Raw genomic sequence first — 120,474 nt, 5'->3', positions numbered from 1 at the left:
TTAAATCGACACTTAAGAAAGAAAAAGTGTTTCTAGTCTCGAGGTCATTTGCGACTTTTTACCAAATGTTTTGGTTCAATTATTGCATGAGTTATACAATAATACTACAGGAGTTCCCCTCACCAAGCTTTGAGCCGTAATCATTTCTTCTTTTACAAATGCAAAATTATGACTTTTTTATTAATTAAAAAAGTATGACTTTTACTGTTGAAAAAGGGTAAAAGACAGAGAGGTTATTATTTTATTCAACGGGAAATTTAGCTATGATTATATACTTAAATTATCCCTTCATCCAAAATTAAAATTTGTTTCATTTAATAATTTATGGTTTATATTAATTTTTAAATAATTAAATTAAATTTAATAAATTTATAATTCTTTATAAAGTTTAAAAATTATATATATTTGCTCCGTCCTATAATAATTATAATTTAATGTTTTTATATATAAATTAAAGATAATAATAAATATATTATTATAAATTTATTAAAATAATTTACATTCTCAACAAATGCATTATTTTAAATTGTTGTAATTGAATAATATTTGAAGGGACAAATTAGGAGAAGAGTAATTAATATTATATTGAAAAGTGAGAATATAGACTTGAAGAATTTGTAGACAATTTGTATATTTGAGGGCTGGAAAAATTTGTATATTTGTGATATTTTTTTGCAAAAAAAGACTCTTTGAAACTCCTGCTTTCTTTGTAAAAAGAATTCTTTGATTATTTTTGGACAATTTCAAAAAATGATTTAGGAATCATCATCATCCAACTTGAGAGATAGGCTAAACTACTCTTACATTGATTCACCTTTTTGTTTGATTTTGTATTCAAGTGAATTCATTTTAAACTCTCTTTATTACTATTCTTAAGTAGGTTTCTCAAGATTAGAAGTTTGTGTAATGGGTGACTACATGGGACATTTCTTAAGGTTCAAGAAATTAATGTATCTTTATAATTTTAGGAGTTTATTGCAGCATGTGAATGTGATTGTAATACTCTGAATCTAAAGGTAGTAGAAGAATCTTAATTAGGTTGATTGGAGACTAGATGTTGGTCATAGTGGAAATGATTGAATTAGTATAAATCTTGGGTTTGATTTTTCTCTATTTCACTTCTTATTTGTATTTCCTGCTTATATTAAGTGAGAATGTGTTGAGTTTATTATATCTGAATTCTTGTATATCATATAGGTTTTATTCATGACATATTCTTAAATACTCCCTCCGTTTTTTTTTCATAGTCGTTTTGTCAGAGTTTGTTGTTTTTTTTTTCATTGTCATATTACTAAAATCAATGAGTTATTAATTTTTTTCTTCCATTTTTACCCTTGATAATTAATATATGTTTCTTGAACAATGTGTGTATTTATTTTTAATGTCTACCTAATTTTTCTCCAACTACTCATATAAAGTTAATGTGCATTTATAAGAGCAATATGTTTCCAACAAAATACTATAAAAAAACAAAAAAAGGGACAACTATTTAATGGAGTAGTTCAACAGTCTAAAAAATGCAAAAACAAAATAAAGGGTAAAATAGGAAAGTAAGTAATAAATATTTTTGAAAACTAAAATATCAATGATTTCCTTAAATCCCGTGCAAAACCTTAAACGACTATTAAAAAAACGGAAGGAGTATAAAAATCAATCTCAATATCCTGTCCTATACCAGGTGAATCAATATACTTCCTCTTGGATAAAGTCATGTTTTATAATTGTAAGTTCACAACACAGTTCAACAACATGTATCATGTATCGTCTCAATACAACTTAACTCAACAAATAACTTGCAACACTTTGAATAACATATAATCTAACTTTACATATTTCATATTCAACTTTCTACATGATTCACCAACATAACAACATATCACAATACAATTTTATAAAAAAAAATGAACTTATTATATCAACATATTAAGTAAAAACGTTAAACATAAAAGGCATGAAACAAGGCTTTCGCTATGTAAGCTAAGCTCCTAACTGAGTGACATTACTCTCACTTAGCAAAGAAAATGCTTTGTGACTTTCCTCGCTGGGCGAGCTTTTGGCTCGTCAGGCAGTCAAACTCATCTAGAGCTCATCATTGGGCAATTAAGAGCTCGTTGAGTGAACAAAACCAGTAACATTATGTGACTTTGTCTAGTGTTGATTAATTATAAATGATTAATTATTGCTTTGTTGTTATGATTGTTGTTTTAAGAGCTTGGAGAGCTACATGATCGTTGAGAGTTAAGTTATCTTTAAGATAGTTTTAAACAAAGTTAAGTTAGTTTAGCTTAAGGAAGGGTATATAAGATTTTTCTTAAGACATGAACCTCATAAGTTTATATTTTAAGAAAAACTAGAGAGAAGCTAGAAGAATTTCTTTATAGCCTAAAGAATTCTTTTTCATCTTCTTCTATTGAATTCTTTCTTTAACCTTTCCTACAACCAATCTGAGGTGTTTGAGTTTGAGATTCAAGCTCTCGAAGTAGGAGTCTAAAATTCAAAATCGTGCAGAATAATTTCCTTTTGTTGAATTGATTCATGCTTTGGTAAACATTGGGTTTGAATTTTTAAGGTGGAACCCTTATGTTTTTGTTCTTGGTGAATAAGGAAATATTTGGTGAATTGATTGGTTTGTTGTTGTTGCATGTCTCATTTTCTTCGATTCACAAGTTGTATGTTGTTATAGCTGGAAGACTTTGAGTTGCATGCATGTATTGTTGTATGGGATGAGAAAATTTTAGTGTTATTGAGTTTTTTTTTTTTTTTTGAAGCAGCAAAAGATATTTTATTTATTTAATGGTACCAGAAGTGTAATTCATATTACAAAAAATCTGACTTGGTTAACCGTAATATAGAAATATCATATTCCAGATTACTAGACAACCAAGATTTGTGTTGTACCCCTCAAGTCTAATAGAGACCACCAGTACATGTACATATTTCAAATCCTCTTTTAGCCCCTTCATGTTTTCCGTAAACCCTAAACCCTAATTTTAGTGTTATTGAGTTGTTGCGTTCATCTTGGATTCATGTAGGTTTTTTAGGTTTGCTCACTCAAAGAGTCCAGGGGGTTGTTTAAGCGAGCAATTAAAACCATTTTAAGGGTAGTCTCTGACTTGGCTCGCTTAGAGTGCTTGATGTGAGCCCTTAGAGCAAATTTTGGTAGCTTATAGTGAGAATTCACTCACTTAGAGTAAGCTAAGCTCCTTTTTAGGGATGCTCTTTGTCTAAGCTCGCTTGGAGCTAACTATTGGGCACTATAAGAAAATTTCAGTCACTATGAGTTAGCTATTGGTAGCTCCGAGCTAGTTGTTGGGCACTTTGAGCTAGATGTTGGGTGCTTTGCGTGAATTTAGTTACTCTCCAAGCGAGCTCTAGGGCGCTTGAAGCGCCTATTTCCCTTTTTAACTTGTAATTTTCTTCACATATCTTGTTGTGTTGGTTGTTTCACATGAGGTATGATGATGATTGAAGCTAGTGCATTATATATTGATTTATGATGACGTATAATGCTAATCCAAGTTGTTTTAAAGTTGATAGTAAGTTGTATATTGGTTGAAGATGATTAAGTTGGCAAGTTGTAAGTTGATAATTGATTGAATGTTGACTAAGGTGTAAGGTATGGTGTTTATAGTTTATTAAGTTGTTTAGCTATTACACATGCGGTGAAGATACATGTCTAAGTCTAGATACATAAAAATTAGAGGAAAGTAAAGTTATCTTAAAAATTAAGATGTCCCATTCAATGGATATAAGTTGTGGTGCTTAGTGAGTTAAAGTTGAAAGTCCTTCAATAAAGAAGTTGACTTCTAAATGAATAGTTATTTTAAGTTGTCTCCTCTAGATTTTATGTGGAATCCACACGGGGCCAAGTCGAGCCATAAGTGTATAAAGTGACCAACCGAGTAAAGTATGAAGTTGATAGTTAAAGTCTTTAACTGATTGCTAGAAAGGTGTATAATATTTGGAGTGTAATCAGTGGACTAATCTCATATGAGACTTACATATGCATATTAAGGTTATGATAGACTTTCGCTTAAGTTATTCTACCTTGATAATAGTACTAGACTTTCCTAATTTAAGTGAAAAAATTTGAGAAATTAATTTAAATTTTAAGAGAAAACCTTATATACTTTCTTTTTAAATTCGATCAACTTTCACATTAACTTAAAGCAACTCTTATCTAATTATACTCATAAATATTCTTTAATTGTCATAATTTTACAATTATTAAACAACTAATCACAACATCACTTAATTAATAAAATTAATATACATAAATAATAACATATGGTACACAAAATAAAATACTAGTTATCCTTGAAACTGAATCTAACAAATTAATAGACATTCAATGCACTGTTACACATTAGTATTAAATATGTCTTTCGTAAAGTGAAATATTAAATCATTGATTAAAAACTAATGATTCATATTCTAATTTACTGTATATATATAATAAATTACGCAGCTTTTGTGTCTTATTTTAATATAATTTTTTAATTAAAAATAATAAATTAAGTTTATAATTGTTTAAATTTCAGCATTAATCAGTTTAAATTTTATTATTTAATATTTTGATTTAAAAAATAAGACATATAATCAAGTCAAATAAAATGGATTAGTCTTAATAACATGACTGATGAATGTCCCCTATAAAAGAGATCTCTACATATCTCATTATGCATGCTTACAACAAAATACGTAGTAGCTTCTTAAAAAACGATATATGTACAAAATTTAAAAAATTTGACATAAAACTATTTTTAATTTCTAAATATGTCTTTATTTTAAATTTTTAAACAATTATTATCATCATTTAATAATTAATAATATTATTCTTTATATCTAATTATGTTAGTGATGGAGAATCGGAATAACATGCATAATATTTTAGATTCAAATTCTGGTGTGTTATTATAATTTAGATAAATAGAAAATATCTATATCTATAATAAACAGTATAATGAGGAGGTATACGGTTTGACTTTTTAAAAGTGATTTGAAACATTTTGTATAAGATAATGAGAAGAGTGCTGCTATTTAGCATGAAAAATGGGCACATGAATCACACGAATAGTAAAATGAACGTTGAGAATTTGTTTAAAGTAAATATCAACAATTAGAAAATTATAAAATGGAATTTATCCAAAATCACCCTTTCGCATGTTTGTTTTTTTTAAAAATAATGAAAGTGCAATAGTAATAATTAATTATAAAATTAATTATTAATATTCTAATTATCTTTAAATTAAGTATATATTCCAACTGTTTCAATTTTTTTTATTGAAATGAAATATTTACAAAATCCCTATAAATAGGATGAAACCTTATTTTGTAAATATAAATATTTCTCTTTCTCCTTCACTTCACATGTGTGTAACATATGAGAACCAATTTTATAAAATAAATTTGAACATGAAAACTTAAAATTATGCTCCGTGTTAATAATAAAATAATTTACTCATATCAGTAAATAATTATAATAATAATAAAAATTGAACCCAAATTTTTATAAATCTATTATTAATCCTTTTTCACCCCATCTTTTATAATTCTTAAATAATTGTTGTTTGTCTGAACTTCTCTTTCTTTCCTTTTTATTTTTTCTAATTTTCACGAGAAAAACCGTCATTCATACTTAACACAAATAGGAAAGCATTAAATTTTCAAATGATTATTCCTTGGTACTACAACAGAAAAAAGTGAATATTTTAATACAAAAATACTTGTTTACATTATACAGAAAATTCTCACTTTTGAATTTAGAATAAATTTATTTTGATTTCTTAAATATAAAATTATTATTTTATTTTTTATATTTTTTTAAAAATCTTATTTTAATCTCTCGTATAATCAATAACATATTTAAAAATGATATATTAAGAAAATTATATAGTATCAACTAGATTTTTTTTATAATCCAAATAATTAAAATTAAAAGAAGTACAAGAGGTACTCCAATCTATTACAAAAATATCATATGTGATATATGTATTATGGATCACTAAAAACACTGTTCCAAACTAGGAATTTAAGTTAGTTCATCATATCCAACTCACAACTTTAAAATAAAAATTGCAGAGATTTCTCCAATAATCTTATTTACCACTTGAATATATCTACCTAGGTAAGGCTAGCTGTTAGATTCATGGACAAAAAATAAAATTATACCTAAATTTTTTATGTCTTATTCTTAACTAGTTCCAGGTTCTAATTTTAACTAAATCTATCATCTCTAATACAGATATTTTAAAAAAATACTAAGCGACTGGTTCGTTTATTATTACATAAAATTGCACATTTTTTTTTCCTTTTTATCCTTTATTGTTACATGAAGAATATGTATTTTTTTATATATCATGGGTCAAAATAGTGATCCTTGGTAGCAAGTGAGAAGTGAAAAAGTAAAAGTAAATATTAAATAATAATAATTATTATAGAAGTATACTGTAGAGTGAGAGAAGAAAGAGAAAGCTTGGAAATGTAGCAACGATGACCCCATTGGTATTGTCTAGCACAGGTGTGGAACCGAAAGCCGTCGTATCTTCCATTCTCCGCCAAACATCCAACCACTCCTAACAACCACACCAACATTTCAATTAGGGTTCCAATTCCAATTCCAATCCCAATCCATCACCATGGACGACGCTGAAGACCCTTCCTCTCTCTGGGACTTCTCCTACCTCCTCGACTTCAACCTAGACGAAAACGACAACTCGCTCTCTCTCCCCTTACCCGACCCTCCCCCCGAGATCCCCAACGACAACAAGGTCCGAAAGCGCGACCCCAGACTCACCTGCTCCAACTTCCTCGCGGGTCGGGTCCCCTGCGCCTGCCCCGAACTCGACGCCAAGCTCGACGACGTCGGTTTGCCCGCCAAGAAGCGCCCCCGCGCCTCCGCCTCCGCCTCCGCCCGCTGCCAGGTCCCCGCCTGCCAGGCCGACATCTCCCAACTCAAAGGCTACCACCGCCGCCACAGAGTCTGCCTCCTCTGCGCCAATGCCGCCACCGTCCTCCTCCACGGCGAGGCCAAGAGATACTGCCAGCAGTGCGGAAAGTGCGATTCCTCCGCTGCTTAGTTACTTGCTCCTCATATTATGCTTCAATTCCATCATAGTTATATTGTTTCTTCGTAGGTTTCACGTTTTATCGGATTTCGACGAGGGTAAACGCAGCTGCAGAAGGAAATTGGAGCGCCATAACACCAGAAGGCGAAGGAAGCCTCCAGCAGATTCCAGTGGTGATGCGCTTAACGAAGCTGAGCCTGCTAGTGCTAATCAAAACGAAGAAAACAATTGTGATGTCGATGCACAAAAAGGTGAGTGTTCGGTACTACTCTCGCGATCCCTGCTATTGTGGGAAATTGCGGTTACGATTGCAATTCTGTAGTGGAGATCACAGAAACTTTGACGTCGTTTGTTTTTCTCCATTTTTCTATTATTTTCTTCATGTGGCATGTGATTAATTATTCCACTAGGAATGGAAATGATGTTGGTCACTGTGTTACAAGAATGCTTACTGTCTGCGTAATTGTGTGTGCACCGTACAGATGGTTCAAATTTGAGTGCCGAGGTCAATGAAAAAGGAGTGTCTCCAGATCCTGAAGATGATGAGCCAGTACCCATTCCGGGCTCGGCTCCTGATGCCCAAAATATTAACAATGATACTGTTGTGTCCTTGGCTGTTTCTGGTGATACGCGAGTGAATAGTGGGAACACTTCTAATTCGCCTTCTTATTGTGACAAGAGTGCCTATTCATCCATGGTGGGTTGTTCTTATTGTTTATTTGTTTCTGTTGTAAATGTATGTTGTTGTTCTGGAAATTGTGGTTAATGTTTACTGATTGAAAGTTTTCTTGTAGTGCCAAACAGGTCGGATTTCTTTTAAGCTTTATGATTGGAATCCTGCGGAGTTTCCTAGAAGGCTACGACACCAAGTATTTTAAAGCATTGTTATTGCAGTTTAGTATTTAAATAGTGGCTAGATCTTCTGCCGTGTACATGCGAGCAACTGATTAACAGGCAGCCAAATGCATTTGCAGATATTCCAATGGTTGGCAAGTATGCCTTTAGAGTTGGAGGGATATATCCGTCCTGGTTGTACGATCCTGACAGTTTTTATTGCAATGCCTAACATTATGTGGATAAATGTAAGGGTTCAACTTGATGTTCTTTACATTTCGGGTTCTTGTGTCATGTTTAATTGGCCTTATTACTGGTCACCTGCTCCAATATTGGTCTAATGGACTGTATGGTTCTTTGTTCTGCTCATTAATCTTGGCAGTTTTTGTGATACATACTCTCTCTTTTAATTTTATGACACTAGAATTTCATACTTATATTAAAAAGCAAGAATGTCTGTTTCAAGTTTTTACTGAATTTGATTTGTTCATCCTTTTTTTTTTTTTTTTTTTTTTTCTAATTTCATTCTATCTTTCTGTCTTGTGGACCAACCAGTTATTTAGAGACTCTTTGGACTATGTGCATGATCTTGTTGCTCCTGGAAAGATGCTATCTGGAAGAGGCACTGCACTAGTTCATCTGAATGACATGATCTTCCGTGTTATGAAAGGTTTTTTGCTGTTTCATTTGTTTACTATGTATGTGTGGGTGTTTTTATTTATCTTCCTTTTGGTTCACTCTATTTTAGTATTTTATACCTTCATACTTATGACAATATTAATCGCTTTGTAGGGTATTTATCCTCCATCTTGGAGATGTGCATTATGTTCTAATTTTTACAAACAAACTAAACAATATTAAGTCTCTATTGAATTAGGTTCTGCATTTCTTAATATTTCATGATTTGTTTCCTTATTTAGTTAGGATTATGATATAATATTAATATAAATAAGGGTTATCACTTTATGTTTTGTATCATATTTTAACATCTTATCATATCAAGTCAATACCACTTTCCATATATTCAGTCTTTGTTATCTCTTTTCCCTCCTCTATGCCAAAAACTATATAATTTCAACAAGCACATTTCAATGGTTACAGATGGAACTTCTGTGACGAGAGTTGAGGTAAGCATGCAGGCACCAAGGCTTCACTATGTTCATCCCACATACTTTGAGGCTGGCAAACCCATGGAGTTTGTTGTTTGTGGAAGTAACTTACTGCAACCTAAGTTTCGGTGTGTAATTGTCACCTCTTATAATCATTTAAAGCAGTTCTTTGTTGCGTTTATTTATGTAATAGACATAACATAAGCATGTTTGCCTGCATTTGTGCATTATAGATGTTTTTAGCAATGTTGAGGACCTATAAGTTTGGGTAATGTTTAGCATTATAAACGTTTTTAGAAATATTGAATCCATAAGCAAAAAGAGAGTGGGAGATGTGCAATATTATGGATGAGGGATTGAAGCATCCTTAGATCTCACTGAGCCCAAAACCTAAATATTTTTTGTGTCCAATAAACAATAATCTATTAACTTTGAGTTCACATGTAATTGGTTGTTGACAAAGAAGTAATGTCAGATAGACCGACAGAGTGTTCCTATTAATGAAAACATAAAGCAAACTTAAAACTGAAATTTCATAACAATAAGTCCATAGCATCCAAAAAAGTCAGAATTAGTCATGTACACCACCAACAACCTACTGCCCCTGCCCCACTACCACTTGGCCCAACACCAGTAGAAGTCATTTTCAGCTCTATAAAACAGGACCACCGACCAAACCACCAAAATATCCAAAACAAAACAAGAAGAATCACCGAAACTTGAGATAGACAAAAGGGAGTGGTTTTCAGGATCAGTCGTCACACACACAAGCACTAAAGCACAACTGCTAACACCCAGAAATCAGAACTGAGATACGAGAGGGAGAGACCAAGAGATGTTTGAAGTGGGAGATAGAATGAGGTGAGCTGAATGAGTATGAGGCTTGTATATGAGAATAGGTCTGAGAATGAGAGGAGCATCTCTGATTTGGGGGAAAATGGTAATAAAACATTTGGGCCAACCGGGACACACAACCTGACTCAGAAAAGGCAACTTGCAGAATTGGGAACATTGTCTAATCCCACTGAAGCAATTTCATGCATGATCCGATTGGGGAGAAGGCCATGAGATGTAAAACAGTGTTTTTGATGGCGGATCATGGCAGACAGATGAAAATTCACCATATACATATGGTGGATGGCATTGCTGATTATGGCGGGAGCATGGTGTGTGTGTGTATAATTGCGTAAATAAAATTGTAATGCAGAGGTAGAGTCAAACATCAAAGGTAAAAAGGAGAGGTTAAGGGGTCAAATGACCCAAAACCCATATTTTCTTTTCTCATCAGATTTTTACCACTGGCCTCTCTTTTTCCATCTTTGTCTTCTTCAACTCTGCCATGGCCACAGCTTCCACACTCTGCCACGGGTGCTAGATGAACAGTGGCCACCATGGCCTCACATGCAAAATCCGCAATGCCACCGCCATAGAATGGTGGTCAGAGAAAAATCCACCACCAAAGTCCACCATGGCTGTTTTTTAACAACACTTGTAAAATTTTGCGGTTTCATGTTTTAATGAGCGATCTTGACGACACTTGTAAAATTTTGTTTATGCTGTTGGAAGTGGTCACAAGTGGTTAGTCACTGTCAGTAATCGTTATGCCTTATGCATAGGGTGTAAACGAGTCTAGTGGGAGCTGAACACTTGAAGTTTACGCTTGGCTTGTGGAAAAAAAATGGGTTGTTCAAACTTGACTCATTTATTTAAACAAGCCTATTTGAAAGCTTGTACTTGACATGTTTAGCTCATTTATAACTTGTTTTTCTTTTACAAAATTTTTCTTAATATTTTTTTTTTATTGATTTAGTACTTAATAAACATTTTAATGCTAGATTATAATCTACAAATAAAAATATATGCTCAACACGTGGTATGTGGAATTCAGACATTCTAGATTATTGCATTTTCATAAAGTAAATAAAAAAATTCATAATCATAACATCTTGATTACTACAAAAAAAAAAAAGCTTCAAAATTAATTTTAATGCCCTAAATAACAAAGGCTAGTTAAATATCCATTATCAATTTAAATGGATGAGCTATTCATGAGTCATTAATTTTGAGTTTGTAAAGCTTGAGCTTGACTCATTTAAGTAATTGAGCACAATGTCTGGCTTTAGTTTGTTTATTTAATAATTAAACAAACGAGCTTGATCGAGTGTTTAATGAGTAGAGCTTGAATAGTTCAAGAATAGCTCAACACATTAGCACCCCTATATTTATTTTATTTTGGAATGTAAGTTCCGTATATGATTATAGGCTTATAGCCCCAGAGCATGGTAAATAGGCAGCACATGTGGTGCAAACTTTGTTATAATCCTTTTCCGTTATTCTCCAATCTCAATTCTATTAGAAAATATAATATGATTTCAAATTGATCATGCTTTATACTTTCTTTTATTTCAGTTGATATATTCTCATTTTCAAATTTATCATCTTAATGGCTAGTTTATATTCTGGTTCACTTGTGAATGTGCTTCTGACTGTATTGAGGTGGCGTCATGGCAGGCTTCTTGTATCATTTTCTGGAAAGTATCTAAAATGTGAGTATTGTGTACCGTCTCCACATAACTGGACTGAAGAAAATATTTCTTGTGCTTTTGACAATCAGTTATACAAGATATATGTCCCTCATACTGAGAAAAGTTTCTTAGGGCCTGCATTTATTGAGGTAATAATTGACGTATACTTCTGTTTCCTTTAACTATGCTTTGACCTGAATGTTTTATTTGTCTACTGCTACGTTTTTTTAGCTTATACATTGGGAGCACCTGATGTTGACCATAGTCACTTCTAATGTGTTATATGTGTGTTAACAATATGTGCTAGAAAATCATCAAACAAATTAATGACAGTAGAATTTTTAATGGCCACAATTGAGTACTTTGAGCTTAACCAGATCATAAATTTGGGTGCCATTTTTGGTTTATAATTCTTTTTTGTATTTTGTGTTAGTTTATTTTTCTGATAACTAAATTTATAGACATCAGAAGATCACCATATTGCAGCATGCCAAACTGCGGTAGCATATTACTCCTGTAATTTAGAAAGTCACTCCCTGGTATTCAGAACTGTTATCCTGTTGGGTCTTTTTACTAGACTGGTTGTTGTCAAAGTACTTGTAATTTATGTAAGGATGCTTTGCGACTAATGGCTGCAGTGATTAAGAGAGTTATTGAATTAACTTTGAAATCTAGTACTGAATCGTTCTAATGCTTTATTAATTAGATGTGTCTTATTGATAATAACATAAAATTAAGATAAATTGTCTGCACCTTTTGATTTAATACAGTATCGATTGTTGATCCATTTACAAGTTTGATTAAGTTTCATTTTTAAATGCTTCACATCAACATGGAAGAACCTTTTTTTTTTTCTTAATTTTTTTTAAATCGTTGCTTTTATGCCAATTCATATTTCTTACCCCTTGTGTTTTATCATATTCCTTTTGCTTTATGTAGGTGGAGAATGAATCGGGTTTATCAAATTTTATTCCTGTACTCATTGGGGATAAAGAAATTTGTACTGAAATGAAGACACTGCAGCAAAAATTAGATGTATCTCTCCTTTCGAAAGAATTCCGATCAGCATCTGGTTATTCTATCTGTAGCTCATGTGAAACTTTCGCACTTAGTCACACATCATCATCAGACTTACTTGTAGATATAGCATGGTTGCTAAAGGACACTATTTCAGAAAATTTTGACAGGGTGATGACAGCTTCACAAATTAATAGATATTGTCATTTGTTGGATTTTCTGATATGCAATGATTCAACAATCATTTTGGGAAAAATATTACCAAATTTGATAATCTTGACAGAAAGCATGAAATCCAATAATATTGTGATTAATAGGACGAGTGATGTTGACATGACACAACTCCTGAATCACATACATAATGCTAGAAATGCCATATATCAGAAACATCAGAAAGGTGGAGGTATAATTGTGCACTCTGAAATGGAAGGCTATCAACTTGTTCAGGGATGCTCCCAAGATAACAATCTATCAGTTGCAGTTAACAGTCAGGTTAGAACTATTCTCTTAGTTTTTTATCCTTGATGATGCAATATGAACGTATTTTGAAGTTTTAGATTAAGATGCTTTACATTTTACTTTGTGGTCTTTTTCTTACCATACAATGGAAAATAAAATTTGATGCATCCTATAATAATATAAGCAGTCTAACTCTTAATACTCTAAACTGGTGGCAATGGCAATCAATTAGTTAGAGCTCTGAACTGTTTTAATTCCGTAAAATTTTATAGCAGGGAACTTAAATGATTGAAGTGTTGGTGTGCAGATTTCATGATAACAATCGAGTTTATTATGATATTATTATAGAAGTACAGAAGGAAGTTGCTAACACACAAAGTGGGAGCCGGGGTATGATCGATTAAAAAAGAAAGGGAAAGAGTATATCTAGAAAAAAGAAGTGAGAATAGCATATAAATAAGAAATAGAGTTGCTCGTTGAAATAATAGAAGCAATCAATGGTTACCACTCCTTTTGTCATATGGTTAACAAATGAGGCAGAATCAGATTAGAATGAGTGGCCTTAGTGATTTAGTAATTATCAATGGTTATTCTGGTTTTATAACTTCGGATAGTTTGTAAGATTTAGTGACACTGCCATAACAATTAACATGCATTTTGTACATGAATATTTGTTTTGCAGGGTATCCTGTCGAGAGCAGATGCAAAGTGGGGAGTATTAAAAAGTCCAACTTCCAATGACAAAAATGAAAGAATACCCCTTTTAAAAAGGGATATTATAATGAATGTGGAAGAGTTGCCTGGAAGATATGGGCGCCGATGTTTGGGCAGGGGATTCTTGATCTCTCGACCAGCTATTTTTGTGATTGTTTCTGTTGCTGTTTGTCTCGGGGTATGTGTGGCTGTCCTTCATCCTGGGAGGATTAGTGAGTTAGCTGTATCCGTCAGAAGGTGCTTGTTTAACTATTAGATGTTTCAATTTTTTTGTACTCATCTTCTAGCTGGTACATATTTGTTGTAACACTAAATAAACTGGTGTTATGTTATTGGGATGATTAGGTAGTTTATTACATTGGAAGCTTAATCCAACATTGCTAAGTTGTGCATTATCAATTTAATCGGATGTCCAGAGGGACTTGCAGGTGCTGTAACTGCAACGAGTCTGATCATAGTTAAAATTTAAATTCATAGCATTATTATTATTATTATTAATATGGTTCATTTTCTTAATTGATTATTATTATTTTTTTAGTTTTAAATAAACCCACGACTATTCGAGTTTGATAAATCAGGTTAAATCCTATATAAAAGTTCATTGTGAAAAAGGTTCTGATAGTAGTATGAAAGTAAAATTGTTAAGTTGGAAAGATTGTGTGAACATCCTAATTTGGTCCCCTATAATATTTTAAAATTTAAATTTAGTCTTATTTTAATTTTTGGGTTTAATTTAGTCCCACCTATTAAAAGTGCAAATAATGTTTGTCTTCCGTCTAAATTTTTTAAATGTCGTTTAGGAGTATCCATGTGATTGGGAATCACGGATGTGATTTTCACGATTTTTACTTAGCAGATTTTTTTGATGTGATTTACACCGTGAGAATCACGGGCGTGATTGAGAATCACGGGCGTGAGAATAATTCTCACGGCTTTTTAATGACGTTTGAGAAATTTAGACGGAAGGCAAACATTGTTAGTATTTTTGACATGTGGGACTAAATTGAACCAAAATATTAAAGTGAGATTAAATTAAAACTTTAAAATATTATAAGGGACCAAATTAAGGTTTTAACATGTGAACATTCAATTTTGACGTCGTCCTCTTTATTATTACTTTTTTTAATTAGTATGTTATCTATTAACAGATATAAAATATAAACAAAATTAATTAAAAAATGAAAATAAAAACGAAAATATTAATAATAATGAATCCAGCCCCTTTTTTTTATGTATAGAAAAAATTAGAAAGACGCAACGATTGAATCTAGTCCTCCTGTTTCTATTCTAATTTTTTCTTCTAACCATTGTGTAATTTAGTCCAACTAAAATGAAAAGAAAAAGAAAAGAAAGAATAATAAGACTAAAAAATGAAGGTACCCAACCCAACACATACATGAATTGTGGAGCAGAAATGAAATGACGAATATTTTTTCAGGAATAAAGTGGTGATGAATCTGTAATGAAGAAAATTAATAAATAAACAAGAATGCTAATTAGGTATTGATCAGCGTTAGAAATATTCTTCCTGACATATTCCTTAATATATTCTTATATTTGTCTATATTTATTAAAGATATAAAATTATTAGCGTGGTGCATTAAACAGGGAGATTTATTCAATTTTATAATTTTCAACAAGTACTAGTAATAAAATAACAGTCCAGATGGATTTATTTATCAATCATAAAATTAATGTTTATTCCTTTAAAAAAAATCAAGTTTATTTTTCAATTTCTACTTTTATTTTTTTAATGCTATCATTCTGGGAAAAAAAAAGTTTTATATTATTAAGACAGACAAAATTGATCTTAACAAGAAGATCACCACAATTCATTTGATGGTTTGGAACATCTTGTGCTAAGTGTTAGTGTCCCTTCATGAATTGAATTTTTGACTATTAGAAAAAAGTAAATAATAATAATAATAAGAAAAATAATAATAATACTCATGGAATTAATCTGCAAGTTGGCCAGTCTAATATTAATCAATGCTGAAATTTGAAATAAATGATCCTGATAAAAAATAAAAAAAAAGTAACATCTTACTTGACCCTACTACAACCTACACACGTTGTAAGGTTTTAAAAAGTAGGGTTACTTTATTGGCTAAGGTGACCTATATTCATCACTTTTTATATATTAGAATCTAGACTCTAGAGTTTCATAGCAAATTGATTAATATAATAGGGAATGTCTAAACTTAGAATTGTGGAAATGAAGGTCAGGATGGATACTTGTTAGGTAATTCATGGTGGCCCATATTTTTAGTTATTAGATTAATTTTATTTATAAGTTTTATGTTGTATATTTTTGTATTTAATTATTTTTTGTTCAACTTTTTCTCTCACCTAAATAATGATTTGAATTTAACGGTAAAGTTACATATTGATTAAAGTTCGATATGTTAAATAGTATATAATTAAAAGTGACTTACCTATTTAATGTCTTAAGATTTTAAGATATATTATAGTGTTAAATTCACTCATATGATTTACTCATTACCTACTGTGCGAAATGTTCATTAGTGTAAAACTCTTTAATAGTGATATCAAAATTGATGATTCAACCAAGTGATTGATGATTGACTCAAACAAGTATTGACCAATAGAATTAGTAATGAATCTAAAAGTAGGATTGCAGAATTGTCAAGAGTTTCAAGAGGGAATCATGACTTGCATTGAAGTCTCTATAAAGATGCGGAGGAAGTGTCTTGTTGATATGCAACAATGGTACAATTAAATTACCATTCAATACTTGTGGATGAAAAAGACATCCGCTTGAAGGGATGCATGACCATGAGAAAAAGACTCGCATTTGAGAGAGAGTATTGAAATTCAAGTGTGAAGTGAATCTCACATTAATTGGAGTTGGATATGTTGACTAATATATAAATAAAAAAGACACATCTATCTAATGCTTTAAAATTTTCGATTATATAACGATGACAAAAATTTAATTATATGATTTACTCATTTTTATTATACAAAATACTCTTTGATGTAAAACTCTCTAGCAACAATTTCCACCGGCCACATGGCGATGCCAACCACCACCATTTGGTGTAATCAACAAACACCGTTTACCACCATTAATAATCATCATTCACCGTCATCAAACATTGTTTGTTGTTGCTTACCACTGTTCATACCATGATCATGGTACAGCAAGGAGAACTCACATGTCAAACAAACAACGTCGTTGGGAATATATAAGAGGCATGCAAAGTTGTTGTGGTGTTAGATGAGGTAGTAGGACTACAACTGAGAACTGATTTGGGGGGAGTGTCACTAAAGGCATTGGATCAGGAATCACAGATTTGGAAGTTGTCACACAGTGTCTATTTGATTTGTTGTGAGAAAGATGCTACATGTCTTATTTGAAATATCTTCAACTATTTCATTGAACGATCATGACAAAAATTATCAATCAACAGCCGTAAATTCATAATAATAATTTTTGAACAATTTTGATTTATTAATGTTGGTGCCCAGCATTCCTCAATTGGCAAAACCATATTTTCTAAGGGAGGTGGCTAAAGGGTGAGGGTGACCCCAGAGAGAAAATTTTGATGGACTAAATGTAGGATATTAAATATAAGATTGATTGATTTAATAGTTAAAATATATTGTCCAACATGAATCACTTCTGTAAAAAAAAAAAAAAAAAAAGAGAGTTTATTTTATTATCTCTTTCTTAGAGTTATTTTACATTTTGTTACTTAAACTTTAAAAAATATGCAATTCAATGTCCTTCAATATTTGACAAATAAATTTAAAAATGGACCAATTGCTCAATTTGACTTATGTAACAATTTTCCCTCTATTTAAATTATATAACAAATTTAGCAACTGACATATTCAATTGCAAACCATAACATAGCAACGACGACGAAAGCATGAGTCACAAATTATTATTTCATTATTATTTTTTTTTGCCATTGATTTGGCGATGGTTTTGCTTAAAATCTTTTGTGACCAACATATTGGCACAAATCCCGTCGCTACCAACTTTAATTATATTTTGTGCAAAAATTTCAAAGTGTCGCCAAATCGGTGTCTAATTCTAATATTTGATGTTTTCTTTTAGTCCCACGATCAGGTTGCTAATGCACCTATTTCTTGTACTTAAACGAATCATCTATGTTAGTAGAGCGGTTAAATATATTTTTAATTTTTTAAATTTAAAGTAAATTTATTTTTAATTTTTAAATTTGAAATTGATATTTTTATTCCTATAATTTTAAAAAAATTGTTTTAATCTTTATAATTAAATTTTGTTAAAAAATATATTATATATAATGTATTAAATATACATATTAATATTAACGTTCCTATTAGTGAAAACATCACATTAAATTCAACTATCACAATTTGTCATTTTTAGATATATATTACAAAAATTAAAAATAAGTTTTAAATTTAATATTTCAAAAATATGGTTCAATGATTGAGAGGATGGCAACAAAAGTGAGTTATTGGTAGCAATAGAGAAGAAGACATTGCATTTACCAATCCATAAGACACGGATTATTGACCACTTCCTAGCTATCTTCTCTGAAGAACGTGTTAGGATACGAATCCATTCAACTAATTATTTTGTGAAGCTTTGAGACACATGACGTAAAGATTAATTATATTTTTAGTGTTAATTAAAGGACACTTTTGATACTTGTTTTCTTCCATTTAGATAAGCTTTTCCTACATATATAAATTATAGTTTTTCTTATTTAAAACTAACCTTTAATTTATGAGTTTATACTGATTTTTCTCTATTTAGAAAACAAAACAAAATAAGGAAGTAGATACCATGAAGACACACACTAGTGTCTTATGTAGGTACATGTTCATACGCTGCAAGCAATCGACGTAATTAAAATGGAAAGAAAAATGAAATTAAGAGGCTCCACAACATAGGACCCTATTCAATGATCCTCTACGTACTCTTATTTATTTTATTCAAATATGCCAAAAGTTCATGACTCACGTACTTATATAATATTCTAATTTGGTAAAATTGATATGTCTAGACTTGATTTCTGTCTGTCTTATATATACTCGAATGTAAAATAATAAGAATTTTCTGTTCTACTAAAGGAAAAGTTGAATAGTATGAACATAATTTCAATTTTATTATTGTTATTATAATTTTTATGAATAAAAAAATTGCAAAAAAATAACAAGCGAGCTTGATAAATAAAGCATATAAGCATGGATTTGACCTTGAATCATTATTAGCTTAGGGTTTAATCATTATTAGTTCAAATTAAATTAAGCATAAACATAACCCTAAATTTCTATTTTATAAGCAAGGAAATATAATCTGAAACATGCAAGTTTCCATGCATTGCACGAATTTTTTAATATAAGTAAATTTTATAAATAAAAACAAAGTAAAGAAAATAATATTTATTTTCATTATTAATAAGAAATACCAAAATAAGAATTTTAAAATAACAGAAACTTATAAAATTAAAATATTTGGACCAAAACAAATCACCCTTATTATTAATGGTGTACTTAATTTTTAAATTTTAATTTAATTAGGATTAATTAAGATTATAATAAACTTAAAACTTAGTATATATCTCAAAACGAAAGATATCTTTATATATTATATAGTGTATCGATATTTAAATTTTAGATTGAAATTAATGTTTGCTAATATTATTTAAATTACCAAAAAAAATATTATATGTAATAAAATAAAATAATTTATACAAAAAATTACATGGTTTAACAAGATAAAGAAAATCCTATAATTATTCTTTTTAAGAATAAAATTTTAAGTTCCTAGCTCATAAAAAAAAAAGTTTTCTGAAGATAATGCTATTTTTCCCCGAACACAGAGAAACCAAATCTGCATGGGATACCGTAATCAATCTGGCAATGGAGGCTGGACTGAACAAAACAATATTGATATTTTGATAAGCTTCCTTTGCTATTTTTGAAACATTAGAAAGGGTTAGATATGTCATAAACTTTATGTAGATTCGTTTATATATAAAATGAAGTCGCCTACATATATCTTTCCTTTCCCATTCTTTTATTCTTTTGATCTATGACTTGTTAATTTAGATCAAATATCTGGCCAAATTGTGTTGAAATTCATACTTGACACCTTCAACCTATTATAATATGATTGGTTTTAAATATTTCTTATATATGATTGAGTGAAGCACAATCTGACTAGGAAATCGCGTATTCAATTGACATTCTCACACTTTCAAGGTTAGAACTTAGAAATTAATTATGATGACAAATTAAGAATAAGTAAGCACATAAAATAAATGGTAAATTTTGGTTTATTTTTTAAAATAATTTCTAACATTATTTATTAACGACAATTCAAGGAAAGTGAAAAGAAAATGAGTAGAAAGTAGTTAAGATGATTTGTTAGATTATTTGATACAAAAGAAAATGAAAGGGAATTTTTTTTATTTTTTTTATTTTTTTTTATATAAAGAGGCATACCTCTTTTTTTTTTTATAGATTTGACCTGTAAAGTGATACTTTTAGTCGTGACTTTAAGATTAAGACAAAAATCAAACTTCAGTCTTTGATTAAAAAATACAAGTGTCAAACCTTGAGCTATCAAATTTTAACTTAATAAATTTCCTTATTCTTATTTAGTTGTGTAGAAAATGGAAAAAAAAAAAGAAGAAGAAGAAAAATATGTATAAAATAACATAAATATCCTAAATAAAAAAGTAATATAATTAATGATATTATTGCAAGAAATTATTCTTAAACATAAACCAACAAAGTAACTAATTTATTTTCTTTTATGCTTTTGATTTTGACTTATAGCGGCCTGTCATCATTACTACACTCAACGTATCAACAATTGATCGTAGAAATAACTAATTATCTATAATTAATATAATCATAATAATTGAATATGTGCATCATTATATATATAAATATATATATAATTATAACCAAAAATAAAATAACTATACAAGTATATATAAATATATGTACAGTAATTCAACATTGTAAAATATAAACTTTAAGTTGTCGCTCAAATAACTTTAACAAAACTAGCACCAAGAGTAGTCTCAAGTTACACGCCATAAAAATTACAACAATTTAGCCTAAACAACTTGACCTCTGTTCATTAAAAATATCATAACTTGAGTTATAAATATCTTCTTCAGGTGATTACAAAGTCATTGGCAAGCTAACATCTAAGGCTACAATATTCATAAAGATCACAAAACCTAATTTGGTCATCTACTATTTGTTGAGCTAACAGTATCTCACTGAGTGAGCTGAACTTTTTGGAGCTCCCCGTTGAGCAAATTGATTTCTAGCTGAGCTTTTGGGAACTCATTGTTGAGTGACCAATACTCACTGTTGAGCAAAAATATGAGGAATGGGTTTATGTTCTTCATTTGTGCATGAACGCTAAAAAAACCATACACTTTTAGCTGAGCGAGAATACAATGTTCTTCCATGGAAATCACATTCTCTCAACAAAATCTAGTTACCCACATCAAATACAACACAGACAATCCATGGTTTCTTTTTCTCTATACCTCATACAACTCAAAACACCTATAAAACATCACATACACCACTACAAACTCAAGATCATCAACCCATATTCATCCTTAGAAAACTCAACAACATAAAATTATGCATTCCCAACTTAAATGTCACCAATGGGCCAAACAACACACAAATCAACACATGCAACACTAATAAGTCAATCTACAAGTTTCTCTTATCTTCGAATTAAAGAGAAACAAGGAAGAAAAAAGTGGATGAATGCTTCAAGCTACTCTGCAAAACCACCAAAAACTACTCTCATTCTTGACTCTGAACTTAAATCACAAAACAACTACCAAGAAAAGATTTGAAAAATCACAAAAGAGAAAATGATTCTCCTTGAGGCTTAGAACTCTTCTCTCTAAAATTCTAGAGTTATAAATTTATGAAATTCATTTATCAAAATTCACCTTATATACATCATCTTTTTTAATCAATTTTCATACACTTAAACTATATCCTTTATAATTTTAATCTAGGATTATCACAACTTTAACTTCCATTCCATTAAAATTACAAAAATAAAACAACATAAAATTTAATTTTTAATTATATATATTTCAAATATATATTATTAAGAAAGAACATTGTGTTACATGACTAGTTTCAGGAAAAAGAAAAAAAAACGGCTCGAGGCATACAAACATGTGCTTTTACTTTTGGTTTACCCGGAGAGACGATTAATTCAATCAAATAATCATAGTTCATGACTCAGACACCGACATCAAGAGCAGGTATATTTGTTGTACTCCGTACAATTTTTTTGGTACAGAATTATTTAACACTAACGATATTCATAAATTTGCCTAGTATTTTTTTTTTCTTTCTTGTTTCATGTTTCTGGGTAAATTTTTTCATTTTTGTCCACTTCATGTATCTTTAATTAATATTACATCACTTATCATATTTTTATTTTTCTTCTCTTATCTCACATTAGAGTATATATTCAATGAGCGTATACGCACTCTATTCTTCTTATATATCTTATATTGTTTCTTTTACCTTCGATTCTAAATTAATTTCTCAAAACCATAAACCTGTTTGCATGTATAACTTTTGCTATACATTCACTGAACTTTACACAACAAAATTTCATGAGATGATATAAATTCTGTGCAAAAGACATTAAAAAAATACTGTGGTTAATCCTTTTCGTTTTTGCAATTAAAGATAATCATTAGCCAAAACGCAAACTGAAAAAACTGTACCCTCACAAACTACACCCTCCTGGTGTAGAAAGATAAAAAAAAGAAAGAAGAAATGTATGTAATAAATAATGTAGTATATAACATCGAAAAATAAAGTAAAAGAAAAACAAATGCTTAATACATATAATTAAGGAAAATGATGCACAAACACTAATTAATATGAGTTGTATTAAAATAATATTAAAAAAATATTATAATAAGTTTTACATCATTTTGCTTGTAAATGATGTGCACAACTAAAAAATATTTATGTAATGTAAGTAATTTTCTTATGTTATACAATAATTAAATTTATGCTTCATTTAAGATCAACTTAATGAAAAGAAGTTCTATTTTTTATTAAAAAAATCTTTATAACTAGTATCCTTAGGACACTAATTAAAAAAATCAATAAATAGAAAATTTTCCTTAAAATTATAATAAAATTAGAAAAAAAAATTGTACAAATATATTTTTCAATAAAATATTTTTTCTTTTACTTCGGTAAACACATTATTAATTAACATTTTCTTTGAAAAAAAAAAGAGTCCACATATGTTGTAAAAAAAGTGTCCACATGTTGTTACTAAGTAATTAAATATAATTTGTCGACAGAAGAGAACACATTTCTAACGGCACGCATTTACATGCATGTGCTCAATCATTGTAAACCCAAAACCATGGAAATATGGAATGGATTCTAAAAGTTGCAGCCTAGTATGACAAACATATTATATTTGATGTATAGCTTGCTATTGCCCCATCCAAGTAGGAACCACGTAAGGCAAGATGAATAAACAAAGGGCAATCATACACTTCCCTTGCAACTTGTTTACCAACAACTTGGACCTTCTAATCCCTTCCTCTAAGGAAATTAAAGGCTCTAAGATTGGCCTCTTGTACCATCCACATCGATGACAGCTACATGCCCACGTGCCCTTTACATATTGTTTTAATTAGGACATATTTCAACCACTATCAAATTGTTATTAGATAATATATATGTAGATATTTAATCATCTAAATTTCACATTCGAGATATATATTCTAAAATGATAAATGTGTTAAAGATTTTAGATTGACTAATAATATATCTATAATAATTGTACGATTGAGTTAACTTAAGTTTATTTTCTTAAGACATATCTATAATTTGACAGCTTGTCAGCTTTACCATACCATGCCCTTAATTCCCTCTATTTCTCAATGAACAGTATCAGGACAACATTGGAAACATGTGTCCAAAATTCTGCTGTGCTACATGCAATATAAATACGCTCCAACACACCATGCTTTTGCATGTTCTCCTTTCACAACATAATATCGCTCTCTAAATTCTTTTGTTGACACCGTCTTTTTGAGGCCATTGTTTCTAGTTTTAAGAAAATGGCAATTGAGCAACACAAGGATGTAGAGAGTGGAGAAGCCAATAATGGTCTTCAGTGTTTGCAAGAACCCTTCATTCAACCAGAGGAGGCTGCTTATGAAGCAGATAAAAATGTGGAAAATGGATCCATTGGAATGGTTTTGCTTAGCACGCTTGTTGCTGTTTGTGGTTCTTTCACATTTGGAACTTGTGTAAGTATCTTTAAGCACAATAACATTATAATTGGCACACGGTCTACGTTGGCTTGTATGTTTTAGTGACAAAATTGTGGCAACTGAAAATAAAAAAAACAAGTGACATTTCTGAAAATACAGTTCACTAAATGTACTCATTTTCTTGGTCAGGAACCCAACCAAAAAACACAAAAATAAACAAATATAAGTTTAAATGTTTATTAGCTGAAGTTATTATTTTGGCAGGTGGGCTATTCAGCACCCACTCAAGCTGCTATCAGGGCAGATCTTAATCTATCCCTCGCCGAGGTTAGTATTCTAATTTCTAATGTTCCCTTCTCATTGATATTTATATACTAATTTCTGTTCTGATTTTTTTATTTGGGATTGGTAGTTTTCCTTGTTTGGTTCTTTAGTGACCATTGGTGCAATGCTTGGGGCTATAACCAGTGGCAGGATTACGGATTTCATTGGCCGGAAAGGGGTATGTGAAATCTAAATGTCTAATAAATAAGTCTTGTGTTGAAGTTATTTTAACATTATCTTCGGCTTTAAAGTGGTTGTGCCTATACAATGTCTACTCTAGAATTGCTATATGTTTTGAACCGTGTATTATGGTTTTTCCATGTTAATAAGTATTACTTTCCATGGGAAACAGGCAATGAGGATTTCAACAGGATTTTGCATTACAGGGTGGTTAGCTGTCTTTTTCTCAAAGGTATTCATATTCTGCACAATATGTGTTCAAACTTCATACTAATAGAATTTATTGAAAAATATAATGTAAAATAGTTTTATTTGTTGAATTTTAAAATAATTACTTTAAAAGTTACATTAATGATGATTTCTGATCGATTGATATCGTAAAATTGTACACTTATTGTCCATGACTATTAGACCCAAATACTAGAAAATAGGTTCAATTATGCTATTCTATCTACTGCAGGGCTCTTCCTCACTTGACTTGGGAAGGTTTTGCACAGGGTATGGCATTGGAGTTATCTCATACGTGGTATGTGGTATCTAATTTTCAAAACCACAAACTTTTATTTATATTCATTCATGAAGTTTAGGCACGTGTCATCTAACTTAAATAGTTATATATATATATATAAAATGAATTCACTTATTTCAAAAACTTATTTCACTTAATAATTAATATTTTATATTAAATTTCAATGATCTAAAACTGTTAAATTAAAAATATTTAATATATAAAAAGTTTATAAATTTTTAAAAAATTTAAAAATTATTTAATATTTTATTTCACTAATACAAATCAACGTACAAAATGTTTTAGAATAATTCATCAATTTGAATTAATAAATCGGAGTATCACATAATTTTCAAAATTTTTAAAATTATGCAAACTTAATTTATATATTAAGAATTTTTAATTTAATGGTTAAATAGTTAAAATTTGATGTAGAATATGAATTATTGAGTGAAGTAAGTCTAAGTAGACTAACTCGATCTTCCTCTCTATATATATATAAATTTTGCTTCTTCACTATAATTTATCTAACAAAAATCAGTAAAATGGAACAGGTTCCCGTATATATAGCAGAAATAGCACCCAAAAATCTTCGAGGAGGACTTGCAACAACAAATCAGGTGAGGGAGTATTAAGAATTATTTTGTATTCTGTTCTTTGATTAACATTAAAAGTTAAGAGTCTGTTTAGATTCATATTTTGAAGAGCTTCTGATGAGAGCTTTTTTTTACTGAAAACAATGAGCACTTTTCGGTAAAGAGACTCTCAAAAACTTATTTTCCAAACGGACTCTAAGCATCATTTAGTTGAATTTAGACTGAGTCATTGATTGTTTTGCAGCTTTTGATTGTTACTGGAGCGTCAGTCTCATTCTTAATAGGAAGTGTCATAAACTGGAGAGAACTTGCACTAGCTGGTAAGTACAATATAACATTAGGTTTTAAATATAGCCTATGGTGTAACAAATTATGAGTAGAAAGGTATAACTGTTGTCTTGGTTTGAACTTTGAAGGGCTAGTGCCTTGCATTTGCTTGCTGGTTGGTTTGTGCTTTATCCCCGAGTCCCCCAGATGGCTGGTAAGCATTATTCATTTAGAATCTAAGAACCAAATGTATAAGAAAAATATTGCAATGAAAGTTACTAAACTATATATATGTATGTATTTTTTTAGGCAAAGGTTGGCCGTGAAAAAGAATTTCAACTAGCTTTAAGGAGACTTAGGGGTAAAGATGTAGATATTTCTTATGAAGCTGCTGAAATTCTGGTACTTCCAAGCTCTTTTAACTGATTGAAAACCTTCAAAGAAATTTCCAAACAATTTGACATGTTTGATGAGTTGATCTGACTTATTTTGTGATAAATAGGATTCTATTGAAACTCTTCAAAGCCTTCCTAAGACTAAGCTGTTGGATTTGTTCCAAAGCAAATATGTGCGCTCTGTAGTTGTGAGTAACACACTTCTCTAGCAGAAATTCAATGACAATGTTACATAATTACTCAAAGGATCTAAATTATTTGTTTGTCACAATTTCAGATTGGAGTCGGGTTAATGGTATGTCAACAATCTATTGGAATTAATGGCATAGGATTCTATACAGGCGAGACTTTTGTAGCAGCTGGTAAGTGAGAAGAAATTCATAGTGATTATGGAAAATCAAAAGATACATGTTTCTACTGTTTGTCATATTTTAATAAATAAGTAAAATATATATATATATATATATATATATATATATATATATATATCAACAGTGATATCTGATTAGTTGATAGGGTAAAATTACTTTATATTATCAATATATGACCATTAAACTCTTTTAATATTATAAGTGTTGAATTTGCAGGACTTTCTTCAGGAAAAGCGGGCACCATAGCATATGCTTGTATGCAGGTAGTTGATCATTCTACTGATTTCTCATAGGTTAATCATGTGCTACATTATTCTATTTGAACTTGATCTGATACAATGAATGACAGGTCCCATTTACTGCATTGGGAGCCATTTTGATGGATAAGTCTGGAAGAAAACCTCTTACAATGGTAAATTTATTTGCAAGCAATTATTTATCAAGGCCAACTAAAAAAAATGGAATAAAAATTTGATGCTTAACAAAAATCCTTGTAAACATGCAGATTTCCGCAACTGGGACATTCTTAGGTTGTTTTGTTGCCGGAATTGCTTTCTTTCTCAAGGCAAGTTTTCAGTATAAAATGTATATTTTGGATGAAATTTAGGTATAGATACTATTGATATTGTTTTCCAATAAGATTGAAGTTTCACTTTGGTAATATGTGTATAATAAAGGATTCATTAAATATAAAAAACTAATTACCAAAGTAAAATTTCAATTTTGTTTAGAGGATATTACCAATCATACATATGTTCTTGTACTTCAGTTTTGTCCTGATGTTTTCTCCATACATTGTGTATGTGTGTGTCTTTATTCTAAAATTCGTCTTTACGACTTAATGGATCAGGACCAAAGTTTATTGCTTGAGTGGGTACCTACCTTAGCGGTTGCTGGTGTGTTGGTGAGTTTTCTTATGCAATATTTATCCCCCTTATTTTTCTCTCAAATTCTAGTTTGACCTGAGGTTCTCCTATCTTCTGAATCTTACTGTGATCAGATCTACATAGCAGCATTTTCAATTGGAATGGGACCAGTTCCATGGGTGATAATGTCTGAGGTATGTATCATTTGTCAGCAAAATTTATAATGTTATATATAGCTAAAGAAAAGCTTGTCAACATTGAAATGGTAGCTATCAATATTTGTTTAAAAAAAAGTTCTTTGTAAGTGATGTAACATTTCAAGCTACTACTTATGAAGGGTTATTTATCTAAAACTATTTTTCATATTTCAGATCTTTCCCATTCATTTGAAGGGAACTGCTGGAAGCTTGGTGGTTTTGGTGTCTTGGTTAGGAGCTTGGATAGTTTCATATACTTTCAACTTTCTTATGAGCTGGAGTTCTCCTGGTAAGCACGTAATAGAATTATAGAAAGAAACACAGATAATCTGACTATAGTTAGTGAAATGTGCTAATATTGTTTTTTTGGGGCAGGTACTTTTTTCTTGTATGCTGGATGTTCCCTCTCAACTATTCTATTTGTAGCAAAACTAGTCCCAGAAACCAAAGGAAAAACTTTGGAAGAGATCCAGGCTTGCATTAGTTCATAGAGAAAATATCGAAATAATGGAGTTCATTAATTCAACATCTTAATCATCTATTTGAAGTGGAGAGTTCAAGCAAAAAAGCAGAGAAGGACCATGCAAAATCATTATTCATTAGCATCATTTATCAAATTCTTTTAGATCCATTTAGGACCTTCAAGGCATAAAATAACAGAAGTTGCCATATTCATTTTTTTATCCATAAAAATAATAATAACAACGTATTATTAGCTTATTTGATAAGAAAAATAATATACATTCTGTAACACTCTGCCTCTGCCTCTTCTAATTTTCTTTAATGGATTTGTTGTTTAGTATACAAAAAATAATCCACCTGTGGCTGTACGTAGCTTCTTCAGGTTGTGACTAAAAATGCTTTTGGAAAAATTCACCTAAGCTTCTTGATGAGTAGCTCGAACTTCGAACAGGTGGATAGAGACGTGTTGAGGTTCTAATATAAGGAAGAAGGCTATGACATTTTACGGATTAAAAATAAATAAATTATGTGAAAACTTGCGTTTTTTTTCTACTTGTCGCATAACTGGTATGAAAATTAAAAATCCTGTTTGGTAGTGGGACGAAATAGGAAGGGGAAAAATATAATGGACATGATATATTTCTGTACGTTTGTTTTAGAGGAAAAATAAGACAGAGGGAAAATAATTTTTCAAATTCATCATGAAACATTTTTTCCTTATGGGAGGGATTCATTTATTAAGAGGGTAAGTTTATCTAAACTTATTTCATTCAATAACTCATATTCTACATTAAATTTTAACAATCTAACCATTGAAATTTAAAGTTTTTAAACCATAAATCAAGTCTGTAAATTTTTAAAAAAATTTAAAATTATTTGATATTTTATTTTATTAATTCAAATAATCATATAAAATGATTTTATGTGTGTGTAATTTTTACCAACTATTACAAAATTTAATAACTTTTAATTAAATGTGAATATTTCAAAACTTATCATTAAATTCAAAATTCCTTACTTCTAGATTATATATACAAAATTTTATATTAATCAAATATGATTTGATACATCATTCTTATAGAAAAAATTGATGTATATAATACATTTCAAAATATACTAAAATATAAATACTTTTTTTATCTTTAAATTGTTGTTTAATTTTAACAAAATTTGATATACACATACAAGAAGATATGAAGTTATAATTTAACGATCGAATCGACAAAATTCACATTTAATTGAAAGTTATTAAGTAATGTAATCATCGGTAATATATATGAGCCAGGATTCGTTAATACTAGATGTAAGTCTAAAAAACTTGCACTAAATCTTATATTTTTAATAACTTTTTGTGAAATGTAAATTTAATCTATCTAACTATTAAATTATGTGATATTATACTCAAGATTATATATCAAATTTCACATGATTTGAAATAATACATTTAACTAACAAGTATTTTATGAGTATTATTAAATAGAGGAAAAATTAAATGATATCGATATAATTTTTATCAATTATTATACCGTTTAATAATTTCATATATTATGTAATTTTTTTATCTAAGCATTTAATTATAACTTTATATCACATTTTTGTATGTTTATGTCAATTTTTTTTTAAATTGAACAACAATTTAAAGGTAATCAAATTATTCATATTTTAGTATGTTTTAAAATATATATTACATCAATTTTGATCTATATGAATGAGGTATCAAATCATCTTAAAGTAATATCAATTTTTTTATATATAATTTAAAAGTGAAGAACTTTCAATCCAAATGATAAGTTTTAAAAAATCACATATAATATAAAATTATTGAACAGTTTAATAATTGATAAAAGTTAATTTAACATCATATCCCTCCCTTATTAAATAAAATTATTATACTTTATTAATTCTTTTTACTTAAAAATAAAGATTAAATGTTTCATATTTTAACACATTTATTTGTAATTAACTAGTATTCTAACTTGTACAATGTACATGTTAAATATTTATTATATATAACTAAAATTTATAATAAGTTATATATACAAATAAATACTATGTTTGAATATATAAATCATATTTAAAATTTGTATAAAGATATATTTTTAAACATATACTTTTCTATGTTTTTGACAACAACATATAAACTATATTTTAGATTTATGATAAATAATTTATATGGTAGTGTAATATTATTTTTATTTATTTATGATTTATTTTAAAATATTAAAATTTAACTCATAAATAATTGTGATAATTAAAAATTGAATTAGATAAAAGTTTTAAAAAGTCTCTAAAAACTCTATCATCAAAGAAAAATTCTTAAAAATATTCCTTTATGATATAGCGGTTCATGTTTAATATATATGAGTTGATGGGTTGATTATTTTCTAATTAAAATATTTTTATAATACCTCATTTTACTATTTTAAAAAATATTAATTTAAAATCAAAATATTTAATACGTTATCCATTTAGAAGAATATGCATTTAATAAGTATTATCTAATTGAGAAAGATATGTTTTATAATATATCATTTTAATATTTTATAAAAAAAAATTGATTTAAAGATAAAATATTTAATACTTTCTCCGTTTAGAAGAATATTATAATCTATTTATTAAATATTTTATAATTTCTAAGTTGTCTTTTAATACTATTAATCATTTAAATATTTATAAAAAATATTAATTTTAAAATAAAATAACGAATATCTAAAAAATGTTTAATATTTTCTTCGTTTAGAAAATATACCGTATGGTGGCCGACCCGTCCGAATACCCGAGATCGTGACTTAGACCGAATACCCGAACCCGCCGATCACTCCCCAGATAGGGCGAAACGTGTCGGCGGGGCTGGGCCGGGGGAACTTGCTCACTGGCCTTCGCATCTTTCGCCCTCTTCCCGAGCATAGCGGTCACGTCTAGCTTACCTCCGGCCATTAAACCTGCAACAAAGTAAATCTTAACATCAATTTAAAAACTGATTAAGCAACCGAATCTTAGCACGCATACCTAGCAAGGCCATCTCAAAATGAGACGTTTCAAATATGTCCAAAAGGCCTCGGACAGGCAGGCCTTTCGGCAGCTGGTCTAATAGGTCCACAATTTCCTTATGCTCGGCAGGGAGTTTAGACGCGGGCATCGCTTCGTAACGCGTCGGGCGCTTCGTCCAATAAAAGGGAAATAGTGGGGCGCCTTCTTGGTCATAAAAACAAATCTTCATCTCCGACCCCCAGCGAACCTTGAAGAACCCATTCTTAAACCCTTTATAAGAGGAGGTGAAGGCTCGGAGAAACCCTCGCTTCGGCACCCGAGACAACGACACCCACTTCACCGGCTTGCTCGGACGACTGGTATAATAATAGAGAAAAGCCAGGGGTCGGGGGGTTAGACCCAAACACAAGCATAGATTCCGAAACGCTTGCATCGCGGCCCACGCATTCGGATGCAACTGAGTCGGGGCCACGTTGAGCACTCGAAGAACCCCCATTTGAAAATCGTCAAAGGGTAGCTGAACACCGAGGTCTACGAACCAGCACATTTAGGCGTAGAAGTAGTCGTCCTCATCGTTCCCCGACTCCAAAAATACAAAGTCAGTCTCCGGCCCGTCATCCATACATGCCTCGGCAAGTAGCGAAAACTGGTCCTCCCCACTCCCGAAACAGTTTTCCAAAGACACAAATGTGTCTAACAATCCTTGGTCGGACAACTTCAAAAGATAAATGTCGACCTCCCCGTCGACCCACTCATAACCAGGCAGTTCCACAGTTCCATAGTCGATCCGTGCCCTGACCCCAGTACTCGGTCCGACAACTCTCTTGCCTCGTGCATCGCCGACCACCTCCAGTTCATCCCCGCTTACGTCAACTCGCAACGCATGTGGGTTTGGTTGACCAACTCGATCTACACCTCGGTCATCCACCTCGGTTGCTCGTGCCAAGGCCACGGCCAACGTCGTTGGAGGCGACACCTCGACCACCTCATCCCCGTTGTCCTCTTGTTCGGGATGATCGGAAGGGAAGACAACTTCGCACTGCAGCAGTGGTAACCTTGATATTTCACTTGAAGCCGACCCCTCTTTATCTGATGAAGCACCAGACGCCTCCGAAGACGTCCAACTGCTAGCCGAAATTTAGCCTTTATCCATTTATTGCTAAAATTAAAAAATACAAAATTTTACCTTGCTCTGGTTGTTCGGAAGAATGTAATCTCGAGAGAGTTCGGAAAATTTACAGCGCGTAAATTTTCACGTCCAACCCCCCCTATTTATAGGCAAGGTAAATGGGGGAGGTGAAAAGACGCCCTCGAGCCTCGACTGTTCGATCTATATCATCCAACGGCCTAGATTTAGTAACCGTTGGGCCTGTAACCGCTACAGCCAACGTGGTAGGCCACACCAACCGAGGTCTCGGGGTAAATCCCAATTATTCGAAGCCCCGACGCAAGCTCTCGCGTCCAAGTTCTCGGCTTAACCTCATGGTTAAGGTCTCGGCCTAGACCGCCTGCAAAAAGCCTCGACTTGACTTCACATGGTTAAGGTCTCGGCCTAGACATTGCCTGGAAACGACCCCGGCTTAACCTCATAGTTAAGGCCTCGGCCTGGACCGCCCGCAAAAAGCCTCGACTTGACCTCACATGGTTAAGGTCTCGGCCTAGACATCGCCCGGAAAAGGCCCCGGCTTAACCTCATGGTTAAGGCCTCGGCCTAGACCGCCCGCAAAAGGCCTCGGCTTGGCCTCACATGGCTAAGGCCAAAGGCCTCGGCTTAACCTCATGGTTAAGGTCATGGCCCAAGCATCATCCAGACAAGGCCTCGAGATACACCTACGCAACCCTCATTCTCCAACACCGGACACCACGCCACCATGTTTTTTATACCGTCTTCATCTTTTCTCATCCTCGACGCTGCGGGGGTTGTATACCGTATGGTGGCCGACCCGTCTGAATACCCGAGACCGTTACTTAGACCGAATACCCGAACCCGCTGATCACTCCCCAGATGGGGCGAAACGTGTCGGCAGGGTCGGCCGAGTTCGTCACCCTCGTCAAGATGGTTACGGAGAGATTAATTAACATAATGCATAGGATTAGACCCCTAATTTTCTGGGGCCCAGTCCCTAATCACGGCCCAACAAGAACTACTATAAATAGAACCCCAACGAGGTATGTATTTAATTTTTCAACTACCGCATTTATTACGCCGAGCACTTACTTTAGCGTTGGAGTGTCTTTGCAGGCACACCCCCCTCACATCGGACTACCCGGATAGGAACGAGAAGACCGAGACCCAGGATCAGACCCGCTACAACAAGGATAATTAGAGTGTGTATCCTACACAGGAACAGAAAAGTATTACAAGATTAAGAATAAAAATATATGATAGAATAATGTAATATTATTGGGCTAAATTATACTTTTTAGTCATTTATCTTAATTTTAAAATTTATTTTACTTTTTTTATTTTTAAAATATTTATTTTAATATTTTATTTATTTATTTTGAGTCGATTTGATCTCTTTAAAACAATGATTTTTCATTTATATGATTGTAAATCATTTTCTTGACCAATTTAAAACTTAAAACTCATTTTATTAGATTAATTACTTGAAAACTATTGATTACAGATGCAATTCAAATTAAAGTGTGTCATAAACATGGTAAAAATATATATAAAAAATAAGTAAAAAATCATTTTTTTAAAATATTTAATTTCACATTTTTTTTAATTGTTTGTAGGATATATTTTTTACATGATTTTTATTATATTTATAATTTTTTTGATTTAAGCTTTAATTTAATTTTATAATTTTTATATATGTGAATATAATAATATAAGTTTCACATTGAATCAATAAAAAATTGATTCAAAAATATGTGGCAAATTGAAAATATTTGTTTGAAACTAAGTAAATCGATCCAAATATAAAAAATAAAATATTAAAATAAATATTTTAATAAATAAAAAATCAAAATAAATCTAAGAAATAAATTAAGGATAAAAAATATAATTTAATCATATTATTCTTTTATAGTATTTTATTTATAAAAATGTGTTTTATATGTAATCTCTATTTCCATAAAAATTATACTAAAATGGTAAATGTTTTTTTGTGAAGTATTTTTTTTCATAAAGTACAATTAATACATGTGAAACATTTAAAATGTAAGGATAAAGAGAAAATGATTTTTTTATAAGGCATAAAAATATTTCTATATTTATGGGAATAAAAATATATTATCTAATTCGTAAGTGTATAAACCTTAACCAATAACTTAAATAATATAAGAGATGTTATTTCATATTTTCTCTATACATACATATATATAGGATTCAAACAACAATATAAAACTTTTATCAATCATTACATCGTTCAATAACTTTTAATTGAATGTAATTTTTTCAAAACTTATCATTAGATTGAAAATTTTCTACTTGCGAATCATATATACAAAATTTTATATTAATCTAAGATGATATAAAATGTCATTCATATATATCAAAACTTACACTGATATCATTTGATTTCTTGTATATATATGTATGTATGTGTATATATATATATATATATATATATATATTATATATATATATATATATATATATGAGAGATTTATTTAGTCTAAGAGTAAGTTTAACTAAACTTACTTACTCAATAACTCATGTTTTATATCAAATTTATATGATTCAATTATAATGTATAGATCAAGTCTGCAAGTTTTTAAAAAAAATATAAAATTATTTGATATTTTATTTCATTAATTCAAATTGATGGATAATCATAAAAATATTTTATATGTTGATTTGAATTAATAAAACAAAATATAAAATAGTTTTTTAAGTTTTTAAAATTTTGTAGACTTGATCTATGTATTAAGAACTTTTAATTCAATGGTTGGATTATTGAAATTTGATTAATAATATGAGTTATTGAATTCTCTTAAAGTAAGTGAATCTCTCATCTTTCTTTATATGGAGAAAGGTCAAAAGATATTGATACAACTTTTATAAAGTATTATACCAGTCAATAATATTCAATTAAGTGATTATTTTCTTAAACTTATCATTAGATCGAAAGTTTTTTACTCATAAATCATATATACAAAAATATATATTAATTCAAGATGATTTAATACCTTATTCATATTGATCAAAATTGACATGTTATATAGTTCAAAATATACTAAAATATGAATATTTTGATTATTTTTTTTAATTTTAATAAAATTTAGCATAAACATATAAAATAATATAAAGTAACAATTAAATTGATAAAAATCATATTCAATACAAAATTATTAAACTATATAACAATTGTTATTATTTGGTATTTCTCTCAATTTTTTTTGTAAAGATATGAAAGATTACAAAGATGGTCGTAATAAGAATTGAATCTGGGTCTTCATACTTCTAACTACCCTAACTCCTCTCCACCTAAGCCTAATGATTAGGCTAACCTAGTGGTTATTTGGTGTTTCTCTCGTGAGTGGGAATGTATTGTTAATACTATAATTTCTACATTTTAATAATCATGCGGTTTTAAACTTTTAAGCCAACCAAAATGATAGATAATGTAACTTTTACAAGGGTTAGTTAATCTTTCTCATGAATACAATTATACAAAGTTGGAAAAGTTAATATTTTTTACGTTTTATTTTGTTTATTAATTAAAAATAATGTTTTTATAAAATATTAATTTTTGAAAATAGTTTTATGTTTGTCACAAAATTACTTTTATGAAGTAGGTGAAAATCTAAGTTAAATTAAAAATTTTACTCCAATAAAATATATGTTGTCATTATTTTCTTATTTAATACTGTAAAATCTTTGATTGTCAAGTAAAAGAACATAACAATACAATTCTCTTCATACACTCTACTTTATTGATTATAATTTATTTAAATCACAAAATCAGAAGAAAGAATTATTTAATAAAGTATGAGATCCATCAATTTTTATGTTTTTCAATAAATTTTAATAAAAGAATATACTTAAAAGAATATATTAGAGAATCTATTATTAACATCTCTCTTACCAAATAACATACATAAATATTTTTAAAAATATTTATAATCAACCAAATATAATTTATTATTTTTAAAAATCTTAATTCACGAGATTTATAATTCGAAAACATAATTTCAAACATGAAAAATCAAATATCTTAAAATAATTATCATAGAAGTCAGTGAATCGTATGCACAATATGAATAGAACACAGTTTTCTACCAAAAATACAATACCTGTCGATTAAACTCTAATTTCTTCTCTAAAAAATATTACTGTCTTAATCAGTGTTTTATTAGCAAAATCCTTTTTTAATCAGATACTGCATTTAATTAATAGTAATTTAATAAGTAAAGGTTGACGCTGCCTGGGAGTCTGTAACAGCTGCTATGTGAAGTGTACGTATGCAAATTGGGAAGAAACGAAGCAAAGGCAAGGAAACGAAGGGGATTTGACAATTCCAATTTTCCAATATTTTATTTAATATTTCATTCATTTCACTCACAATCACAGCCTTCTTCCCCACAATCACAGGTTACCTTCTTCCATCTTCATTACTCAATCATCTATAAACCCTTTGAGTTTATTTATATTTCAATTTTTACTTCAACTGTTTCATAACTCGCACTGCAGTCATGGTGAATTGAGTTTCATTTGGTGCCCGGATTTTCGTTTTCCTTTTAATTCTCATTATTCGACTAAAGTTTCTTCCTTTTCTATTGAGTTGTTTCGTTATCTTCAATTTTGACACCTACCCTTTTGTTGCACAACCAAAAAGGTCTACTTTATTTCATTTGGTTTGCTTCTTCACAGTGTGAGACTGAAAAGGGGTTCTCTATTGACACTGAATGCTAGTGCTGATACTCATTTTGGGTTTGGAACAGTTCAAAATGATTAGATTCTATGTATATTTTGTGTATTTGGTGTGGGGTTAAAAATTCATGTGGCTCAGGGTTTCTTACCAGAGATGGCGCCTTTTGCAGGATATAGGGAGAATTATGAGTCGGTTGAACAAAAATAAAAGTACTTGTAGTGATGGTGGTGCTAGTAATGAATCCAGTGCAAGTGGAAAAGCTGGAGAAAGGGTTAGTCATCTTGATCATGAAATTGCGCAGCTCACAAGGCTTAGGTCAAGTCCCCATGAGCTTTTGGGTCGCGTTGTTCCTGGTAGGATGAGGTTACCTGCATCTACTGTGAGAATGATAGTTGCTAGAGAAGGTAATTATTCTGGAAGAGGGAGATTTTCATCAGCAGATGGATGTCATGTTTTAAGCCGCTATTTGCCTACCAAAGGTCCTTGGATTGTGGACAGGATGAAAAGTCGTGCCTATGTTTCACAATTTTCTGCTGATGGTTCTCTTTTTATCGCTGGATTCCAGGTTATTACTATTATCATTGTATGTTGTCGAAGTTAGTGTGTACATAAATTATGTATGAAGCTGAAGGTGATTTTGTTAAATTGAAGAGTTTTGTACAAGTACAAAAAGGGTCTTTAGATCTTCACTTTTAATTGTTTGTGCTCTGTTATAAAACAGGGAAGCCACATCAGGGTCTATGATGTTGACCGGGGCTGGAAAGTTAAAAAGGACATTTCTGCTAGAAACTTACGGTGGACAATTACTGATACATCTCTCTCACCAGATCAGCTCTATCTTGTAAGTTTGAGTTGATTGCCAATGGTGGCAGCATTCATGGACATTACTAGGATTAAGAATTTGCTGTTATAAATAACCAATTTTGATCATGGCCTGTGAATGTGAATCTTATACAAGTCTGTGCTATTTACCTCTTTGTTTCTTGTAACTTCTTGCAACTCTAATTTGACAAATTGTTAATTATTGCAGGTTTATGCCAGTATGTCACCAGTTATCTATATTGTCACAGTGGGATCTGGTACAACAGAGTCAATAGCTAATGTTACAGTATGTATCGGAAATTTCTTACTCATTCACAATAGCCCGTAACATATAGTTTCCTAGCTTATTATAATATTGTAGAGGAGTAAGCAGATATTACATTTACAGTTTTTTTTTTCTTAGTTGTGTGAAACTTGTATTATTTGCAATTATTGTAGTCTGAGTTATCCTTGTATGTTACTAGTGGATAATGAAAAAGTTGACTCCTTATTCCAAGCAATTCGAATCTTTAAAGTAATGAAATGGTTTTCACATTGTCATGGAAATGCTCCTACTACTGTTGAATTGTAGGTCACTGGATGAGGTCAGTCTAACCTCACATGTAGAATGGGAAAATTTGTAATGTTCTTTGTGAAAGATACAGCCAATATGTTTATTTACTGTAGTTATTAAGTAGCATACATAGGTTTGTTCTTATGCTTTAAGCTTCTAGCCTAAAATATTTTATGATATAATGTATGTAATGTATGCATCTCTCTGTGTGTACATACACATTAAGTAATTGTTTTCTTTACATTAAGGAACCCTTCTTTTATTACAGGAAATTCATTATGGATTAGATTTCTCTTCCGATGATCATGAGGATGAATTTGGAATTTTCTCTATCAAATTTTCAACGGATGGGAAAGAGCTTGTGGCTGGAACTAGTGATAGCTCAATTTGTGTATATGATCTTGGAGCAGATAAGCTTAGCCTTAGAATTCCTGCTCATCGGGTATTATATATTCTTTGCTATAATTAGTTGCTAGTTTGAATAATTCAAAAAAACTTTAAAACTGTTAAAATAATAATTGAAAATTGGTTGACTGTTTAAAATCGTTTTAATAACTGAAACTCCATTTAGATATGTTGACCTGAATCTTTCAAAATTGAGTCTCGAGGTTCATTTTGGGATCTGTTAAGGGTTTTGGGGAAGCATAGGCCTTAAGGAAGTCAATTTTTGAACTTAATAATCTTCTCTGCCAGGTCCTTGATCTTTGTAGAATTATTAGTATCTAAATGTTAATCATTTGTTCTTCACTTTAAAGTGGCATATAGTGAATCAAGGTGGACCTTTATTTGCAAGCAAGCATTGCAGGTGGGTCATATCTGATGTGCCCTTTCCATGTTGCAGAATGATGTTAACACTGTCTGCTTTGCTGATGAATCTGGCCATCTAATATATTCTGGAAGTGATGATAGTTTCTGCAAGGTAATATTCATATTTTGGTTAAAATAATTTGTTAATATCCACAAATTTCTATTTTGGCAGTGATATTTTTGTTTAATACATGTCTTTATTCCATTATTGGTGGGTTAAGTTTATAGTACTGATCACGGGAACAGTGCCGTTTGTCTGTTATGATGAAAGGGTAGTAATGCAATTTGATCTTGGTTGATGGCAAATTAACTTAGGAGTTTCTTGTAATACTAAGGATATAGTTTTCATCTGTTTCATCCTTTTTACTTAAACAAATATGTTTTCGTAATGGTGAAGAACTGCAGATGTCTGAGGAGTAACTTGTCATGAAGCAATACTATATAAATGTTTAGTAAATCTTACTCTGAAATATTATTTTAATTGTGTAGTAAATTTTACTCTAAAATATTATTCTAATTCATATAGCTCATGAAATACTGGAATTTCATTTGTTTTTCTGGACCCACTTCAACTAACTTGAAGACCAGCATCTAAGCGTTGGATATCTTGATATTTTTTAGAAAAAAAAAAAAAAAGGATTCTGAGAACAATTCAATGTGTGGAAGGGCCTTTTTTTAAGTGTTAAAATAAAACCAATCTATAGATTTTCTCCAAGGTTAAGCTTGTTTCATGATTTTTTTTTTCTTCTTTGAAATATATTGGTGCAAACTACATTGGTATTCCTCAAAAATGGGATTTGAAATACATTTGTATTTTTCTTTGAAATAAATCAAATTCTTCAAGATGAACTTTCCTCAAAGTGCAGTATGCTTGTAAGAGTATTCCTCAAAGTGCAGTATGCTTGTAAGAGTATTTAATTTGAGAAAAAACGAAGATGGTTTCTTGCATTTTATGTGGTATCTGGTTAGTTCTAGAACGGATTAGCTACATTGCTGGAAGAGAAGAGAAAGTTTGACAATCTAAAGAGCCCAATGTTGGACGATACAAGTGTTAACTGTTCATCGGAGTCCTCTAATGTTTATACTCTAGTGACTTATTGGTTGTTTAGATTTGCTTGCATTTATGCCGTTGCTTGCATCAGTTAGACAACAATGTTGTTTGAAGCTTGGACCTGGCTCGTGATTAAATGAGCATAAGATTTAAAATTAGCTCTTAAGATTTGGAATTTTCAATCCTTTTATTTCTCAATTCATTGCTCTGTTTTTTCTGCGTGAAATTACACATAGAAGAAATTCATGACTGTTGTGCCTTTGTACAGGTGTGGGATAGGCGTTGCTTTGTCGCCAGAGGGCAACCAGCTGGTATCTTAATGGGACATTTGGAAGGCATTACATTCATCGATAGCCGTGGGGATGGTCGTTATTTAATTTCTAATGGAAAAGATCAAACTACCAAATTATGGGATATAAGGAAGATGTCTTCTAATGCCATAAAGTAAAATTGTTTTATCCCAGCACTTAGTTACATAGATTGAGAGTTATGCTAATGAATTTCATAGTTTCCCTCTCTGTAACATAATTGAAATTCTTTTATGGTAGAATAGGGTATTTCAGAGATAAATATATAGAGGGAAGAAAGAATGCATAGAATTGGGAAAAATATATATAAAAAAAAAGTGACTCCATTCTATTGTGTTTCTCTAAGAGTTTGTTTGGATAATATTTTCCATAAACACAAAAAGAAAATAGGAAGGAAAAAAAAGGTATCTTTGAGTCAAAATTAACTTATGGATAAGCTAATTTATAAAAGCTCTTTCCTTTTAGCTTTTTGAAAACTTGTTTTAATTTATGTAAAAAATTAATTTTAGCTGATGAAAAAAATTATTTTGTTTTTTCTTCTTATTTTCTTCTCTTATAGTCTGTGATGTGTATTTAACAATGATGTTTATTACTTAAACCAACAGTTTGGGCCTTGGAGATGATGAGTGGGACTACCGGTGGATGGATTACCCTGAATATGCAAGAAACTTAAAGCATCCCCATGATCAGTCATTGGCAACATATAAAGGCCACTCAGTGTTGCGTACGTTAGTGCGCTGTTATTTCTCACCTTCATATAGGTAACTTGTACTTCTATGATGATCTTCCATGTTCTCTTTGCATCGATTGACATCTTGTGTATTTTCTTGTTGCAGCACTGGTCAAAAGTACATTTACACAGGCTCTAGTGATTCCTCTGTATACATATATGACCTGGTAAAAAAATTAATCAAATATTTTATTAACAGTTACTGCATTTGTATGAAGACTTAGGTTAATGTAATCCATTTATAATCTGTATAGGTAAGTGGTGCAAGAGTTGCAAAACTTGATCATCATGAGGCACCAGTACGAGATTGTAGTTGGCACCCTTATTATCCAATGATGATCACTTCGGCTTGGGATGGTGACATTGTTAGGTGGGAATTTCCTGGGAGTGATGAAGCCCCTGCTCCTCCAAATAAAAGAGCAGGTCGAGTTCGTAGGAGAAATATGCTCTATATGTAATGTAATGTAGCTCATCTTCTTTGTACATGTGTCTGGATTATATTTTGCTATACCTACATGCAACTTATGTCTATTCCCTTTTATCTTTTCTATTTTCCTACAGCTATATAGAAAGGGCTCCACAAAAATTTACATTTATTTATACTAGTTTAATGTAAAATGTCGTCCCCTTATGTATTAAACGAGCCCAATTCGTTGTTGGGCTATTATTATTATTATTGTTGTTGTTATTAAACCCTCCTTACAAGTATTTAACGTAAATACATAACAATTAATACACGCTAATTGAAAATTAAATTTAAAGATCAATTCAATTAAAATAATATCATTTTTATTCTCTTGTTTCTCGGTTCTTTGGTACACAAAGGGAGCATCTTGATCATTGTCAGAACCCATGCCAAGACAAATCTCCCATTCTCAATTTTCATCTTCTCTCCCAAATATGTTTTTGGTTTGACTCACTTCAGTGAGTTTGGGCCTTGGCCCAGAAATATGGTTGGTGGCTTTTTGTTGTTGTCTTTTAATCTTTTTCCTTCATCAACCCAATTCTCTTTTCCACCTTTCTCCTGTGCCAAAATTGAGTGGGGGGATTTTTTTTTTTTTTTTTTTTTTTAGCAAAAGACAACATATACGTGAGAATATGCAGCATTTTCTTGGTTAATGGAATATATATATATATATATATATGAGGAGGGATCCGTTTACTGTAGGAGTAAGTTTATCTAAATTTATTTCATTCAATAACTCATGTTGTACATCAAATTTTAACGATTCAACAATTTAATTTAAAATTCTTAATACATAGATCAAATATGTAAATTTTAGAAAAATTTAAAAATCATTTGATACTTCCCTTCATTAATTCAAATTGACGGATAATCATAAAAACATGTCATCCGTCAATTTGAATTAATGAAACAAAGTATCAAAATGATTTTCAATTTTTTTTCAAATTTGTATATTTGATCTGTACGTTAAAAATTTTAAATTTAATTGTTGAATTGTTGAAATTTGATATAAAACATGAATTATTGAATGTAGTAAGCCTATGTAAACTTCTTCCTAAAGTAAACGGAAGCCAAAAAAATATAGCTTTCGGGTTCACCATGTGTTATGTATGTATAAACGACGGTCGATTGAAAACATTGTTTCGACTTTCAGAATCCCCTTGTATTTTATAAAAAACAAAAAGACTTTGAAAAATATATGTTTTGGCTTGAAAGATAATAGTTTCGGGAAAAACATGGTTTCCCACTTGTTTATCTTTAATAACGTAAGTACATAACAGTATAATTTGTGCATTGGATCATGTGTCCTCCAACATATTTACTCCTAGTGGATCCTCAGTATTGAAAATTTTCAACGAGAGATACAGACAAAAATGTGAAATGATTAAAAAACATTACCACTTATCTTTACTTTATATATACCTCTTTCCTATTTGAAATCTTCAGTACAGGAGAGAATAAACACTTATATACTCCTCCTATATTTGATATCAGCTGAGATTTCCATTGACAGAAAATTCAGATAATTGACCTTATTTAACAATGCTATTTGGCATGAGAGCTTTGTTCATTTTCAAAGTGTCATCTTTGACTATTGAAGTAGTAATTCGTAGGTAAGCATAATATGTATAAAAAATAAAAATAAAAACTTTTCAAGAGGTAGACATAAAAACCATGCTATTGGTAGTTGAATCTGACTTTTTGTGCCTAGTTTGAAAATATCATGACACATGCCCACAACATCAAATGAGGAGAACACTGACTTGTTATGGTTATGAGTGCATGAAAAACGAATGTTGAATTCTTGATAATTAAATAACATGATTATACATAAAGGGCCAAGTTTAATTTGTATCCTAAAGTGGATCATTCACACACATCTTAGAAAATGCTCGTGCGCGCCTTGAAGATTCATGATTGCCAGCATGCTCTTGGATGATCCCTTTTAGTTACTTTCTACTCCAAAAACACACTGAAATTGCATTCTCCTTCAGATTGATTGGCCAGTTTTTTCTTTCTTGTAATCATTTTCTATTTTAATATATGTATCAAGTCAAAGAGTCCATTCTCGGATTATACATACAAGTGTGTGCCATGTCTCTTTTTGAGGCTCAATTACCTTCAATGGATCAACTTTAACCTCTATTGTGGCGTGCAATAATGATTCTCATGGAATTGGGTCAAGGGGTACATTCAACCACCCCATTAATTAAATAAAAAAGAAAGGCTCATTGGATGAAGATGGAACAATGATATCCAATGTGAAAATGATACACGTCACTCAATTCACTGAGCCATTTTTGATTAATTTTGTAAAAGGGTTTATGATTAAATTTTGGATATTTAAGAAGATAAAATATATTCTTCAGTTTGGGGGGGTCAAGGATCCATTAGGTTGCCAATTCATCTAAAGCTATTGATTTCAAAAAGTCACAGGCGTGTTGGTTTGTAGATAAGAAGGTAGAGGGATCACATATATGTGTCTTTAAACTTGATCCTAGTATGCCAAAGACAAAGGTTAGTTGATCAAAGAGTTTATGGCCCCAATCCATTTCCACCTTTCACGTGTATCCTTTTCAGTTGGGTCTGTGCTCTGTGGTGTTACTGAAAAAATGTAACACATTTTGTAGGACTTGTCCAACTTGTACAAAAATATCTTGGGTGATTTGTCACATATAGGAATGGAAAAAACGAATAGAAAAGTAACATATTTGTAGTTTTTTTTTATTCATAAAAATCTATCTTAGTATTAAAAAAATTATGATAACAACTTAAACAAATTATTAAAGTTGATTTAATGATTCTACTATTAATTTTCTTATGTAAATATAGAAATTTATGGTAATTTAATTTTAATACAATTAATTTTAAATTATCTTGTTTTGACTTTATTAAATATTTTTTAAAGAACCTCGATTATGAATAAGAATTTATAATTCTATGAAAAGCAAATTAAGACAATAATAATTTTTTTTATCTATAAAAACACTACACACTACTTCAATTTTATAATTGGAGCGATCCTAATAGATCCACTAATATATTTGAATTATTATGAAAGCACATTTTCTGAGACTTTACTTATGTATCGATTTTACCAATTTAGTGGATTCATTGAAAATAAGAATTTTATGATAGTAACCGAATTGGTATGATTTTCCGAAGCATGAATGAGTAGAGATGTTTTAGAAGGATATGGATGTTATTGACATTGTTGTATACACTTTAACGTGTCGAAAGTTCATGATCGGTTAACGAAGGACAAAAGCGAGGCTTGCCCCCAAGCTAAAGAGAGCCATTTGTCGCAAAAAGCATAACACCTTTTCCTTCATAAATTTACCCAAAGTGGTTTTCAACACAACACTTTTCACTTTTCTTTCTTTTATAATTTCAATCTTTTCTTTTCTCTTTTATTTTCCCTTCTTCTATATCAATTTAACCTATATAAGATCACATAAGTAATTTCGTCATTTTCATATTTCTTTTTTAATTTTCATCCTTTTTTTTTTTTAATTCTTGTCGATAATCCTTATATATATTTTCTTTATAATATATTTGATAATATTTGGATTAACCTTTTTGACGAGAAAAAAATAAATGATATTTATAAAAGTATTTCAACATTTAAGTTAATTTTTAAATCTAGACAAACTAATTATAATTAATTTTATAATAAATATAAAAATATCTTTTTTATTTCTAAACATTATTATTTATACTAATTTTACTGAATCTAGATTCATAATATAGGTCCATTAATGATTATAATATTTTTAATAATCCTTTAAATTTTATTAATCATCGAAACATATCAAGGAGATCTCAGTCTTTTTTTTTGTCACGCTAGGTGGGTTATTTTTTAGAAATAAATTAGTCTAGAACTTTTATAAAAATATATTTATTTAAAAAAGTCAATTTTAAGTTATTTAAAAAAAATTAAGCCTAATTGAACAACATGTTTGAATAAATATATTTTTATAATATATTAAAATCATATATTTATTTAAAATTTTAAATATTAAACATATTTACATAAATAAAAACAACTCATGAAGGACAAATTTATATGTATCTTATTAAAAGTGTTTAATAAATTCTAAACTACGCATTCTCTGCTTCCTTCACGTACATTAAATAGCGGTGATTTTAATTTTCATAGTTTGTACTTTGTTTGACATAAAAAAATAATTAAAAAAAAATCATTTGCCTATTATCCGGTTAACCTATCTAAGAATGCATAATATCTATTTTACAATCTTAATATAAAGTAGGTATTTAATTAGATTAACATATAAACTAAGCTAGACTTAAAAAAAAAGTCAAATCAATCATAAATGAAAAGCCTTTAACAAATAACTAACAAGACTTAGATCTAGATCTTGAATATTTTAAATAAACCAATTCTATTTAAACAAACTCTTGTTCAAACTAACCTAAATTTGTGTACTGTACACAAAAAAAGAGGTTTGCTACGTTGGAGGCACCTCAAAGGGTGAGATAGCTGGCCCCAAGATTTAACGCGGCTTCATACACAAGGTAGGATTCGAACCCCTGACCTTGCTTAAGGGTGGATCAACCCTTACCGCTAAACCACACGCTTGGGGTTATTAATAGTATATATATTTTATTAATTTGTCCAATCATCTAAATAAAAAATAACGAATTGAGTGATTAAATCAACGATTATTGTTGGATGGTCGATACATCATCTATCATTTTTTTTAAATCAATGAGTGAATATATTAAATTAATGGTTAAATATGTTTTAAGTCCTTATAAAATTAGTCAGTCTTGATTTTAATTTTTATAATTTTTTTATTCTTATAAAATTAAAATTATTGTTTTTAGTTCTTATTTTATATAATTATTTTTTAATTATTTTTTATTTATTAAAAAATTAAGTAATCATCTTAGGTGTTATTTACAACTATTATGATATTATATTGATATTTTACACTTTAAAAAATCTTAAAATAAATATTATTTATTCACATTAAAATGATCATTAGAGACTAAAATAGTTAATTTACATTTTAGAGGAATGAAAATTAAAGAAAAATATTTTATAAGGATTAAAATCAAAATTTACTCATTTTATAAGGATAAAAATAAGATTTATAAATTTTAGAAAGATAAAAAGTAAAGAAATTTTTTTAGAAAGATCAAAATCAAAATTATTAATTTTATAGAAATTAAAAATATATTTAAACTTAAATTAATTAATGATTGTCAAATGAGCAAAAGCCTATTGCAGGTTTTGTAAAACACAATCCTTATAAGAAGAAAAATCTAGAGAAACAAATAATTTCGCAACAAGTAAACAAAGTAAAACAAATAAAATTTAAGATGCTTTTAAATATCCATTCATGAAAAATTATTAATGGATGATGAACTGAATATTTATTTTTAAATAAGTTATATAGAATTGAATTTTAATATTTTAAAAAATATAAATAGAGCAAGGATTTATTTTTACATGTCTATTTTAATCTACTCAAAAATGGTCAAATGCAAACTTTCATAAATATATATTTGCAAATTTCAATTATATTTCATGTTAGGTTTTTTTAAGTAACAAATATTTATATAAAATTATAATGCACTTTATTGAAAGCAACTTAATCTTTAATATGTTTTTTTTAATAAAAATTTTCATATGTTATTTATAATTTATATTTTAAAGTAAATAAATTATAAATATATTTTAATTTTTAAAAAATCATATGTACTTTTACATGTTTATTTAAACTAAACGAGCATATTCTTTTTATAATAATTCTAGACATTTTAATTGATTTTAATTTATATTTTCAATATTACCAAAATTTTAAAAAATATACTTATAATATGCTGTACAATGTTGAATTTTAATAAATAAACGTTTTTATTTAGGACAAAACTGTCCAAAAACATGAATGTTATTGGATTCTTAGTTATCTATTATTTTGTTGCATATAATGAACACACAAATAACTAAAAGTCGCTAATTAAAATAATTTGATATTTGTGTTTCTTAATCAAATATCAAAATTCAATTTCCATCTTAGATAAGAAATTGCAGTTAAAGTTATCACTTTATTTCTAAAGAATCTAAGAGTTAGATTTCCTTATAAAAAAATTTAAAAAAAAGAAAAAAAACCACACAAACACATCAAAGTTGGAATTTTGTTGTAGCAGTACAAAGGATCACTGTCCAATCCAATCTAAACACAACTACAAAATAGAAGATAATAGTGATATAACGATACTATGAATTTATTTTATTTTTTTTATCCATCATATTTACAACAATAGCACTAGAGCTTAAATCTAGGAGCTTGTGTATGTTATTCTAACCCTTTCATCATTAGGTAGATCCTATAAATTTTTACATCATTTTGAATGTACTTATAATAAAAATTAATAAATTTATTATATATATGACAACTTTTTTCCAACTCAACATCAAAAAGTTACAACTATTCACAAATTACTCAATTAACTTAACTCCCCTTAATACATATAAGAGAATTTATAATTAAATAACCATATAATTTTATTTTTATTTTTTTCATTATGAGAACATACATTATTTACTCTAATGTAAATTATATAAACATCTATTAAGATTTTGTAAAATTGCATAAATATCTCTTTGAGATTTTATGATATTACATAAACATCTTTTCAAGTTTTAAGTATTTTTTGTGACCTTCTGTGATAAATAGACTATAATTGTGTAATTTTAAAAATAAGAGATGAAAAACATAAAATTAATAGGGAAGATTAAATACAAATAATACTTTACTGTATTTGATTTATATTTTACTTGATTAAATTATTTCTAATAATATATAGGTAAAAAAAATATTTATTAGGCTAATTTATTGAATCTTAAACATTTAAATAAAAGAAAAAACATTTGGTATTCACAAAATGTCCTAATTAGTGTAGCTTTGTTCCTCATAAACATACAAATGACAATATCATTATCACTTAAAAAGTCATTCACTATATGAGGACTAAAGTTAGGAGGAAAGGCTCAATGATATTCAAGATAAATCTTGAGAAAGCATATAATAAACTACATTGGGGTTTTATTAAAGATACACTTCAAGATAGTGGCTAGCCATAAATTTTTGTTAACCTGATTTGGCTTTGTATTTCTACTCCGAAAATACATATGTTAAGGAATGGTGACATGCTTGATGAATTTGAGCCTTCTAGAGATATTAGATAGGGAGATCCTATCTCATCCTATTTGTTTATCTTTTGCATGGAGTGTTTGTTTCTTATAATTGAGTTAGCTATGACTTATAAATTATAAAACCCAATTTAGTTATCTAGAGGTGGACTCCTTCTATTGCACTTGGCTTTTGTTGATGATATAAACTTGTTTGCTGAAACTTCTATGAATTAGGTGAAAATAATTTAAACTTGCTTGGAGCTATCCTGCAATAGTTTTGGGCAAAAAGTTAGTCAAGAAAAAACGAGAATATTTTTTTTTCTCTAAGAATGTGTGTTAGAATGTGAGACAACAGATTAACTAAGCTTTTGGTTTTCAAAGGTGTAAGGACCTACCTTGACCATTATAAATTATCTACTACTAGTAGCGAAAAGACAATTAATTACCGAGGATTATATTTACAATAAGTAAATATATACATATATATGCATATAAATGTAAGAGCAACTATACAAGTATATAAAATAAAGTAGCACACACACTATACTGTGTATGCTACTTTATATACTTATAAATAAGGTGATTAGTATAATAGATTAGGACTATACTGTGGAGTGTAAACACATTTTATGAGAAGTAAATCAGGTAACTGAGATTCCAACTTTCTGAAAGTGTACATATTTTTTTATTCTCTTTGTGACTAAATTCATTTTTTTTTATTTATAAATAATTTAGTTGTTTCTTTCTTTCGTAATTTTTAGTTTGAACTTTTAATCTCGATTATATATATATATATATATATATATATTAAATTAATCTTAATTTTCACTCCACTCAACTCATTTGACTTTAAACTCTAATGAGAATTTAGGTGGAGCACAGAAAAACAACTTTAAGCGAAATTTCTATATATGGTGGCAAGAATATGCTAAGCAGTGCTGATGCCCCCATTGCATCTATAAAAATACGTTCACTTTTTGACCAAATTGTAAAGATAATTATTTTGTTTTTCCCTTTTTCAGTTGAAAAATGAGAGATTTCATTCATTGGAGAAAGGCATCCACGTTAATACACTGAATTTTTATTTTAACTATACAGCAGAGCATTTGATACTCTCCCAACCACTTTTAGTTATTAGAAATATAATATAATTATTGCAGGTTGTGAGCAGATAACACCAAATTAGATTTTATAATTATATAATTCAATATAATAATATTAACGTGGACTGGGGTTGAAATTTGGTAAAAATTTACAATTGAAAGTATTATTACATTTCGACCCATCAGATTCAGCTATAGTGGAGATGGATTAAATGCAAATGCAACGGTGTCATCCATGTGTTTCAATGGAGACTTGCAGAAAAGACATAAGAATATCTGTGATTTATTAATAATGCCATACATTGGAACTTTTACTTTTTTCCACTCTTAATTAATTTATCTTATCTCATGTTTAGTAATTGTCAAACCTTTTTGAAATGTATTTTTAGGTAATAGTTTGTATTTATTCTTCTTGTGTCTAATTTTAAAAGGAAATAATGCCTTTTCCATATCGTAAATTTCTTCTTCTTCTTGTCCAATGTTATAATGCTATATTTGATCCACTAAAAATGTTGCATATATATATATATATATATATATATTAAAAAAAATATAACATATTTTGTTTTAAGTTTACAAATACTATTTAGTCAAAATAAAGTACTAGTGTTTATATTACCAAAAAAAATGTTATGTAATGAAACACATTCTATAGTGATATAATATTTATTATTATAAATTATTTTTACTATACAGTAGATACAATACATGTTAGAATATTGTTAAAAAATGTAATATAGATAATTATAGTAATACACAATATATGTTATTAAATTTTATTTAAAATTAACACTAGACTTGTGTTAATTATATGTTAAATAAATTTATACTTACATATATTATGTCTATAATAACATTTTTGATATGTCAATATATGTAATATTTATTGTAGTGATAAAAAAAATTATGTCTCTTTGTGCACCACTTAAAATCTTTTTATACAATATTTTATTCGTTCAATCTATTTAAAAATGGGTTTGAAAGTGAAAAAAAAAACTTTTGTTAATATTCAAATATTAATTGTGTCTAACATGAACCAATAACTTATGTGGTTTATCGTGAATCACTATATAAGAATTATCAAATTTAACCATAAAAAAATTCAACATTAGGGATTATTCATACAAAGAGAATAATTTTATCTGACAAAATATTAGATGAAAAATCATGCAATCTAACAATCTCTTTTATGTGGAGATTTATCTATCTATTCATTGTAACTCAAACAAAGTTTATAGAGATATTATCTAACTTCCACTTAGGTGCATAGAGAGGTTGTAAGAAGCTTGAAAGCTTTTGGTGTTTTACCTAAGCTTTTTGACATGCTAAAAAAACATATTCTAAGTTTACCTATAGACTTAACAAACTTGAAAACTCTTGGTGTTTTACCTAAATTTTGACATACTAAAAAAAACATATTCTAAGTCTTGAGGGAGTTTGCAACAAACATTGGGGTCTAAGCTTAGGTTGAATTCAACCTATCACCCACAAGTAAATGAACTAAGAGAACCATTCAATCTTAAGAAGATCTGCTTAGAGAGCCTATGTGTTAGAACAAATCAGTAATTGGGATAGTTTTATGCCTTTGATAAAGTTCGCTTACAATAATAATAATTATTATAGTATTGTGATGACACCCAATGAAGTCCTTTAGATGTAGAACATCTTTGTTTTGGTGTGAATCAAAAGTGAGAGTCTTGTTTTTGGGAATGGAGTAGTGCAACAAACTATTGAGAAAGTCAAGATGATCCAAGGACCAAGATAGAATTAGACTATTTCAAAGTAGACATAAGAGTTATCTTGGTGATAGAAGAAATGACAAAATTTTAGGAAGGAGATCATGTATTTTTGAGAGTCATTTCATGAACTAGGGTTGATAGAGCATTGAAATCTGAAAAGCTTACATCTCATTTCATTGGTCCTTATCAAATACTAAAAAAAAGTCGATGAAGTAACTTATCAAGTTGTTTTGTCTCCAAATTTATCTAATTTTCATAATGTATTTCATTTGTCCTAACTCTGAAAATACATTCATGATTCATTGTATGCAGTTGAGTTGGATAACATGCAAGTAAAGGAGAACTTAACTTTTGAGGTCTTACCTACAAGAGTTGAAGACTAAAAAGTTAAATAACTTACAAGGAAAACAAATTGATTTAGTTAAGTTTATCTATAGAGGAACTATTACTACTTAGGTGCTTGAGAATACAATGAAGAAATTTTATCCGAAACTATTCATTATAAGTAAAATTTGAGGGCTGATTTTATTGTAAGAGAAAGAGTTGTAACATCATTTTTTTGCAAAATAAAAATAATATAATTATAGTATGTAATTTATTTTATTAGCTTGATTAATTTTAGTTAATTGGAGTTTTAAAATAAACAAAAGTTGGTTTTATATAAATATAAAATGAGTTGGGCCGAGGAGTGTTTTAACCTGTGAACATCCAATTTTGTTCTTGTTTTATCCAATAATTTCTTCATAAACTCAAAATCATTCACATAATAATACAATTTTTATCGGATCTCTTTCTTTTTAACCCATTTAACATAAAGTCTAGTTCATACAAAACAAGATGTAAACTTCAAGAATTACAAAAAATAAAATTTAAAATTTACATTTAAATATGAAAAGAATGGGGAAAAAAAAAAAGAAAAAAAGAAAAAAGAAGCAGATCAAATCTTCTATCTCAGCCTTGGATGCTTTGCCAATTAGCCCTCAGCTACTCTGCTCAAGCCACACTCTTCCTGCAATGCCACCATATCCTACTGAGTCATCAAACCATATTCATAATGGTCATATATCTGAATCTAAGGGTTTTGCAAGAAAAAGAAATCAACAATTAGATTTATAAATTCTATAAATACAAAGAACATTCAATGAAAAGGGGCGTTGAAATTTTTTTTTCAAGAAAAAAACAAAAGCAAACATAGAGACTAGTTTTTTTTTCAACTCGACATCTCATTTTCAGTTTCATGATAGTTTCACCTTATTTTCTTAAATAAATACACAATAATCACAACCACAATGTATGCTATAACAAGTCCATTCGCTGTTGAAATAAAAAGAACTATATATAATGTAAATAATTAAAAATGCAAAAAGTAATAACAAGTTATGGCTTTTCAAAAACTCTACTACTCATTATGTTACCTCTTTTTATCTCTAATAAACAACCTAGAAATTGCAAAAATAAAAAAATATTTATAAATAGAGAGAGGGAATGGCAAATAAACACATGCACCGCCACTGACAATCCTTGTCATCGAATGCTACAATGAGAATAGTTGTTCTCCCCCTTGTCTTTGTAACCATTGTTGCTTGTTGAAAGAGACCATTTGTTAGCCCTAACACAAGCCACTTGGAATGCCCCAGTCCCAACCCACAAAGTGCACTTACCAAACATGTTATAATAAACAAATATATTATACATATATATTTTTTATAAATAACAAAAATTAATAACAAAGGCTGTTGATTTACCTCTAAGCTAGGGGACCAATTGTATGTTTAATGTTACAAATAAATATATTATACATAAATAATTTTATCTCTATTTTAATTTTTAATATAAACTGATTTTACCAATTTAAAAAGTAACTCTTCAATTCGACCATTTAACTATAAAACTATTGCATGGACTAATTTGATGATCAATTAAATTTTTATAACATTGATTATAAGTCATTAAGATGATTTGTTCTATGCATATATAAATTAGATTCACATATATATTATACTCTTTTTACCTTTCACACACATAATAATATTACATAATATTCTTACCCTTCAGGATAAATAGAAAATAAATATAAATATAAAGATAAAAAATAATTAAGTAGATGGTGTATGCTATGAGATATAATAATGAGGAATGCACCTTACCAAATTCGAAGGTAGGGCCAATCATTCTGCTTTAGTTCTATTGTTAACCACAACTAACCACTAAGAAACCAACCACAAAAAGTGTTTGTATAGTGATATTTTTATGTAAAAACTAAAGACAAACTTGACACAAATATTTATAATATAAGACACATAAATTTATTAAGAGACTTGTTATTATATATTCAATAATATGATATTGGCAAAAATTTGTAAAAAAAATAATATTATTGTTGTCCTTATATATTTATAAGACTCAACTTAAAACAATTATTTGTTTCTTTCTATAAGACTCAATTCATAATGTTTGATGTATTAATTACTTTCAGATTAAAATATCCCTACTTAAACATGTTATCTTAAATTGATAGAATATATTAATTATAAACTCTTTGAAAGTCATGCATTCTAATTAATTAAGAGAATAAGTAATAGTAATTATGAGAGGAGTAATATAGATCATACACTCTGATTGGTTAAGAGAGGGGTGAATATTAATTGAAAGAGAAAAATAGTACAAGGGTAATTTTGAAAAAAAATACAAAAATAAGACAAATTTATTATTATCTAGATTAACTGCTTTTTCTAATCTTGGTAAATTAGGTATTTGGATCTTATTATATACATATATATATATATATATATATATATATATATATATATATTGATAAAATTGCATTAAATGCAAATACATATTATCGAGGTAAATTTCATATTCTAATAGGAGAAAAACACCTAAGGAGCTCAATCTAAGTTTTGTCTTATACTTAGGACAAAACTTAAAGGTAAATCTCTAATTTTGATCGAAGAACAATACCAATCACACCTAAGAAATTGTAGCCAAGATTTGTTGTAAGTGTAGGACAAAACTTAGGTGGAATCAAAGTATCAATTTTGTGTTTTCTACTCAGGTTTTGATTACATTTTGGAATTGATGAATTAGAGTATTTCATTTATACTAATTAATTTGATTCAGATTAAAAATATATTTGTATTTCAAAGTTTATCATATTATAGTAGTATAATGAATTCTATGTGTATTTTAGAAATAGAAAATACTCCTTCAACCAAACAAATATTTGAATTATTCCCATATTTATTTGTATTTTGAAAAAATCAACAAAGGAATCCAAAATAATGAGAAATTGATTCCTATTCCAACCAAATTCTTCATAAAATTTATATTTTGATGAACTAACTCTTACCTCTCTCTCTCTCTCTCTCTCTCTCTCTCTCTCTTTCTCTCTCTCTCTCTATATATATATATATAATGAGGGATTGTGTAGCCCTTATTCCTACTTTTTTATCCCTATTTTTTTTAAATGATATTAAGACTGTAAAAAGAAACTAAAATCTAAAAAAAATGAATAAAAACAATAAGAGTTGTTTTCTTTTTATTATTATTTCAAATTTCTTGTAATCAATACAAATTAAGTTGACAAAACTAATTTTTTTTAACACAATTCTATAAAACATAGATAGTAAAAATTAAATTTATTTATACTATCTAGATTAGACTGATTGTAGTCTGACCATTTTTTTCTATTAAAACCCTAAAATAAAAGTCTTTTTCATTTTTTTATTAAATCTCTGATAATATTGATAAAAATAAGAGATTCATATTAATATTAACAAGTAATATTCAAGCAAAAGTTAGTCATTTTTATTTACCATTTTTTATGTAATAAAAAAGCAGTGAAAACTAGAATAAACAATGTAATAATAATAAATATGAGAGTATTTACTTTCATAATCTTTATATATATATATATATATATATATATATATATATATATATATATATATATATGTTTCATTTCTCTTTGATTTCCAATAAAAAAATTAGGGATTTAATTCCATAGAATATTGATGATAAATCTTTCAGGATTGACGAGACTTAAAGCTACAACTTTATTAACAAAACTTAGGTACAATTTCTTAAATGTGGTTTGTGTTATTCTTTAATAGAAATTAAATATTTATCTCAATAATATGCGTAAATGTATATTAATAAGATATATATTAAATGAAGAAAGATATTATCAAATATTAAAGAATCTTCTAAATGATAAAATTAAGCACATTGATCATTTTGGATTTTCTTACTACTTGATTGCAGCAAATGATTTAACAAAAAATATTAAATAGTTTCTAAAATAAAATATTAATAAACATGTAGTAATGATTATTTTGGATCTTATTCTTATTTGATTATTACTAAAATCTCACCATATATTAAACAATTTTTTAAATGATAAATAGTCATTTTAGATTCCCTTCATATTTGGTTATTATAAATGATTTTACCAAAAATATTAAATAATTTATAAAATAAATATTAGTAAAGGATATAGTGATAATCATTTTGGATCTCTTTCTTATTTGATTATTACAAAACTTCAAAATATTAAAGAATATTTTTAAAAAAAAATTGAGGCACTACAAACACCATAAGGTTTACTAGAATAGGAAAATTGTGACAAGCCTGGTATTCATCTTAGACTAAGCCTATAGTAATGATTCATACTCCTAACCTTTCACCAATGAATAATTTTAATCCACTTATAAAAAAAATTTCATCTCTTCCCAAAAGGTAACTAAACATGCCCTGAAAGAAAGAAAAAAACTTAGGAATTCTTTAACTAAAAGAATGTCACTTATCTCACTTGTATTCTCAAATATCAAGAAAAAGAGATCATGTATACTTGAATATTTCAATTAAGGAAGTTCTAACTAGTTTGACAATCATAATTACACATTCTTACTCTCGTTAAAGACAACACTTTATTAAGACAGATCACTAAGACTTAGTTAAAAAAAATAATCACTCTATACCAAGGATTTTGTCCAGTTGACTAAGGGAAAACAAATGAAGTCAACTATAGAATTTCAACAAGTGTCGGTAATAGATATTGCAAACAAACAATAGGATTATAAGCAAGACCATTAGATAGAGTTTGCATCCATTAGATAAGAAATGAGGAAAAGACAAATAATTGAATTTTGACAATGACAAGTAACATGAAAGAATAAGTTGCACTGAATTCAAAGACTATAACTAAAAGATTCAGTATCATGCAACAAGGATTTTCAAACAATTTTTCAAGGATAACATGCAAGCATTGTCCATTGCCACTCAAACCTATGGTAGCAACACGAGTGATACTACCAATAACCAGTACTTCTTACATAAGCAAGAAGTATCTAAACAAACAAATCAATAAAGAATTCAAACCTAATAAACATATTGCAACACAAAACAAATCACACATCAAAGTACACATGGAGCACACAGTCATGACACATAACATACAGTCCGGTTTGAATCAACCCGACTCAAATACCACTAAATGTGACACCCATCTACCCCCAAGTATGATACCATATGAAGACATAAGCAACTCATAAAATCTCAATTCATCCTCATTAAAGTTATAAACAAAGTAAACCAATTCATTTGAAAAATAATTAACAGAGTAATTGCAATCAAATTACAACTTGAATATATAACAAAATTTCTAACTATACTCCCAAGTCCTAGTGTCACATTAACATTAGAGTTTTCACACGCACCTAGATCTCTTCCTATTCCTCCAAAAATTAAGGATTCTCGTCTGCAAAACATACAAATACATACCAACAAACAATAGAGAGTGAGGACAATCTCACTCTATAGGGAATGGACCTCAACCATCGGCATCCCTTCCCTTCATGATAACAAATATAACAACAACAATTAATATATCAAATTTCAAATATAGACATCATCAATACACTCACAAACACATACACAGTAATGCAATGTGGTGTGCACCCACATCTAAATGCATGAGATACCCGACCATCCTTATCAAGAATATACAGTTGGTACCTAAGTCTTAAGTTAATCTTAGGCTACCAACACAGAAGTGTTCCCACTAGAACACCAATAGGTTACCACCAAAACCACAGAAATAGGTTCCCACCAGAACCACATAATCATGCAAGAATAATGCATGTCACATTTATGGAAATGCTTTTATATCAATACATCATGATCATCTTATAATTCATCGTTTCACCAACATCTACATTCATCCACATCAAATTTCATCCATCAAGATAAAAATCATCATTCATCAAGCATACATATATAAACATATTCATCATCATATAATCAATCATCAACATCATAATAACATCTTTTAAAACATCATGAAAGAAATTCTTAAGAATCTACGCAAGGTTTGGAAACCCATGTCCGGCTTTAAGCTGAAAGAAAGAGCATCTAACCATCTTGTGCTCGACTTAACAAGGTTGTGGACGACTTTAAGCTGAAACATAGAGCAACTAACCATCTTACATTCAGCTTAACAAAGTTGTGCCTGACTTTAAGCCAAAATAAAGAGCATCTAACCATCTTGCGCCTAGCTTAACAAAGTTGTGCCTGACTTTAACCCGAAATAGAGAGTATCTAACCATCTTGCATTCGGCTTAACAAAGTCATGCCTGGATTTAAGTTGAGACAGAAAACATCTAACCATCTTGTCCCTGGTTTAACAAATTTTCATATGGCTTTAAGCCGAGATAGAAGGAACCTAACCATATTGCACCTGGCTTAACAAAGTCGCACTCGACTTTAAGCTGAGACAGAAGGCACCTTGAGCACCTCACGCCAACGTGGACATTTCCACACCTGGCGCCAACATGTCTAGGCAGTGCCTTCATGCACATGAAGGCACGCCTGAAGTCGAGCACCCAAGCCTGACGTCGCGTGCGATCGATCACCCAAACACACCAATATCAAAACAATAATCTTGAAGCAAACATCACAATAATCAATCACACAAATTATAATCACCTAGAACTCATTTTACATATAGAAAATTCACCAATTTCAGCATCTACAACTTTTACTCCTAACATTCATCAATTTTTTCCCTTAGGGTTCTAATCCCTTTCTACAAAGCATTCAATTAATTATGTCAAGGTATTAAATCACCAAATAAAATTTATATTCAAAATCTACTCGACAAACCACATCAAACACACACAAATTTTCATTAAACTGAACACTTATGGGATTGGGGTCAATCCCTCTACCCTTCATGCATACTCTCAATTCCTAGAGATGAGTGTTCTCACTCCCCCCTTACCTAGAATGATGCAACGTATGCAATCTAAACCGCTATCTCCTCTCCGATGATTTCTTCTCCTTGCTCTTTAGACACATTTTCTTTAGAGCATCTGTGCGTCAAGGACATGAAAGTAGAAGCGTAAGAGGGTTTAATCAAAAAACTATTCTTTTAAAAACCTTAAACTTCCCTTAACCCTTCTTTAGTTAAAACATTTAACTATAATTACAAATTCCCTTCCCTCTTAATAAATATTATAATAACCTTTAATAAAATCTCTATATATTATATTATAAAATATATTAAATAATTAAAACAAATTTTTAACAACCCTTACTAATAAAATAAAAATATTAAAATTATTAATAAAATACTTATATTATATTTTTAATCATTTTTTAAAAATTATTAGCCTTTATTGTTAAAATAAGTCACCTCAACATTCAAATCATTATAAGTTTTATTAACATGAAATTTTTTAATTTAAAATATTCATTATTTTAAGATTAAGTTTTAGGAAAAAAATAATCTTACACTTAAAACTTTTCACTACTCACCCTCAAACATAGATATGAAGGTTCTAGTAATTCCTTTTTTACTTGAACAAAGAGTCTTCCTTCAAACTCTAATAAAAATCTTGTCACAAACTCAAAGCAAGGATTTTTTTTCTCCACTATCATCATATGTCTATAAACATTCAGTTTTAAACTTTCAAATTAGTAACCCTTGTCGCCACCGGCCCAAACGGGCCTCGGCGGTCGCGAAGACGGTCGAGCTCGCTTTTATTTTAGTTTTGAAAATGTATTGGATTATTAGAACGACTTGTTCTCAAACTGAGACCTTGTCGATCTTATCCAATTTATTTATTAAATGTCTCACCAATCCATGTTAATCCCAAGCGGGACCCTCCATGGATTAGTGGTTTTCGTAGTAAAAGGGTTCATGGAGTCGCCACCAATGTTTTACTCAAAACATTGGAAAAAGAGGTTTAAGGCAATCGATTCAAAAATCGACTTCGGCCATTACAACCAGAGTCGGGTAAGGGAGTCGGTTACGCGTGGGGAAGGTGTTAGCACCCCACAGCGCCCCTTTCGGGTTCCCTATGACAGATTATTTCTAAAAATAATAGTGTGAAATTACTAAATTACCCCTATTTATTCTAAGCAATTATAAATTAACTATCTACATGATGACAGTTTAATATGCACACAGAAAGCAGTAAAAGAAGGGATTTTTAGAAAAGAAACCTCTTGAAGCGTGCTTTTTATATATCAAGTAAAACTGGGAAGCTTTTTGGCGTTCCCTCGCTCTACAAGCCCGCTCACTCCTTCCTAAAAAATAATTTTTGACTTGGAAATCCGATGGATTTCCCTTCGACTTAGTTCGAGACTCAAGCAAAATGCTCAGAACTCAAAAACTTCGTCGGATCAACTCTCCGAGTGATTTCTAGGCAGAGCACTGCTCAAAAAAAACCCAGAATACTCAAGAAGAGGGTTAAAACTGTGTGTAAGAGTGTCCTATGACGTCAAAATGACGCCATATTTATAGGGAACAGGCGCAATACGGGCTATGGAATCAATATGGTCGTATTGAAATTTTTGAACTTCAATACGGCCGTATTGAGTTCAATACGGCCGTATTGAAATTCAAAAATTTCAATGCGCCCGTATTGAGTTCACTGCGGCTGTATTGAAGCTTCAATACGGCCGTATTGATTTCAGTACGGCCGTATTGAAGTTTCAGAAACTTCAATACGCCGTATTGAGTTCACTGCGGCCATATTGAAGCTTCAATACGGCCGTATTAAGTTTAGTACGGCCGTATTGGGCTTCATTCCCTCCACTTCCTTATTTTAAGCTACTCTAAGACCTCTAAATCTACAGATAGCCATCCTATGGTCTTCTAGGAGTCCTTCTGGCTGACTTTCCTTCGATCTTTGAGGGTCTTCGAGTTTTATTTCCGACCCGGACAATTTTAGGGGTCTACAGCTGCCCCCCCTTTACTTAGTCGGACGGCCTTTTGGTGTACCGGCTGACAAGTAAAGGAGTTGACCCAATTGTCCGGGTGATGTGCCGACCTTCTGACTTGTAATGTCTTCCGGTGGAAAATTGTTGAGTAGCCTCTCCAGGTTGATGCATACCTCGGCGTTTCTGACAACCTTGGTAGTTGAGTACCGCCTCTCAAGGCCCTGCCTCTTAACATTCGGCAGTTGAGTATTGCCTCTCCAGGCCCTGCCTCTTAACATTCAGCAGTTGAGTATTGCCTCTCCAGGCCCTGCCTCTTAACATTCAGCAGTTGAGTATTGCCTCTCCAGGCCCTGCCTCTTAACATTCAGCAGTTGAGTATTGCCTCTCCAGGCCCTGCCTCTTAACATTCAGCAGTTGAGTATTGCCTCTCCAGGCCCTGCACTAGTAGAAAATAAGTATATTACGTCACCCCTTTTACGTCGGAAATACGAAAATCCGACGTAAAAAAAATGCGGTGGCATTTTTGTAATTTTTGCGAACTTTTTTACGTCGCACCTGGTAAGGTCCGACGTAAAAAGTCCAATCTACGTCGCACCTTCCCAGGTGCGACGTAAAAAGTCCAATTTACGTCGCACCCTACCAGGTCCGACGTAAAAAAGACGCAAATTTGAATAAGAGAGCGCGAGGCACACCGCGCGCATTCACTTTTCATTTTTTTCTCTGTAAACCCTCTTCCTCTTCGTTGTGTAAATCCCTCCGCCTCCTACTCCTCTTCCTCTTCCTCTTCCTCTTCCTCTTCCTCTTCGTTGTGTAAGGTGTGATTTTTTTTCTATCATTCAGTCTCCGTTCATACGACAAAAACAAGCAGTTTGCGTTCATACGACTAAATGTGTATTTTGAACTTATTATGTGTGTTTCTTTATATATTTTGAGTAGGAACAACCAGTGGCTGAAGCCAAGCCTGAGGAGAACAGAGAAGAGAAGCGATTCTGGGAAGAAAAGCGATTTCTGGGAGGAAAACGCAGAAGAAAAGCGATTTCTGGGAAGCAGAACGGGCCGTTCTGCAAGGAGAACGGCCCGTTCTCCAAGCAGTATGGGCCGTTCTCCAAACAGAATGCCCCGTTCTGCAAGGAGAACGGGCCGTTCTCCAAGCAGAACGGGCCGTTCTGCTGCATTCATTTTTCTTTTTTTTTTTTAAAATTTTTACGATTTTTTACGTCGGACCTGGGTATGTCCGACGTAAATTTACGTCGGTTTTTGACCCCCGACGTAAATTTTACGTCTCCCGCTTCTACGTCGGACGTTTCCCTGACGTAAAAACCCCTAAATAACCGACATAAAAAGGGTCTTTTGAGGGTCTTCGAGTTTTATTTCCGACCCGGACAATTTTAGGGGTCTACAGCTGCCCCCCCCTTTACTTAGTCGGACGGCCTTTTGGTGTACCGGCTGACAAGTAAAGGAGTTGACCCAATTGTCCGGGTGATGTGCCGACCTTCTGACTTGTAATGTCTTCCGGTGGAAAATTGTTGAGTAGCCTCTCCAGGTTGATGCATACCTCGGCGTTTCTGACAACCTTGGTAGTTGAGTACCGCCTCTCCAGGCCCTGCCTCTTAACATTCGGCAGTTGAGTATTGCCTCTCCAGGCCCTGCCTCTTAACATTCAGCAGTTGAGTATTGCCTCTCCAGGCCCTGCCTCTTAACATTCAGCAGTTGAGTATTGCCTCTCCAGGCCCTGCCTCTTAACATTCAGCAGTTGAGTATTGCCTCTCCAGGCCCTGCCTCTTAACATTCAGCAGTTGAGTATTGCCTCTCCAGGCCCTGCCTCTTAACATTCAGCAGTTGAGTATTGCCTCTCCAGGCCCTGCCTCTTAACATTCAGCAGTTGAGTATTGCCTCTCCAGGCCCTGCCTCTTAACATTCAGCAGTTGAGTATTGCCTCTCCAGGCCCTGCCTCTTAACATTCAGCAGTTGAGTATTGCCTCTCCAGGCCCTGCCTCTCAACATGAGGTAGTTGAGTATCGCCTCTCCAGGCCCTGCCTCTCAACATGAGGTAGTTGAGTATCGCTTCTCCAGGCCCTGCCTCTCAACATGAGGCAGTTGAGTATAGTTTGTCTCCACAGTCCACAATGCTGCTTCGACGGTTTGTTTTTCTGATTTTGTGCCGCTGAGGGCTGGATAACGCAGGGATCCGTCTAGGGGATGTGCAGTCATTCATAGGTTCCTGTGCCCCAACTTGCATTGCATTGTTGGTACCCATGGGGAATTTTTGACTCCTTGAGGTGTAGACACAGATGCTCTCTCTTTGAGCGATGCCTTATGTTTGGCTGACGTCCTTTTGACGTAGGTGGAGTATCCCGGTTGTCCTTATTCGGGTATCTCTTTTGGATTTTCTGATTTTTGCTGCCTCTGTGTAGGCTGTTATCCACTGGGGATTTTGTCATTCATTTCTTGACTGGCCTCTTCTGTTAGGCAAATAACCTTGATGTTTGGTGCTTGGCTGGATGCCGCATTCCGCTTGGGGAATATTTATTGATATTTTTTGATTTTTTTTCTTTTTGTAGGAATGCCTCTTGAGTAGGCGACTGGGGATTTGGGGATCTTATGTATCCCAGAGTATTATTTAGGAAGCCTCTACAGGCTTAGATTCACTCAACGCCTGAGTTGGAGAGCTATCTTCACTGAGGAAGTTTAAGTCCTTTGACTTGGATATTCTGCTTGGGAGATCGTACTTCCATTGGGGATTTTGACGATCTTGCTTTGGTAACTCTCGCTGGGGATTTTTTCTATGAGCTTGAGTTGAAATATCTCTGGGGAGTATTATTTCAGCAAGCCTCTCCAGGCTCAGTTATTCTGAAAGAGTATTATTTCGGCAAGCCTCTCCAGGCTTAGTTATTCTGAAAGAGTATTATTTCGGCGAGCCTCTCCAGGCTCAGTTATTCTGAAAGAGTATTATTTCGGCAAGCCTCTCCAGGCTTAGTTATTCTGAAAGAGTATTATTTCGGCGAGCCTCTCCAGGCTCAGTTATTCTGAAAGAGTATTATTTCGGCGAGCCTCTCCAGGCTCAATTATTCTTGAAAGAGTATTATTTCGGCAAGCCTCTCCAGGCTTAGTTATTCTGAAAGAGTATTATTTCGGCGAGCCTCTCCAGGCTCAATTATTCTGAAAGAGTATTATTTCGGCAAGCCTCTCCAGGCTCAGTTATTCTGCACGAGGCGATCGATTTTCTAAATCTTTTGCCTTTTTGTCATTTTTGGCTTTTTCTGTATTTTTTGCCTTTTTTGCTTTTTCTGTATTTTTGCCTTTTCTGTTGATTTGCGGCTTTTTCTGTTGACCGCTGTCATACACAAGCAATTTTCTATTTTTTCTATTTTTATGCAATTGCCTCATGATGAGGTCTTTGAATGTGCAATTAATGTGCGCGATGCACAAAATGCAAGTTTAATTATTTTATTAATTTGTTGTTTTTTAGAAAAAATGAATGGCTCCCCCTATCCTCTTCTTCTTGGAGGAATTTTGTCATCGACGTGAGGGAGGATTTCTGTTATTGCCAATACGGCCGTTATTCATTTCAGTATGCCCGTATTGTATTGAAAATTTGTTCATAACCCTAATTTTGGTACGGGCGTACTGAACATGATACGGGCGTATTGTTTTTCTGAAGTTTATATTTTTTTGTTTTTTTTTTTTTTCAATAAACAGAGAATAAGTGATCTTCCATTACACCTATCATCTGTATGCATGTATGCAGGATGATGCACCTAATTCTATTTGATTCACTTTTCAAAAGAATTAACCGATGCGTTTCTGTGTTTGGATTTTTGCCATTCCTCTAGACGGGCTGTGTGCTGCCGATTTCTGTAACCGAAGAATGATGCATGTTATATTGAGATTTGGTGTCATCAACCAAATGATTTTCCTTTCCTTTAGAAGATGTGTCAACCCTCCTATTGACTACTATATCTCCATGTTTCCACTAGATTATTCAAAAATCGTTTGGGACAAGAGAGAAAAGAAGGAAAGGATATATTTTTTTTCGAAAGTTTGTGTTTTAGAGGGGATTATTTATTTTTTGAAAAATGGATTTTGTAAGAATGGCTTGGCCAATGGTAGGCTTAAGTGTTTAGGCTTGTTTGATTAAACACTTATGAAGTTAAGCACGTCTTGGTTATTAACATTTGTGATTTGACAACTTGGATAGCTTTTCTTGAGCCCCTTTGTTGAATTCAGTGGGTGGTACCATCATGGATTTATTCTATTTTTCGATTGCCCTAACTTTTGCCTAAAACACTCATTTGTGGAGTTTTAGCGGGCTTTTGTTTTTGTTCATTATTTTGTAACCCTAATTTTTGCCTAGGTCACCCTCTTGTGGGATTCCTAGCGGGTCTTTTGCTCTTATTTTTGCGCAGTCCCCTTTTTGGGTTTCCTGCCGAGCTTTCTTTTATTTTTAGGATTTTTGTCCTGAATGGATTTCTTTTTATCCATGATGGCACTTATTGAGGCCAAGGAAAGGTGCTCCAAGTTGTCGTGCACACTTCCACACAAAATGATGTGGGTTTATTGATTATTAAGACGATTTTAACCTCACTTATGTTCATTCAAACAGGGTTAAATAATGTGGTTTAGAATTTTATTGCAAGCAAGAAAAGAAGCAATAAGAAATAATGAAGAATGATTTTATTATAATCATAGAGGAAACATGTGCCTTATCGAGGCTCGGGGGTCGGGCTGTCCCCGAGGAGTAATCTCTAATAGTCATCAGGTTTACACATCCCTATCGGAAGGAGGAGAGCACTTGATGACGACGACCGGCCTTGATGCTTGTGAACCGGCCTTCCTAAAGATCTGGCTTAAAGAACGTCGAGAAGGATCTTGATTCCTCTTCGTTCTTTGATCTTTAACAGGGTTGTATCCTAACCCTTGTTTCCCCGGATTATCTTTGATAACGGGTAGCTTGGGAATTCCTTGGGAATCCTTGCTAAGTCCTTGTCCTGGCAAGTATCCGTTCTCGGTGAGCATGGAGGCTACCTTCTTCATTTCTCGGGGAAACGTTTCAACATTGGCAATTTCCAATGCTTGGAAGGCAGTTTCTAGAGCTTCCTCCGCTGTATCCACATAAGGTATGGTGGATGGCTTGCTGATGAGTATATCGTCTTCAGCTTGTACAGTCACCAGCTTGTCACCCACAATGAATTTGACTTTCTGGTGGAGCGTAGAAGGTACAGCTTTCGCATCATGAATCCAAGGTCGGCCAAGGAGACAGCTGTATGCGGGAGTAATGTCCATCACGTGAAATTCGACGTTGAAGATAGTGGGTCCAATTTGGATTGGAAGATTGATCTCTCCCACCACTTCTCTTTTAGAACTGTCGAAAGCTCGAACGATCATGTTGCTCGGGCGTATTTGGACTCCCTTGATTGCCAATTGCTTGAGCGTTCTTTTTGGCATCACATTCAAGGAAGATCCATTATCTACCAAGACTTTAGCGATGTGATACTCCTTGCACTTTACAGAGATGTGCAAGGGCTTGTTATGATTCGGTCCCCCAGCGGGGATTTCTTCATCGGTGAAAGTGAGGTGATCACTAGCCGTGATGTGACTAACAATCCCCTCAAACTTGTCTTGGGAGATAGTGTGCGACACATATGCCTCGTTCAAGACTTTCGACAGAGCTTGCCGATGCGGTTCGGAGCTTAGGATCAACGACAACAGCGTAATCTTTGCTGGCGTCCTATGAAGTTGATCCACGATGGAGTACTCGCTCTGTCGGATAAACTTTAACAGCTCGTCTGTCTCCTCCTCGGATTCTTTTTCCTCGATTTTCTTTTCTTCTTTTTCTTTATTCTTGGGGGCTTTATCATGAAGATCTTCGGGAGTGTAGATCCTGCCACTCCTAGTCATGCCCCCAAGTCCAGCGATGTTGGAGATATCGCTGTCGGCAGAAGAATGGATGTCGTATATCCATGGCACAGCCTTATTTGATTCGTAGGGGAAAGGCCTTGGAGCGATGATCCTTAATGGTGTCGGACCTTCCCCTTTGTCTGTCTTGATTACCAACAACGGAGTTGATGTGCACTCGCTTGGCGCGGTTGTTGGCTTACGCTTAATAACAAATGGCGTGCGATCCATCTTGAACATACGCATCGATTATTTCTTTCTTTTTATTAACGTTTATTAATGAATTACTAGGAGGGATGTATGAAATGCAAACCTAGATCCCTCCATGATCTTTGATAAGAATGCATGATATGAGATGATGGCGATGAATATGCATGCATTGTGTTTATTCAACTAAGCATTATCATGTTTTTAGGATGTCCCTAAGATGATGCATGATATTGCTTGGTTTGGATAAATAACCCTTTTTCTTTTTTGGGTATTTTTTATTATTATTATTATTATTATTTTTTTTTTTTTTGGTGAAAAGGGAAACTACCTATATGAATGTGATGAAGGTAGATGTTAACACCATGCAATGGAAGATTCTTATTCCTATTTATTCTTATTTTTTAAAAAGGAATGTTGTATGTTTAAAGAAATGCAATGTATGCTCAAACAATGTCACATAAACAATGCACAAACAATTCACTCATCCACGAACAGTCACGAGCGAATCACGAGGTAGGGGTATCCTGCAGAAAAGTGCATATTCAAGGTGGATCTAACTGTTCTCACCGGTCTGAGGCCCCCAAGGTGCCCCCATTATAGGGACCCAATTCCTCTCGTCGTAAGTCGATGGAAAGCTCCAACGCACTGTCGGACTCGAGTTCATGGTTATCACCTTGAGTGATGCTTTCCGACAACGGTCTACGGGCACCTATAGACCCATTCGACAACCGGCCGTACTAACATCCACTCCCTATGGTTAATCACTCATGCCCCCGGGTATAGAGGGAACTGTTGTGTGCAAAGGTTTGTGTGCAGTTTTTATTTCAAACAATTGCGTAAATTTAAAAATACAACAGTTATTAAAGCCAAATAGATAAACATGTTATCATACAAGTGAGGGGTAATAAAGTAATTTTTAACTATTATTTGTTAAAAATAATCTGTCACTAAATGGGACTGACTCTCAAAGCTTCCCCAGTGGAGTCGCCATCTGTCGCCACCGGCCCAAACGGGCCTCGGCGGTCGCGAAGACGGTCGAGCTCGCTTTTATTTTAGTTTTGAAAATGTATTGGATTATTAGAACGACTTGTTCTCAAACTGAGACCTTGTCGATCTTATCCAATTTATTTATTAAATGTCTCACCAATCCATGTTAATCCCAAGCGGGACCCTCCATGGATTAGTGGTTTTCGTAGTAAAAGGGTTCATGGAGTCGCCACCAATGTTTTACTCAAAACATTGGAAAAAGAGGTTTAAGGCAATCGATTCAAAAATTGACTTCGGCCATTACAACCAGAGTCGGGTAAGGGAGTCGGTTACGCGTGGGGAAGGTGTTAGCACCCCACAGCGCCCCTTTCGGGTTCCCTATGACAGATAATTTCTAAAAATAATAGTGTGAAATTACTAAATTACCCCTATTTATTCTAAGCAATTATAAATTAACTATCTACATGATGACAGTTTAATATGCACACAGAAAGCAGTAAAAGAAGGGATTTTTAGAAAAGAAACCTCTTGAAGCGTGCTTTTTATATATCAAGTAAAACTGGGAAGCTTTTTGGCGTTCCCTCGCTCTACAAGCCCGCTCACTCCTTCCTAAAAAATAATTTTTGACTTGGAAATCCGATGGATTTCCCTTCGACTTAGTTCGAGACTCAAGCAAAATGCTCAGAACTCAAAAACTTCGTCGGATCAACTCTCCGAGTGATTTCTAGGCAGAGCACTGCTCAAAAAAACCCAGAATACTCAAGAAGAGGGTTAAAACTGTGTGTAAGAGTGTCCTATGACGTCAAAATGACGCCATATTTATAGGGAACAGGCGCAATACGGGCTATGGAATCAATATGGTCGTATTGAAATTTTTGAACTTCAATACGGCCGTATTGAGTTCAATACGGCCGTATTGAAATTCAGAAATTTCAATGCGCCCGTATTGAGTTCACTGCGGCTGTATTGAAGCTTCAATACGGCCGTATTGATTTCAGTACGGCCGTATTGAAGTTTCAGAAACTTCAATACGCCGTATTGAGTTCACTGCGGCCATATTGAAGCTTCAATACGGCCGTATTAAGTTTAGTACGGCCGTATTGGGCTTCATTCCCTCCACTTCCTTATTTTAAGCTACTCTAAGACCTCTAAATCTACAGATAGCCATCCTATGGTCTTCTAGGAGTCCTTCTGGCTGACTTTCCTTCGATCTTTGAGGGTCTTCGAGTTTTATTTCCGACCCGGACAATTTTAGGGGTCTACAACCCTTTAAGCTCTAAATTCTCAATTTTCAACAACACCATTTCACCCTAAGCAGTTCTCGAAGTTTTCTACGTGCTAATTACTCTAAACACTCATTTTTCTCCCTCCTCGAGCTTCAAGGTGCCACATTTGAAAAATGAGAGGCCTTTGACTTCTTCCTTTGAGGGTGAAAGCAAAATAAAAAAAACAAAAAGTAAAATATAACACTTCTAAAACCTCCATGTTTGGGTTCAATCATGGATAGTAAAAAAATTTAAGCGTAAAATTAGTTTTTATCCTAAATTTTAACTTAATTCTAAAATAATTAATATTTTAATTAAAAAAATTCATGTCAATAAAATTAATGGTGATTTGAGTGTTAAAGTAACGTATTTTAATAGAAAAAATTAACAATATTTAAAAAATAATTAAAAGTAAATATTTTACATAAATTTGAAGGACTAAAATTATGAAAGTTTTCTTTAAAGGAATAAAATCAAATAGTGGCAATTTTTGGGACAAGAACATATTTAATCATATTGAAAATAATATAAGAGTTAAGCCTAATTAACTAAATCTGCATAATTAATATAGTTTTTTCTTTATTTGTTTTACCTTTTATTCCCTTTATTTATCATTCTATATTGCTTTTTTTTTTATCTTATTTGATTGATTATGTAATTATTTTTTGTGATTTGAATATGTTCTTTTTTTTTCTTTCTTATTTTGTTCGAGTTCTAGAAGCCCATAGTCATCCTTTAAAATGTTGGGGATCTAAGGGAGTTATTCATAATACACTTCAATTTGGTATTTTAATACATTTCTAACTCTTGAGAGAAACCGCGGAAGAAGAAACTTTATTGGAACCCTTGAGGAGCAATTTCTGGAGATTTAAGATCATATCCTTCGCTATTGAGATCATCATTTGAGGTAAGATAGAGAGTAAGATTATCTCATATATATATATATATAAGAAATGTGGTAACTAGTGAGTTATCCCTTAAAATTCTAATGTGTGTTTGAACCTGAAGGAGTGTTAATAACATAGATGTCCATCAAATTACATGAATTCATTGCTGATTGGATTGATTTGTGTTAATTATACGTGTTTGTCCTCATTAGTACGTAGTCATGGTTTTATGTGTGTTTGTCCTCAACAAACAGGTCTCAATTTCATAGACTTTTTTTTTTTCAATAAAAAATACACAATAATAATAACAGAGATCAAACCTAAAATTTTATGTATACTACTTCATCCTTTCACCATTAACTCAACTTCGATGAAAATGATTTGTGTGTTTAATAATTCAATAAAAGCACTCACTTTAATAAAAAAAAATGAATAAATATTTTATTAATTAATATATTTCACAATAAATTAAAATAATTAAATAAAGTTAACAATTAATTCATAAAAATTCGCAAAAAACGTTGTTCCTACAAATTTTCCTCCGAAATTTTATCTGCAGGTAATACTTTCGTGGATAATATTTTTCTTGAAAAAAATTCGCAGAAAAGTTTCTTGCAAAAAAAATTCACAGGAATATTTTTTACCAAAAAAATAAAGAAATTACTATAAATTCTATTAATAATTTTTTAACTTTTAAATGCTCACAATGAATTCATTCGAAGCATTTGTTTCCATGCCCCCAACATGTGATACATAATCTTTTAAATTCTAAGATGGTAGATTATATAAGCCTAACACTCAACCATATAAATCAATTTGTAAGGTAAGTGTTGTCCCAACTTATATACTCTTTAATTGTTTTATTTTCAATCGATGTGAGACTTGAAGTTTTTTTAAAATATTAAACTTATAAATTTAAATATATATATTTTTTATTTTTCCTGCAGATTAAAATTTGCAGGAAAATCCGCAAGAAAAGTTACTTGCAAAAATTTTCTACCATTTAGTAAACATTATTTGCAAATTTATTTTTGTAAGAAAATCTGCAAGAAACAAAATAAAATTCTTACAATATTTTCTTTAAATTTTTACCATGGAAAAAAAGTTCTATGATTATTAAAATTGAAGCAAAATTTGTAAGAAATATCTGTAAATTATTTTTCGCAAATAAATTTGTAAAAAATTTCTGCGAATATTTTTTTCAGGAAAATTCGCAAAAAATTTCTGCGAATATTTTTATGCAAGAAAATTCGTAAAAAAAAATTTACGAATATTCTTTTGCAGGAAAATTTACAAAAAAATGATACTTTTCTAGTAGTGTTATAATTAAGAGAAAAAAAAGTACTTCTATTTTTTTATGGACATGATATACTTAGTATCTTAATGATGATAATTAAAAACTAATCAACACTTACAAGATGTCACTTTCATTTGTCAAACATTATTTTAAGATATATTAAAATCAATTCATTTTACATATATATTATATTTAACCAAAGTTAAAGATACATATTATATTTAATAAATTAATGTTTAAATATTTAACCATGTCATTTAATTTGACTATATTTCACAATAAAGTTAAACGAATTAAATTAAGCTGACAATTAATACATTTAAAATGGACCGAAAGTAAAAGCAGCTTTAAAATTAATTCATTTTACATATATGTTATATCACTATATTCGATAAATTAATGTTTAAACCTTTAACCATGCCATTTAATTTGACTATATGATATATTTAATAAATATAATAATTAGTATTATTGAGCTGTCAATTTAACTTATGAAAATAAAAAAAATAAAAAAAGTGAATTTCACTTATAATATATCAATTATAATATTTACGAAATATACACTTAACTTGAATAATATTAAATGTTATATTTATTAACTATTAAATGTTATAATTATAAAATCACACTAATGAAGTTAGAATAATTGTCGGTTATTCAGTAAAGAGAGAGAGAGAGAGAGAATAATTGTCAGTTCCCTATGCAATGGCTTCTTCTGAGTTCTCTAATAAAGACCCTTTTATTTTTAGAAAATTTTCAAATTCGATAGGTATAATGATTGTCAGCTTATTTTATTTAAAATATTTATTAAATTTTCTTCATACTTAATTTGTAATTAAGACATTTTCTCTACCTTTTTCATTTTTCACTCATATATTCTCTTTCTTCATCTCATCATCTTCTTTTTCTGCATGTTATCTTATACAATTGTTTTCTTCCTCTCACGTTACTTTCTTTTCCTATCCTTTTCAACCAGGTTTTAGATCCTTTCCTCTAAAAAAATATCTATTTTTTAAATTCTAATTATTATTCAAATATTTTTATTTAAAATTACTTGTGTAGATATTTAATTAATAATATACTTTAAATTTAACTATTATAATTATTTATAGGATAAAATATTAAATATGAATATATCTACGTATATATATTACTTTATATTATATATAACTTAGCATATATTAATAGGTTTATCCTATATCGATGTCTCTTACTTTAGTTTCTTTCGGAATAAAAAAATACATTAAATCATCAAATTAAAATAACGAATAACATAAGATCATCATATATCCTATTGTCACAAAAAATAACTATTACAACATGTACACGTGGTGTCAAATAAACAGTTTTAAAATTATTATTAATTAAATAGATTTATTTCTTGTAGAAAAAATAGATTTATTTCTATTGTAAGTCGTATGTATTCATAATTAGCGAATAGCAATAAACTATAATTTGGTGTAAAAAAAATAAACTATTATTATTTCCATAAAAAAATAAACTATTAATATTAATGAATATTAGTAATAAATTCATAACACCTTAGAAGGACATTGCATTCATGTGACAGGTTATACACATAACACCTAAATTATTAAATGATCTACTAATATATAACGGTTTTTTTAAAATATTGATTTGTGTTGAAATCGTATTACTACATTCATAATTTTTTCGACCCACTATGTAGCAATTTCATCTTCTTTTTAGTAACAAAAATTTTAGATGAGTTGAGTCAGAAATTCACTAAGACCAGGATAGATCTCAAGATTTTATAAGCACTAAAAGAAATATTTACAAATTATTTATTAACAAAACTTTCAAAGAATCTTATAATTATGGTTATAATCACCGTCAATTTTGTTTGCTCTTTATTTTCATAAAATATGAATAAAGCGTTAAGTTATATATCTATTTCTAACGTCTCATCCGGGTCTTTGGTTTGGTACCACAAGCGTATGTTTTAGTAAAAAAAAGTTAATAAAAATCTAACTTCACTTAATTTTACTTTTGAAAATTGAAGAATCAAAATAAGATACAATCGAAAGTAGGAAAAAAATTGAATCCTCTTGAGCCTGGGTTGACGCAAAGAGCAAAGAGCAACAAGTACAGTTGCAACGTTATTCAACAAAGGAATGGAATAAAATAGCACTGATCTTTAAAGGTAACCACAAGTCAGATCATGAGTCACCCCCCAATCCTACGATACTCTTTTAGCGTACATTTATTTTCCCTAATTGATTATTTCTCCTCTCTCTTTATCCTTCTCTCTTGATTGTCACAAATAGATTAATAAATATACTATTATGAATGCTATTTATGTTTTGCTCTACAAAAACCACTTTGTCACATAGGGCTTCCAAGGACTTATTTTGATATACACGAGTTCATTTAGAGTTTTTAATTTTTATTTTTATTTATATTTAAATAATGTTTGATAAAAAAATTTAATTTTATAAATATGGATTAATTTTTAATTGTTAATTTTGTAATGATGTGCGTGGATTATGTAAAAAAAATGTAAATTTAATTTAATTTAATTGCTTTTGTTTATCATTTTAACTTTTCCAACATAACAAGCCTTACTTAAGGTATTTACGTGCTTTTCACTTACTCCATACGTGAATTCTCTCCTCTTTGCATGCTTTTTCATGACTCTTACTTTATGTTCATCAAACCTCTTTCTGACTCTTTCTCATTCTTTGTTGCAAATTTGAACATAAGAGAATTCTGGGTTACTCTTGGACCGCAAGAATGTTTCCAATGAGGTTCTGGCTAGCTGTGCTATTGATGGTGTTAGCAACTACTGTGGAGGCCAAGCCTCGTCGAATTCTTTTGGACACAGATGTTGACACTGATGATGTATTTGCTCTGCTCTACCTTTTGAAGCTCAACAGATCAGAGTTTCAATTGGAGGTTAGCACTTAGCAAAAGAAAGCAAATTGAGCACCTCAAGTTGGTTGCCTTTATTCCCTTCTCCTTTTTCTGCTTTTCACTGTGAACCATTGCTTTGACTGAGCTGAATCATTTTACTCTTTGGTTGAAATAGTTTTTATTTTCCTACCAAATCTTACTGTTGTTTCTGTTGGCTTAATAAAGGAACTGGCATAGTAAAAACTAAAAAGTGTGTACTCTTTCTTTTTGTTGGATAAGCCATAAGTGAGTGTTTTAAAAGCTGTCAATACTCTGTAGTACTGTGCTTGTTCCCATGTGTTGTAAAACCAACACAATTTGATTCAATGAATCTGACATTGCATATTTGGCATGGCTTGAGGGAGAGTTGTGTAGTGAACTATTTTGAGCATTTTTTTACCATTCAGGGATTGGAATTTTGTGATGTTTTGAGTCTGTATACCTGTAGGGAGTCACAATAAATGCAAATGCTTGGACCAATCCCGGGCATGCTGTGCACCAAGTTTATGACTTACTTTACATGATGGGGAGAGATGACATAGCAGTAGGAATGGGGGGTGAGGGTGGAATTCTCCCAAACGGTACCATACTCCCAAATGTTGGTGGATATCTTTCAATTATTGAACAGGTATGTGTGTGTCTGTGGCCTTTTCTTTTTCTTTTGTGAATATATTTGTAAGCCTCCAAAGAAATACATGGAGCATACAAAATACAATGCATTATGTTCTTGTTCATGATTGACATGTTAAATCAAATGCCATTTCATTGTATTAGGGAATGACAACAGCAGGAGGCTGCAGATACAGGCAGGCCATTCCTATGGGCATTAAAGGGCTCTTGGATATTGATACTAGCTATGGCATCCGGAAAGCTTTCCTTCCACAGGTATAATAATACACATTGTCAATTTTAACATGTTGGCTTTAGTATAAGAGAAAATAGTTGATACATTCATAGTGTAAAATGATTTTACATTATCATTCAATCACGAATTATCATTTATAATAAGTAGTTAACTCTTATAATAAATAAGTAAAAAGTCATATCAACGATTTAGTGTAAAACTACTTTACACCATTAACTCATAAGTTAATAACACCTTATCATAATACCAAAAAATAGTATTGACACTAATAAGGTACATGTCATGTCAGTGTCACCATAACGGTGTTCTAACTGTTCTAGCCAACTCAGTCACATAGCTTAATTGATTAATTTGTTTACTATTAGTTACATTGCTAAACCTTTGACTTGAAACTGTTTACAACTACATTTCAATTGGATTTATTCATTTTTTTAAACTGTTTGTAGTCTAAATACTGATACTGATTTTTCTTGCTGATGAAATTAGGGGAGAAGGAAGTATACTCCTCTTCGACAACCAACTGCTCAGGAAGTGCTGATTGATAAAATATCTGCAGGTCCAGTAACTTTGATTATGATAGGAGTGCAGACAAACATAGCAATTTTCCTCATGAAAAATCCACACCTAAAGAAAAATGTGGAGCATATTTACATCATGGGTGGTAGTGTGAGGTCAAGAAACCCAACTGGTGACCGTGGCAATTTATTCTCAAATTATAACGCGAACCCTTATGCAGAGTTCAATATATTTGGTGACCCTTTTGCAGCATACCAGGTGAGTCTCAAACTTTATGCCGAAGTTATTAACAAGTTAACTTGTGTTGGTTATTTTCAAAGGGGCGCTCCAACATCTTTTTTGATGGCATTAATGTTTCATTTATTTAAATTATATTTAGAGCATAAGAAATTTATGGAAGTTCATTTTGAATAAATGTCATTGTTAAGTAAATAATAGTCACCATTTTTTATGTCAAGAGTAATTAACTGAACATTCAGCCTCAGCTTTTTCAAGGTTCAGGCTGATGTCTTTATAAACAGAGATAAATGCATACAAACGATTGGTTCTTGACCAAAAAATACATGTCATTTTAGGTGATTCATTCTGGTATACCTGTTACCCTTGTTCCTCTTGATGCAACTAACACAATCCCCATCACTGAAGCATTCTTTGCTGAATTTGAAAAGAGTCAAGACACATATGAGGCACAATACTGTTTCAAGTACTTGAAAATGGCTAAAATGTCTCGTGAGACTTGGGTTGACAGCCAATTCTATAAGGTAATCTCTTAATATAATGTTTGCATATCATATGTGCCTATGATTTTCACTTGTTAACATAACTTGTGTTTGGTGGAGTAAAAAGGAATTTATATTGATAATGACTCATTGTTAACAGAGTTATTTTTTGTGGGACTCCTTCACATCTGGTGTAGCAGTCTCAAGCATGAGAAACTCCAATAAAAAAAATATAGAGGAAAATGAATTTGCTGAAATGGAGTACATAAACATAACTGTAATTACTTCAAACAAACCCTATGATATATCTGATGGTTCCAATCCATTCTTTGATGGCCTCAAAGTTCCTAAATTCAACCTAAAGAAAGGTGGGGTGCATAGTGGTCATGTACAACAAGGACTTAGTGATCAATTTTGCTTTGTGAAGAATGGGAAAGGAAGATGTCAGGTACTTGTTTCTCTTTTTCCAAGCAACTTTAAGATTATACAAATATGCAAGCATATAGTAAAAAAATTTGTGCTTATTTATTGCAAAATGTGCTATATAGGACGGTTATACAGCTGAGGTGAATGGTCCTGACTCAGTGAAGGTACTTGTCGCCACTAAAGCAAAGCCTAACCGAGATGTTAAGAGTCCACTTGACAGAGAATATTTCAAAAGCTTCTTGAATGTAAGTTCACTTTTATTTTATTCAAACTTCTTCCACTCCGTTTGTTTTATATGATACTTGGGTAAAAAAATGTACCAATTAAGTTCTTTAGAAGGAAACCACATTGCTAAATTATTTGTACTCTGACTATTATTGGGTTTATAAAATAACACGAGTGTCTTTATTTTGCTTTATTCCGGTGGTTCACAGGTTCTAAAGCAACCACAATATGCTGGGAGGTTCAACTTCACTACAGAATTTCCTTACTACGAAGAAGTAACTTACATGCCAGATTTTCAAAACAAAATACTGGGGAAACCTGTTGTGTTTGACATGGACATGAGTGTAGGAGATTTCCTTGCTCTATTTTACCTCCTTAAAGTTGATGTTGAAGTGATAAACCTCAAGGTATTCTTATTTTTTGTTTCTCTGATTCACGTGTTCTACATTAACTTAAAAGATTGTCACAAAAAAAATGTTCCCAAATAAAAAAGAAAGAATCTTTATAGTTATTTAGCTTAATCAAAGAGTTTTTATTATTATTAGTCATGGAATTTTAATAAGAGGTAACTTGTGCATTCTATGTGACATTTATAAATCCAGATTTATTAGATTTGAAGCGATATTCACTGTAACACTCTTATTAATACTCTTCTATTAATTGAAAATTACTAATTTCGATAAGTCTTACATCAAATCAGGAGATAAACTTATTAAATAAAATGTGAGACTACAAACTTTCTGAATTTTAATCAATAATAAAGAAAGTATAAATGAGCGATTATTAGAGAGAAAGTTGGTGACATTTCAGTTATATAATAGTATGGTTTTGCACAAGCGAATTATAGAGACATGGACTAACTGAGAAGAGGGTTTTGGTTCAGGCAATCATTGTGAGCCCAACTGGGTGGGGAAATGCTGCAACAATAGATGTGATCTATGACTTACTGCACATGATGGGTCGTGACGATATCCCAGTTGGTCTTGGTGATGTTTTTGCAATGAACCAGTCAGACCCAATATTCTCACTCGTTGGAGATTGCAAGTATGCTAAAGCTATTCCCCACGGAAATGGTGGCCTTCTTGACTCTGACACTCTTTATGGACTAGCTCGTGATCTGCCACGTGGCCCCAGAAGGTGCTTTTCTTACCTTAAAAGTACTCATCAGCATTATGATGCATCAGAAATTATTGAAACCATCATGCTTGTGTGGGGAAAGGAAGCTACTGTTACCACTGAAATGATGGAACTTGTTGTGTAAAATTAAAAACTATATCCAAGAATGAATGGGAGATAAAAAAAAAGGTAACAATTCACCATGTGGGGTAGGTTTGCATTGATGGAAATATCTGCAGCTTAAAATTTGTTAAAATGCAAGCAAATGCATGATAAGAGTGTTAATTATTCTCATAACCAATTTCGTCATGTCTAAAAGGTTCACCATTTTAATTCTTATACAAGATTCACTAGTGACAATGTGCGTAGTTTGTGCCAGATGTTTGAAATGTAATAAATGAAGTAGAGAAAGATAAATATACCAAAACAATGTTGTATAAATTGGTGTATGAATTGTTATACATATATTATTACTCCTTTACTTGGTTGGCATGCTTGTAAATTTCCAATTTCTTTTACCTGGAATTTGCACCAACGATTTGACATGTGACTCAGGTATACATCTGAAAACTCCGTGAAGTTTGGGGCTCCTGGGGATACCGATCACCCTGGACTAAGGCAACCACTGGCTATGGAAATTTGGGAGTCTGCATTGCAAACAATGGAACCAGGATCCAAAATTACAGTGTTAACCAATGGACCCTTAACTACTTTGGCAAAGGTTGTATCAGATAAAAACATAAGCACAAGAATTGAGGTAAGTTGTATTATACAACTGTTTTACAACATTTTAGAACAATTGTAATTTTAGGATTAATCGTAATTTTAGTCCATCTAATTTCAATTGTGTGATTTTAATGTCTTAATCTTTTGAGTTAATTAAGTTCTGTTATTTTTAAAATTAAGTGAATTTGATATAGTGTGATATTAGAATTTGTAAAGGAAAATTTTGAGAATTTTTATTTTTAGATGAAATGTGGTGTTTTAGTTGATAAAATTGAAAATAAAAAAGTTTTAAAAAATTAAATGATTCAATTTGTAAAAATTTTATACAGGAATAAGAACAATCCACTGCATAGAAAGTTGATGTAAGATCCTTGAAAGTGAAAACTGTTCTTGTCATTTTGATGAAAGTTATGATATGTTTAGTTGAGAAGGGTAAGGGGAAACAAAGAAAATAAATGAAAAGTGAGATAATTAATATATATATATATATATATATATATATATATATATATATATATATATTTGATTGTGTAAAACATAAAAATAAATAAATAAAAATTCTATATAAATATCTAACATAAGAAAAGATATAAACAGGGATATTTATGTCTTTGTACCTTTTTAAAACCTTCTCTCTCTTCTTTTGTTTCCAATTTGAATTGATCAACTTTTTTGATGGACCATTAAAATGTTTTATTTTCTTTCTATATTTTAACACACCAAATAGAGAAAGAATCACAAATTGACATGTTTTCTTTCCATCATCAATCCCTCTCTCTCTTTTCTGCTGAACCAATTGTAGCATCAGATTTTAGCAAAAAAAAATGAAACCCTGAAATCGACTATTCTAACTTCATTCTGCCTAGTCAGGGCAGAAATATAGCTAAGATGATAATAATTGATAGCAGTTCCAAAATAATGTTTCAGGAGGTTTATGTTGTGGGGGGACACATCAGCAGGAATGCCTGTGACAAAGGAAATATCTTTTCTGTTCCTTCCAACCGATATGCAGAATTTAATATGTTTCTGGATCCTTTAGCAGCCAAGACAGTGTTTCAATCACAAGTTAACATCACACTCATTCCCCTCAGTGTTCAGCATCAAGCAAGTTCGTTTTCAAGTATGTTATGCTGGTTGCGTAGGACACAAAAAACACCTGAAGCTGTGTTTTCCAAACGTGTCTTATTAAGGCTACAACGTCTGAAGCGAATCCACCATAGATATCATCACATGGTATAACTTCATGACTTCAACGCTATATTTTTTGTAAAACTTTAAAATCATTTTAACATAATATCACCAGCTTACAAAGCATATAGGTTTTAACAAATTTGTAATTGGTATAATAATATATATCATTTGGTTTTTTACTTTGTTTCTGCTACTTACTGTGTTTATAATAATGTTGTAGGACACATTCTTAGGGGAGATTCTAGGTGCGGTAGTCCTAACTGATGGCTCTTCAAGTCTAGATGCAAAATTTGACGCCATGCCCATTAAAGTATTGGCCCAAGGGGATGTATCCATAGATGGGAAAATGGTGGTGGATGAGAAACATGGAAAATTAGTAAGAATTTTAAGCCACATGAATGCCAAGGCTTATCATGAGATATATGCAAACAGGCTAGGTGACTGGAACCAATCAGCGAAGGTAGGAAGCTTTGAAGAACAGAGAAGGAAATGGAGTCACCCACATGATACAATCTAGAGGGAACTTGTTCATGATTCCCTGTTAAAAGTAGCACATCTTTTTCTTATTCTATACACTAAATAGCTTTTTGTTGTGTGGTTGATATTCCTCCAAGTGTCCATGTAGACTTTCAAGTTTAATTATAAGAAACTTAGGAATAGCATAAATACTTAAAAAGAAAATACAAGAGACTAATACACTGATTTTGGCCGTCATCTTGTAATTACTTTTTATATTCCAACGTCATCTTGTAATTACTTTTATATTCCAACATGATAATTGTACCGACCACCAACTTTGGATGAGACAATGTACTACAACACATTATAAATTTGATATCTAAAACATGAAAAGGAGCATAAACTTTTAAATATTATATTCAAAGTTTAAAGACCCTGGCTATTCATTTGTCATGTTTCACTGTATTAACAGAAAACCACTATAAATTTTCTCCGCATGTGCGTGAGCGTGCCATTGGTGAGTTGACACCACTGTGGGGTTGGCATGTCTTATCTTGCAATAGGCATCCTAAGAATATCAACATCAAATTTCAAAATTGATCTTGTTTGCTGCTATGGGCATTCATTTTCTTTTGCGATTTACTCCATTATGTAGTAGACAAATGGACAACGCCACTACATCATGATTTGACTTGTATAAAATCATATCTTTTCAAGATTCTCTTATCTTGCACACCAATTTTAAATTAATTATTTGCCGTCCTCACCAGTTTCTTATTCCAAAATAAAGTGTCATTACAACTCCATTACCTTATACCCTACATTCTTTCAACCAAGGGATGACAACTAGCTTATACAACTATATTATTTCAACCAAAATAAAGTGATTTATAGACATTGCCATTTAATGCATCATCACCAATAGTCCACCCCATATCACTTCAGGGAAGTCTCTATCGAAGAATCATGTATTATTCCCCAAGGCCATCATATTTGTTAGAGTAATGTTTTGCTCACATCTAAATAGTTTACTTCTTGAAAGAGAAAGAATTGATATATAGTAATAAGTAATATGATATAACAAAAAACCTGGTGTCAAATTAGTGTCGAGGTATTTATGTGTTTATAACGGGTTGTATTTATCTCACCACATATTTCTTTCCTTGTTTGGTGGAGAAAAGAAAAAAAGACAAGTTCATTTAATGGTGCTATCATCCTTCATTAAAGCATGCAAGAGATTACAAATTATGAAGAGCCTTTTAGTGAAGAAAAAGGTACATTGGATGGAAACTTCTATCTTCATAAAAACTCATACATTCACCACATGACAAAAGATAAAAAGAAGGATAATCTTTTAACAAAGAGGATCATAATACAAGTATCTCTACAAACCCAACAAGCCACCCACTTTAGAAACTCAGTTGTGTCAGTTCCACCATAGGGATTGACCCACCGGCTGCCACAATCTGTTGCTCAAGCTGCAATAAGTATCCATATAAGAAATAAAAATTAAAAATCCAGAATGTAATAAAAGAATGTTATCCAGCTAAAGTTTTTAATCTAGTTACCCTGAACAGTGTTTCTAGCTTATTCTTGACAAGGCAGTACTCTTGCTTCACTTGTTGCAGACATCTGAGGCACCTGCAATAAATAGAAACTTTCCATAATCACACTATGAAATTAGTCAAACTAGCACCTGAGCATTTAACCTAAGCCCAAGTATCCATTCAAACTTTTGCACTAATTCTTCAAGAAGCCAAAACTATTAAACAACTTGTCTGATGATTAACAACTTACGCATCTGTGTTCTGCTCCTCACAGAAGTTGCGAAAAGGAATGCAGGCATTTTTCACCCTTTGTGCACCTATGCTGTGGACAAGACAAACAAATTTGTCTCAGTAAACCAAGAAAAGACAACACAGGTTTCTAGTTGGGAAATCCTAACCAACACCCTTGTGCACTTGTTAAGGAATCATTTTTTTTTACTATTGAGAAGTATAACAGTGCAGTTCCTCTTCAATAAAAACTTTCTATTCAGTATTCACTGATTCCTTAACCACTGCCTAAATAGCAAGACCCTTGATAGTGTTTCCAAATTAAGGTTCAGCTCTAAAGCTTGACTACTTTTTATGAGTATTAGAGAATAAAACTCAACTTGTTTAGGATCCAATAGTTACACAAGCATCGGAAGGACATGCCCATCACAGCTAAACGGCACAAAAAGTCCCATTTATTCAGATTCTGTGGAATTTTTTCACATTTTTGGGTGGTTTTAACAAAAAAAAAAAAAAAAAAAAAACTCATACCTTGAACTGCTACCCTTTAACTGGTGAACATGAGCATCAACTTTTTTGAAGTCAACGGCGTTCTGATCTCTGTAGAGACAGGAAAAGAAAAAACCCCATGAACATGGAAGATGATGCACTTTTGGAAAGTTGATGAATGCAGGAAATTGGAAAGGAAAAGGAGAGAAGGAGCACTGACAGGGCAAAAGTGAGATCTTTGAGAAGCCTTTCGGAATCTTCGAAGAAGAGAGAGACAACCTCAACGACAAAGTCAGGGTTGTTGTCATCTTGCAGCTGCTGAAGTTGCATGAACTGAGCATCGAGGAAGCCCTAATAAGAAAATGAAGAAAAATGGATCAAAAGGGTGAAGTGAAGAAAGAAAGAAAGAAGAATAGAAGAGATGATGGTATTGGTATTACCTCGAGGAAGAGGGATCTGGTGTAGTCCAACCACTGTCTCCGCATCTGACCCACTTCCATGTTCATCTGCTGTCACACAACGCTGCTTGTTATGTTATGTTATGTTATGTTTGTTTATTATTGCTCAATCAAAGTTTTAAGGTTAGGTTTTGTTGGGAGAAAGAAAGGGTTTTTATTCCTCTCTTTTCTTCTCTTCTCTGGTTTTGCTCTTTATTGCACCATTCCGACCCCACTCCCACTCTTCTTTATAGCATTCCTTGCACATAACTCATTCCCGCCCCTTCCATTTTTCCTTTTTCCACACCATTATTTTGCCCATCTTATAATCAAAAAACAATAATTATACTTATATTTCAAAGTATCATGTCAAAATATGATAGCAAAATGTGTAAACTCAAAATTTAGGTGATAAAGTTTACAAAATCATAAATATAAATGTCAAAAATTTTTAATTAAAAAATATAAATATATATTATTGCAAAAAATAAATACATAATTTATTAAAAATAATATATTTTATCACATTAAATGCATAATATTATAGTCTATAAAACAGATAAATCATATATATTCGATTTACTTTTATGATATTCTCTATTGTTCGATCAAATAAATATTTATATACGAGGTCATTTTCTAAAATTTTATTAATAATATTTTAATTTGAAAATCTTTATTAAAGTAATGGAGTCTAATATTATTTGGATCAAAATTTATTAATATATATATATATATATAATTTTTTAATAATAATTGTATATAGTTTTATTTTTTAAACTCTTTTTATTTTTATTTTTTTTTTCTATTTCTGTTTTCCTTTTTCTTCACATTTCCTATTATATCTCACTTTTTCTCTCTCACCACTCGAGATGAATAGAGTAATATACGACCCAAAAGGTATACAACCATCATTTCCATAATTTTTAAGGCCTCTCTATTTTTTAATTTTCTTTTACCATTGACTCCTTCTGAAAGGCACAACAACTATAAGTCCCTTTAGGATAATAATGGAGCGTAGTTAATTTATAAGTTTAAGGTTGAAACTTTTGTCTCTAATTTTTATAATATTTTTTCAGCGCTATTATTATTATCACCCTATTCACGCTCATATGTTATTTCCATATTTGGAGGACCAAGACATTTATATGCTCAAAGCACATGATATACATGAATATGGGGGCTTTCAATATGCAAGATTTTATTTTATTTTTCTTACCAACATCCGTGTGAATAATTTTATATGATTAAGGAACTTTCCAAAATTATTACAAGGTTAAAGATCGTTTATTGATATTTTTATTACATTAATTTTTAAAAGTCAGAATGTTATTCACTTTAGAGATTTTTGTCCTATCAACTTATCTAATGTCTTTTACAAGATCATTATTATTAGAAGGTTGATGAATAAAATTATTAGCTCGTGGTAGTGTAAATTTGTTTAGGAATGCAAAGCAGGGATAATGTAATTTTTATTCAATTTGTAATTCACACTATGTGACACAAGAGAGTGCAAAAAGGATGATGGATAAAAAATCTTAGAAAAAACTTATAATCGTTTAAACTAGGACTTTCCTAGACACCCTATTGGACATTAAATTTGGTTTCCCTTATATGAATATGGTTTCCCTCATATTAAAATGGTGAAGCTTTAGAGAAGTTCTCCCCATCTAAAGGCATATGAGATCCTTTTTCCTTATATTTGTTTGTCATGTGCATTGAGCAACTTTTTCATCTTGAGGCAATTATGGAGCATGGTCTTATAACTCTTGCTAAGGAGAATCCAAAGATCTTTCAATTTTTTTTTTTCACATATGATATCATCTTATTAGCTAAAGTTAGCTAACTTACAACAAGTTCACATTTTGAAAGCTTGTCTAGAGCCTTTTTTTTCTCTTTCTAAGATCTTGTCATGGGATGAATAATAATAAGACTCATGCCTTTCTCTCTAAAAATGATAACAGAATTGTTCACTGTCAATTAAACAATGTTTTGAGATTTGGTATGACCTCTTGTATTAAAAAGTTTGAGAGTACCTACCATTATTGAATGTTTTATTTTATCTAACACAAAAGTATGAATAATATAAGTCTGAGTTTCAAAATATTATTTTTTTAAGAAAAATAACTTTTATGAAATTATTGAAAAATTATATATTTTTATATCTTAATTGGTTATCAAGCTAAATCTAACAAAATACTTTTGTGTTAAAACTTGATTTTAGATCGATCTATTTAATTAATATAATAAAATATAATTAAACATAATGAATGATATATAACTTTTATTAAAATTATTTTTTTAATATAATTCTTATAATATTTACCAATAAATGTTATATGTTGTCGTGCATTACACAGGTTATAAAACTAGTATAGTTAAAAAAGAAACCTTCTCTAACATTATTTAGAATGCTTCTCAAAATGTGGCAGTGAAAAGGCTAGGAATCCATCAATGGTTGGACACATGGTTTTCTCAAAAGCTATTTTGCAAGCTCTCCTCGCCTAAAGAGTATGCAATCCATGTGGCTTCTGATCAAGGTGTTTCTGATTCATTAGATAAAAATCTCAAGATTTTGCGTAATTATGAAGACACTCATCAAAATTTAAAATTTCCAATAAATTTTAGTTCATAACAAAGAAAATATATTGAAAAATAAGTATTAGAGAAATATTATTAATAAGCTTCTACATATAAATTACTATCAAGATTATTGAGATATTATCATTATAGTTATTTATTATTTTATCAGTTAGTCATTATATTTAAGAGATATCATATCTTTTATATTAGGAGAGTATCATAACTCAATATTTGTAACGGTAACTTGTGATATATATTTATATTGTTAATCTAATAAATGAAAAACAACAGATTTTCTTATAGTAAATTTTATTAAACATAGATGATTATCTTGTGCAAAAATATTTTTAAGGATATTTCTTTGATAAGAAAATTTTTAGGAATTCTTTTGACATCATATCTAATTTAATTTTTATTTATTATAATTATTTATGAAGTAAATTTTAATATTTTAAAATAAATTATCAATAGATAAAAATAATCTTATTTTATAATATAAATTATTTATCATAAATATAAAATATAATTTATATATTTAAAAATATCTATTTATTTAAATTTTAAATATAATTTATTGATTCAAACATAATATTTATTTATATATATTATTTATTTTAAATTTTAGTAATATATAATAAATATTTAACTTGTGTGTGGTACATGTTATTTCTCTTATTTACATTGTTTTTTTCTTCTGATTCTTATGATATTTTCTGTTGAATTAATAAAGACAAATAAATGAAATATTGTTAAAAATAAATAATGTAATTACTAATTTGTTGCTGTAGGCATCTCTTGCAAACTGCAATGCAGTTATAGGAGTATGAATCTTTTGGAGAATGAGCTAAGCAGCATCTGTTTGGAACACTAGGGCCACAAAACATGGGCATCTTTTTGATTCCTCTGATTTGACACGATTCTTTGTGATCCTCTCTGCTTTGGCCTTTGCCATTGCCATTGCCAACCTCTCCATTATTTGCTACATCACAAACCTATGCTCCCACCAAATCTCTTTATCATTCATTCAACATTTGCTTTTCTATTCTCCTCTTATAATTTTGTCAATGCATCTAAACTAGCATGTTTTAGCACCTACATATTTCCCAAAATAAATCTAAAATACTCAACAACCCCTTCATGTTTAACGGTGCATATTTGAATCGGTCCAAAACCTCAAAAGTATTTTTATTCTTATAACCAAAAAAAAAAAAAAAAAACTTCCTTTATTTTGTACATCAAGATTCAAAATTAAATATTAAAATTTGCAAAAATGTTTTTTCAACTCTTATCCAAACATAGCTGAAAGGCATGGCATGGTTTGGACTTTGTTGGTTAAAATCTGGATGCATATGGCAAAGTTATTCGACGCTACCCACTTCCCCCCTAAGTTACCATGGATTTTCACACTCATCACGTGAATTTTCAGCATGTAGATGTTTCCATTCTCAAGTTAATCGTAAGGCTTATGGACCTGTTGAAAGACAATAAAAAGAACTTTTGTTTTTCTTTAACCATACAAGACATAGTAAGATAAGTAAACATTAGTCATAAGATGCAGTTTAATGACCAAAACAACAAAGTGGCTTTATGATTTTCAATTATTCTAACGTGACATACTTTTTGAGAAAACAGTAATCTAAATGAACTTAGACACAAATTATGAGACACCCATCAAGGACGTTGGCCATCAAAAATATTTTCTTCAACATTTTCTTTCTTTTATTGAGAAATTTTATCAATCGCTGCTTTTAATAAAAGTAATGTTATCTCTTCTTATTATATCATTTACTAATCTTTTCAATATTTTATTAAACTACTAAATAAAAAATACATGTAATGTGTTCAAAACATGGAAAACATTTACCAACAATTCTGATTAGGGATGGTAAATATACTCGTACCCGCGGATAATACCCGAACCCGTCCTGACTTTGACGGGGAATATCCGGTTTGACCGGGTACGGGTACGGGTACGGGTAAAACCCGATATATTAAATCGGGTACGGGTACGGGTATGTACTTACCTGTCCCGTACCCGTACCCGTCCCCGTTCCCATTTTTAATTTAATACTCACTTTCAATTAATTATATTAAAGAATTTTAATATTTTTTAATGTGTGATTATTTATTATAATATGAGATAAAGAAATAACTTAATTATAATTATAATATAATTAAAAAAATAATTTAAAATTATATTTAAAAAAAAATTGACGGGTACGGGTACGGGTATACTCGATACCCGACGGAGACAGGGATGAGAATGAAAATCACATACCCGACGGGTACGGGTACGGGGACGGGGATGAGTTTAGCTCGCGGGGACGGGGACGGGTATCATGAAACCCGTACCCGTCCCGCCCCGTTCCCATCCCTAATTCTGATCCGACCTAATGAGTTAAGCGTAAGAAAAAAATTAATTTGTTCCGACATAACTTTTACACAGGTCATATTTTTTCTACTCTGGCCTAGTTCATTAGCATGCATTGTGATGAGGCTACATTATTTATTTTTAATAATTTTATATGTAATTTAATAGAAAGAAAAAAAGAAGAAGAAAATATTATGTGTTCGATATTTTTCCAACTTAATTTGTATCGACTCAATCATTCTTGGACCTAACAATAAAGAGTCTAATCTTATAGGTTAAAGGGTCAACCAAATTCATCAGACAAATTTTGACAACTCTATTAATATGTATGATAAAATATTTGTTAAGAAAGGTAAATCCTTCAAATGAATATACCTTGAGAAATTAATCTTTAACTTTCAATTAAAAAATAACTTAATTTATCAACAAAAAATAATGAAAAATATATAATTTTTTCTTTATAATTATTCTTTCAAAGTAAATTATGATTAATTAAATTACAATTTTATTTATCCTTTGTACTTGACAATAAGTGATAACACTCACTATTTCATTTTAACAATCATAGTCTTATGGGTAGTTTACCATGGATCTTTATTTTAAACCGTTAGATCTATCTTGTATTTACAGCAATATCTTTTTTCCTCATCCTCTCACCCTCTTCAGCTCTTCCCCCACTGTTGCCGCGTCCCAAGCCTCCTTGCTCATCGCCTACTTTCAAATATCACGTCCTTCTATATATTTGTCACTATCACATTCTCACAAAATGGCACAAGTAAATTTAAACAAAACCATAGTTATTATGACATCATAGAGGATCTAACTCTCCACAGCCCCTTCCCTTCTCTATTTGCATCTTCTAATCAGACTCACCAGCCAGCAGCAACGGTCCCTTAGAATCACCACCTATGGGCCCCACCCTCTAATCACCAGATCCTCTTCATTTTCATCTTCTTCAACACCCAATGCTATCTTGAGCTACATCTTCCAATCAATTAATGTTGTTTAACTCACGTGTAAAAATGCATCCAAATTGCCATTCGAAAAATAAACGTAAAACAATAACTTGGTTCTCCGATGGGCCCCCAACCGAGCAGAACCCGCCATCGTGGAAATCCCCAAAGAGAACACTATTGCAGAGAATTTCTCTAAGTTGATATCAAGTTTCTGTTACTAACAAATTGACAGAACGAAAACTAGGTGAAACCATAACAAGGGAGAAAATAACGTATACTTCCTATTTTGTAGTTTTACATACAAAGTATCCGACGAAAAAATGGTAAATCCCCCATTACCTACCATTACAGCTTCACAACACACAAATGTACCTCTTGAAGTGTGACCATGCACTAGAAAACTATCTGAGAGCTAATCATTATGATGAAGCAGTATACATTACAATTCAAGAGAGAGAAAAAAAAATACATAATACAAATCAGAGAACCAATTGCAATTAGAAAGTCAACGTTAAAAATACCGAGCGGAATCTGAAAAGCATTCGGTAACACTTAACATGCCTTGCAACTTCTCATGCAATAGCCAGGAAGGCCTGGAGATCCAACCATATATTCGGGATTATTAGTGCATTCTCCAAGGGTAGCCCATTTCTCACAGTTTTCATGCTGATCAGTGCAACCCCCTCCAGCTCCCACCGTCTTATCAAATGAGTCCACATGAATCCATTTTGTTGCTGACCATTTCTCACCTTCAATTACAGGGCATCCTGCATGTAGACTGTTGGTGTCTGGGATAGCATTAGGGTAGAGACTAAAGAAAAGAAGTGCATCCCCTCTTCGCGGTTTCACTACGAATTGCCCAAAAGAGGAAGGAAAGAAAATTAATTATTTAACATAATATGACGGACACCAAATGTGACATGACACATTCATACATAAGGAAAACTATCTATTTGTCCAAGAGGAATGCTAGGGACACTTTCTTTATAACACTCCTATTGGTTGAAATTATTAGAAATCATAAATTTTATGAGTCTCACATTTTATTTAATAAGTCTCTCCTTGAGACTCACCAAAATTTGTGAATTTCAATCAACTTCAACCAATGGTAAAGAGTGTATTAGAAAGAAAGTGTTGAGAGTTTCGCTAACATTTCTCATTTGTCCATTTGCCCACCTGCTATTCCTTTTTTGGCACACTCAGACAGATCATCATTTGGTTCTGAACCTTTGTGTCGTGGAGGATCCTGTAACCAGAATTATGAAGTTATCAAAGTTAGCTACTAAAGTAAAAGGTAAAAACAATTTCCATTGCAAGACTGGAATGTTTAGACTCTCCAGCTAAGAAACATGCCATATACATGGTGGGGAGAAAACCTGAGAGAAAAAGTGGGGAAGAAATCAGAATATGATATCACAGAAACTATTGCATCTCCTCAACCTCTCCTTTCTCAAATTGAGGTGTTCTCAGCATGCATCTTCTACAGGTAAAGTCTAAATATGTGTATGTCAACCTGACCGATAGGGTCCTCCCGGTACAGTATGCCAAAGAGGTCTTAATCAAGTATAAACTTTTTAACTCCAAAGTTTTTGCTCAGTCTCTAGGCTTAAAATGTCCGAATAATATGAAGAACTAGTGAAAAGATGAGAGAAACTCCAATACAAAAATAATCTCGGACAAGACCAAGGTCGAGCCAAAACATTGTTAGGCCTAAAACAAATTTTAAAGACTTTTTAAAAATTAATAATAATATCTTTTGATAAAAAAATTAAAATGTTTTAGAGATGGGCTTTGAAAAAAATAATTATATTTGTATATTTTTTTAAAGATAGACTTTTTAGAATACAAAAAGTGATTTTTAAATTATGGGTTTGAAAAATTTATATAAATATTCATGTAAAATATTTTTCTTAAAAGGGGCCCAAGGCATGAACTTTCTTTACCTCATGCTTGGGCTGGCCTTGGACGAGACATTTTAGGTAACTTAAATATTGAATAGTTCATAGTGATAGGTTCAGTTGACACAAGAAAATTGTAGAACTAAATAAGGATCCGAGCTAGACCTCAAGGCCATTTATGAAGACACCAAGAAAAATAATTTGATAAATTATAACAGCAATGATTTACCAGGATTATTTTTTTATTTCTATGGAAGTATGAGAATACTAGACAAACCTCTGCATTGGGGAACACTGTTTCACCGCCTTTAGTCACATCAGTGAGATACATGAGAACTGTGGCAACTCGGTGTCCACCCCGAGCTATATTAACTTTATCAGCAAAGTAATCATAATGAGGGTCATATTTCTGCCCGTGTTCATATCTTAACACTTGTATGTCTTCTCCATTTTCTGAAATTCAATAATCAAAATACCGTAAGGAATTGACTATTGCCTCCTTTATTTTTTTCTTCCTTTTGGGGGTAAGGGGAGGGGAGAGTAACTGGAATGTAAATGCATTTTCCTCATTTAACATATTAGACAAAATAATTAATTTATGAAGATAATTTTTTTTTTGACAAGTGATTTTATGAAGATTATTTGCACAAAATACTTGTGATTCACAATAACTATTCCTTGGGCCCTCTATTCCAGATTTTCTCCAGTATACTTTGAATGGTTTAAATTGTTTCTGTCCCAATTGAAAGTTGCCGTAGTACCTAATGGATATGGCACTTATGGTGTGTTGTCAAGCATTTATTGAATATTGGTATTGTAACAAATGTTTAAGATTCTATTAAATACAACCAGCAGTCAATTGAATGCTTGACGAGTACCATACCCAGGAAAAAGAGGATGGGAGAGTAATAAATACCCTTCAATGCTTTCCATATACCCTTAACATCTTTTTTTTAGGTTCGTTCCTAGAGTATCCACCGCCGACAGCAGTGACTAATCTCCTCGCTATGTTGGAGGCACCTCAAAGGGTGGGATAGCTGGCCCCAAGATTTAACGCGGCTGCATACACAAGGCAGGATTCGAACCCCTGACCTTGCTTAAGCGTTAACATCTTTAAAGTCAACATTGGGTGTTATGGAAAAGCTATATTTAAACAAAAATAAAGCATTAAAGTATTCAATAGGAAAAACAACTTATTTATAATTTAGGTCCTGTTTGAAAACTAGTTCAATGCTAAAAATGGGAAATTTGCATAGAAAATAATTTAATGGAGTTGGTTTAGAACCTTCTAAACTGCTATTTAAGTAAAAACGTACACATAAGATGTCACTAAATGCAATCAAGAACAACAGTTTCCTTGTTTAAATTATTAAATGATAATAGCTTCCTTTATTTAATCGTGACTAAAGTTGAAAGTTCATTGTGGCATTTTAGTAGAAGTTTAGAGGAGTGGAGAATTGCAACAAACAATTCCACACATCATAGTCACAATAGGGCTTTCCTTGACATGCAGATTGCAGAATAAAACAGGAAAGGAAACTTTGAAGGGCAGTGGTAGGCAGGCGGTTGGAAGAGAGAATGGGGCCCCCTAAAACTTTCAAAATTTTGTAAATCATAATAGCTCCAAAACCCAAAATCAGCATCACAGATCAATCCTGAAATATGCTCTATTCAACAAGTAAACATATTCATGAATAGTATATAGCTGATTTGAATGATTTCTTCCTATGTTTTTTAGAGTCCTTGTTTACAAGACTTCATTTTAAAGCCCGTGACTGCAGTTACCATAATAAAACAGCAACTGAGGAGATACAGAAAATAGTCCACCTTCTCATTCCCTTGTAATATTAATGTTTCATGCAAATTACTAAATTGATTGTGTATAATCCAGACATTATAGGAGAAAGCCCAGCAAAATTAGTAATAACAATTGACAATCATAATTGCAGTTGACCCAATCACATGCAAGTAAAAGCCATACAAACCTAGTATCAGCTATCAGCCACAGCTTAAATAATGCCATGCAGACTTCCATCATGATTTTATATATGCCATACCTTTTGGAAGAAAGGTCCATGATGAAATCTTGTCCTCAATACCAGCAACAATGGGGTCCTATAAAATAACTGAACAGAGTAAAAAACAGTTCATAGAAAGTACTCAGCACAGTCTTTTCCATTAGTATGAATTAAAAATTGGACCCATAAAAGTTCAACTGTTCAAACAACAGAACAAGCCTAAAAATCCCCCAGAACCATAGCGTCTACATAACCTCTCAAAACTCAGACAGCTCAAACCCCAATCAGAATATTCTCTCAAACTCACATGTTATTCTTCTATAAAACAGTCCTTACTCCCAGAGTACAAAATTTATGAAGTTATCAAATGTAGAAGCAAAAATAAAACCATGGTGGAATTGACTTTCCAAATCACTAGATTGATCAGTGCAATTATTTTAACTTTCATCTTTCCCATGGTCATGGGTTTGATTCACCTAATGCTGGAGTTCCCACATCAACCAATGATATGACCAAATTAGAATATATAAGTGAAAACAATCTTCACCTTACAAGTCAATTTTGTAAGGTAGAATTAGGCCCAAATCCGCTTTCTTAAGACCTAACTCCACTAAAATCTTGTTTGGTGTTCAACCCTCCTCAGAAAGAACTCCTAACACTCCAGGGCTAGTTGTATATATGCAAAAAAAGTAAAATTGCTTGCAGTTTAGGCCTGTGTAGTAATCTCTGGGTGCTTCAATTTGCAATCCCAACATGTCATTCCCGACTTGCTTAATTATTGGGGTACTCCTGATATGATCACATGAGCCCACCAATGGTAGTGTCATTAACAACTCCCCATTCTTTACCCCCCAAACAAAAGTTAAAGGCATTAAACAGATTTTCCTTTCTAGTTACAGTCCCACATATAAGCAAGTATAAGATTGATATTGGATGATCTACCACTACATAAAATCCAATTCTAAAGCAATCAACGGTAATAAATGAAGAAAAGGTAACCTTGTTTTTGGGAATGAACATGCCAGAGCTCGTTCTGACTTCACTCAACTTGCTCTCGCCGGACAAATTATCAGCCACCGCGGATCTCTTGAGCTCCGATTTGGCTATGGAAATCAAGTGGTCGCATTCCAATTCCGTCAAGAAACCCTTGTAAACGAAAGCTCTGCATCCAAACCGTTGTCATCATTCATTCATTCACTCACTCACTCACTCACTACCAAATTGAGTTTCATAAGCGAACATGTGTAGAAACAAACAAACAAACCTTGGTTTCCACGAAACTTGTTTCACCTTGGAAGGGTCGATGATCGCACTTGCGGAACCAGCGTAGGAACTCCACGCTCCGTGCCATTGCAACGCCAACGCCAACGCTGATAGCACCACACACCAAACCCTACTCATTTTCGTTTCTCTTCGCTTTCAATTCCAATTAACTTTCTTTGTACTTTGCCTTCACACGATCTATGGATGAACTAACACCATTAAAGACTGTTTGACTTTTTTTCATAGTTTACTTTCATTTTTATTTTTTTTTGTAACTATTATTGCCATGGATAAAATTTTATCAATGGTTTCGTGTAACGATATAAATAATTTAAACACAATAGCACACCAACATTGAATAATATAGTAAATCACAATTAGATCCAACTTAGTAGTATAATTTTACCTTGGCTTTAAAAAATGAGGTTGTCTCAAAATAGAGAAAATAATTTATATCTTTTTAATACTATTACTCAATCACAAATTATTATATATGATAAGTCTAATAATTTTTATAATAATTATCTTAAAAATTATATTATAATTTTTAATTAATTTGTAGTGTAAAAATTACATTCATAATGTATAAAAATTAAATTCTTTAAAATAATAAAAAAAATATTTGACATACTCCCACTTTCTTTTCTGCGCTATTTTTCCTTTATTTTTATCACATTATTAAGTCACATTTATCGCTTTTCTGTCGTTTATATTTATCTCCTTTTTCAATGTACACAAAAAAAAATTGCACCTGCATCATTGCTCTGAATAATTATAAATCTTAAATCTCTGTTTATTTTGTTTTCCTTTCAAACTTTGATTCTCAAATTAAAACAGCAAAAAACATAAATACAAAAGGAAAATGGGTGAGCTAGGTGATGAAAAGTGGTAATAATATTAGTATGCAGGTATATCGAGAAATATGAGAGTTGAACGAATTTGTGTTATAACTGAAAACTAAAATCCGGTAAAAAGAAATAACTTATACTCATTTTGACGTTCCCGTAGTAATAATACTAGAGGTGAAATTAATTTGTTGAAGATATCAAACAAAAATGACTGAACACATATCGAACAAATCAGGTAAATTTCCTTGGATAGATCTGCTTATGATTACAATTGAAAACTGAAGAACTTGCTGAAAATGGTATTTCCAATTGATGATGTGTGGATAAAATGGAAACCAACCATCCTGAAGCTTTAATCGAGCTTCTCAAATTCTACCCCAACTTCATCATCATTTGACTAAATAAAACTATTGACAAACATGCTACTACATTCACACGAGGTTCTGCCTCTTTGTCTCTTTTTGTGTCTTTGTTAGTTAACCCCTTCAACCCATGTTCTGGCCAGCTCTGGATTCTCAATTGGAATCACAATCATTGAAACTTCTGTAGTACCATCTACACACATCATCTGAATCACAGGCCATGTGCTAGTTTCTTTCTCCATCTGTACTAGAATTACAGGAGCCTAGAATAGTCTCCATGTGTCGCTCCCTTTCACTCAAAAGCTTTGTTGAGTTGTACTCTTCTGCATCTAAGAGTTCTTCAGAATATGTCCTCTGAAGTTTTGACTTCGATCGTTCTTTCATCACTCTTAAGCTCTCTGCTTCCCCTTTTAGTATGTCTAACACCTGCATCCAATCATGCTCTATATCAGGTGACAACAGTGTATTGGATAGATCAGATTACTCACAGCTTTAAAAGCTTTTGTTTACTTGTTTTCTTGGCCAAAGCCAAACATAGGATCAAAGGTTAATCAATTTTGCAGCTATTATTTATTCCTACAAGTTGTTAGGGCCATTTGGAGGAAATGATATTATGGACAAGTCGACTTGCTCTAGCAATCTACTGAATATATAAAGGACATGCCTCGCTCATATCCGGTCGTTGTATTGAACACTGGTCTACACACAGAGAAGCCGTTAAGGCTACAAGTTTCATCTGCTCTTCATCATAAGCACCATCCAAAACTGGATCCACAAGCTCTTTGATTTTGTTTGCAGATAGCAAAGGTTTTGCCTGCAATAATTATTTTTTAAAAGGGTAAATTAGAATTAGAGTTTTGATTTCTATGCATAGTTAATATAAAAAAATTTACACCGTGAATCGATCCAAATTCATGATAGGTATAACTCTTAAAATAGTTATTATAAAAATGAACAAATTTATTATACATAACAATTGTCATTAAATAACAATGTAAAAGTAGTGCAAAAACTATTTACTCTAGAATTTAACATTTTTCATGTCAAGATGATTGACAAACATTTAGTATTTGTATGTATAAAGGCAGACATACCCACATAACCAGACTTTTCTGTGAGCTATCCAAAGCTTGTCGACCAGTAATGAGCTCCAATAATAGCACACCATAGGCATAGACATCTGTCTTTTCATCTACTATACCATGCATGAAGAATTCAGGAGGAAGGTAGCTGTCGTGGCATCCAAGGTTAATGCAAAAGAAAAAACAGAAACTATAAGTGCTAATTAATAGTTGAAAAGAAAAAACTATTTATATATATAATTACTGTACACGTGCAAAACTTGTGAAGATGCTAAATATACAAACCCAAATGTGCCTTCCACTTTGGAGACGGTATGGTGAGTCCATTGGTCAGGTAACCACTTTGCTAGTCCAAAATCAGATATCTGGTATAAGATTGGCATTAAACAAACTTAGATGAAATAATTAAGATTGTAAATTGATTTAGAACAGAAGAAGTTCCATAATCAGATTTGTGAGGCTTAAGAGGCACCTGAGGCTCAAAATCCTCTGAGAGCAGAATATTAGAAGCCTTGATATCTTTGTGAATGATCCTTCTTTGACATCCCTCATGCAGATAGCGAAGGCCCTCTGCAGTCCCCAAAGCAATCCTATATCTGAGGTTCCAATCCAGTTTCTCTCTAGGTCCTGAAATTATGCCAGGAAAGAAAACAAATATGGCTTTGTTATCCCAAAATTTGCATGGCACTCCAGAAACTCTCAATGATTGGTTAGCTTATATACCATAAAGTATGGATGACAAGCTACCATGTGGAGACAATTGAAGAACAAGAAACATTCCACCTTCAACACCATATCCAATCAATCTAGCTATATTGGGGTGGTCCACGTGCACTATAATGCCAAGCTCAGACAAGAAATCTGCAGTCATTTCTTCTGGATTCCCTCTTGTCAAACGTTTAATGGCAACGAAGTTTCCATCCTCCAATTTGCCTAAGTAAACCTCAGCATATCCTCCCTCTCCAATCAAATTATCTTCATAAAGTAAATTTATAAAATAGTTTATCAGCCTAGCAAACATGGTGTCAATATGAACTTGTTTGGATATAAATTTAGAAGAGTTTTTAAGAGTTTATCTCTTGAAAATAAAGAGCTTAGAGATACCCTCAAAAGCTCTTCTAACTTTGTATCCAAACAAACTCTATTTAATCATAAAAAATAAAAATAAAAATAAAAAAAGTAGCCAACAAAGCACTTAATGGTTTCATTTTATCCCACAGTAATTTCCAAATTTGATTTCCTGATAAGAGAATTGCATACCATAGCTAAAGTCATTGGTTGCTGAGAGGAGCTCTGTGAGAGTGAAGTTTTTCCAAGAAGATTTGAAGCAGCCAAAATCAGTGTCAAGAGATGACTGAAGAGCTGGAGAATTCAGAGATGGAATGAGGTCCTCCCTGATCCTCTTGCTTTTTCTTCTTGTGAGTCTTGGAACATTTAACCGTGGTTGAAAATTTTGGAAAGGCATTTGGGATCCTTTCTTCAGAAGTTTAAAGAAACCACGCCACTGGTTATTGTTACCTGGTGAATTGCCTACTACTGATCCCTGACCCTCAGAATCAGAAGTACTTGCCCTGGAACATGGGGTTTCAGATCCATGACTTCTAGGAGACTGATCACGGTAGGGGCCTACCTCGTCAATGTCTAAAGTTTCCAACTCTAATATGGTATTATTCATTTCAGCATTAGAACAAAAAATAACAAATACAACGAGTAAGGTTCAATCAACTCAACAACATCATGTTTGGAGCAAATTAAACAAAACAGTTGGAATCAAAAGAAAAAAAGAGAGAGGCGATTTTAATTACCAATGCTTGAAAATGAATCAGAAAAACCAGGTCGTGGACGTCTGCCTCTAAAAATCGATTTATCCCTATCAACTATTTGTTTTTTTTCTACCTTGTGGACGCCATTGCTGCAAACATATTATTCTTTGTCAACATTGGACATGGAGAGACTAAAAACAAATTCCAATAAAACCACTTGTGGTCAAAAACCACCGTCTGCATGCCCATAATAACGTTAGAAAAAATTGTCCAGGAAACCACAAGACAAAAATATCAACGCATAACATCGATCAAGACAAACATGGACGGAATGAAGAAAACAAAGTTTAGAAGTAATACTGTAAAAAATGTAAGATTTTATTTACTAGTCTGCTTTGAAAGCCATTGGCACATCGTTACTAAGGAAACATTAACTATTCAAATTGGAAGCTTAAACACAAATTGACACCCAGGTTCAAATTTTCTAGATAAGAAGCATCATGATTGAAATGAAAGACTCCACGAAAAATATATGTCTGAAACATTGGTGAGAGAGGAAGTTGATGGATACTTTGTATCAATAAGATTGTTACCAGCAAAAAAAGATTGAGACACAACATGCATGAGACGAAAACGTTGCATGAAAAAAGAAAAGAACGTGTAGGATGCGATGGAATAACGTGTAGGGAAGGTTGATATATTACCTGGAGGAAGCTTGTGGTTCTCGTTCTTCGTTCATGGTGGCCAAGGCTAGCTAGGGAAGACGAGTTTCGGAGAACCAAAAGGGTGGCCACGGGAATGACGTGCACGCATGTAGAGTCAGAGAGGGAGAGAAGAGAAGGAGAAAGAGAAAGAGAAAGATGGATGAAGAGACATGAAAGTAGCGGTTGCCATGATTGTTGTGTTCCTATGATAATACTACAACGTTGTCATTATTTCACACCGGTTTTTTATGCCCTAAATACGGCTTTTGTTAGTTGCTCATTCTTTCTTTCTTTCTTCTCAATGCAAATCTCAATTTTCTTTTCTCCTTTCATATAAAAAAATTATTAAATGAATAAAGGTTATGGCTTTGGAGAAAGGCTTGTGAAGTTGCATGTAGGGATGAGCAACATCTCTCCCTCCTCCCACGTCTTTCGCACGTGGACGTGAAGCCAACCAATGACACCTTCTTTTTTTTTTTTTTTTTTTGCCATAATAAGAAATGGCTTTGGTTAATTTATAGCTTCGATTCAAAATGATATCTATCCAACCTATATTAACAATATTGTGCAAAATTTAATCAGCTCACGAAAAATTACCAAACACTTTTTTTTAATTAAAAAATTGTATATTGAAAAGTTTGGGAAGAATATGTTTTATTCTAAGACTTTGTTTGGCAAGGTATAGAAAAAAACTTATAAGTTAGTTTGACTAAATCAAACTTGTTTGATGTATAAGTCTATTTTAATAATTTTTAACTTATTTTTATAAGTTGCATATTGCTTATGAAAATAAGCTAGTTCTTTTTTTTACTGCAAAAAAAAAAATAATAAGCTAGTTTATAGGCTAGCTACTAATTTCTTTTGGGTTTTTTTTTTTATTGTTTTTATCCTTGTTAATTAATTTGAAACTTTTTTACCTCAAGTAACTAAAATGTTATTTTATGTCATTTTACATATAAAGTTTGTTTAATTTGGATAAATTTCTTTAAAATCTCTCCTATTAATTTTTCTGAGATCTTATTTTTAACTTAAACTCAAGTTAGTTGTAATTTAGTGGAGAAGTTATTTTAATTTTAACAAACCTTTATCTACTAGCTTAAAACTTATTTTTATTGAACATTTTCGATTCAATTTGTTTTTTAGTTCTTATGTTATGACTTATAAGCTAGTTTTATTAAACACTTTTAGTACTGATTTTTCATAAAGATAATTTTGGTTTCTGTTATTTTAAAATTTTAAGACAATTTTTTTTGACAGAAAATTTAAGATAATTATTAATTATTATTTTATCAATCATATTATTAAAGAGAGAGAAATAAATAATAATAGATGATAGAGAAAATAATTAATCAGGCAAATAAAGAATAAAATAAGAAACCATATAAGATATTCATAATCCTAGCTATAAGTACTATCTGAATCCCATGTTTATAAAAGCCTTGCTTTTAGATGCATATAAAGCCAGCCATCCTTAATGAGAAAATCAAATGTCTCGGTTTGAAGCAAGTCAGAACAAAAAAATTGAAGGAAAATCAATGATGATTTGTTCTTTGTTATGAGACCAACCAGCTTCGGCATCCTTCTTTTGCACGTGATAGATTCTAATAATCGAGAAAGTAGATTAATTTTTAAGCATATATATTTCGTATTATAAAAAATCTACGGGAATGCCAAGTCTTGCATTTTCTCGGATCTATGATTTTGTATTGAAAATATAATTGCTTAACATTTTAATGCTTGCTTGGTGTAAAGAGGTTAGTAAAAAAAATAAATGATCATTAATTAAAATAAAATAAGATAAATCAACATTAAGAATGAAAACATGTTAGAGAAGTCAGACTTTATGAGATTTGAGCACGTATTTTTCTAAATCCTGAATTTTAAAACTTGACGTGCTTTTTTGAAAAGTTTAAAAAGCTTGACGTGTACTTTATTATATATATTTATTACATCTAACTAGACTTAAAAAGCTTTTTAAATGACTTTAAATCTAATTTGTTTAGTTAAATAGATTTAAAAAAAATTTACTTGTTCAAACTTATTTTGTTTATATGCTTGATCTAGCGTAAACTACGTAGTTTAAGGTGATAGGTTATTTTCGCCATGTTTTAGCCTTGGATGAACCAAAAACACAGTAATGAAAGTATACAAAATTACAGCTAGGGGATTCAGAGAAAACTTTATAAAAGCATTAAGTACTACGTAATTACAATGAGGAAAAGCTGCTAAAGTAGAAGAAATATCAGTTGTTACAAACTAGGAACAAAACTTGAGTAATAAATTTTTCGCAAGGCAGAGATAATGCAATGCTTAATGGACATTGCGCGTTATCAATCCCTCAAATATAGTATAGAGGTCCTTGTTTTCAGGCCCAAATATCTCATTAGCTTTCTGCAGTGTTTCCTGCAATTTCACAAACACAAGTGTCAATTAACTGAAATTTAGATACAGGGTAGGGAGAAGGAAGCAGAATGATTACCTCTTTGGATTGTTTATGAGAATTCAGTTCCTTAACATTGGCTAAAAATGCACCAAACTGCTCATAAGACAAACGACCCCTAATAACAAATAACACACAGGAGAAAATGAATGAAGTATCAATGGAAACACAAGTAACATTTGTGCAATTGTGCTAGCTAATTAACATTTGTGTTTACTTAGATTTTAAGAAGCAAAAAGAGATTGAATCTATTTCACAAATTCATGGTCCGTGTATGGAAAAACATTTAATGGAAGAAGTCAATCTTTTTAAATGAATCTGCAGAGATTGGTCTTTAGCTTTTGGCTGACACACACTGATATGCCAAAAATAAGTTCTAACACCAGCGATTTTACCTGACTTGGCGAAAAAACTCTTTTCCATCCACCCTTTTTCGTCCTGGGACAACAGAGAAACTTGTGAATGAATGAGTCATTTTGAAAAATGTGGTAGAAGAAATGCAATGCAATGCAAGAAAAGGGAGGATATGAAGGAAGTCAGCAAACCCGTTTGTGAAGCTGAAGAATCTTGCATTCCCCTTGAGGTTGAAAAGGAAACTGCATGGCGCCTTGGAGACACAGGCTTAGATGTTCTTTGTGGGGATACAAACGCAGACATGCTAGGAGGGGAACCTGGGGGAGTAATACGAGGAGTGCTAGTTTGAGATGCTAAGAGAAGATTATGTGATGCTCGAGATCTTGACCCTGCTGCAATTTTGGAAATACACAACACGTGTCAAGATAGCATAACATGTTTTTGTTAACTTTTCACCAATACCAAACCAAAGAGAGGCACCCTATGACTATGTATACTATTGTTGCCCCATTAGATGATACAGTACTCAGTACTCACCATCAGATTCACCATCCTCTGCAAAATAATTTCCCGTATCAGACGTGTTCATTCGCATTGAAGAAGATCTTGAAGAAAGAGTTGAAGCATCTTCATCTGCAATCAAATGAGAAAAATACTGCTCAAACTGTCAAACGGTTGTTTTTCTTAATCCTTTTCCTCTCCGTCAAATTGGAGCACTAGCATCCAATTGGAAGCTTAAAATAATTAAGCTGATTTGCTTGAAGATTATTCACAACAAGATTAAATGCCATATTGGGGATTCCCTCTTCTCAGCCAAATTTATGTTGTAACTAGACTAAGAGCAAAAAAAAAGTTTGTATGTTCATTACATTATTCCCTTCTTCAAATTCACATTAGACCATCTAATCTGGACTTCAAGTATGTATGTTGATTCAGAGAAATTCTTGCATGCATAATTTGCTTATACAAGTTATTTAACCAATTAACATAGGCACATTGCTACTTAGCACAAAAAGTAACGTATTTATCTAATGTGAAGTAATACTATGTTATTTATTAATTTAGATCAACAAATTATGTAAACATATACGAGAAATTATTGGAAATATTTAAAATTATTTTACGTGTCACGTACAAAACTACCGTAATTTTAGAGCATGTAATATAATAATTTCTCAAATGTGATATGTGGTTTACGCAAAAGAGTTGAAACTAAGTACCTCCAAGTTGCGACGTGGAAGTGATACTTCCTTGACTCTGTAACTTGGTCGCAAGGTCCGGCTGTGCCTAATTAATTTAAAATGTTACGTCACGCAATATGATATATATATGATATATATATATATATATATTTATGAACAAATATATTATAAATCTTAATAACAATGTATTGATAATATTTTTGTATAATAATAGGTAATTAACGTACGGAATTATCTTCATCCTCGCGGATTGATTTCATGAGCGTCCTTCTGAAAGCCTCCAACTGCATGCAAAAATAAATAAAAAAATTAAATGGAATCGCTGAAGCAAAGTTAGAATTAGAATGAAAAGTCATAATTTGGTTGCACCTTGGAGACATCTCTGGTGAGTTTTCTCACTGTGTTGGAAAGCATGGCATTCTCCTTCACCAAACTCTCCTGCAATAATCTCAAAAATAAATAAAAGAATTGGTTATTGAAAAGTGAACCGGGTTCAGGGGGCGGTTCCAACCTTGTCTTGGTCGGCTCGAGCTAGCTTATCGGCGGCTTCGGAGAGAGCGGCGTCGACGGACTCCAGCTGAGCCTGAAGCTCCGCGATGAGCCTGTCCCTATCGGTGAGCTCGGCGCGTAGAGCCGACGACTCTGATTGGAGCGCGTTGACACGTGTCGACAGCGCAACGGAGGTGATCTTGCGCGCCACATCGAGTTGCTCGTAAGGATCAGACGGTAGAACTTTTAGCAACTCCTCGGGGATATCCACGTTCGAACCACTCGATTCGACCACCAACATCTTTCTTTCTTTGTTACATGCTAACGTGGTACAACTTTTTGTTCAAATTAGTTTTGGGTTCATGAATCTGAGAAGGGTTGGTTACTGGGATGAGTGTCTCTGAAGACGTTTTATCTTTATCGTGCATTATTTTTTATTTTATGAATTTGTTTGTATTGTTGCCGAATTAAACTTGTGGCTTCGTGACGTTTGAGAAAGGATAGGACTTGAAGGAGAGACGATATTGGCTCTGTAACTTCTGTGACTCAAAACTCACAACGCAAGAATTTGTTGACGTCACTCTTTTGTTCATACTTCATTTCATTTTGTTGCCTACCCAAATGCCAAGGGCGGGCCTTACTGAACACAAAATCGTCCATTGGGCTTTCCGATGGGTAGTTATTATTTTATTTTATTGAATAAAGGGCCTGATGGCCCAAATGTGTAGATGTTGATAAACGTAACAATGATTTGTCAATGCTAATAATGACTTGTTTTGTGGGGGTTGAAAGTTTGTGTCACCTTCATTTGAGACTTGACATTTTTCCTGCATTTAGTGGGGCCATTCATCATCGCATATAATTACTGACCCATAACAAAAGCCCATTAGTGAATGCATCTGATTGCTCATCAACTTCTTTGTGACCATAACTTTTGGTCGATCATTTTGAACCAGAAAACAAGTAGATTTTCTCTAAGCGTTCCTCTCATCTTTGGTTTGGAGCTGGTGTACAATCATTGACCAGATCTTTTCACGTCATGCTTGAAATTTCAAACCAAATTAGGAGCATTTGATGGCACATTTTCACATTCGTAATGGTATGTGATTCGATCAATATTAGAAAATCTAAGATGTTGTCATCAGTGTAGGTTGCTATTACATTTTTTTTTTAAAACAAAGGTAATGTTTTAACTAAAGTTTATCTTTTCCACTTGTCAAAGGTAGGTCATTCATCATGTCAAGATTTCAGGATTATGAGGACATTTCTTACTGCCTAACTATTAATAATTAGTATAGTTAAAGTTAAACCTATAATCTAGTGCTTACTCACACGTTGTATATTCACTAACCTTTGAAATTATGTTTGTCGGATCTAAAGTATTTGCATTGTTGCTTTTTGAATGATTTACAATTATAATAAGTGAGATATTGATTTCCCATCATGCTTAAAATAAAAAGGCTTAAATATAATTTTAGTCCCTCAAATTGAAGATAAATTTATTTTTGGTCCCTTAAATTTAAAATTGCTATTTTTAGTTCCTGTAATTTTCAAAAATCTTATTTTAGTCCCTTAGGTCACCAATAACATATTTAAAAGTGACTAATTAAGACAGTTATGAAATATCAATCAAATTTAATATGATATTTTTACTAATAAAAATACCAATAGGTAGATTTTATGTAATAATGTTTGATAAATTTCTTAACAAAATTTGAATATAAGAACTAAAATAAGATTTTTTGAAATTACAAGGACTAAAAATAATAATTTTAAATTTGAGAGGCCAAAAATAAATTTATCTTAAATTTGAGGGACTAAAAATATATTTAACCCAAATAAAAATTTTAAAAATGATCATATTAGCAACTAAGATATTTGGTAATACCTTAATGCCACTTTAGTTTTCTATTAAAACAATCTTCTTATGTTTATTTTAATAAATAAAAAAATACTTTTTAATACGTGTAAAAGCTTTTTTTTCAAGATCAAACACGTCACACAACAACTATTTAATATGGTGGGTTGGGTCAGGTCAACCTACTTAAAAAGTGAATTAAGATGGATCGAGTCAAATGAGTCAAACTGACCTGTTTTGACAGCTCTAACTATATATTGAATTTTTAGGTAGCCATGTAAATGTCTTGCATAATTTTTAAGGGAAATAATCTTTGTGCAGCATATTTTTTTTTATCTATTTCATATAGAAAGATAATAAAAAAATGATAAAATTATTATATGTATATTATTACTGTATAGAAAAAAAATTGTTTATCGTGACTCAATTTTTAATGGGTTGCATGCTTTTGGATTATTTTGTACATTAACTTTTAATTTTGGCTTGGTTTTACTATTATTATTGGAAAGTGTGACTACAAATTCACCATGGACAAAAAAAAAAAGAGCCTCCTTAATAGTTAATAGTGAAGCTCATTTGCTACAGAAAAAGTGGCTTGAAATCTTTTACCTTTTCTAAATTTTCTTTATAGATTCTTTTGAATCTTCTAAAATATATTTAATTTGTTGTTTATATAAACATATTCTTTTAAACTATTTTGAAAGAAAAAAAAAAGTAATCGTCATTATTTTATACATAAAATTTGATTTTTATTTATATTAAATAAATAATAATAATTTTATGATTGACAAAATTTCCTCAAAAAAAAAATGTATCCACTAATGAACTATTGTCAAAAAGACGGCAACTCACAAGTCCCAGACTATCCAAATGGATCTACGAGGACTTAGTAATATGTTTAGTCTGATTTTTTTCATTTTTTATTTTTAAATTGAATTGACCCAGGAAAAGAAACTTTTCGTCACTCAAATTTAATCTCTTTCAAAATTGAGAAAATTTTGAGGAGAAATAAACTTTTTCATTAATTAAGCTAAATCATTTTCAACTTAAAACATTATTCTATTACTCTTAATATGTAATAATAAATCATTGGTAAGATGACTGGAAACTCCTAACTCGCTTTTTGTAACAGATTCATTTGCCAAAATACATAAGAAACAAGTGAGTTGATGGGTTGGTAGAATTTTCCATTAAAAAAGATAGTTATATAATAATAATAATAAACTATAAAATGTTCGTCATTAACATTTACAAATAATTAAAAAGTGAGAGATTGACCATCCCACCTTATTTTGTTGACGAAGTAAACAAGTTAGCATATTGAAAAGTTTAAGTTAATCCAATCCAAATTTTGTTATTATATTTGTTTGAATTGAATGATAGCATGTTCCTTTCAATTATCCACGTGTCCCTTCCTTTATGTGGTCTTTGTAGGAGGATGTTTCCACATCTCCCATAGAATTATTTTCTATTCCGTGTTCCAAAACTGTACAGGAAAAAGGAGACTAAAAACACACATAGAGCATATTCTTTGCAATTAGTAATTAGCTATTAGGAGAAGGGTTTATTCGACCCCACAGCACACCTTATGAAAACTATTTTATTTGTTCCAACTATTTTTGTTTTTATTTTTTCTACTGATAATTATTGAAACAGACAGGTGGGGATAGGGAATCACTTGTTTATATATATATAATCACCATTTATTATTATTATTATTATTATTTCTTTAAAAAATAAGTTATTAAAACTCGACAGTGAATTGAATCCTGAACCAAGTCAAAGGTAGCTACAAAAATGGAAAAGACTTGGTAAAAGAGTGAAGGAAAAAGAAAAGGTGGCAATCGCTAAGATATTATATCACCCAAAAGACCTTTTTATTAATAAAGACAATTATGTATATATAAATTTATGTTCATCTTTTTATTTAAATAATATAGAACTTTACTTACATCTTAACAATTTATAATATAAATACAAAACAGAACTCTAATGTTATATATGTTTTATTGTATTAACTTTTTTATTCATTAGATTTCCTAAACCAATAAATAGTAGCATATTTTTTTATGTGTAATAATGATTGAATTGATCCTATATTTATATCGATTCGCCCCCTTAATTATGTTGCTCGAACTAATGGAGATTTTTTTGGTATAGTGGATCTTACCTTTATTTAAAGTGATGCTACCCGTAATAAGTGTTGTTCCCCTTGAAAAAAACTAGTATATATAAGTAATCTGTGTAGCGTGTGTCATGCATGAAGATTTAGTTAATTATTTTATTAATAATAAATTAATTTTATTTAATAATATAATTTTTATATTTTATATTATTTTACATGATAATGTAATTATATAAATTTAATATAAAAGTTATATTTTTTATGTTTAAATCACAGACAAAGAATTCTCTTTCTTTATTTTAAAATTGTCAAATAAATATCAAAATTGACAATAAAGAATCTTTTAATTACTAAAACTGGCATGAGTTGAATTTAATTTTTTAAAAATTGTATTCATTAATTTTTTATCCTGACCATTAAAAAGTGGAGCCGCTTGCATTAAATTAATAGTTGTGCGCAAATTATTTAAATTGAAGAATCCTTTTAATTACTAAAACTGGTATGAGTTGAATTTAGAATGTTTGTTCGAGTTTTACGCATTGCAATGACAGCTATATGTTTAGGTGTCAAGTTGTAGTCATATTTTAACTTAAGAAATCTGTTCAACACTCTTTTTACGAGGAAAATCTTCGAGGTTTGGTTTGATATGTCAAGAGTAGCAATGTTGTGTTTTTTTTAGAGTATTTTTAAAAAGTTTTAGCCTCATATCATTCATTTATATGTGTTTTTAAGTAATTATATATCAACATGTGTTTTTACCAAAATGTTGCTAAATTTGAGTACGTAGATCTTTCATCTATTCTTAAGATAACGTTTTCAGAATCTTTCTTTTTCTTTTGTCTTTTGATTCTGGTTTTTTCTATGAGTTTTTGAAATTTATTCTAGTTTATTATCTAAAAATTAGTCTAATCTAACGGTGAATGAATTTTTAATTGCAACTTAAAAATATTTACTAAATAAATATGTAAATTGAATAATCAACTCTCTTTTTTCTTTATTTTTATTTATATTTAGTTATCATTCTTTCTCAATATAAAGTTACTCATAATTCATATCCAACTTCTCTCTATTTAATTAAATGAGACATAATAAAATTACACATTTTAGTCTGTTCTCCACATAGGACGGGAGAAGAAAAAATCCAACAAATTATTTAAAAGCTTACATAATTATGAGAGATATTTAAAAAAAAATAAAGAAAAGTATAAAATAATGAGCTAAATTATATTTTTGATTTTTTACCTTATTTTTATGTTCATTTTGGTCTTTTATTTTTTAATGTTTATTTTGATCATTTATCTTTTAAATTTATATCAATTTAATCTTTTTAGATTATTTTTTAACTAATTCAAGATTTTAAATTTATTTTATAAGATTTATTTATATAAAAATTATTAAATATAGTTGAAGTCCAAACCATTTATGTTATAAAAACAATGAAAATAACAAAAATTATAATTTTATATTATTTTTTAATTATTCATGAAATATATTTTCAAATGATTCTCACTTTATTTATAACTCCTTTCTATTCAAGCGTCAATTGTATTTAATTACTTTCAATAATGTAAATCTAATACTATAAATTTTATATTTTAAATCGGTAAAAATTGATTTAAAATCATATTACAAAATTAAAAATAATTATTATTTTTAAATAATTAAATACCTGACACTATGCAGGTACAAGAAAACTTTTAACAGAAGGTAATTTCCCCCAATCCTTATTTGAGGCCCCTCTTCATCCTATATCGTTTTGAAAGTCTCGAGTCACTAATACAATGAACCGACTGGGAGGGAAGAAATTCTTGATATAAGAATATAAAAAATAAAAAAAATCCCAAAGTTGATCTATACTTAAACAAGGTCAGAGGTTCAAATCCTACTTTATGTATACAGCTGCGTTAAATCTTGAGGCTAGTTATCTCATTCTTTGAGGTACCTCGAAGATTAGTCATTACTATCGGCAGTAAATATAAAAAAGATATAAAAAATAAAACAAAAAGTCTGTATCCTCAGATGATTTATTTATTTTTTTACGGAGTATTCATCATTTAAAATAATATTTAAAGACAGTAAACATATTTAAAATCAAAATTTTAATCTTAAACAAGTTAATTAAAAAAAATACAAACTTTGACTATGCTAGTTGTCTACTTGTGTTAAGTAACGTGGGTTGATTTATGGTGAGTAATAACCCGAGTAATGGTGTACCAGAAAAATGGTGTATATTTAAGTGGGTGAGGTCAATATTAAAAACATTAAAATAATATTTTATTGAAGGACGGGTGGGGTACGTGGCATTTTCATTCATTATTAAACTTAATTTAATACAGTGGTAAAAATGTAGCGAGAATATAGATAAATTGTGTTATTTTAGATGTTAGAGTTAGAGGTGATGGTAAGAGAAAAAAGATAGAGAAAATAGAAAGAAAAAGAAAGGGAAAATTGGAGGAAAGAGAGAGAGAAGTAACGGCGTTAGGGTAACGTAACGTTAACGGAAAGAGTGTGTCTCTCTCTTAACGCGCACCTTTCTCTCATATTTATCTACCTCTGCAGTCTGCTCTATATATGGGCCTTCCCCCAACTCCCTTAACAAACAGACTCACCCCTCTTTCATTTCCGATATTACCCCCCTTCTCTTCCTTGTTCCAGAGGAGGGACAACAACACCAACAAGGAACAAACAAACATCCTCAACCACACCCTTCGCCCTCAGATCTACGCGCCTTTTCTCTCCTCTCTAATTTACTAACCATGGGCACGGAGCTTCTGCGCCCGCAAGATTGTTTGTCCCAACGCATCGGCCTTCCACCGCCCTTCATCTCCCGCCGGAGGAACTACGCCGCAAATAATGCCTTCTCTTACAGGGGCGCCCGGAGGAAACGGGTCGTCGACCCAAAACCCAGCTCCGATGATTCCAGGCTTCCGAGGTTGCTCATGGAGAAGGTTACCATTCTCCGGAGGGGGGAGTCCCTCGATTCGAATCTAAAAACCCAGCCTTTGAAGAAGCAAGGGGACGCCTTGGTTGTCGTTGGAACGCAGAGGCTCGGACCCGACCCGGAAATGGTTCCCAAGCAGATCCGAATCGCCGATTTCAAACCGGTCTACGCCGGGTCCGCCTTCGCGGTTTCGCCGTCGCCCAGCGCGCTTCCGTTGCCGTCTTTTTTCAGGAAGCAGGCGGCGGTGGACGACTCCGCCACGCGGGATCTCAGGCGTCTGCTTAGACTCGAATGAGCCGGCCCCGGTTGTGACGATGGCCTCTCTCTGTCTTCCCTTGTTCTTCCTGGTTTAATCTAGACTCTTTTTCGTTACGCCCCTACCGGCTTCGGAGCCCCGACCCGACCGTGTTTTTTTTAAACGGGAGGGGGGGATCTGGAATTAGGGGAAGTTGGGGGCGAAAGTGTTAATAAAAGAAGTTTGGAGTAGTTTATGTTTTGTGAGGTCTTGTGGCTGTGGAGGGTGGGTGGTTGTTAAATTAAACGTTTAGGTTGTAATGTTTATCCAGTTAGGATGGAGAAAAACAAATAAACTAAAAAATGGAGAGAGGAAAGAAGGGAGGAAGATGGGGGTTGATTTGTAAAATCCGGAAGTGTATGGGTTGGGGCTTAAATCCATGGATTCTGCTATGTAGTAGGTCTGTACCCTTTTGTAATGTAAAGTGAAAAAACTAAATAGGGAAATTTGAGCAGTTTCTTATTTTCTATCATCTTGGTTTCCAATTTTTGTTAAAATAATCTCACAAGAGAGCCTCCTCCACGATAAATAATGAGAAAACAAGCACCCAAAATGATATGATACTCAATTATTGTTCTAGGGCCTCTTGATATTAGAATGATTGGTTTAAGAAACACAGTGCCAAACCCCACCAAGGTTTGGTAGGAGATGTTCATGTTTACTAGCATTTCCAATTCCATGATGAAGGTAAATTGTTGTAAAATTGTTTTTTTGAGAGGATAAAACATGTCGAGCTGTAAGGTATGGTCTACGATTAATTCCTGTCTCTTTTGTATGATATAAGAGGAAAAAAAGAAATGAAATTTTTGTTTTGATTAAAAGAAAGAATATTATGAGAATAGTAAACTTTGATATAGATAGTCTTTTCTTGTTTTGGTAGTTGGTGAAGAAGACGAGAATTGATGAGTTATGGGATTGTGTGGAGTGTGCGTATGGCAATTACAGGTGTCATATTGATCAAGGTTTGTGGCAGAAACCGACCAAAGTTACCTGAGCCTGAAGGCACGCTTTTCTTTGTGGAGAACGAAATATAACAAATAAAAAGATTAAATAATTTGCTTTAATGAATCATTTTAAATGCACTTCAAAACTATGGACACGAATAATCATGATCCTCTTTTTTCAAACTAAACTTTTGTGTCAGCTTTAACTTTTTTCATTTTTTATTTTGAAATTGTGTCAGCTTTAATTATGATTGGTATGTGTGAACGAAATTATCAATTGTTTGAGTGAGTTTTTTCTTTAAATGATTATAAAAGAGATTTACTTTTTAAAATTCATTTTAATAGAAATTCATTTTACATTTATATATGTGACTTATATTTGAATATTTTTAATTATGAATGCTATGCGTGCAATAAATTCTCAATTGTTTGGGTTACTTTTTTTCTTCTTTTTTTTTCATAACTTTAAAAGATATCATTTTTAAAAACTCGATTTTCAACAAAAATAATTTTAAAATTAAGTGAGTTATATCAAAATATTTTATTATAAAATAATTTAATAGCAAAATTCAGCGTGATATGTGATTTCGATTTTAATTCGATAATTTTAATTTATAAAATATACAAGATCTATCATTAAACATTTGTTTATTAATTCATCTAAAAGACAACATTCATTTATTAATAATTAAAATAAATGACTTAACAGTTAACGATGGATATTTAATAACATGTAAATTAGATTGCACAATTCATACTCTCTTACTATTATTATCAGATGAAAAATAAAAATACAATTTAACTTAATATTATTAAATATTAATTATTATTTCAATTGTTTAACGTCAAATTATAATTAAATTATAATTTTGACTGCTAATGAATGAATGTTTAATAATAGAATTAAAATAATGAATTTTATAAAATTAGTTAATTAAAAAATTAAAATTATAAGTTTAAAATTTTAGAAATTTTAGAAAAAAATACTATTTACCCTAAAATATATATTTTCTTGCTAAGCAAAAGAGATTTATTAAAAAGAAGTATAATAAAAGGTAATGTAATCTATATATAGATATAATAGGTCACAAAACACTTGCTGTTGGGCCCGATAGTCCACCTGTTGCTCCACCATAGTATGATATTGTCCGCTTTGGGCTAGGCCTGCACGACAAGCGATGAACCGTTGGCTCTGATACCACTTGTTGGGCCCGATAGGCTAGGCTCGCACGGTTTTATTTTTGGCCCTCCTTCCCAAAAGGCCTCATACTATATGGAATGGTGGACACCCTTATAAACTAGCCAATGTTCCTTCATTTTACAGATGTGAGACTTGGGATGAATCGCAACACTTGCAATAACTAAAAACACGATACTTATTTTACAATCACAACAAAAGAAAATATAACACATAAAGAGCAATTATTAAGTAATTTACCACCGATTTCACACAAAGACAATGCTTGAAATAACTTGATGATGACAATATGTGATCTCCCACAAATATAATATTTGGCCTAAAATATATTACCTAATATAACAATGAGTGATAAAAGAGAGTTTGTATTATTTTATAGCCTTTGAGTGGCTATTAATATATATCCATGGGTCTGAGAAAGCTTATACTGTATAGTGTGTAGTGGTCTACAAGTATTTTAAAAAGTTGAAAATGACATTGGCTTATCCTGCAGGAACTATTCCCACTCTGTATAGTTTTGAAAATCCAGCATTTGAAGAAAATTGTATATGCTACGTTTAAGAAGCATAAAAAGACTTTGGTTTTGTGTTTACCTGTGTCGTGCTTTATATTCTTTTCTGGACTATTATTTCAGCCAGTTTTGTGTGGCCCATCATCTTTCACATTTACTATATTTTTTTCTGTCTGTCCGGCCCACATTAACGATCATACATATCAGATGAAAATGTTTACATATGGTCCTCTCGTTTGTGGCAGGTGAACCTACATTATTCTATACTATTGAAAAAGAGGAACTTTGTTCATCTATGTATTTTATTTAAAAATAAAATAAAATAATAGATGTTGAATAGTAAATGATAGTGTATTAGATAGTTCTCAAATACTTATCAAAGGTTTCACTTTACCATTTTTTTTTAAAGAGTAATCGCTAGTTATGTAAACCCTTTGGCCGAAATGTAATTTCAATGTAATTTTGTATTTTTTTTTATCTGTATAGATACATCTTGTACTATACTGAATATGATTTAATAAGAATTATGGTTTGCTCTTAAAAAAATAAAAGGAAAAAGAGAAGAAAAATTGGTTGTAAACTTATTTTTTATTCTTCTGTGTAGCTCGTGAAAATAAGCTACAAATTAAGGAGAATAAAATGATGAGAAGCTAACAAATGAGTATTGATGTTTTTAGAATTGTAAACTTCCCATAACTTATAAGCTACATTTAATCTCAAAGTGAGTTTATATTGACACTAAATATAGGCATAGCAAGCATCATATGCCAAAATTTATTTACAGCATGTTTCAGTAATTTTTTTAAGATAGTATTTACAAATTGTATAAAAATAGTTGAATATCATTTTCCCTTCAATTATAAAATAATTTATATATAAATACCTAGATGATTAAAAAAAAAACCCTTGAAATTAGAAAATTTTGATAAAAACTGATTTTTTTTTTAATACAAGATTGAAGAAAAAGGAAGTGCATGCAATATGAAATAGTAAAATTGAAAAGAAAAAAAAAAACTGTATTTACGTCACTTAGGCATTAAATAAAGTATAAAAATTAATTATAGTAAATTACATGGACATTCCTATAATTCTACAAAATTACACTAACATTCTCTACTTTTTTAAGGTTTACAATATTTCCTTATAAGAGTTACAATATAATATTTTTCAAATAACTAAGGAAGGTTAAAGTAATGTATAAGGAATGTTAATGTAATATTTTTCAAACAATTAAGAGAGGTTATCATATAGAAGTAAACAAAACAAGGAACATTTGTGCAATTTCACAAAACTTCGAAGAGTGTCATAGTAATTTACTCAACTAATTAATATTTTTAACTTTTTACATACAATTAAAAGTATTCAAATACAAAGAAAGATGTATATGCATACTAATACAAAATATAATAATCTAAATATTTAATTAATATACAAAAATAGAAAAACAATAGTTAATATTAATTTTAAAATAATTAATCAGAAAACTAATTTTGTTAACCTACAAATCCTAACACATAATCACATATAATTTGTAGGTTAAGTGAAGCTCATTAAACAAAATAAATTTATATTTCATTTATTAATTAAGGATATATATGACTTTTTCTTATCACGTTAATCCTGTAAAGAAAAAATTGATACATGCAAGACTAAGTTTATCGAATCACTCACATTTAATGATTTTTGGTAAACAAAATACGCTTAAATATACTAAAAATTAGCTCATCTTTAACATCTTAATCTGAGAATTAAATGATTCCTTGTGTGACCCAAAGTTCATGAACTTATATACCCAACTGTACCATATATATAGTATTTCTCACCAACACTCAATCTCATTGATTTAAATCTTAATTGAAAAAAAGGAATTTTATGAGTTTAATGATCAATCGCGTAATTGGCAAAGTCAAGCTGCAGTTAACTATTTTTCGAACTTTAATCTTGTAAAGACAGCGAAAGGAAGCAAAATTTGGCACCAATCATTCATTCATGGAAAATAGAAGAAAAGGATATAGTTTTGATGTAACAGAATTCAAATGATTATTTCTACTTGCATTCATGCATGATTTCCTCGCTTAGCTTGTTTAGAAGTTACATATATCTAGGCTGTGGCGTTCCAGAATTTGAGAATGATCTAATCTCTACCTCAAAATTTCAGCTGAAAATAACTTTTCCCAAAATAACAAAAGCTCCTCGTTCAAGGAATTAACGAAGTTACTTATGTGTGTTCTTTTTTGTAATACGTGTTTCATTAATTCATATAATTTAATTCGGCTTAGAATTATGTATATGAAGCTGCATAACTGATGGTTGAACCCAATCTTGCTTACGTGAACGTAAATTAAATTTCATCTCATGGAAACCAAAACTCTCATTTGCTGACTCGTTGTTGAGTTTTAAGATTATCATTAGTATATATAATTAAGAATGATGGAACATATGCTCATATTTAACTGTGGAGTGGTGTTTTGTCCAGAGAAATGAAATTTATAGGATGTTGCTTATATAAACAACTAATCGCCCATAGTTTCACACTTTCACGTGATAATTACCTAATTGAAAAAAATGCTTAATTGTATTTGGGTTTCCAAACTTCTATATGATTGCAGATTTTGTCTAGCGTAAGGTTTGAGAATGTTACGAATTCTGCTCCTCATCCTTAATATTTCGTTAAAAATTAATGGAACATTATGTTTAATTGTATTTTGTGTGTCTAAACTTTTACTAATAAGTAACAAATTTTGTCTCCCACATAAATTTTATGGCGGATTTTGTTTCCTAAATTTTGAAAATATTGTGAATTGTAACTCTTCAGCAAATTATAATTGATATGATTATAAATAATTATTTTGAATTTTTAATATCAACTTAAGATAACTTAATTATAATTGATATGATTATAAATAACTATTTTGAATTTTTAATATCGACTTAAGATAACTTTTATATGCACACATATGTATAAAAATAATTTAATACATTAATATAGATATCATATATATATATATATATGTTATATTAATATTATAACAAATTAATTTTATCAACATATTCATATAAATTGTAGTAATGTACTTATATATATATATATATATATATATATATATATATATATATATATATTTATATATATATATGAGTTATATTTTATTTTGTGTTGCTTTAGATATCCCGAATAACTCATTAGGTTAGAGACCAATTCTACTTACAATATTGAGATTAATATTGAGATTATTATTGGTTTAACGAATGTAAAAATCAAACACAAGTTTCTTATTAAATATATCATCCCTACAAAGTGTAGACACAAAATATTCAACCACTGTACCAACCCATTGTGTTTTTATATTTGTATTAATATATGCAATATTTGTATTAATGTACAAATTGAAATCTTATATCCATGAGTTATCTTATATGCATATACAAATTGAAATTGATTATTTACAATTGCGTTAAACATATTTTAATGGAAAGTTACAATGCACAACATTTTCAAAATTTTAAAAAATAAATAAATTATTTGGATAGAAAATTTGTATTTTAATAAAAAAAATTGACAAAAGGGTACGATTCACAACATTTTAGACAAATTTTTTAAAAAAATAATTGAGAGCAAAATTCGCCACAATGTCAAAATATGAGCACACAAAATGAATGAATAGTTGTTAAAGTTACTCTGATTTATAGGTCTGATTACCTATGCACTCTATTCAAAGCATTATTTTGTAATTGAAGGTCCATTTAGGAGATACACTTTGAAACAGTATGAATACAAGCGTGGTCTAAATGAAATTTTAGGCAGGAACACCAACTTCATTTATTGTGACCAAAGAAACCTCATCCAACGGTTCATACAGGAAAACAATAAGCAATAAGCAATCAATGTAGAATGCATGCATGGAGGATAAATAGAGGAAAAACATATATGGCATAAGGTTAGTTAATTATGCAGGTATTGGAAAAACGGTTCTTGAAATGTTGAATTAGAATGGAAGTGATGTTTCCGAAATGAAAAGCAAAAGCCATTAAAGTCTCTTCTCGCTCCACGTACGTTGCGTAGAAGCAATAAGTAATTAAGTCAGTAACTCCCTCCCTATAAAAACCCCACAACACAAGCATCACTTCGATAACAAAATGAGTGAAAAAACCATGACAACCTCCTCCACCTCTAAATCCACCAACATGTCGGCAAAAACATTCTCCGGAGTGGGAAACCTCATCAAACTTCTCCCAACCGGAACCGTCTTCCTGTTCCAGTTCCTAATCCCAATCGTCACCAACACCGGACACTGCACCACCTTCAACAAGTACCTAACCGCCGCCTTCCTCCTCCTCTGCGCCTTCAACTGCGCCTTCGCCTCCTTCACCGACAGCTACACCGGCACCGACGGCGACCGCCACTACGCCCTCGTCACCGCCAAGGGCCTCTGGCCCTCGCCGGCGTCGGAGTCCGTGGACCTCTCCGCCTACAAGCTCCGCTTTGGGGACTTCGTGCACGCCTTCTTTTCCTTGCTGGTGTTCGCTGTGCTGGGACTACTCGACACCAACACGGTGCATTGCTTCTACCCGGAGTTTGAGGCCGGCGAGAAGATTCTGTTGCAGGTGCTGCCACCGGTCATTGGGGCTGTTGCTAGCACTGTGTTCGTTGTGTTCCCTAATAATCGCCATGGAATTGGTTACCCTATCTCCTCTGATTCCAACAAGACTCCCACATAAATAACATCTCATTCTCATATTCCATGTTTATATCTTATTCTTAAATAACATCTTCCTTTTATTTTTATCAAATTTACATTAGATGTACAGCTTCTTTTCTTGCTCCTCCCCGTCCGACTAAATACATCAAAATCTTGTTAATATTTATTATTTTTCTATTTATTTATATGTATTACATCATATTACATATATATATATATATATATATATATATATATATATATATATATATTAATTATTTTGGAGTTCAAATAAATATAATTCAAATTAATTTCTCTAATTATTTATTGACTAAATTTTTTTATTTCTCTATTTTTATCAATATATAATTTTTATCATTTTATTTTAAAATAAAAATATTTTTTTAATTTTAAAAATATATAATTTTTATTTTTTGATTAAATTAATACTTATTGATCATTAAATTTTAACATTCTTCCATACTTTAGTACTGTAATATTTAGTAATATAAAATTTGAAAATTAAAAATTTAAAATATACAAATAAAATTTATTAATGAAATAAATATCAATCATTTGATAAATTAAATGTAAATGAAGATATTTTATATGTTATTTTTTTTAATGAATACAAATTTTATATTTTTAAAAATAAGATGATTAAATATTTCTATTTTAAAATAGGAAATAAAAATTACAAATGAATAAAAATAGAGTAGCAAAAGTATAATTTAATTATATTTTATTATTTTTTATGTGCGTCTCTTTCATCCAGGTACATATTTATAATACAATAGTTAATTACAAATTATTTATATTTTTTCATAACGCATTGTATAGCCTATCATGTTATTGTTTTGCTGCTTTGAGTAAAATGAGCAAATTTTTTTTTTTATATTTTTCATTTTAAATTGAATTTTAATATTATTTTTCAAAAAGTTAATATTTATTAAACATAGTCTTATGTTACACTTTAAGTAAAAGTGACAGATGATGGATGGCTCTTGATGGACTGGGCTGGACAAATGAAGTTGAAGGACCGATACGCAGATACTATTATTGGATTGTTTGACTAACGTTTACGTGAATTGCACCTTTAAACAAGCCCATCTACACGTTATCCCTCATTTATTTTGATGAAAAATAATAATAACACAAATAAGGATATAGTATTTTAATTTAATCTTATATTATAAATTTAAATATATTTTTGATTTTTTAAATTACCATTTTTATCATTAAACTATGTAATTTTTAAATAAATATCTCAATTTAATTTTGATTTGTAATTTTTGTAACACTGTGCATTTTTTTATATAATAATTATTGATTTTATTAATTAAATTGATATTGTGATTAGTTGTTCAATTGTTGAAAAACATCAAGGATTTAGAAATTTCGATAAGTTTCTGTTGTTTAGAAGTTGTTTTGAGTTTAGATCAAAATTAACCAATTAAGGGGGTGTATATAAGGTATTTCTTAAAAAGTGAACTTTATAAGTTCATTTCTTAAAAACATAGAGAGAGAATCTATAAAGAAGAGCTCTAAAGCTTGTGAGATTAATTTCTTTTCTCCTACTGACTTCCTTGAGTTTCTAAGTCTTCCCCTAATCATAGCTTAGTAACAAAGTTGAGAGTTGAAGCCTTTAGGGCCAAGAATCAAAGTGTTGGTGGTCTTCGTCCATAGTTGCCGAGAAACTCCAATTTCTTGCTTCTTCCTCTATTCTAGTCGAATTAGAGGCAAGGGAAGCTATAACTTGAACTGTTAAGTTGTATACTGCTTGATTTTCATTAAAATCGTGGTTGTGTTGATTATTGTGAGATGTAAATCTTATGTTGAGCTTTCTTTTTTGTTCTTAAGCGTGTGGAGGGGATTTTGGTGAATCTTGCCTTAGATGGTTTCATGTTGATTATGATGTTGTATTTGAGTTGTTTGAAGTGTACATGTGTGTTATTATGCTTTGCATGCTAGAAATCTTTTGAGTTTAAGGTGGGTTGAGTCAAAACGTGAATTTTCCAAATGCAAAATTCACCATCGCACCAAGCATAGCTTCATGGTGTTGGACATGATGCAAGCTAGAGACTCTCTATCTCATTGAAGTTGGACGCGAGATTAACAGCACCGGGCATGAGTTAGAAGAGAGCTCTTTAACTTGGTCACCCCTAACATGGATTGAAGGGTGTTGAGTGTGGTTGCCTCGAAAGCTCTCTGACTTGGTGATGTTGAGTCCTAG

The 120,474-nt window shown here is 31.1% G+C and overlaps 10 protein-coding genes across 14 annotated transcripts; 6 read left to right on the top strand and 4 right to left on the bottom strand.

Moving 5' to 3' along the window:
• Window positions 1-6,455: 6,455 nt before the first annotated feature.
• SPL7 (squamosa promoter binding protein-like 7) lies at window positions 6,456-14,162 on the top strand. Its single transcript, XM_020380677.3, has 10 exons — window positions 6,456-7,057; window positions 7,137-7,318; window positions 7,550-7,764; window positions 7,862-7,936; window positions 8,042-8,149; window positions 8,457-8,571; window positions 9,003-9,138; window positions 11,522-11,684; window positions 12,475-13,044; window positions 13,694-14,162. The coding sequence occupies exons 1-10, from the start codon at window positions 6,639-6,641 to the stop codon at window positions 13,979-13,981; spliced, it is 2,271 nt and encodes a 756-aa protein (XP_020236266.1). The 5' UTR covers window positions 6,456-6,638; the 3' UTR covers window positions 13,982-14,162.
• Window positions 14,163-23,746: 9,584 nt separating this feature from the next.
• LOC109795195 (Major facilitator superfamily protein) lies at window positions 23,747-28,465 on the top strand. Its single transcript, XM_020354631.3, has 18 exons — window positions 23,747-24,041; window positions 24,270-24,332; window positions 24,418-24,507; window positions 24,682-24,741; window positions 24,970-25,035; window positions 25,572-25,637; window positions 25,858-25,933; window positions 26,030-26,094; window positions 26,190-26,282; window positions 26,383-26,463; window positions 26,553-26,637; window positions 26,863-26,909; window positions 26,996-27,058; window positions 27,152-27,211; window positions 27,497-27,550; window positions 27,647-27,706; window positions 27,884-27,998; window positions 28,085-28,465. Exons 1-18 carry the CDS (start codon window positions 23,850-23,852, stop codon window positions 28,198-28,200), a joined length of 1,452 nt encoding a protein of 483 aa, XP_020210220.1. The 5' UTR covers window positions 23,747-23,849; the 3' UTR covers window positions 28,201-28,465.
• An 8,071-nt stretch (window positions 28,466-36,536) lies between these two features.
• On the top strand, window positions 36,537-41,956 carry LOC109795450 (transducin family protein / WD-40 repeat family protein). The gene is made up of 10 exons (XM_083065333.1): window positions 36,537-36,707; window positions 37,157-37,552; window positions 37,709-37,828; window positions 38,018-38,095; window positions 38,631-38,804; window positions 39,204-39,281; window positions 40,489-40,664; window positions 41,134-41,289; window positions 41,365-41,425; window positions 41,513-41,956. Exons 2-10 carry the CDS (start codon window positions 37,172-37,174, stop codon window positions 41,714-41,716), a joined length of 1,428 nt encoding a protein of 475 aa, XP_082921459.1. The 5' UTR covers window positions 36,537-36,707; window positions 37,157-37,171; the 3' UTR covers window positions 41,717-41,956.
• A 28,145-nt stretch (window positions 41,957-70,101) lies between these two features.
• Window positions 70,102-81,176, top strand: LOC109795124 (nucleoside hydrolase 3). 3 transcript variants are annotated; one of them, XM_020354545.3, is made up of 13 exons: window positions 70,102-70,223; window positions 74,225-74,416; window positions 74,862-75,041; window positions 75,188-75,298; window positions 75,765-76,052; window positions 76,370-76,555; window positions 76,674-76,961; window positions 77,062-77,184; window positions 77,374-77,571; window positions 78,048-78,301; window positions 78,836-79,037; window positions 79,934-80,239; window positions 80,418-81,176. In XM_020354545.3, exons 2-13 carry the CDS (start codon window positions 74,255-74,257, stop codon window positions 80,712-80,714), a joined length of 2,595 nt encoding a protein of 864 aa, XP_020210134.1. In that variant the 5' UTR covers window positions 70,102-70,223; window positions 74,225-74,254; the 3' UTR covers window positions 80,715-81,176. The 3 variants fall into 3 exon arrangements, with proteins under 3 accessions (XP_020210134.1, XP_029130323.1, XP_029130329.1); XM_029274490.2 differs by lacking the exon at window positions 70,102-70,223 and having other exon boundaries at window positions 73,264-74,416; XM_029274496.2 differs by lacking the exons at window positions 70,102-70,223; window positions 74,225-74,416; window positions 74,862-75,041; window positions 75,188-75,298 and having other exon boundaries at window positions 75,920-76,052; window positions 76,440-76,555; window positions 80,418-81,174.
• A 674-nt stretch (window positions 81,177-81,850) lies between these two features.
• LOC109793422 (histidine-containing phosphotransfer protein 1) lies at window positions 81,851-83,583 on the bottom strand. The gene is made up of 6 exons (XM_020352894.3): window positions 83,361-83,583; window positions 83,141-83,271; window positions 82,963-83,031; window positions 82,454-82,525; window positions 82,225-82,297; window positions 81,851-82,134 (listed from the first exon to the last, which is right to left on the bottom strand). The coding sequence occupies exons 1-6, from the start codon at window positions 83,424-83,426 to the stop codon at window positions 82,066-82,068; spliced, it is 480 nt and encodes a 159-aa protein (XP_020208483.1). The 5' UTR covers window positions 83,427-83,583; the 3' UTR covers window positions 81,851-82,065.
• Window positions 83,584-89,527: 5,944 nt separating this feature from the next.
• Window positions 89,528-94,723, bottom strand: LOC109792618 (2-oxoglutarate (2OG) and Fe(II)-dependent oxygenase superfamily protein). The gene is made up of 6 exons (XM_020352041.3): window positions 94,448-94,723; window positions 94,183-94,345; window positions 93,223-93,280; window positions 91,443-91,618; window positions 90,444-90,513; window positions 89,528-90,115 (listed from the first exon to the last, which is right to left on the bottom strand). The coding sequence occupies exons 1-6, from the start codon at window positions 94,582-94,584 to the stop codon at window positions 89,820-89,822; spliced, it is 900 nt and encodes a 299-aa protein (XP_020207630.1). The 5' UTR covers window positions 94,585-94,723; the 3' UTR covers window positions 89,528-89,819.
• Window positions 94,724-95,516: 793 nt separating this feature from the next.
• On the bottom strand, window positions 95,517-99,547 carry LOC109789920 (Protein kinase superfamily protein). Of its 2 annotated transcripts, none has more exons than XM_029274502.2 (9): window positions 99,206-99,547; window positions 98,544-98,650; window positions 97,999-98,394; window positions 97,522-97,713; window positions 97,211-97,365; window positions 97,024-97,103; window positions 96,751-96,886; window positions 96,321-96,470; window positions 95,517-96,082 (listed from the first exon to the last, which is right to left on the bottom strand). In XM_029274502.2, the coding sequence occupies exons 1-9, from the start codon at window positions 99,238-99,240 to the stop codon at window positions 95,882-95,884; spliced, it is 1,452 nt and encodes a 483-aa protein (XP_029130335.1). In that variant the 5' UTR covers window positions 99,241-99,547; the 3' UTR covers window positions 95,517-95,881. The 2 variants fall into 2 exon arrangements, with proteins under 2 accessions (XP_029130335.1, XP_020204568.1); XM_020348979.3 differs by having other exon boundaries at window positions 97,462-97,713; window positions 99,206-99,544.
• Window positions 99,548-101,372: 1,825 nt separating this feature from the next.
• On the bottom strand, window positions 101,373-104,190 carry LOC109790577 (uncharacterized protein At4g15545). 2 transcript variants are annotated; one of them, XM_020349769.3, is made up of 9 exons: window positions 103,713-104,190; window positions 103,571-103,639; window positions 103,429-103,485; window positions 103,220-103,280; window positions 102,537-102,632; window positions 102,191-102,391; window positions 102,041-102,083; window positions 101,685-101,763; window positions 101,373-101,608 (listed from the first exon to the last, which is right to left on the bottom strand). In XM_020349769.3, the coding sequence occupies exons 1-9, from the start codon at window positions 103,989-103,991 to the stop codon at window positions 101,516-101,518; spliced, it is 978 nt and encodes a 325-aa protein (XP_020205358.1). In that variant the 5' UTR covers window positions 103,992-104,190; the 3' UTR covers window positions 101,373-101,515. The 2 variants fall into 2 exon arrangements, with proteins under 2 accessions (XP_020205358.1, XP_020205350.1); XM_020349761.3 differs by having other exon boundaries at window positions 103,220-103,286; window positions 103,713-104,187.
• A 6,049-nt stretch (window positions 104,191-110,239) lies between these two features.
• Window positions 110,240-111,381, top strand: LOC109817620 (uncharacterized). The gene has a single exon (XM_020382937.3). It carries the CDS (start codon window positions 110,430-110,432, stop codon window positions 110,907-110,909), a length of 480 nt encoding a protein of 159 aa, XP_020238526.1. The 5' UTR covers window positions 110,240-110,429; the 3' UTR covers window positions 110,910-111,381.
• Window positions 111,382-117,539: 6,158 nt separating this feature from the next.
• Window positions 117,540-118,428, top strand: LOC109795140 (protein DMP2). Its single transcript, XM_020354565.3, has one exon. The coding sequence runs from the start codon at window positions 117,700-117,702 to the stop codon at window positions 118,279-118,281; it is 582 nt and encodes a 193-aa protein (XP_020210154.1). The 5' UTR covers window positions 117,540-117,699; the 3' UTR covers window positions 118,282-118,428.
• Window positions 118,429-120,474: the final 2,046 nt, after the last annotated feature.

This window comes from Cajanus cajan, chromosome 1 (genome assembly GCF_000230855.2).
Source record: "Cajanus cajan strain Asha chromosome 1, NIPB_CcT2T_4, whole genome shotgun sequence".
NCBI classification, from domain to species: Eukaryota; Viridiplantae; Streptophyta; class Magnoliopsida; order Fabales; family Fabaceae; genus Cajanus; species Cajanus cajan.
The sequence above is the reverse complement of the archived record's forward strand: the minus strand, read 5'-3'. Positions and strand labels throughout refer to the sequence as shown.

What these genes read in the sequence shown, in the direction of transcription:
- LOC109817620 (XM_020382937.3), top strand. Translation starts at nt 110,430, where the DNA reads ATGGGCACGGAGCTTCTGCGCCCGCAAGATTGTTTGTCCCAACGCATC.
- SPL7 (XM_020380677.3), top strand. Translation starts at nt 6,639, where the DNA reads ATGGACGACGCTGAAGACCCTTCCTCTCTCTGGGACTTCTCCTACCTC. An exon ending in CTAGAAGGCTACGACACCAA is followed by an intron (nt 7,937 to 8,041) that starts GTATTTTAAAGC and finishes ATGCATTTGCAG; the next exon opens with ATATTCCAATGGTTGGCAAG. An exon ending in GATCTTCCGTGTTATGAAAG is followed by an intron (nt 8,572 to 9,002) that starts GTTTTTTGCTGT and finishes CAATGGTTACAG; the next exon opens with ATGGAACTTCTGTGACGAGA.
- LOC109792618 (XM_020352041.3), bottom strand. Translation starts at nt 94,584, where the DNA reads ATGAGTAGGGTTTGGTGTGTGGTGCTATCAGCGTTGGCGTTGGCGTTG. An exon ending in TGTTCATTCCCAAAAACAAG is followed by an intron (nt 93,281 to 94,182) that starts GTTACCTTTTCT and finishes GTTATTTTATAG; the next exon opens with GACCCCATTGTTGCTGGTAT. An exon ending in CAGTGTTCCCCAATGCAGAG is followed by an intron (nt 90,514 to 91,442) that starts GTTTGTCTAGTA and finishes TTCTGGTTACAG; the next exon opens with GATCCTCCACGACACAAAGG.
- LOC109793422 (XM_020352894.3), bottom strand. Translation starts at nt 83,426, where the DNA reads ATGAACATGGAAGTGGGTCAGATGCGGAGACAGTGGTTGGACTACACC. An exon ending in TTAAAGGGTAGCAGTTCAAG is followed by an intron (nt 82,526 to 82,962) that starts GTATGAGTTTTT and finishes TCTTGTCCACAG; the next exon opens with CATAGGTGCACAAAGGGTGA. An exon ending in GAGGAGCAGAACACAGATGC is followed by an intron (nt 82,298 to 82,453) that starts GTAAGTTGTTAA and finishes TATTTATTGCAG; the next exon opens with GTGCCTCAGATGTCTGCAAC.
- LOC109795450 (XM_083065333.1), top strand. Translation starts at nt 37,172, where the DNA reads ATGAGTCGGTTGAACAAAAATAAAAGTACTTGTAGTGATGGTGGTGCT. An exon ending in CACCAGATCAGCTCTATCTT is followed by an intron (nt 37,829 to 38,017) that starts GTAAGTTTGAGT and finishes TAATTATTGCAG; the next exon opens with GTTTATGCCAGTATGTCACC. An exon ending in TTAGAATTCCTGCTCATCGG is followed by an intron (nt 38,805 to 39,203) that starts GTATTATATATT and finishes TCCATGTTGCAG; the next exon opens with AATGATGTTAACACTGTCTG.
- LOC109795195 (XM_020354631.3), top strand. Translation starts at nt 23,850, where the DNA reads ATGGCAATTGAGCAACACAAGGATGTAGAGAGTGGAGAAGCCAATAAT. An exon ending in TTGGAGTTATCTCATACGTG is followed by an intron (nt 25,036 to 25,571) that starts GTATGTGGTATC and finishes AAAATGGAACAG; the next exon opens with GTTCCCGTATATATAGCAGA. An exon ending in CGAGACTTTTGTAGCAGCTG is followed by an intron (nt 26,638 to 26,862) that starts GTAAGTGAGAAG and finishes TTGAATTTGCAG; the next exon opens with GACTTTCTTCAGGAAAAGCG.
- LOC109789920 (XM_020348979.3), bottom strand. Translation starts at nt 99,240, where the DNA reads ATGAACGAAGAACGAGAACCACAAGCTTCCTCCAG. An exon ending in CTTGTCATCCATACTTTATG is followed by an intron (nt 97,366 to 97,461) that starts GTATATAAGCTA and finishes GCATAATTTCAG; the next exon opens with GACCTAGAGAGAAACTGGAT. An exon ending in AAAGTGGAAGGCACATTTGG is followed by an intron (nt 96,887 to 97,023) that starts GTTTGTATATTT and finishes ATGCCACGACAG; the next exon opens with CTACCTTCCTCCTGAATTCT.
- LOC109790577 (XM_020349761.3), bottom strand. Translation starts at nt 103,991, where the DNA reads ATGTTGGTGGTCGAATCGAGTGGTTCGAACGTGGATATCCCCGAGGAG. An exon ending in GCGAGGATGAAGATAATTCC is followed by an intron (nt 103,287 to 103,428) that starts GTACGTTAATTA and finishes TAAATTAATTAG; the next exon opens with GCACAGCCGGACCTTGCGAC. An exon ending in AGAGGATGGTGAATCTGATG is followed by an intron (nt 102,392 to 102,536) that starts GTGAGTACTGAG and finishes CCAAAATTGCAG; the next exon opens with CAGGGTCAAGATCTCGAGCA.
- LOC109795124 (XM_020354545.3), top strand. Translation starts at nt 74,255, where the DNA reads ATGTTTCCAATGAGGTTCTGGCTAGCTGTGCTATTGATGGTGTTAGCA. An exon ending in GATCAGAGTTTCAATTGGAG is followed by an intron (nt 74,417 to 74,861) that starts GTTAGCACTTAG and finishes GTATACCTGTAG; the next exon opens with GGAGTCACAATAAATGCAAA. An exon ending in ATCTTTCAATTATTGAACAG is followed by an intron (nt 75,042 to 75,187) that starts GTATGTGTGTGT and finishes TCATTGTATTAG; the next exon opens with GGAATGACAACAGCAGGAGG.
- LOC109795140 (XM_020354565.3), top strand. Translation starts at nt 117,700, where the DNA reads ATGAGTGAAAAAACCATGACAACCTCCTCCACCTCTAAATCCACCAAC.